The following is a 136,324-nucleotide window of genomic DNA, read 5'->3' on the forward strand; positions in this document are numbered from 1 at the left end:
TTTTGAGTAATTCCATATGTGAAGCTCAACATTAGCTCGTCAGCTGGTGGTGGACAGTTAAATATATAGTTCCTTTCTGTAGGCTAGGATGAATGACTTTTCAGGAAAACCAATTTCACAAATCAAAACTTTCCTCTAGATTTCTCCTACAATATTCATGCAGTTCTTTTGTTTTAATTGGACACCGTCCTGATTTTTAATTTTGCAAACCATTCAGTCTCTTGCTTGCAAATGGTGCATGAAAATAGGATGGGTATGGCAGTAGACAAGTCTCTTTAAAGTGGGTTTGTGCCCTGAAAAAAAAGTTTTATAACCAGGGGTGTGGAAATGCTATGCCCGACTCGTACATTTGAACAACCGGACAAGTAATTATTTTTGTCTTGGTTGCCCGTGGACAAGTAAAAAAATACACAAGACAAAGTTGAAATCCAACAAAAACATAAAATTAATTTCAAAACGTATAGAGATGTTTAATTTATGTAAGAGAAACAAATGTTCAGCAAGTAAAAACATCAATGTTCATGACGATAAATATTACATAATACCGGAAATAGATCGATTACCAAAATAAATAAAATAAGTATGCGAACCCGAGTCGCGTAACATTGCATTGGCTTTGTCCATTGACCCGGGATCGTCGATTAGGTTTTATCCGTCATTTGCCGGAAGTGTCATTTTGGCGGGAAATCATGTACACACACACACACACGTAGATTGGCTGGTACCCGATCGTAATGTTACACATCACATATATCAAATAGCTAATACCCGGAACGTAGTACCGGGGACCAGGATAAAACGTGGACAACATACATAACTAAAACCGAAATTGAAAACGCTTTACGGTTTCTCGTTCATAAACCGAATTCCGCTTTGAATTATAGAAGATGCATTATTAATCATGTTCAGTCGACATTTCATTGTTATATCAACGTCTGAACTAATTAAAGAAACTTTAGATGTCAGATAACACTCGAAATTGACCCGACCTCTTTCCACACGGAATACACATAATGATAGTTTGTAGTCAGGTTGACTGCTTATAATGCAAAATACACACTAATAACAAGTTCTTAAAAACGAACAATACACACTGATCGTTTCTTTAGTCCCCAATGTAAATGAAAGAAACAAAAACCATATTATACCATAAAAAGAAGAGGAGAAATTCGAACATTTCCGGATCTATTTCTGGCCAAAAGACCCCCTGCAAAGATTGCGTATGAAAAGATGAACCTCATGACTTAAAAGTCAGGCCTTAAAGCACTGCCTTTAAAAACCAAGACTTTTAATGATTGTATTTAAATTCCCGGCATGCAAAAACCAGGAGAAAACGTCACGACCTACAGGAAGTAGTTAATATTTTTTCATTAAATATTGAATTTCTCCTTTATTACTGCACATATAGCGATAAAACTTTGTGAATATATATATTATGTCATAATGAACATATTTAAACCATAAGTAAAAAATCGTGAATTTTCCCTTTAATCCAATATGTTACACCATAAGGGGTTGGCGCCCACCGCCCCCTCAATACATCTGTTTTTAAATAACGAATAAAAGGATTCGGGATATTTGAAATTTTTTTTTATCAAGAAGTAGTTCCATATTGAATTTTTTTTTGGGTATTTGAAACTTTAATATCGTAAGACAATCAACTTATATAGATCAAGCAAGTTCGAATCATGTTTCTTTTTTATTATATTTAATTTTTCAGAAAATATTGTTTTCGTTTAAATTTAGTTTTGTAAGTTTCCTTTTTGAATCCTGAAATTTAAAAAAAAAAGAATTTTGATATTTTGAAAAGTTTGATCAAAATAAAAATTAAATAAGTCAAAACTTTTGAAATTTTGAATTGATAAGTGTTATAATGACCCTCGCGCCTTACACGTGGTGTATTTATAAATTTTGTAAAGAAATATATATGCCACATACCACACCAACGGTTTAACCAAATGGATTATAGATTTCCATTGAAGAAAGCTTGTTCTCACTAGCTGTTACGAATATCGACAAATAAAGCATTTGTCATAAGATTTAAAATTTCAATTTATTAATACTCTTTAGAGAATTACCGAACAGTACAACACACAACATTTGCCCGACTCCAACGACAAAATCGTCCTTAGGAAACGGAAACCGTCAGTTTCTATGTGGCAAAAATTCAGCAGCACTTGTCGGAGTATGGTAGTCAAGATAGCATAACAAAGATTTACAGACGCCTACGTGATTGAGTTATCCAATGTAAAATTACGATGTGAAAGATGACTATATATATGAATTCCACTTGACGTTTCACAACACCGTTATTTTTTTTCTCAATTGTGACATAACCGAATACATCTGTGTTTTTAATTGCCATTTAAATCCGACTAGTGTGACTGGTAAAGCCAGGACTTGAACACCATGCAGAGTTTACACATGGGACCAGTGTTGCTCAATCTGGAATTTTCTTAGTATTGTTTGTTTGTTTGTTTTTCGTCGTTTTTCCATGGTGTTGTCCGTTTTTCTTTGAGTAACATTTTTTTAATTTCCTTTTTGATATACATGTATACCTTTTTTATATACATGTATGTATCCCTTTATTCCATACCATTGATACTTCAATACATTGAAGGCAGGTATCGATCAATATTACAGTTAAACATAGAAACATCTTTAAGAAGAAATGAAGGAAAATATATAACTCAAGATACATATCTTAAAGAGAGAGATGACTTTTATTCTTTATTAAACTAAAATAGCTTCATAAACATTCATTTTTTTTCTGGAAAGGAGGTTGCATGTATGTTTGCTGAAGAACAACAAAATACAAATGGATAAACATCTAAATGTGAACATTCAGCGAATTTGAATTACTCTCCATAATTGTACGTCAAGTAGCATGTCGTTCATATGTTCATCACATGTAAAACTAGAGGCTCTAAAGAGCCTGTGTCGCTCATCTTGGTCTATGTGAATATTAAACAAAGGAAGCAGATGTATTCATGACAAAATTGTGTTTTGGTGATGGTGATGTGTTTGTACATCTTACTTTACTTATCAGTCTTGCTGCTTACAATTATCTCTATCTATAATGAACTTGGTCCAGTAGTTTCAGTGGAATATATATGTTAATAAAAATTTACAAATTTTATGAAAATTGTTAAAAATTGACTATAAAGGACAATAACTCCTTAGGGGGTCAATTAACCATTTCGGTCATGTTGACTTATTTGTAAATCTTACTTTGCTGAACATTTTTGCTGTTTAAAGTTTATCTTAAAAAGACTTTATCTATAATAATATTCAAAATAACCAAAAACAGCAAAATTTCCTTAAAATTACCAATTCAGGGGCAGCAACCCAACAACAGGTTGTCCTATTTGTCTGAAAATTACAGGGCAGATAGATCTTGATCTGATTAACAATTTTATCCCGTGTCAGATTTGCTCTAAATGCTTTGGTTTTTGAGTTATAAGCCAAAAACTGCATTTTACCCCTATGTTCTATTTTTAGCCATTGGTTGACTGGGTCACGCCACACATTTTTAAAACTAGATACCCCAAAGATGATTGTTGCCAAGTTTAGATTAATTTGGCCAAGTAGTTTCAGAGGAGAAGATTTTTGTAAAAGATAACTAAGATTTACGAAAAATGGTTAAAAATTGACTATAAAGGGCAATAACTCCTGAAGGAGGCAACTGACCATTTCGGTCATGTCGACTTATTTGTAAATCTTACTTTGCTCAACATTATTGCTGTTTACAGTTTATCTCTATCTATAATAATAATCAAGATAATAACCAAAAACATCAAAATTTCCTTAAAATTACCAATTCAGGGGCAGCAACCCAACAACGGGTTGTTTGATTCGTCTGAAAATTTCAGGACGGATAAATCTTCACCTTATGAACAATTTTACCCTTGTCAGATTTACTCTAAATGCTTTGGTTTTTGAGTTATAAGCCAAAAACTGCATTTTACCCCTATGTTCTATTTTTAGCCATGGCGGCCATCTTGGATGGTTGACCGGGTCACGCAACACATTTTATAAACTAAATACCCCAATGATGATTGTGGCCAAGTTTGGTTTAATTTGGCTCAGTAGTTTCAGAGGAGAATATTTTTGTAAAAGATAACTAAGATTTACGAAAAATAGATAAAAATTGACTATAAAGGGCAATAACTCCTGAAGGAGGCAACTGACCATTTTGGACATGTTGACTTATTTGTTAATCTTACTTTGCTGAACATTATTGCTGTTTACAGTTTATCTCTATCTATAATAATATTCAAGATAATAACCAAAAACATCAAAATTTCCTTAAAATTACCAATTCAGGGGCAGCAACCCAACAACGGGTTGTTCGATTCGTCTGAAAATTTCAGGGCATATAGATCTTGACCTCATAAACAATTTTACCCCATGTCAGATTTGCTCTAAATGCTTTGGTTTTTGAGTTATAAGCCAAAAACTGCATTTTACCCCTATGTTCTATTTTTAGCCGTGGCAGCCATCTTGGATGGTTGACCGGGTCACGCCACACATTTTTTAAACTAGATACCCCAATGATGATTGTGGCCAAGTTTGGTTTAATTTGGCCCAGTAGTTTCAGAGGAGAAGATTTTTCTAAAAGCTAACGACGACGGACGACGGACGACGAACGACGGACGACGACGCCGGACGCCAAGTGATGGGAAAAGCTCACTTGGCCCTTTGGGCCAGGTGAGCTAAAAAAATCAGATATTCTTTTCAAGTAGTCATAAAATAAAACGAAAAAGCGAGAACAGAGTTGTGGCCTCGACAACCTGAGCATGTCGAAGGTAATTTGCGACACGTATATTCTGTAAAGATTGCTTATCGATTCACGGCGTAGTTTGAAGAAAGGAGTTAACTCTAAATTACCATAGACACAACATTATAGTCCAATCTTGCTTGTAGGTTGCAATCATCTACGATTAATTCTGTATGCAGCAACCATCTACAATTTTTTTTACTGTAAGCTCTTGAACATTGTACTAAAAGCGACGGTTACATAAACAACTTCAACACTTTCAGCGAGAGTATATTTATGTCTATTTTCCATGTCTCGCACATTGTCAGATGTACAGTAGTCCATTATAATTTTTACTTATGATTCCAAGCTATATGACTTCACGGTATTTAGGCCTCTGATAAACGCAATTGCAGAGTAACATAAAGTACGGACAACCCTCGTAAGTATACCTATAATGAATGGGGAACTTTAACAGGTATACAAAAGAGTTAAATTAGACTTAATTTTCATTGTTTTACCCTGAAACGTATTTGTTGTTGTTCAAAATGTGTGGTATAGGTAAAGCCCCAGTCACACTTTCATGCTTCAAGTGCTACGTTTTACTACATTTTGAAAGCGTAGCGAAACGGGAATATACGTAACGAAGCAGTCGGAAAGCAAGCCCTTAGAAACGACCGTTGTTGCTACTTTCTTAAGACAACAATGGGACTGATATTAAAACCCGCCATTCTGAAATTGCGTTAATTTCGCGGAATATTTTTTTGTCGCCAATTTGGAAGTTTATCTTTTTTTCAGTTTCCTACTTGCCATTAGGGTCTGAAATAGATTTATTTCGATTTGTTAAGCATAGATTTTATTATCAAAAGGAAAACAATTTCTCAAACATGTCAAATTCATTTATGGCCGTCTTTTAACGATCCCGTGGTGCTGTTGATCGTCGTTTAAAATTATTTTCTTCTATTTGACACAGATAAACAAAGACTACATGTACAAACAATTATTAATACGTAGCCTATCTCAAAATTAAAAAAAAAGCATCAAGTATAACGTTCTATCTGACACCCCTTTGGAAACCCCGTTTGAAATAAATTCCAAAAGAAAGACATTTTTTGACATTGTAGTTTTTCGGTCTTACACATCGACGTCACCTTGCATCTGAACACAGTCAATGTACACACATGTTTGTTTGAAAAAGTAATGGCGAGATCAGCTGTGAATATTTGACTGGATTTATTATTCTCTTTAAGTCAGTGAAATGTACGACTTAACTAAAAACAAGGTAAGGAAATCTTATACTGTCTTTGCACAACCTTAACTGCTTTAGATGACTTACATAAAACTCATTCGTTGTTTATAATAATATATATTTTTTTGGGATAAAGGAATCCTGCAAAACTGCCAAAAGTTAATGAATAAGTAGTGTTCTAAATTTGAACTTATTCAGCCATTAATCATTTGAGTGTCTGGTGGGGTAGGGGTTGGTGGCTATTGATTGTTTTGGAAAAAAATTGTTTGCAATTTTTGGATTTAAAAAATAATTTGTCTTTGACCCTGAGAAAAAAAAATGTTTGTTTTACCCTCAGCTGCTATTAAATTAAATGCTAAAATTGAAAGAGAAGAATTGTTTTCAACTTGTCTGGGAAAAAAAAACATAGTTCCCTCCTCCCTGGTTGCTGCCTTAAAACAATCACACTCAGAGTATCATTTTAATTAATCTTATTCAAAGCATTATCCTACTGACAGTGACATGAAGTGTGACTTAGTTTTGACTTATGATCTAAAACATAATTGTTGACTTAGCCCCCAGAAACTGCTCTGAAATACTTTGGTCTTTTGTGGATAGTTGTCTCATTGGCAATCATACCACATCTTTTTTTTTTATATTTTATATAAAAAATAAAAATGCATAGTTTTTTTTTAATGTTATTATTTTTTTCAAAAAGATAAAGAAAAATATATCTGAGTCAATTTTGTCTAATTTATTTCCAAGTTTATGAAAAGCATCATTCATTTATTGCTGTTTAGTGTGTTATTTTAATAATTTGAGTCCATTCATTTATGATTAGAACTATAACTTGCATGAAGTTTGTTCATACACAAATTGCAAACTAATTTTCCTTTTATCTAAAATAATGAAGATTTTACATTCAGAATACTTTCATTATAATCTATTTTATGTTTAAATGAAAAAGGTAGGACCAGGTATCAGTATCCTGTTTTATATCATCTTAATCCTGTCTTGTCAGATCAATTATTCATGAATATTTTGACTACTCCTCGTATTAATTGAGTAGAAATTTATTTCTGTGTAGAAAGAATTTGGTTACAGCAGTAAAAATACTTACCAAAACATAAAAATTAAATTAACCCTTGGAATATTAAATTGATATTAAATTATTATGGCACAAAGACCACATAGGGACACATAGGGCCTATTTCACTGGGACTGAGTTCTGAAAAGTGATAAAAAGTGTTTCTCTATTTTTTTACAGTATCAAAATATATTTAATAAGATAATTTTAATAATATCCACATGTAAATAACAGCATATGGTGCTTGATATAACAATAGTTTGTTTATGATAGTGTCAAACAAAGGGACGTAACTCGTGAATTACCGTCGGCCCCGCTTCGTCAGAAATATCGACACATCTAACTGGCACATTTGTGTATCTTAGCATATCAACTGGCACAAATTTGACATATGATAGTCCAAGTTATGTTACATAACATAATTTAAATTCAGCATAGCTTCCCGAGAAGTTAAGAAAGAAATTTAGGATTTTAATTTTCTGTGACCAATTTTTTTCGTCAACACCTTGACTTTGAAGACACATTTGAGAGAAAAAAATGAGTGTAATCCATAAATGAGTTGATTTATATATTTCTTATATACTCAAGAATGTTCACTTTAAAGGAAATTAGTTTTAATTCATGCAAAGTACTACAAATTCCAAAAAACGGGCTTAACTTTTTTTGGTAAAAATATGCCCATATATGGTAATCACATGACGTCCATTGTTGCTTTAAGAAATGGGGTCAAACCGGGGTCAGCTTTCCGACTGGAAGGGTTCAAGCGTATCGAAACGTGATCATGTGTTCAACACGGGACATGTCCCGTAAGTTTTGAAAATTCAACAACAAACGTAGCGAAAATTGAAACGAAGTAGAAACAAATACGTATCAAAGTTTAGCTTAGCGGAACGTAACAAAACGTACTTACTATGAAACGTCGCATGATACTGGTGTCACCTAATGTTACACACCTAAAGACGTTAGCCAAAATAAAAACGTTAGATTGCACTTTTTTTAGATGACCATCTTACTTTAACGAGTTTTATGACCGTAATACCGTAAGAACTTTAGATTCACGCATTTCTTAGATAATAGATACTGCACTTTTTATATTAACAAATTAAACATAAAAAAAAATGAATTCAATTCAAACCATTTGTATATTTCATTTTTATTACAAAAGTAATCGGTTTCTTTTTGATACTCTAAACGCAATGCAATGCACACATTTATACACTCAAAATGGCTAGGACTACGGTATATCTAGCATGGTAGTTTCATTCAGTTCTGCACAAATATATACTAGAGAATCACCGGGAACAATAGCTGTTTTCTTTTTTGTTAATTTGTATTAAAGCGGATAGGCCCTTGATCATACTATTATAAAGTCCAGAAAACACGTCAGTTCTGCAAGGAAAAATCTAGACCCCTCCAAGGACTTTGTACAGCTTTTACCTACAATATTTATAGTTTTCTTAACAAGCAAAATATACTTCAAAATCCACTTTTACATGCTTCATGGTTCGATAATGTAAATTTTCAATAATTTCTTTGTGAAAGAAATCGATGAAATGTCAAATAGCAAACACGAAAGGCAGAGACAGCAAAACTTAAATGTAAGAGAAAAATGAACATTTATTACAATTAAAAAAGCCTCAGAGTATTAATGTTGCGTATCTTTTGGAATGACTTTCTATTTAGAAATAACACTTTTGATCATTTTTAGATTTGAAAACTTAAACAAATCTCAGTCACTGGTCCCGTTGACATTCTTTGCAAAGATAACTGATTGTCAGATTATCAATGGAGATGCAAACTAAAATGGCGTCACCCACGATATACAAGTACTGGAACAGTTGCATGATGTAATATGTAGTCACTGACACTTCCTAGAATTGTCCGTCTGACAGCCCCAAGTCCACGACTTCCTAGAACAATCAATGACGCTTTACATTCCTCAGCAGTCGTTACTATTTTATGACCCGGGTCTCCTTGCACACGTATCACTTTACCTTCAATCTGAAATCAACAATTTTGAAACATTTTAGTACAGCAAAAACGTGAACATTTTTACTCCTAGTGACATTGAAAGCGGACTAAACGACTGGTCTGCCCCGATATTTTTTTGTTGGTCAATATGAAAAATTGAATGCTCCACTTCTATGTTAAGTACTGTTCCATGAAATTATCAAAATTTTCGTGTTTATGTTTCACACATCAGATTTTTTCTTTCTCGATACTCAACCAAAGAACTTAGAAATGATCACATTCAACATAATTTGAAAGCCATTTATGATAAAAATCGTATTGGAAATATATTATTTGAATAGAAAAAAATATCCGTTTTACTTATGTATCCAACCAATAGTGTAAAAATTTCAGAGCCAAATTAAAAATATTGAGGTGTCATGATTTTTTGACCCTTTACAGTACTTAATATTTTAATATAACGAGGATACTGAAAATATACAACTTCTATTAATTCAATGTAATATTTTTCTTAAAACTTACCTCATATTTCTTAAGTAGTTCTTCAAGTTGACTGCATAGTTTAACTGCATCGTTTGTTTCTTTTTGGAATGCTTTTTCTATAGCTTGCAAGTTAAGAGATTGGAAAGAAGAGAATAAAACTGAAAAGAACAAAAGTAGAAGATAAACGGTTTTAAAGGCTACCCTATGCACTATTCTTATGAAAATCATAGAACAACTTCTGCAATCAAAAATACGAAAATCAATCATTCACAGTTGGCAGATGAATAAATTTCATAACTCGGCTTGGATTTTAAACCTATAATTTCTAGTATGTTTGTCACAATCAAATTTCTAAGAAACTTTTTGTGCGATTATCACGATTGTGAAGAAAAACAGACAATAAAGTTGAAAAAAATGCGATTCCCAAGTTTTCAACAAAAATACCAGGCTTTTGATTTTGTCCACCAGACGTTTCGTCTACAAAAGTCTCGTCAATGACGCTCGAATAAAAAAATACGATCAGAGCTCTTGGGATTACATTGGTGTCTCGGGTTGAAACCGATGCGATATTGAAATCGCCACATGAATTTCTATATTTCAAATGTCATAATCAATTAAGAAATTTTTACAGAATTGTGTGATAACTAAGATAAACTTGTGGAACTATTGTTATGGCGACCTTAACATGACTGTTCAACATCCTGTCACAGAAAATAAAATTCCTGGTGATAAGCACATCTTTATTTAGTATATATATGTACTGACACCCGCTTTATATAGATATACTGACAAATGGATTAGCATACTAACCTCCCATTGTCATGTGCTCTGTACATCCCATGGCATGATTGGCTGTATGGTGTAAACAATGAATTACCAGAACTTCGTCGTCTTTTCTATAAATATTCTTTGAAAACCCTGAAAAATCGTTAAACTTACTTTTTTATTTGTCCTTTGCCATATTGCTATTACTATACTTTTTGTATATGTAGTAGCTGCATGATTTTAATATAATCATGTCTTTCCCAGTGGCAGATCTAGGAATTTTCATAAATGGGGACCCACTTACTGACCTAAGAGGGGGCCCGCTCCAGTCTCGCTTCAGTGATTCCCTATATAAGCAACCCATTTTTTTTCCAAAAAGGGGGAGGGGACCGGGCCCCCCCTGGGCCCCCTAAATCCGCCTCTGTTTCCTGTTGTTATACGGATTCAAATATTTTGCTAGTTTTTTTGGCAATGTAAACAATTGGCCGAATTTTAATAGTCGGATTTTTTAAGAGAGTTTCTGGTAATCCCGATTTTTGTAGAGGATTGTATTATGATGACATGAATATTAACTAAAAATGTACTGATAGAAAACGAATTCAAAATTACACTATCCGAGTAATATATATGTTTGAAAAAAATCATCAAGAGTATATCCTGGGTCCGCTCATGTAGCCGTTAAAAAACCAACAACAGTGAATTTCCAGTATAGAGGGGGAGGACAGGGGGTACCCTTCTCCCTTCTCTCACCCCTATTCTCCTTTCTCCTACCCCTCTTCTCCTTTCTCCTATCCCTCTTCTTCTTATTTTTTTTTTTTATTTACCGGAAAAAAAGAGATATTTTATTTTTTCATATTTTATTTTTTTCTCGAACCTTTTCTCCTTTCTCCCAGCCTCCATCTCCTTTCTCCTTTATCCCACCCACTTTCTCCTTTCTCCTATCCCCTTTCTCCCCGTCTCCCTTACCCCTGTCCCCCTCAGTATATACACAAGATAATAGGACGTGCCGCTAGAATAGCTAGGTCACCTTGTCAAACTTAAAAATAGACGAATAAGTTGGGAAATTGAAAGAAATATATATGGCCAATAAAGTTCCTCTAACTTCTTCGTCTGTAATCTTTCTTGGTGTTCCCGGCATCCGACAGCCGTTAAACTTTAACTGCAAATTAGACATACGTCGGTCATTATAATAATGTAATTTTCTCAGTACACAAACATGACAAATAAACCTGTTTTATTTACTAAACATTAAAATATTACAGTATGAAAGTATGACGAAATGCATTTGTAAAATATTTATCCCAATTTTGAATAATATTTGATAAAGATCAACATGCAATCTCACTAAATTACAAGTACATTCTAAAGCCCAAGTCAAGTTAATGTAAAGACTGTAAACGGCTTTCCTTACTTTTGTGATGTGTATTGTTGTATTTATAGATCCATGTCAAAGCCAAGGTCACTAGAATCAAGGAGAATATATGCTTCAACAATAAAGGCATTTGAATTGATCGATTACTGATCAATACACAAGAAACGATGCATAAAGTGATAAAGACTAAGTAGTGATACAGAGAACTGACAAAAGAGCACTGAAACTCACATTGCAAGGCCGATTCTGCTTCGGTGCTACCATCCATCGCCAAAACAACAACTCTTTTCTGCGCCGAATTTTCTTCATCCATTTTATTTTGTATTGAGCAATCGGCTCAGTGAACTTTACAAACGGGATATTCAATATATCAGTTATATGCTATCTATGGCAAGCAACCCTTGTCACCGTATCGTTGATATTTTGATGTACTATATATGATGGACTGATTTATGTGCTTTCCAGTTATAATTGACTTAACATACTAAACAGATTTCTAAATAGAAAACTCTTTAGAAGTCTATATATACAAATATGAACAATAAGTGTAGTTTACTTCCGGGTGGGGTGAAATAAGAAAATACAGACAATTTTTAGCGTGTTCTACGATACTGACAAATATTCCATTATATGTATTGACCACCGAAATCTGTTTTCAAATGCTAAACCAATCTGTTATCGTTTTAAAAAGGGGAGAAAATATAACAAAAATGCCTAATAAAGCTACACACCTTATCCTGCACATGCTCCAAGAACACTACATTGATTGAAAACAAATCAAATGTTTTAAAGAAACATCCGACAATACGTGCAATGTATTGCCAATAAAATTGGAAAATATGCTAAACCGAGGAATTAGTTATCAGCATTCTGGAATTTCCATTTGCATTTGTTGAATTTGTAGGTATTCTATTTCAACAAATTGTCGGCATTCCTATGGGAACGAGCTATACACCTCTCCTTGTCGACCTCTTCTTATTTTCACGATCCGGAGTTCCTTCAGACTTTTAATTGTGTCAAAAACAAGAAGACTACAAAAGCTAGATCATTAATTTTCCATTTAGATATATTGATGATGTTCTTTTCATTATAATCCAAACTTTTCTGATTGGGTTTCATAAGTATATTCTCCGGGAGCAGAACCTAAAGAAACAACACACATAGTTTCAACCGCCTCAGGTTTAGACTTATACGATGGGCCATCTTATACCGCGAATTTGGCATACTAATAAGCGGTCATCTTAATTAATAGTTCCAAAATATATGACAAACGAAAAGATTTTGATTTTGAAATAATAACACACCCTTTCCAGAAAAAAACCTCCTTATCAGCAATTCACCAAATTAACCTGCATTTCAGATTATCAAGTTTGTCCCCAGCTTTTCGGTATTCAAGACATTGCAGACACTACTCAGACAAATGTAAAACGTCATGATTGTTTGAGCAGAAAGTTGATAAACCATGGCCACGTCTCGTCCTTTTCATAAACTTGTTCATCAGAGAGGCTTACTGCTGATAAAGAAGCTGTAAACCCTAGATTTTTAAACGGTGAAGTTAAAATCATCCATTCGCACAAACATGTGACGGACGAAGGCGTTGCCAGTTTGTTTTATGCGTTTGAATCATCAACAGATATGTTTCTCTTAAATAGCAAAAATGACCGGGTCGCTTATACATGCATGTAGGATTTTGATATCTTATTGTCATTTGCCATTTATAACTTGAAGGTCAATGTCTATGATTCCTCTGTGATAAGAAGAAAAGAAAATTGTTTTAAAACTCATGGACTTGAAGTAACTGCATGGTGTGCCCGAGAATTTTTCTGAGTATTGAATGATTCATGGTGAGGGAACATACTGTCCAGAAACGTCATTCGTCTACCATTATATAAGTCCCTGTTGGAAAAACAATGAGATACGTTGTATTATAAAATTTTATGCTCCACCTAGGGGTATGTTTTGTGGTCTGTTCGTTTATTTGTCCGTCTGTGCCGCTTCAGGTTTAAGTTTTTGGTCAAGGTAGTTTTTGGTGAAGTTGGTGACCAATCACTTAAAAATTGGTACACAAGTTCCCGATGATATGATCTTTCTAATTTAAATACCAAATTAGAGATTTTACCCATATTTCACGGTCCACTGAAGATAGGACAGTTTGAGTTGGGCTATGTGTTCTATAGACACATTCTTAAAAATAAATTTGATAAAAGAAATGCGGAATGTGTCAAAGCGACAACAACCCGAACATAGAGCAGACAACAACTGTTTGTATTTGATTTAAAATGAATGAGAAATGTTTTGATTGTTGTACACAGTTTCTCCACCATGAAGGTATGACAACATAGCTCCATGTACACTAAAACAATGTAACAGTTAACCATCTCAAACGAGTCACCAATGCGGCTTTCATTTGTTGCTGCCAGACCAACATTATACTAGTATGAGGATTAAAAGCCTACATATTCCGGTCGGTTCGATTCTTATAAAGTGCCTTGTGGTGTTTTCGGCTACACTTTGATCGGGTTGTTGTCTCGCTGACACATTATTCCTGGTTTCCATTTCAATTTTATTTCCTGAAAACACTGAACAAAATGAAGCCAAAAATGTCAGATATGTTTTGTATGTTATGACTTTGGTTATGATAAAAGGCTGTCTTTCGACACCTTGGAAAACATAAATCAATGTTCGAGATTTATTCTCCTTTGATTCTCTATTTGTTTGCATGGTTTTGTTTCTCTCATTCGATCTCTCGATAAGCTGCTCAATTTGAAATGACAAATTCTAAAAATATATTCTAAAAATATATTAATATTTATTCCGTAAAACATGCATAAATAAAACAATCACAAAAATCATTTAAAAACATGTATATTGTATATGATGATCCACTATGTCTTTATCTCCGGAATTCTCGATTGATTAGTTCAAAATTGGGTAACTTTGCATAGCATCCATTCTTTTCATTAAACTCCTAAAAAAAGATTGTAATAATGAAAGAAAAATTGAAAGAAAAAAAATATTTGGAGATTGAAAAAACCAAAAGTACTTTGATTGATACATTTCGATAATTTATTTGCACCTTTAGCCAATATCTCATTTCACTTCAGAGAAATGTGTTTCTTTCTAATTTCAAACAGGCACTCGTGGTGTTAAATAATCCTTATTTTAAGCAGCGGACCTTTAGTCCTGATTTTCACCCCTGACAAACAACTATTTACAGAACCTATAGCTCAGTATTGTACCAATTAATCCTAGTTTTTAGTCGCAAGTATACCTGAACTTTAACTAGTGTTTAAGGAAGCAACAATCAATCAATATTGCCAATTCCATTTATTATATTATAGAAGCTTATAAATATAAACCTGTATGTGCTTTGTTCATTGTTCAATGCCGTACGGTAACATATAGTTGTTAATTTCTGTGTTTTTTGCCTTATGTGAAGAGTTGGTTAATTAGAAATCATTCAACATCTTCTTTTTTTATTTTTAAAAGCTCTTGTAATGATCTACCTCGAAGTGGCATTGGTTTGCAAATAAATAATAAACGCAGTAAACTGCACAATAAAATGTCCATATATGCTGATAGAAAGAGTAAATAAACTAACCTTAGGCACGATAAACTGGTATTTACTACTCATTCTTTGTACAATAGTTTGGATTGGGATGATTGAGTGTATCCTACTTGTACTACAATGAAATGAACATATTGTTGTTAAAACATGTTTTTTTTATTTATATAGTACCAATACGGTTTGTGTGAATTTTCCATGATATTATGTTTCACTACTAGTATGTTCTTTCCCCTTTTTTCTATATATTCCCCTATTACTTTAAAAGTCTAATCTCTATTTCTCTTTTTTAACTTCAAAATTTTCCTCCAATTTATTTTCTTTCATGTAGTGTTGACTGTGTTGAGCATTCAAGCTTTCTTCTATAAAGATTTTATGTCGTAAACGCTTGAGTGTAAACGCTTTTGAAGATACTTTATTTGAATTAGTTGACCAATTAGATCTAAATGCTTTCTTTTATGACTATTTTTCTACAGCATATCGTGTTTGTATTAATCCCAATATTTGTTGTTCCAAACTTTTAAAACTTTTGTTGTTTTTTTGTCAGTGATGCTTTGCAGGAAAACGAATTGTTAAATAACAGCTTCAGGAAAAATGCAAGCGATAGCCAACAAATAAAAAGACTATATTTCATGCCAACATACTAAATGGTTGGCTGGGATCAGTTCATTCATATGTATTTTACTTACATTGGTGTTGAAGTTCGTGTTCTTTCATTTACTTGAAATTCAATCATTTCGACTATATCCTGTTCCAGCTTAAAAAAAAAAAAAAAAAAATTAAAAAGAACAACTGTGACTTAAAATGGAAATTACATTTATCTATGCAGCATCTCTTACCTAACCTTGAACTTTTACACTGTAAAGACCTAGATCTTACTCTGTCTTACTCTGTCCTCTGCAGATATGCTAAACAATAATTATTTTCGTCCCCTTAATATTATCCGGCATCAAAATATGTCTTACATTTTTCAATGGTAGTTCAGTAAATAGCAAACGCCCTTTTTGGTTGTGGACGTTCTGGAGTTTTAGATATCTTTCTCTGCACATAAGCGCTAATTAATTATTATGTATATCTTAGTTCCATGTTAAGTTGAATAAAAGTGCGTTTTTGTGTCTGCTTTGTATTGTAAAGTTGCATATTTACCTTTCTGACAGAAGATCTGATCCTGGACTCTTGTTCCAGAAGAATCTGGTACTTTTGTTCCGTCCCTTTTGCTTGCTTTAATGTTTCTTGAAGATGTTTCTTAACTTTATTAATTGCTTTTTGTGTTGTGCGTTCTTCATGCGCACTTAAATTTTCATCTATGTAATCATTTGTCTTCTTTGAAGTAAGCAACTTGTATGTAACTTTTCTGTTGGCAAGCCAACACACCTGAAATGTTATTTTATTCAAATTTAAGAAATAAGGCTTTCTCAGAGCTAACTCAACTGATAATTATATTTGAAGCATAGCCAATTGTTCTATTTCACATACATTTTTAAAAGAATATTTGTCAGAGGTCAAGCCATTTGATGAATGTTGAGGTTCCTATCTTAGGTACACTTACGTCTGTCCTTATTAATATCCGAGGTTTCGTTGGGGGGGGGGGGGGGGGGGTCGATCTTCCAATTTACTTGTTAATAATAACTCTTTAAGTGGTTTCATTTGACAACCCCTTTTTTTCAATTTCCTTTCTGTTTTTTTTTTCATATTTTCTCACACAATTTTTTTACTATTTTTCATTGGGAGGGGTCTGATGTGAATTATGATTGTTACCTTTTGCTGATCCTGCAATTTCTTGTAAATTTGATTGTGTTTTTTAATATCCTTTTCCATTTTTTTGATTTTCATTTCACATTGCTTGATACTCTTCTTGTCAAACCTACAACAAAGAATGTAAGCACATTTTTATAACATGAATTGACGAAATTGTTGATTTCTATCAATTTCTTTTAAAATTACCTAATCATAATATAAATGCAAGAAGATAACGATGGTACGTTTGTCAAATGAGAAAACTATCCACCAAAGTTCAACCGTGAGGCCTTCAACTATGAGGAAAAAACATAAAGCGGCTTTAAAATGCCCGACATGAAAATAGGAAACAATTCAATAAGAAATCTCCCGACCTAATTTGTAAATAAACAGTTTACAAAAAAAACCCAACCAATTAACCTTGTATGGTTGAAAAGATTTTATAAATCCCGACCATCTCGAAAACAAAGAATTTACAGCTCACAAACTAAATTTATTTCTTAACTTTACTACTAACTTGATTCTTAAAAATACTTACATTCCATTAAAAAAATTATTTATTCCGTACATCCTTGGAATATATATGGTCATTGTGACACATGTGGCCTCCATTTCTTTTAGGTTTCTCTGCTAAAATGTGCTGAAACTTTGTGTGTATTTCTTTTCACGTCGTTGTGAAGGAAAGAAGAGAATGATGGGAAGGGCCGACGTCACAATAAAGACGTCTTCGAGTTTTACGAACGACGTCAAAAGCCCCCCCCCCCCCCCCCCATCACACACCTCTCAGTGAAAATAGACTGTTGAACCAAATTATTTGGTACACTACAAGTTGCAATGAAAGTGACAAAGCTCATTTTAAAAATAGGAAGATTTGGCATAACTGCTAATGAGACAATCACCACCAGAGACCAAAGGACAGAGTAGTTGACAACTAAGAGACACCGTACGACCTTCAATCATGTGTATAACCAATACCGCATAGTCAGCTATCAAAAGCCCCAAAATGAATAATGTAAGACAATGAAGTTGATTTTTAAAAGCGATAATGAAAATTCGTATGGCCTTCATGATGGTGAGTGAAGAAACCCATTAAAACACTGAATACCATCGGCAAAGCGTTAATTGTATGTACAAATCACGAAACATCCGTTGGTTGGCCTGTAGGCCTATATCTTCAAAACTAAAATACGGTGATACAAAACTATTAAAGGGGCATTAGATGTCGAATACATATTCATCGATTTGACAGAGATTCATGTGGTTGCACCTTAAGCGCTTATTCTTTTTAAGTCAATTCAAGGGCATTATTTTTTCGGCCTGTGCGTCCGCTCGATCGTGACGTCTGTCCCGATTCAGGTTAAAGTTTGGGGGTCAAGGTAGTTTTTGATGAAGTTGAAGTCCAATCCACTTGAAACTTAGTACACATGTTTCCTATGATATGATCTTTGTAAATTTATAATGTCCAATAAACATTGAAAATGATAGTATGAGTAGGGCATCCATGTAATATGGACAATTGTTGCTAGTAACTTATTCTACAGCACTCTTAACTGTAAAGGTGATGATCCAGATGATATGTCTTCTTTCTACACTCATTTAAGTACAAACACTCCTATAAAATATGTTTGCACAGTACCCCGATTTCAAGATATCCTGAATTCTTTAATTTGAATTCAGAAGACTGGTACAAATCGATTTAAGGATTTCCTTAGGGAGCTACCATTTGATTTTTAGGGGGGGGTGGCTAGGATGAAATTCGAAAAAATAGGCAGGACAGGAGTTTTGAGTAAAAAAAAAAGTCAGGACGACAATTTAGTTAAAAAAAGTCAGGATAACCTACAAAAAAAGGCAGGACAGAGATTACAGCTAAAAAAATGCAGGACAAAATTTTTCATCCTAGCCTCCCATAAAAATCAAATAGTAGCTCCCTTAATTCGCTTAAGCCTTTCTGGATATTCCTAAATCTGTTTTAGAATATATCTAAAAAGTGACATGTGTAGGTATTGAACTATTCTAGGATAAATCTAAAATTATTTCAGGATATCCAAATATTAGGCTGCTATACACAAAATTAATGTTCAACAAGTGAAACCGTTGCGAGCTACTGCTCACTGATGATACCCCCGCCGCAAGTGGATAATATTAATAGTGTAAAAATATGCAAGTGTTCGGTAAACAGGAAGTTGTGGAGTGATGAATCTGAAAACGCATCACACGGTATAGCTGACTTATATAAATCCTGAAACCAAATTTCAGAAATCCTTGTATTGTAGTTCCTGAGAAAAATGTGACGAAAATTTTCAACTTGGCTATCATGTGTAAAATCATACAAGTGTTCGGTAAACAGGAAGTTGTCAAGTGATCAATCTGAAAACGCATCAAACGGTATAGCTGACTTAGATAAACCAAGAAACCAAATTTCAGAAATCCTTGTATTGTAGTTCCTGAGAAAAATGCGACGAAAAATATTCATGGGACGGACGGACTGACAGACGGACTGACGGAAGGACAGACAGAGGTAAAACAGTATACCCCCTTTTTTAAAGCGGGGGTATAATTACCAAAATTTCAGAGAAGAAACAAATTATTATGGAAAAGTTGAAAACATAAGAAGCATACATAACTTGGAGCAACATATGCACGTAGCTATTTATATGGAATTACGTTTGCTCATGGCTGAAGACATAATTTTGACCTATAGTTTCTTATATGCATGTAATTTAGGATCTTGTGGATTGTTGTCTCATCCAAAATCATACCAATTTTCCCCCATCTTATATTCAAATCTTTCAACACTTTGACTAGATGTCAACATATAGTCCGGCTTAATATCCATCTACATAGGAGCTTACTATTTGGGAAGTTGTTGCCTCAATATCTAGTAACATAATGAACTTGATATTTAGCAACAAATTCGTCAGGTCTAGCAGCATGTGGATTTGGTATCTAGCAACATGTGCGTGTGGTATCTAGCTATATAAACTTACATTACAGTTACTTGATATCAAGCAAGGTACCAGTATGACATTGGTTTTGATATCTAGCAACAAATGGACTTATTGTTATTGGCTTTGAACTAGCTGTCAGTAACTGCAAGTACTCTCAGATTAGTACTTAGTGCCATGATTACCCTACTTAAGTGTCTTTTTATTGTTGGGATATTAAAGTACCCTCACAAGTCCACACTGTGTTTTTATTCGATGTATTTCTATTTGTGTCCATGATCTGATGAGTAAAGCCTTTTGCGACTAAATTTTGTAGTTTGTTCTCATGCTGTACTGTTAATTACACCACTGTCACAGCTTAGGGGATGGATGGGATCCCACTAACATATTTAACCCGCCAAATTCTATATGACTGTGACTGTCACAAGTCAGGAGCGTGTTATTCAGTGGTTGTTGTTTGTTGATGTGTAACATATGGGTTTAACATTCTTTTTTAGTACATTATTTAGGCTGTAAGTTTTTTTCATGTTTGAATTGTTTTACATTTGTAATTTTGGGGCCTTTCACAGCCGACTATGCAGTATGAGATTTGCTCATTGTTGAAGATTGTACTGTTTATTTCTGTGTCATGTGGTCTCTTGTTGAGAGTTGTCTCATTGGCAATCATACAATACCTTCTTTTTGATACTGACATATGGTTTACTTTTACAAATTGTGACTTAATGTAGAGATGCCTTATTGGCACTCATATCACATTTTCTTATATTTATTGATATCTAGCAACACAAGGTAATGCTTATTGATATTTAGCAACACAAGGTAATGATTATTGATATCTAGCAACATGGTAATGATTATTGATATCTAGCAACACATGGTAATGATTATTGATATATAGCCACATGGTAATGATTATTGATATCTAGCAACATGGTAATGATTATTGATATCTAGCAACACATGGTATTGATTATTGATAGCTAGCAACATGGTAATGATTATTGATATCTAGCAACACATGGTAATGATTATTGATATCTAGCAACATGATAATGATTATTGATATCTAGGAACATGGTAATGATTATTAATATCTAGCAACACATGATAATGATTATTGATATCTAGCAACATGGTAATGATTATTGATATCTAGCAACATGGTAATGATTATTAATATCTAGCAACACATGATAATGATTATTGATATCTAGCAACATGATAATGATTATTGATATCTAGAAACACAAGATAATGATTATTGATATCTAGCAACATGGTAATAATTATTGATATCTAGCAACATGATAATGATTATTGATATCTAGGAACACAAGATAATGATTATTGATATCTAGCAACATGGTAATACTTATTGATATCTAGCAACATGATAATGATTATTAATATCTAGCAACATGGTAATGATTATTGATATCCACCAAACACATGATAATGATTATTGATATCTAGCAACATGATGATTATTGATATCTAGCAACATGGTAATGACTATTGATATCTAGCAACATGGTAATGATTATTGATATCTAGGAACACAAGATAATGATTATTGATATCTAGCAACATGGTAATAATTATTGATATCTAGCAACATGATAATGATTATTGATATCTGGCAACATGGTAATGATTATTGATATCTAGCAACATGATAATTATTATTGATATCTAGGAACACAAGATAATGATTATTGATATCTAGCAACATGGTAATGATTATTGATATCTAGCAACATGATAATGATTATTGATATCTAGGAACACAAGATAATGATTATTGATATCTAGCAACATGGTAATACTTATTGATATCTAGCAACATGATAATGATTATTAATATCTAGCAACATGGTAATGATTATTGATATCCAGCAAACACATGATAATGATTATTGATATCTAGCAACATGATGATTATTGATATCTAGCAACATGGTTATGACTATTGATATCTAGCAACATGGTAATGATTATTGATATCTAGCAACATGATAATGATTATTGATATCTAGCAACACATGATAAAGATTATTGATATCTAGCATCATGGTAATGATTATTGATATCTAGCAAACGCATGGTAATGATTATTGATATCTAGGAACACATGATAATGATTATTGATATCTAGCAACACATGATAATGATTATTGATATCTAGCAACATGGTAATAATTATTGATATCTAGCAACACATGGTAATGATTATTGATATCTAGTAACACATGGTAATGATTATTGATATCTAGCATAATGATTACATTTATAAGATGCAAACTATGATATTGATATCAAGCAATATGGTTTTTTTTGCTTAGATACATAGCACCATATAACCTTCACAATATCATCTAGTCACATCCATATATGGACTTGATTTACAGGAATAAATGGTATTGAAATCTTACAACATATAACCCTGATGTCTTAGCAAGGTTTTCCTTGATATTTAGCAACACATGAAATTGATATCAAACTAAATATAGAAATTCAAACATCCATCTTGTGTAAAATATACTAAGTTTTCAGCTTATCAAGTGTTTCACAAAAAGTATTAGGTGTTGAAACTAAAACAATTCAGTTAATACCTGTGATGCATCAAACTTTTATAAACTAAATAGTATAAGAGAGCAATGGTTAAGAATCTTTTATTAAACACAATGAGTCATGATAAAATTTACAATACTGGTCAGGTTAAGTTTAAAAACAACTTTTTTACAAACACAAAGCTATTCATTTAATACAGTCATAACTAACAAATGATATTTCAAAAACAAATTTATCTCATAATTTATATCTAACATAATATATAATAAAACAAACAAAAACAAAATTCTGCCAACTGATAAATTCATACCATTTCTGAAATTGTTCAAGAAGGCTGGTCTTAACCTATGTATAATAAACACTCATACCTTTTAGGTCAACAGATAATTTTATCATTAACAGTTGAGGAAACTTGTATATGATCATTTTATCATAAATACACATATTATGATGAAATCAAATAATCATCCTAACCAATTTTACTAAAACTCTAGATTGCAATTTTATTTGTAAGGAGACTTGTGACAAATGTCGATAAAAATTTAGTCCATCCATTTATTGTGGTAAAATGACCCCTTGATTAAGGGGAAGAGGGCCTACTGCCCCATTGCCATAAATGTTAAACAATGGAATAAACAGTGGTTGAGGCTGAATATAACCAGCAGGTTGTAAGTTTACATAAGTGTTCTGTTGTAACTTTATAAAATTGGCGTTCTGTTGTAAATTGATATAATTGTTCTGTTGTGGGTTAATATAAAAGGCCTGTTGTGTATTATTTACAGTAAAGTTAGTCATCTGAGGTATTCCATTAAGCTGATTAATAACTGGTTGTGTCACGGCACAGTAACTATGATCAATTTGTATGTAACTGTTTGCTTTCTGCTCTACCAGAGGTTGATTGATTACTGACTGTTTCTCACCACTCTGTTTCTTTTCTGAACAATCGTTTTGTTCTGAGATAATTTGACTACTTTCCATAAGTTTAGATTGACAATCTGTATCAGTACTTGCATGACTTGAGGCTTGAGTTATCTTCACGTTTTTCTTTGAAAGTATCTTTTTATATTTTTCCTTGGTAATTTTGTTAATATCTAGACAATCATTCTCATAAATTAAGGACACTATTTTATTTTCAGCAATATTCTTACCATTTACTGTTACATTTGTTGACTCCTGGTTTGTATTTTGGGAAGTGGAAATGACTGATTTTAAGTTTGACTTCATGACTCCTTTACTACCAGATCTTGCTATGATAATTTTTTTAAAGCGAGACAAGGGTTTAGGTTCCTTTTTCTTTTTCTTGACCTTAACTGGTTTTGGCTTTGATTGGTCATCTTTATATATTGATTTTGTAGGCTGGTCCAGTGTCTTAACTCTGACAATTGGTGGTAAATTTGCATCATTGCCATGAACAGACCTCGTGTGCTTACGTAGACTTTTCTTGTGTTTGTACTCTTTCCCACAAAAACATGTTAACATTTTGAAATCTGTATGATTTAGTCTGGTATGACGAAGCTGTTCCTGTTTTGACTTGAATTTCTGTGAACATGAACTACAGCTAAAATTTCTTTCATCACTATGCTTGAATGCCATGTGTATTGTTAGATTTCTATTTGCATGAAAACATGCACCACATAATTCACACAAATGTGTTCTTTCTGATTCAAAGTGTCTTTTCATATGAGACTTGACTGCTCCTGAATATGGGCTCTTATAACTACAGTGTTGACAGGAAAAAAGCTTTTCTGTGTTGTGACAAATCATATGTAACTTTAAGTATTTCATTCTGAAAATAAAAGGGAAATTAATGTGTTCATTAATACAGATTGTCAGATACAATATATATTTTTTTCTTTTTAATTCTCTTTTTTAAATTATTACTTTGACTGTTAAGTCTATTTTTGGTAATTTCCATTTGATGTGGCTTAGTTCTTCTCATTCTGTCACTGTTGAAAATTTTTGTATTCTTGTCTTACATTTATGTTAATGTGCTTTGTCCATTTGCTGTTTGTTTTTCTTTGTTGAAACATTTGTTTGTTTTACAGAGAACTTTAGCTAGCTATAAAACCAGGTTTAATCCACTATTTTCTACCTTAGAAAATGCCTGTACAAAGTCAGGAATATGACAGTTGTTATCAATTTGTTTCATGCATTTGAACTTTGATTTGGTCATTTACAACAGACCTTTCGAAAATTTTCCTCTGAGTATAATTTTTTTATTATTTTACTTTCCACTGTCAAATTCACCATGAAAGATATGATCCAGACCTAACTGTCTTGACTATTTTGTAGGAATTATATTCAGAAATATATGCACAACTACAAAATGTAGTTCTGTTTGATTGCATTCAAGTGAAATCATGATATCAGATATTTTATCTACCTGGTATGTATACTTAAGCACAATGATCACAATACTTAATGTAAACTTCTGATTAATAAACATGATAAAATGTGGACACAGAGAAATGTCTCTCATGTCTGCATAATATTCAGAAAGACAATCTAATGGACAGCAACACAGCTAATTAATTCATAGTCACTGGACCATCTAGTGGATTGGGCCTCTAAATTGTTGACAAACTAAGATATACAGACAGCAATGTAACTATATGGAAATATTGTTTTTTGTAGGTAGTTCCTATAAAAGTAGCTTACGGTAATCAGAAAACCTTAAAATAGAAAATTGATTGGAATTCACTGGACCTTAACCTAAGGGCAGGCCCTAAAAAAAGTTGGCAAACTGATATGTACTGATTGCAATGCAACTGCATACGGTACCATATATCATTAATTCATCACAAATTTCAATGCAGGAGAAAAAATGACAACACAAAATCTTCCATTATATGTTATCTTAATAACTCACGAATAAAAAGATTTTCCACATTCAGTACACAAGAAATTTCTTTCCAATGTAAATTTCTGTCCACTTTTCATGCAATGGGCGTACGATTGTTCATGCTTCAATAATCTGTTACTTGTTTTGAAAACCCGCTGACATGGTTCACACTGAAAAGGTCCTGCAAAAAAATAGATATTTCTATGATAACATACATGCATTTTAAATTCAACACATTTACAAGTGCAGTTTTAAACATTTAACATGTCTTGTAATTGATGCTTTTAAAGAGCAATCATTTAACTTCAAAGGGGGAGATATGAAACTTTTCCTGCACTAAGCATGCTAAGCACAAACATTTTTTTCAATACATGTACTATAAATCAAAAATTATTTTTTCAAAATTTCACACCATAATTAAGGTACATTTGTATGGCTAAAATCTGCATTCAGAATATATTTTTTGTCTTTTGCTTTATACAAAAACAATGTACAAATGTATATACATGATATAAAATGCAAGTATTATCTTTAAAATAAATTGTTGTAAAATATATTAATGGAACATTGTCATGATTGTTGAAATGAAATAATAAAGAATTTGCATTTGACTATAGATTTGCCAGGCCAGAAAGGATAATGGAAATCAGGTTGCATATAACTTAAAAGAGGAACAAAAGAGATCAGAGGAACAGTCAAACTCATAGATTGAAAAAAAATGACAATGCCATGGCTAAAATAAAAAGACAAAAAGACAAATAATAGTACAGAAGACACAACATAGAAAACCAAAGACTAAGCAACACGAACCCCATCAAAAACTGGGTATGTTCTAAGGTGCTCCGGAAGGGTAAGCAGATCCTAGATGCCAGATTGAGAATAAAAGAAAAACATACCTTCCGGCTTCTGGTGTGTATACAAACTACTGGGTTTGTCAAAGGTTTTATCACACTTGTTACATGCATATTTTCTGTTGACAGCATTAATATTGTTTATGGAAACATTCATACTGTGAACTATTTGGTAGTGATCAGAAAGCTCTATAAATGACTGACATTTTCTTTCACAGATCGCACAATCCCAATTCTGATGTGTTTCCATCATGTGTTTGTCATAATGCTTTCCAAAATAAAATCCAATGTCACACTCACTACATCTGAAATTATATGCCACAGTTTTGTCACTCTTAATCTTGAACTTTTTCAACAACTTTTTTTTTACATTTGACAAACTACCTTTCTTGTTGTTATTAGACAAACTTGGAAAAACATCTTTGATCATTTCCTTCTGTGAAGCAGACGGTCTTTCCGGCCATGTTTTTGATGGTGTCTGGGACATTTCCTCAGCAATAACATCTTCACCAATATCATGATTATCATAGACCTGAAAATGGTCAAAATAGCTTTCATCGAGTACATCAACATTACTATCATATCTGCCATGACTACTTGTATTGTAACTAGCAGTAGTTATTGGCTTGGCAGTAATATCTTCTGTAGTGTCTTGAACAACCTGATCTATAATTTTATTGCAGGTTTTCAAATTGATTGCCTCTGCAACAAACCTATTAGTTGATGGACTATTCATACCACTTCTATCAAATTTACACATTTCCTGGCTAACTGAGGCGGCTTCATGGGTTATGTCCTCTTGAATGGCCCTATAAATGGTAGATATCCTATCCAAAGTACTCTTTGTATCATCTGATGGAAATAACTGGCCTGACTGGGTAGATGGCACTTCTGTTGAACTTAAGGTAGTACTTGCAGAATGTAGACATCTTGTTTGGAAAGATACTAACAAATTGATGGCTTCCTCTTTTTCTTCTGTAGAAAGATTGTTTTGGAAAATATCTTCTGCTGATTTAAGCTGGAAGTAAAAAGATGAATTAATTTAATTGTTAGATAGTCATCTAACTTACGTACATTTTGTATTGTTTGAAATATTTACTGCATAAGTCTCCTGTGTCAACACTTTTCATATTTAATGTCAATTCTAAAATTCTTTAATTACTTTCTGTTGCTAAAAATATTTTGGGTCCTTTTATTTTGTCGAAATTACAGTATAGGTATATACTTACATGTATACAAATACTCTAAAAAATGTCAGAATATTGGCAAACAAGATTCAGAAACCATTTTTAAAGCTTGGCTGCTTTGATGTGAAAATATCAATAATTCTATTTGTATTTTAACTATATTTTAACTAAGGAGTTTTCATGAAGCATGTCAAGTTAAGGAACAACGGAAAAACTGTTTAAAATAAAAATGTGCTTACAAGCAAAATTTGGAAAACATGTTTTTGTCTGAAATTAGAGCTCAAAAGCCATTAACTCAATAGATTTAAATTGCCTGTGCAAACAAAATTTTGAAACTGTATATATCTTTAATTAAAATACAGGAAAGCTATATTTTTTTCTGAAACATAATGTATTTAGATTTTGTTTCTTTAGGTCTATCCATGCCAACTTTTCAAGAGTATACAGGAAAAAAATAAAATATATGTACAGGTGGTATTATTTCCAATGAGACAAATGACCACCAGAGACTAAATGACATCGACTCTCAAGTTTAAACTATTGCAAAGTCAAATAAAACAGCATGCAATTAAACATTTAGACATACCACATAGCACTTTGAATGTATCCAAACATATTATAAACAGTAATATCAGAAAAATAACACTTCAATGAAACTTCAAGTCCTAAATCCACTTTGGTTGGCAAAAGTACGTAAGCGCATGCTTTCCCAGTTTGTGTTTTTCAAATCATGTGACTGTCATCTGACATGGTTTTACATTTAAGCGGGAATCACTATAGAACAAATGATCATCGCTTATATTATTTTCTATGGTTTATTGGTTTTTTTTCATTCATTTTATGAAGTATACATTGATAAATGTATTATTACTTTTCTGTGGAAAGACCTTTTGTTTTTCTTCTGATTGTTTTTTTTTTTTCTTTCGCTAATTTTGTTCTTGCGATAAATATTTGTTTCGCAATATGTTGCTTAGTTATTTTGTATATGATATCGAACAGTTTATGTGTTTTTGAAATTTACCCTGCGTAACTGAATACTTTTCTTTGTAGGAGTTATCTCCCAAAACACTGTTTTCCTTTTGTCCACTACTCCTTAACAACCGTCAAAGATTACGACAAATTTATTTTACAAAATTGCTTGTTATATATTCTTCGCATGAGTTGTCCTATTTTGACCGAAGCGATATGAACGCTCCATATGAGAGTTATTTCCCCTTATGCATTTCTATCTTGTAAACCATAAGTGATAGAGACCTAGGATCTTTTGATTTGAAGTCCCAGGTCCAAAAAAATGAAAATTAGGTCAAGGTCAAAGGTCAAGGTCATATTCTAAATTTTGAATTTGGCTTATTTTTGCCTTTTCTCAAACACTTTTAAGGATGTATATGTATTGGAAAAATGTTTGCTTATTTGTAATACAGATAATTTACATTTGGTCTGAAACAATCCAATGGCATCTTATAGGAGTTACTCTCCCTGAAATGTTCAATTATTAGGTTAATTGATTATCTCTTCAACTTGATCATAAAAAGGCCATATGACCTATTACAAAAGGCTCAGTGACAAATGATCTTGAAAAATGTCAACCAGAAGTGACCTTAAAAAAAACGGTAGGTCTTTAAGATTTATGAGTGAAAAAACTGCCTACTTGGATCTTTTGACATACAAGCTTCTTTTTGACAAGTTTCAAGAAAGCAATACTTAGCGAAAGCGATACTTAGCTATCTTAGATTCCGCCGACTACTTCAGCATTAAGTTCAGTCTGTGGTTAAAGTTTTGTTTTACATTAAAATCGTTGTCAAACATGATGGAATTTCGGGAAATTGGGATAGAAGCTTCTTTATGTCCAAAATACAGTCATACAGTATCCAGGGCAAAATTTTACAAATATTTATTTTTATTTTCCCGTATTTTACTACCAGATGGACTCCGTTTTTCCTGAACAGTTAATTTCATGTTTTGTCTGAGGTTAAATATATTCCCGCAGTCATCAATAACCGTTTTGTTTAAACGTCCAGTTGCAAGTTAAATGCATATATCCATGCAGCTCAAGATCATGATAATGATATATGAATCTTGAAAATATTTTGTTCTACATTGCGCTGAATTTTCACTCGTTTGTTCAAAATGCAACAGTCAGAGTAAAGACATTGTATACATATCTTATTAGTGGGTGCAGATTTTTTGCTAAGAGTTTAATTCCATATGACGACCTGTAGCTGTTTGATTTTATGGGAACTTATTTTTTATGGTTTGAACAAGGAACATATATACTGCTCCAAGTTTTAGCTATCAGATTATTAATACAATATTGAAAACATAACATTTATGAACCCATGGTTATTTTTTATTGAAGACATCGCATAATACATTCATTGCGACTATGTGTGATGACCAGCAACAACTTTTTAAAAAGCTCCGTTTTACAAACAATCATAGTATTTAGATTGTTTATCTATATTTTCCAGACAAAAGCTAAAGAGAATATATAGTGTAGTGTCACCATTGTATGATATACTGTTTTGGCAATTAATGTCATTACGCCATCATGTTTTAGGAAATTATTCAGATCTCATTCGCCAAAATGATATTTCTTCACATAAACTTCCTCAAAGTCAAAGTTCGAAACAGCCTCCAGTGACTTGAAGGATCTCGTTCCTTCTTTATCAAATTTTTCGTTTTGGTTATTTGCAAGCCGTAATTTCAAATTTCTTTTCCAATTTCAATCCCGAAATTTTCAAACACCATGTCTCGAAATTTTTCAAAATATTTTTATTTTACTTTATTTAATTTAAACATAAACAAATAAAAAAACAGCTGACACTCAACAACCTCACAGGTAAACGGGAAAGCGGCGGGCGTCCTAGTAAACGCCTATTAAACATCGAATATTGATGTGTACACCATATATGACTTTGCCCCCAGTTCGTCCAAATCTCGCATATTCTTGTATGAATTTAAATTAAACGCTTGACCCACTCAGAATTCTAGGTCGCGAACAAGCTTTCCCTGAACAAGTGTATTCATTAACTTTTCACTCAAGACTTGAAATGACTTTTGATCAACCGAAAGTGGCTAATTATCTTCTGATTTTGAGGCAAATTGATAAAGAAACTATATAATTTTGGAATCAGTTTGCAAGAAGCTATCATATGAGACTGGAAGAAATTTACCTCACAATAAGTAGCAAATTATCTCCCTCATTTCATTCAAAAGCATATTGAAACTACTTATGTATCGCATCAGTTTAAAGTAACTAACTTCTTTTCAAAATTCCTTTGATGTGGAAAGACCTTCAATTGTTCTCTGAACAATTAGTTTTTAATTGTCAATGTTGTTTTATGAATGCATTTACTTCTTATTTTCAAGTATATGGAATATATGTAACTTGGATAAATTTTGAACAATTCAATTTAAAATTTGAAATAAAATATAAGTTCTTCTTCTTTTTCTTCCGAATACGGGAGTAGACTCCTAGGTAGGAGTGTAAAACTTCCCGGAACTTGTGTGTTATGTACATATGGACTTAATTTAAAAATAATATGACAAAGAAAAATCGTTATCAATAACATATATACATTATGTACAGTGGCTTTAAAGTTTAATAAGTTGCTGTGGCTCCTTCAAGTGTTAGAGTGGATATGCCACTTTTGAAGGATTCCAGGGTGTCAGACATACCTATTGCTTCAGGTAGTGAGTTCCAGTCCGAAATAGTGCGGGGATAAAATGAAAATTTATAGAAATCTTTATTTGTGGATATTTGCCTAAATTTATGTTTCCCCCTAGTGCGTCCATCAGAAATTGTTTAAAAGTTGTCCTTAGGAACTTCAACTAACCCCCAATTTATTTTATACAGCATAGTTAATCTAGCCTTTTTCCTTCTTAATTCTAAATTTTCCCATTCCAATGATTTTATCAAATTTGAAACTGCTCCAGGTGATCTGTCTTTATAATCATTGAAGACAAACCTGGCTGCCTTACGCTGTACCTGCTCAACCTGAGTGATGTGTTGCTTTTTGTACGGATCCCAGACAGGGGAAGAGTATTCGACGACCGGACGGACAAGTGATGTGTACGTAAGGTTTTTAACCTTACGTGTGCAGTTTTTAAAGTTCCTACGAAGAAAACCTAAGGTTTTATTTGCCTTACAAGTAATATTGTTAATATGCGCAGAGATGCAACTAATCGTCAGCCCTGTCAGACCTGAGGGGCAGAATTTCTGCAGGTCAGGCAAAACTTGTTGCTGTGCAGGACCTGATGGCTGGCAATATTCTAGTCTTCTTGGGTCCCCCAAAACTTAATTCACTGTCTGTCCTGGTAGAGTATTTTGTTAATAAATTTGTGATTATCTCAAATAAAGGTAAATTTCCTGTTCCCTCGCTTTTTCTAACTTCAAGAACCAGTATTTCTGCCCAGTGATAGTCTTTTCATACCATGTCCATCACGCCCCAAACCCTTCTGCGTATTTCCTTCATGTTTCTGGTTTTAGAAATTCTTTCTTCAGGAAGGAGGTCTATCAGTGGCGGTTCCAGGGGTGCGCACCCCCCTTTATTTTGGCCGATCAATGCATTTGAATAGGGACATTTGTTTTGCACCCCCCCTTTGCCCTGGGCTAGCACCCCCCCTTTCGAAAATTCCTGCATCCGCCACTGTCTATTAAGCATAGTTGATAAGTTTAGGAAATATGTCATGGCTGAGAAAATTTGTAAGCGGGTCTCATTTGATTTTTGAGTGAAAATAGAGGTCTGGCAGAAATGTGATGGGTCTGGCAAAACTTGGTACCATGTAGGCCCCAATGTCTGACAGGGAAAAAAAAGTGTTTGCATCTCTGTATGCGTTCCCCAATCAAGATCATGGCTTATAGTTACGCCTAAATATTTACTGTCTTTTACTGCTTCTAAAATATGATTATGTAATATATAATCAAAAGAGGAAGGTTTACTTTTTTTAGAAATATGAATTACATAACACTTCTCAGGATTAAAATTCATTTGCCAATCCTCTTCCCATTTTACTAAACTAGACAAATCTTTTTGAAGTAATTGTGCATCAGAACTATTATTTACATTTCTATATACATGTAATAAACAATTAAATTAATGAAAAAAATTGTGTTGCTATCAACATGATCATAAAAGTGACTATAAATGTCAAAATTTGTTAATAAAATTGAATTTGTTTGAATAGTGTTAACTTTGAATTATTCAGATTGAAGCATTTTTCGAACATCAGGTACTTGCAAGTGGTTTTTACTGGTTTGTTTACAGTGCTTCATTACTGGTACCCATCATAAGTTGACAGTCCGTTTGTAATGTTAGCAAACATGATTTTTATTGCTATTATTGTTTCAAAAATCAACTGTTTAATGATTGAAATATTTGAACAAGTGATCAATCTTTCATTCTGTTCTGTTTTTCTAATTCTTTTAAATGGTAGATTAAATCTGGGAACAGTATATCTAACGTTAATATATATGTTCCTGATTAAATGTAGAGACAAACACAACGTTAGGTGCGTCATTACTGGTTCCTCAGGGATATAGTTGTAACCCTAAATACAGAAAATGAAAATGAAACAAATTTTGATGTCATCTTTCAACATTAACAGTGACCATAGTGACACAGTTATTAAAGATTACTTCACTAGTCTACATGCACTAGGGCAGAAGTTAACCCTTTCCTCCATGGAACTCTTTTTACATACTTGATTCACATAGGATTTTTTCAATACAAAAAAATGAAAACCAATATTTCATCAATGAACTAGAAACCCTGGAAAAAGTTACATGTAGGCCTATATCTAATATATAATATCTGAGACTACAATATCTGTAACTGCAATCGTAATCTTATATAATATGTATCCACAAACATTGACATAAATAATAAGCTGTTTTTTAAAACTGTTAGAAAACAATGAGCACCATCGAAAATAAGAAAGGATGGACGATTTTACAAACGCCTGTGTTAGTATCGAAATATGCATTTATATGTGGCTTGTATATAATACCTTAACATAAAACAGTGTGAAATAAATGTTCTGCATTTTTAAATTTGCTGGAGTATTTAGGGGTCCTATCCATCCAGGGGAATGGAACGAAAAGAAACATGTTGCAATTTAAAATATCTGTATGTTCCTCCTTAATGTAAGGAGCACTTCATAGATGACTTGATTTGTTAATCGTAAGTAAGTAATTTTTATTGGTTTAAAATCCAAAATTACAGGATTGATACCAAGACAATACAAATATACACAAACATACAAACATATATATATCGTACCAAATTTATAAACATTATATGAGGAGGTGGTACCACAAAGTTATTTAGTGCTTTTAAAATAAAACATTTCTAGAAATGTACATGTCACTTATAAATTTAACAATAATTCTATTAAGATATTAATACACAACTCTTAATTTAAACTAGGACGTGGACATGATTTCCGAGGGAAAATAGTCCATTGTTTATATTTAATTGAATTTATCATCAATAATATTTTTCCCGTATAAAAAAAGACATGGACGTTTTTACCGTGAGGCATATTAATTGACTACATGGGATGGTTTAGTGTCCCTATGCATTGACTTGACCCTGGGAATAGTATATATGCTAATATATATGTTCCTGCTTAACCTCCTAGAAAAATTAGTCTGAGGAACAGGCACTCGTTTCAGATTCCCCCTATATACCCTTATATATCTTTCTATAAAGACGAGTGTGACGGTGTGGTCTGAGGACATAGATTACAAACCATTATTAATTGATTGGTAAACAAGTTATATCAACTTATGTTACTGATCCCCTTACACTTTGCGGGTGCGAGTGCTTCCTTGTAGCGAAATCAGTCTGCTGTGAGTCTTATTCGAAATCTACATGGGTGTCATTTACTTGCAAGAGATAGTGTTCTCTCTCATAACACGGGCCAGTCTTATATATCGTCCCCTTCAGACGGATTATCATCGTTTCCTCAAGACCATACTAGCAAATGGTGTCAAGGAAGAGCCGAAGGAGCTCCAAACCAGGAACCTTAGTAGTCAGATGCACTAACCACTACACCACGGCTCTCTTTGGGGATAATATTTAATTGTTGCCAAGACATATCATAAGTTAATCAGGACAACTTTATCATTTCATGTGTAGTTTACCAAACCATACACGAACAGAGACGAGGACGAGATAAACGGGTTGCTCTTCTCCTAAATCCTGTTTTTCTGAATTTCAGTTTTCCCATTTCTAATTTTTGTCTAATCTTTTGACTGATATAATTTTACGGGATGTATTATGGTGTATCGTTGACCATCGGTTTGTCCGTCCGTCGTCAACATGTTGGACATCAACTCAAAAACACTTCCAATAATACTCATTAAAATCTGGTGCCGGAATTGTTTATATCTATTGACGTGAGCTCCCTTTTGTTTTTTTGTGGTGTTTTAGTTTTTTACAAATTTAGGATTTATCGTTTCCGATTTTTGGGGTATTATTCATTAAAAAAGGGGTGAATTTCCAGTTTACGAATAATAACTCAATGACACTTTGGTAAATTGTTTATATCTTTTGCTGTAGCTCCCCCAGTTTTTATAAAATTGCTAAAATGTAAACTTCAAGCTATTTATTGAAAAGTAAAATACTTCTGTTAAATATATATGGGTTGTTTTTGACACTACAATGCATCGGTATCGTGCACTAGAATCATTAAGTCCTGCTAAATTACTGAAATCTTTATAATTTTAGCATTTGAGAACACTTTTAGACATTTTCTGATTAAATGGATGTGGCCACATTTGTTCATTCTTAAAATTAAAGTGCATGTTGTATTTAATAATAATACAAAGCATAATATGTAAAGGTTGAGAATGAACACGGATGCGACCACTTTCATTTTTGACCCAAAAAAATCTGAAAAGTGATATTTATTAGATTTCTATCATTTAAACTTGAGTGTGAGCGTCTTTAATGACTAAATCAGTTCAAATCTTTCACATACACTAATTGGATTTACTAAAGTAGACACTTTTAAAAGTGTTAAAAAAGTGTCCAAAATTTTTCTTCAGATCAACCTAAAATTTGGGGCCAAAATCGGCCCTTTCCGAACCTACTCCTTTCAAGTTCTTTGACTGCATTTATTCAGAAACCTATATGTCAAATATTTAATTACAACAAAAATTCAGACCCTGTATCAAGCTTGTGTCCACCATTGGCGGAATTGTTCAGGGTTGGAACTCTGCTGGCGTATCAAGTTGCACTCAGCGAAGCAATTTATTTGTACCTTGTATCCCACCTCAACACTTTTTCTACCACGGTTTTGTAGTGATATCTTTGTACACAGACTGTATTTGAAATCTATGATTTCCACCATAAGTATAACATATAACAAAATTGTTATTTGAATGGAGAGTTGTCTCATTGGCACTCATACCACATCTTCCTATATCTATGTGCCCAATATTTCTTGTATTTTGTTGAATGGTATGGTAGTTAAATATAATATTGTCAGCTAACGCAGAAGATATGGAATTATGTACTTCCAATCTACATAGCGAGACACTTGTAGCTAACGGCCTTTTTCCAGGTTTCAGTGAGAATAATTCATTAAAAATACTATTGTAGTATTTGTGTAGTATTTGTTAAGCCAAGGTGAGTTTATAAGACTCCAGTGACCACCTTTTCTTATGCCTACAGTATTCTGAAGCTGAAATTATAATTTCTCTTGTTGATGATTAGTATCGTCAAAGAAGGTCTAAGATGATTTACCATAAGAACTAAACATTTAACCTTACAGATAGACATACACTTTGCCAATCCAAACCACAAAATTTTACCATTGACCAATGAACCACAAAAATGAGGTCAAGGTCATTCCATACAACAAATATAGTTGTCATATCGGTTGAAATATCTAAGATATCAACTGAACATTGGATCTGAATCTTGATCTCTGATTTCCACAAAATGAGGTTAAGGTCAGCTGAACCCTGTATGGAGGAAAGAACAAGATAACCCTCCAAGGTTCCCAGATATTAAATATAATGATCCTATAACTCACAGGTCTTCAAAATAGTTTACACAATTGCAGGAATTTTAGGCTAGACAAATACCTAAAGAAGATAGCCATTGGCAAATACAAAATGCTGAAGAGGCATGCTTCATCCAGTAATAATTTGAATCAGATGAGAGCTGTCTATGATCAGGCACTTTCTATGCTTGGTATTTCTTAAATGACCATCAAAGAGATTGTAATACAAATTGTAACAAGTAAAAACAAAATAATGTAACCTCTTTGAAAAATATATTGCATCAAAATGGTGGCAAAATATGACAATCTTTGCAAATATCTCATAATTTACCTTAGGAGAGATACTGGACAAAACTGATCAGTAAAACAAAAAAATAAATACCATTTAAGAATAAATTGTGTTACTGAGCTCAGCTGGATACGGTATATGGGTGTTAACGGAAGAAGAATTAATTTTATGTATTTCAGCCTATAAATAAGAACATATAATTTAAAGATTTTTTTTGCATTCGAGTTACTGTGAATGCTATTACTGAATAACATGCGTGTACATCCGTCAAAGCCTAGATACCACACTATCATTAAAGTATGTTAAAAACACAGCAAGACACAAAAAAATTAATGTTGACTAATAATGAATTATGAAAATGATGTCCAGGTCAGATGAAATCTGCAAGACTAAAATGTACACATTTTTAACAATCATTCTACATATCATATAAAGGTACCACGAACTTCCTATAATATCTAAGTAGTGAACATTTTCACTTTAAAATAATCTTGATCACTATCAATCTTTAATCTATAAAATGTGGTCATTGAACCCCTCTCAAACGGACATGTAGACATTACAACGAACCCATATAACCAAATATAGTTATCCTTTAACTCATTATAGATGAGATTTTTACGCAAAAACAACACATTTTTAAGCAGTTACTTCACCATGAAAATGAAGCCAATGACATATTGAACACATTGAATGCTCATGAGTGACCTGATTCTCCGTAATCTATTGACACGTTTGGAATCGGGTTGTGTGCATGTTAAATGTGTATTTTTTGTGGTTCCTCATATTCTTTTCATGCATTATAACATCTTCAATCATTTTATTCCGTGTTACTGTAACTGTTAACCATCAAATCATAAAATAGAAGTCAAGGTCAGATGAATGCCATCAGATTGACATGTACGATAATGCACCCTTTACAATCATCCAAGACACAGAATTTAATTGACCTGTTTAACATTTAGTACCAGAGAACCTAATCTAACCAAAAAGAATCTTTCTAAGCATGGATCACCACCTGTTGAAAAAGGGAGTCTGCCTATAATCACCTTCAGTTAGCAGATATGACACTTTTTAATACCAACCTATAGTTTTTGGAGGAAAATACCCTTTAAAAAAATTATCACAATGAAATGTGTGTATTTGTCTGCTCTTCTACTTATCATGATTGAACTTATGTTGGGAGTCTGTAATGAGAAGGTTTAAGACATGTATAACGTAAACTAATCATTATCAACGATCTGTGTAAATTAGGTCAAGGTCAAATGAACCTTGTCAGACCGACGTGTACACCTTACGTCAAATATAGCTGGTATAATTCTTTTATATAATATGAGAAATAGAGTTATTACAAACTTTGAGCATTGCCTAATGAACCATAATAAAAAAATGAGGTCAAGGTCAGATTAACCTTACAGACAGACATACACTTTGCCAGTCCAAACCACAACATTTTACCATTGACCAATGAACCACAAAAATGAGGTCAAGGTCATTCCATACAACAAATATAGTTGTCATATCGGTTGAAATATCTAAGATATCAACTGACCATTGGATCTGAATTTTGATCACTGATTTCCACAAAATGAGGTTTAGGTCAGCTGAACCCTGTATGGAGGAAAGAACAAGATAACCCTCCAAGGTTCCCAGATATTAAATATAATGATCCTATAACTCGTCAGCAGGTATTTCACATGACAAAAAAATACTGTTATGTTTTTAAAGCAATGGCTGAACCATGAAGATTACATATCTGAATACAATGTATGAAGCCTCCAGATCTTCTTCCTTCTGAAATATAAAGCTTTAGACAAATAGTTTATACTGCTTTCAGAAATTAATCCCAATGTCTTACATTCTGTGACTTTCTTTTGAAGGAGAGACATGATTCAACAACTTAGGAACATAACAGATCTTTAGTGCAGATAGATCTTGTAACACTGAGCATATCTGCTTTTGAGGTTAATCCTATAGTTCTTCGAGAAAACAATAAAAGACAATTCCTGTATTACAACTATAAAGCAGTGAACTAGTGTTGGGTAAATTAATTTAGATCTAATTCTGCTGTTATTTCTTTTGTTGAAAAATTTCACAATCCTTTTCTTTTTAATAACATCAAAAAATCTGAAAATGGTTTTAGGATTAAATAAACATTTCATTGGGTCTATGGCTCACCTCCAGTTACCAGATTTACTGGTTACAGAAATTCCAAGGTAAAATATAAAATTGAGAATGGAAATGGGGAATGTGTCAAAGAGACAACAACCCGACCATAGAACAGACAACAGCAGGTCACCAACTATAGGTCTTCAAAAAAGTTTACACAATTGCAGGAATTGCAGGCTAGACATATACATAAAGAAGATAGCCATTGGCAAATACAAAATGCTGAAGAGGCATGACTCTTCCAGTAATAAGTTGAATCAGATAAGAGCAGTATATGATCAGGCACTTTCTTTGCTTGGTATTATTTTAAATGATCATCAAAGAGATTCATCAAAGAGATTGTTATACAAATTGCTACAAGTGAAAAAACACAAAAATAATGTAACCTCTTTGAAAAATATATTGCATCAAAATGGTGGCAAAATATGACAATCTTTGCAAACATCTTATCATTTACATAAGGAAAGATACTGGGCAAAACTGATCAGTAAAACAAATAAATAAATACCATTTGAGAATAAATTGTGTTACTGAGCTCAGCTGGATACGACCGCAGAGACCAACACTGAACAGTTGGGGCAAAAATGGACACAATATTTGTGCTTGATACAGGTCTGAATTTGGATTGTTATTATATTTGACACATGTTAGGTTTCTGACACAGAATAACTGTAGTCAATGAACTTGGTAATATAATTTGAATTTATAAATATTTTGCTTTTGTTACTGCCTTACATTACCCCCAAAGTCAAAACTAACCATCCCTTCATGATATGGAAACTTGTTGTGTAATTTCAGAGATATTCATACACTTAAACACAAGTTATTGTTTGGAAACTACAAAAACGCTAATCTGGGCCCCCTTTTTGGACCCTTTTTCGTAAACTATAGGAACCATATCCCCCAAAATTAACCTCAACCTTTTTTTAGTGGTATTGAACCTTATGTTAATATTTATAAAGATTCATTCACTAAAACTAAAGTTATTGTCCGTAATCTAAATGCATCTTTGGACAAGGATGCAGATGACGACAACGAAGCAGACAACATGATAGTATTATACGATGCAATTCTTTTTCTTTACAGTTGTATAAAAAGGAAGAACATAGAAAAGGAAATAACAATGAAATATATTTCTGATTTATTTGTAAATAAGCAACTAATATTATAAATAAGCAACAAATACAGCACTAATATTGTAAACCTGTTTTAAAAAGCAGCAAACTGCAACTAGTCAATATAACTGTGGCACAAAAGACTGGTTAGCACAATTAACAAATATAACTGAGGAATAAAAGACTGGTTAACACAATAATTACTTTTTACCTTCCCTTCTATCCTTATTTACTCGCTTTTCTTTATATAGCAGTCTAATAACATATGAATAATGATCTTGCTAACACATTATAATACACACCAGGATGTAAAAATCTTTTTAACGATAATATCAGATCTAAGTGGCTCCTAAAAGCCTCAATCCCTTATCTGTCAGAAATTGAAATATAAATATGCAAAAAACCCTGATTAGTGAAAAAAATATCCTCATTTAAGGGAAATCATTGTTTACAATTTCTATCATTCTATTATTCATATTAAAGATTACAGGCAAAAACTCAAATATTAGATAAAAATATGGCCATTTTTAAAATGGTTAAAACCTTCAGAAGGTGTTATCTGATAACCAGATGCTCCGCAGGGCGTAGCTTTATACGACCGCAGAGGTTGAACCCTGAACGGTTGGGGCAAGTATGGACACAACATTCAAGCTGGATTCCGCTCTAAATTTGGATTGTGATTAAATAGTTGACACAGCATAGGTTTCTGACACAGAATGAATGTATTCAAATGAACTTAATTTTTTTGTTTTCTCTTAGAGCAATTCACTATGCTGTTGAATATTAATATTAATCCTCTCAAAAAAATGTTTGAAGAAATTTTCTTTTTATTTATGAAATTTCAAATGAGAAAAATTGAACCCAATTTTTTATTCACATCCCCCTTTCCCTTATTCCAAAACTAATTTCAATTAAAATATTCTAATGGAGTTTGCAACAATTACTACTCATTTAAATACATCATAAAATATTAAGATATAAAAAAACTGCTTGTTATCACTGAATGGTAAAGATTATTTAAATTTATCAGTTGGTAGTAAAAAGTGAATATACATTGTATATTGTATATAACAAAGATTTAAGTTGATTCTGGACAAAGAAAGATAACTCCAATTAAAAAAAATTCTTGCAGATATTTCTTGCTTACTATACTGGACAAAGAAAGATAACTCTTAATTAAAAAAAAAATTGCTATTTCACAATATTGTGAAATTAGATATTTCTTGCCATTGCACAATACTGTGCAATTGAAAAGACTTGCTATTGCACAATACTTAATATAATAATTTTAGATCCTGATTTGGACCAACTTGAAAACTGGGCCCATAATCAAAAATCTAAGTACATGTTTAGATTCAGCATATCAAAGAGGCCCAAGAATTTAATTTTTGTTAAAATCAAACTTAGTTTAATTTTGGACCCTTTGCACTTTAATTTAGACCCATTTTAAAACTGGACCAAAAATTAAGAATCTACATACACAGTTAGATTTGGCATATCAAAGAACCCCAATTATTCAATTTTTGATGAAATCAAACAAAGTTTAATTTTGGACCTCTATTTGGGCCAACTTGAAAACTGGGCCAATAATCAAAAATCTAAGTACATTTTTAGATTCAGCATATCAAAGAACCCCAAGGTTTCAATTTTTGTTAAAATCAAACTAAGTTTAATTTTGGACCCTTTGGACCTTAATGTAGACCCATTTGAAAACGGGACCGAAAATTAAGAATCTACATACACAGTTAGATTCGGCATATCAAAGAACCCCAATTATTCAATTTTGATGAAATCAAACAAAGTTTAATTTTGGACCCTTTGGGCCCCTTTTTCCTTAACTGTTGGGACCAAAACTCCCAAAATCAATACCAACCTTCCTTTTATAGTCATAAACCTTGTGTTTAAATTTCATAGATTTCTATTTACTCATACTAACGCTATGGTGCGAAAACCAAGAAAAATGCTTATTTGGGTCCCTTTTTGGCCCCTAATTCCTAAACTGTTGGGACCGAAACTCCCAAAATCAATACCAACCTTCCTTTTGTGGTCATAAACATTGTGTTTAAATTTCATTGATTTCTATTTACTTTAACTAAAGTTATTGTGCGAAAACCAAGAATAATGCTTATTTGGGCCCTTTTTTGGCCCCTTATTCCTAAACTGTTGAAACCAAACCTCCCAAAATCAATCCCAACCTTTCTTTTGTGGTCATAAACCTTGTGTCAAAATTTCATAGATTTCTATTAACTTAAACTAAAGTTATAGTGCGAAAACCAAGAAAATGCTTATTTGGGCCCTTTTTGGCCCCTAATTCCTAAAATGTTGGGACCAAAACTCCCAAAATCAATACCAGCCTTCCTTTTATGGTCATAAACCTTGTGTTAAAATTTCATAGATTTCTATTCACTTTTACTAAAGTTAGAGTGCGAAAACTAAAAGTATTCGGACGACGACGACGACGACGACGACGCCAACGTGATAGCAATATACGACGAAAATTTTTTCAAAATTTGCGGTCGTATAAAAATGGTCGAAAATGAAAAGAGGTAGATTTTTACATTTTAACTTAAGATTTTCTCCATCTTTTTTTTTATTTTTGAAAAGTTTTTGGACAATTTATTAATTTGACCCTGGCCAAACTTCTATCTATAAACAAAGTCTGTTGATTGCCAGAGCCAGGAAACATAAACTTTCTAATAAATACCCTAACAGTCATTCAGTTTAGTTGAAAGTGGTCAAGTGGTTTTTACAGGAAGTTTTTTTTTATACAATGACAGATGATGAAAACAACATTGATTGACAGCAAGGTGATAGCCACAGCAAAACAAAAAGAGGCATTTCTTAATATTAAATATATTGAAAAGCAAAAAGAATGTATAACTATCTAAGTTGAGATTCACATTGAAATTTGACTATTTGCGTCAGAGCATCACGGCCACCTATGACACCTTAACTATGTGCCTGATGGAAATGGTTGTAGTTTGTCTTATATCATTTTAGATTTCCATTATTTTTTTCAATAAAAATTTAGTTCTGAAAAAGAATCTGTTTCAAACTTCCTCTTTTGAAAAATTTGCAAGCCAAATTCTTTTTAAAAGGATTTAAAAATTTGTATTTGACACAAAAATAAAATAAGAAATCTGTGTTTCCATATAAAAGAAAGAAAACTCCTCATGATTCAGCAGATTTTCTTAATTATATAGCCTTTTTGTGCTTATGCCGCGTTAAGCAACCAACAATCATTCAACCAATAATTATCAGGAATTCTATGATGTCAAAATTGTTAAAATCTAAACAAGCACATAATCAAGAAATACCCTCAACAAACATAAAAAGAAACAATTTATAAAGAATCAAACCAAAGCAGTTTGTAAACCACAATTATCATAAAATACCATACAAAATTATGTCTACTTGCAAATTACACAAAATTCCACATAGAAAATTAGCAACGCACAATGCAACCAAATACAGTAAACTTGGTCGAATACACATACATATACAGTTGACATCTTTCTGAGGTGAAGGGTTATAATTTTACTCAAACATTTCATGAAATATTTCAATCTGTTACTTCCAAGCATACAACAGTATACAAAATGGTTAGGCATTTACATACAAACAAAATAAGTAATTTTTTCTAGGAATTTTTAGTCAAAGAAAAATGATTTCACCAAAATTATGTCATTGTGTCAATAATATCAACCACATTCAAAATATCTACAGTTTGCACCATTTTTTATTTTATTTCTACATAAACAGAAAAAATATACCAGTCCTTCCTTTTATGTTCTTGCCACTTGATGGCAAAGGTACATTGTATACTAAATTAATAGGTAAATGATTCTATAAAAAGCCAACTGTTCATTACTTGTACAATAGTTCTTCATATTATGTTCTTATCAAAATAAAATTAGGATTTTCATGATGTAAACAAATTAATAAACTTCAAATCTTTAAAGAACATATACAATAACAACATGAACAAAGGAAAGACAAACAATCCCGCCAAATGAAAAAGTGATATCAATTTGGTAACAGATTTTACTATAACAAAGCACTGAAACAGATAAGCTATATACAGTTATTTAACTATCACAAATACAGGTTTACAAATATGATCATTTTGCATAAAATTATTAACAAAAAGTCAAGAACAATTAAAAATGGAACAAGAATCAGCAGTCACACAAAATAAAATGAAAAAGCTATTAACGAATGATAACAGAGATAGTTTTAAAAGTCAATATTCTAAGTTTCGAAGGGGCAAACAAAAATTAATTCTAGTCACCTGAAGGTTCACAATATGAATCCTCATTTGACCTAGTTGGTTTGTAAATCTTAGTGCATAAAGTATCAACAGTCTGGTTTTTATCAAAAGGTTCTAGTCTGGGAGTCAAAACATGTATAGATATATACAGTGAAACCTGTTTTAAGAGTCCACTTGAGGAAAAAAAGTGGTCTCTGAAGACAGGCGGGACTTTTAATAGAGATTCAATCTATATGAAATCTAAAATTGATAGTCCTATGATACAGGTTTTTGTCTAATACAGGTGGTCTCTTAAGCAGGTTTTTAAAATAAATGTTTAAATGAGTAAAGTTGTTTATATGTGGGAAAATGTATTTGTTATTGTGGTTGTGTTGTAAATGATAAAAGAACATTTTTAGAAGAGAAATGTAAAATTGGTTATTCATGTTAATCAAATGGAATAATTTGAGTGAAATCATTTAATTTATATTCACTGTATATGGCATCTTGGTATCAAAAGTAAGGCAATTTCTTTCTAAACATTAACATGCGACTAGAATTCAAGGTATCTTCAGGCCATTAATACTTACAGACCTTCGACTATTTAAATTCTTGGAATTGGTCCTGTTTATATACAGGCCATCACTGCTAGACGGACACACCCAAATGGATGACCATAGTCTATATCAAATAATTCATTTGGACTAAAAATCGTTAAATAACAAATGTTATAACAAATACTGTATAGGCAATTTACCTAAAAGTATAAAACATAAAAAAACAATGAAAAAAAATGGATGTATATACATATACAAGTTCTTTCCTAACAAAGAAACACATTTGAAATCAACATTTAACAATGTTTATACATGATACTGTACAAATGTATTAATACATTTCATTGACCATAATTCATTGTTTAAAAACAAACCAACTGTCATTGTTAAAGTATAACAAATGAACTGATACTAATTATACATGTATATAATGCAGGGAAAATACCAATCAGTTACATTTTACCAAAATGAAAAATGATCACCAAACTGTCTTCCACATTGATGTATTGATTAGTTTCCATGGGAACCACTCAGGTGAGATTATATCACATTATGCAACTGGCCAAAACAAAAGAACAATGCTAGTAAAATTTTGAAGATTTATTTATAAGCAAATAAATGTTTTACATGTACATGTATGAGGGTCAGGCTTGGGTAGATTGGATATTTTCCCTCAGTTTTATTTTTAATTAAATATATTTTTTTGCCTTTCTTAACCTTACACAATCAAAATTGAATTGGTTTAAAATAAAAATCGCTGAAAAGTTCGTTATTGTACATATATCTACAAATATATGAAAAAAATATCTTACAACATGATCTTAATACGTTCCCTATTCAGGTATTCATAACAAGCCATCTACAGATCAATTAACCGAAGACAAGGTACCAATCTACTATGAAGTGTTTATTATAGGATGTATTGCTTGGAAAAATATATGCCCATTATTATGCATAATCAAACAAAGACTTATCATATTATTAAAACAATATACACTATCATTATATATTCTAATACAACATGCAATCTAAAATTTAGACAGCCTTGTTAACATAATTATGATAGTTAGTCCCATCTGGTATGAAGGGAAACTGGGACCCATATTCTCTCATGATGGTGGAGTATGCCACGGCTTGTGGAATAAAATTTGGATTTCCAATTGAAGTGTTCATGTGTTGCATAAATGGATCATTTGGGTCAATATTATGAGGTAAAGGTGCTGGACGCTCCATTATATTTGAGTACACTTGACCATCGTGACTGGTGTTGTACCTGATTCCTTGCTGCCCATCTTCTGTTGTCATATGCTGAGTTGGTTCTGCTTGAGAATGAGGTGTGTGCTGTTGTTGCCTCATGACTTGTTGTCTGTGAGGGGATGGAACAGTTGTCGGTGGTGAAGTCTGTATACTATAACAATGCTCTGCTGATGACATTGTATTGTGGTCAGTCCTACGGTTATCAATATTCATTAACAAAGATGGCACATACTTCAAACCTTCAGTGATTTCATCAGCTAAGGAAGTAGGAGTAATAGATTGGTACATATCTGGATTGTTTGCCAATTCTCTTGGCATTGTTTGATAGGGCTTCCTTCGAGGTTTAGAAGCTTTCTCTTTCTTCTCAGCCACTATCTTTGGATTTTGCAAATCTGTTTTAGAAACAGGAGCTTTGGTTGGTTGATCTAAAGGTTGAACTCTTCTTACAGGAGGTAAAATAGTGTCTGCTCCATGTACAGTTTTTAGATGCCTGCGGAGATTGTACATACGTTTAAATGCTGTGCCACACCAACATTTGTGATCTTTTTCTGTGGAATGTACTTTGTAATGACGTTTCAGAGCATTCTTTGCTTTAAATGTTAAAGAGCATACACTACAAGCATATTCTCTGATATCGCTGTGTTTATAAGCATGGTGCATCTCAAGAGTTTTCTTCGCATGAAAAGCAGATCCACATAATTCACATATGAAGTTTCTTTCAGATTCAAAGTGGAGTGAGAGATGGCGTTTGAGATTATTTGCCTCGCGGCACTGATAGCCACAATGTTGACAAGTATGTGGTTTTTCCCCAGTATGGTATCTCATATGTCTCTGTAAAGCATGCTTTCTGTAAAAATAAAATCACACATACATCAAATACTTAATTCTATGACCAAATTGACAGCTAATACATGTACAAAAAATGTATATTCAGGTAAAAATTATTTCATGTCATAAAAACTTTTTATGCTGCAATATTTTTCTCATAATTTTGTATGATTTTTAAATAACTTCTATTATGATTTTCTCTCTTCATATCTCATGAAATTACTGGTATCTGATATCATATTGGAACAAAAGCCCATTTTGGATGATTTTTTCAGATGAGTTAAATAATTTTTTTTTGTGATGAGCCATTTGTGCATTGTCAACAGCTTTGGTAGGTGGTAAAAATCAACCTTGGTCGAGGTTATGTTGTTGAGCTACTGTCGATGACCTCAATCCAACTTCTACTATTCGTATAACTGTTATCTGTAATCTCTATCTTCCTACTATTTCTTATAAATCGGCAGATGCTTTTAATGATTTTTTTAAGGTGTATGTGTGGATCAAAAATTTAATATATTATTCCATGTTGATGTTTTAATATTCTATATCATCACTCATGCTGGAACCCTAAATCATCTTTGTAAATAAAATTATAACAAAAAAGTGTCTATATCAATCTTTTTCCTTTGTTAGGATTGTCATGGTTTCTGGGCATATTGGGGCAATGGGCTTAAATTTCAAATTTTGACTACATATTTGGAATGCTAGCTATTGAATATTAACTTATATTTACCAATTTTAACAAACATTTCAGAAAATTTACAAATAACAGTAAACCATGTCATGTATATGTATTTTACTAAAACGGTAGAATGAACAAACCTGAAATAAGCTTTTCCACAGTCTGAGCAGAGGAACTTTCTTTCCTTGAGTTTTTCTCCAGCCTTTAGAGTATGTGAGTATGTTTGTTTGTGTTTAGCTAGTGATTTCATAGTTCTGAAAAACTGTCCACATGGTTTACATTCCACTGGCCTTTCTCCTGGAATGAAAAGAAAACTTATCTTGTTCATATAGTTATAAATTAAGATAATTGTTCTTAAAACTGTTTGCCTATCTAAATATAGTAACAATACCATCATATGTCAGAAAGGAAGAAAAATATTGTTTTGCTGTCAACTTTTACAGCTTTTTGCACGTTTATGTCGTATTTCATGTAAAATTTGGAACAGCAAGGCTTTATTTTTTTCTGCTGATAACCTTGGTTCCAGAATTAATAACAAAATTCATAACATGCACTTTTGATTAAACAAAAGAAGCTTGGCTTTTAACATTTCCAACCAAAGTTTTATGAAACTATTATTAAAAGTTTAATGGATTAATATTTATTGATCTGAAAAACTTCAACTTTGTCATATCTGTTCTCAAACAGTCTTTGACCATTTAAAAGAAATTTTGTCCAAGTTTCATAACAGTCCATGAAGACAGTTTTAACAGAGTTTTTGATTTCTAAAAAAACCCAACAGACTGATGCTTACATTTATATTATTGATGAAGCTGAGTAGTGAAAGTAAAGGTTCACTATGTCTATCTTAAACTACAAAATGTTGCAGACTCAACACAGATACTTCACCATTTGACTATATAAATATACATGTATTACCTGTATGAATTCTCTGATGTACAATTAAAGCACTTGGTCTATCAAATGTTTTTTCACACTCGTCACATGGATATTTCTGTTTATTGTGGTTGACTTCATTTACACTCATGCTGTGTTCTGACTTACAGTGACGAGAAAGTTCAGTACGTGACGGAAAACTTGTTTCACAAATACTACATTCTCTCTGATAATGACCCAGTAAGTGTTGGTCGTACTGACGTGCATGATAAAAACCAGCATCACATTTCAGACACTTGTAATGAACATCTTTCTCATGGATTTTCATGTGTTCTTGAAGAGCCTCATCATCGTTACAAAATTCGCCACACTTGAGACAAACTTTCTTTCCATCAGCATGGTTTTTCAGGTGATGATGAAGCCATAGTTTGGTGGTAAATGCCTTGTCACAAAAGGAACACTTATAGTTTCTTGCCATCATTTCACTTGCATGCTTTTCTTTTTTATGTGCCCTTAAGTCTTTGACACAAAGAAATCGCTTATTCTGCTTCGGACAATAAATACATTTTTTAAATTCTTTTGGTTGGCAAATATGGTCTTTAAATTCATCAGCTGTTGCGTACTCATTCAAACACATCCTACAAGAGAGTGGACTATGCCCATGTTTGGTCATATGTTCAAAATAAGAAATTGAATGAGTGAATGTTTCATTATCCTCTTTGCATTTAAACAAGATCCTGGGACGTCCAATCTTTAGCTTTGTGAATCTCTTAGATTTCATTTTTCTCTTTTTCTTTATAGGTTTATCATCAATATACTCTTCATCAGATAAGGCATTTGCCATCTCTACTGCCTCTTTTGCAAGTCTTAGTATCACAGGGTCATCGTCATTTAAGTCAATACCCCTTGTTGGTGATAACCCTACTTTCAAGTTAACATTTTCTGATCTTGAATCTTCCATTTTTGAGTTCTGTTTTGGAGATGTTTTCTCTGAAGCTGTAGTTCTTCTTGGAAAATTCTGTTTCCTTTTTCTTTTTGATGGCGTAGAAAGAGGAGAATTAGCGAATTCATAATCATCTGTATCATCTCCTGCATCTTCCCAGGCTGGGGGAGACAGAGCTGCATCATCATCAACCTCATTATTGACCTCTGGTAATGTGGAGGATTTTCTTTTCCTTAGTCGTTTTGATGGCCATACTTTATTTTTATCTTCCACTGCACTAACAGCATCAGAAACAAGTTCATCAAGACAGTTTCTGATAAATAATTCATTACTTATTTCCTCTTTATCATGTTTATTTTCTTTGTTGTTTTTCTTGTTTGTTGTTGATTTTTTCCTTGTTGTTTTAATGGTAGCTCCCTTGTCCTGTTTATAAGCAGCTTCATGGGACTTGTTAACAGCTTCTGTACACTTTGCTTTAAATGTAAGGATAGTTTTGAATGCCTTTTCTTTTTCTTCTGTGGTAAGTCTCAGGAAAATCTTCTCAGCTTCTTTCAGCTAAAGTACAAAAAAAATGCTTTGTTAGTTAATACTTCTTAAATGTTATTCTAATACCAGATATTTAACTATCAATTAAACATAGGTTGCAAATTTTTTTGCTAAAAATCTGTTTATTTCCTAGTACTGACAAACTGTAGATGTCAATTTCTGTGTCAATTGGTCTCATGTGTTATTGGAAATCATAAAATGTACCACATCCTCTTTTTTATATATGCAAGAGAATAATAACCTCTTAAAAACTTAGCAAACTGTAGTGTTCAAGGCTTAAATGATTTATGGATTGTTTTTAAACAAGAGTTTGTCTCCCTTTCATTGAATTGCCTATCATATCTATAATTCATTTGTAACTAATGCATAAATTCTTTTTTATTTTAGGCATGGAACTTATGGGTAAATCTTATTAGTGATTTAGAGACTCCTATTTCTATAATTTGGGAAAGGAGCATGAGCTAGTTCTCTGAGGTTTTTTTTCACTTTGATAATGTAGTGAAAACTTGATTACAACGTGTATTATATGTTAAAATGTGTTTTTTTTTTCAGTTAAAACATATTTTTACAAATTGCCTAATTCATGATGTAACTCTGACGTCATAATGTAGGGCAATTCAGTAAAAACCTGTTTTTATTGCAGTATTCTGAAAATTAAGTGGTGCCACCCTTCGCTCACAAATATTTTGGCTGAAATATTCTTTTCTTAACATATTTTTTACTTTTCAATTATCATCTCATATAAAGCCATGTAAGGTGAGGGGTAACACATGTATATAAGATTTACTGAAGAGGCTAGAATGTATAAAAGTTAATGAAAAAAAAAACATTTCTCTTTTTAATACAAATTTAATTTATTACTTTGTTAGTTTTTACTTTATCATATGGTACAAAAATAATTTAGAAATATCAATTTGTTTTGGCCCCAGATGACTTTTAAAATGTGTATATCATTGAAAAAGCTCCAACTTATCTCCCTTTGATGCAAAAAGGCCAATTTTTGGGCATTAAAATTGAAATATCTTTTTTAAATCATTGGTGACCTATATTTTTTTATTGGTTTTTTTTAAATAAGCTGTACTGAAAACTATTATAAAATTTAAGCGATTTCTGTAATTAACTTATTTTTTTATATCAATATTACATTTTTTTATCCTATTAATTCAACAGAAAAAATGTATGCTTCTTTCGAAGACAGATTGTGAGCTTAAGGGCATACGATACAGTTTTGATTCTGTATTTACAAGTTCATGAAAATTTGCATATAGGCTATTTTTTACCTGATTAAATCAAATATGTAATAAAAAATATACCTTCGTGTGCTACTTTTTGAGTAAAATGTGGTCGAAATTTTGTGTATTTGCTCAAAATTCAGATTTGTGGCCGTAATTACTTTTTGCAAGAAAGACATAACTTTTTTGTTATACATTTGTAAAAGATAAACACAAATTGTTTTTTGTTAAATAATCGGCAATTTCTGTATTTCCTAAGTCTCATTTAAAAATATGCAAATTTTTATTCAGAAATAACTCATATTTATCAAATATTCATGAATTGAGGAAAAAACGTCATTTTTTACTGCATGTTTATCAAAATTAAAAAAAATCCTCTATTTACAGTTTTATAAAATTTGAGTCATATAACCTCCCTGCAAAATGAAACAAATTGCTGTTTTGAAAAATAGGGGTCCATGAACTCGTTTTCAAATTAAATCAGTTTGAATGATAAAAATCAGTCGAAAAATGCATCTTTTCCCGATATATCACAGTTTGACGTCGCGAAAATAACATTTTACGTTAGCAACGTCATAACTGCCCTGTAACTGTATCGTATGCCCTAAAATGAACTGTGACGCCATTTTTTTAAATTTTACTATTATGCATAAGATAAAGTTCATTTGAAAAAAAATTGTAGCGAAATCCTATATTTAAAAATTGATTTAAACCCGGGAGCCCCCTTAAGTTTAAAAAAAAACCCACCTTTACAGGACCGTTTATTGGGGTTCCTGGCCCTACTCCAATCAATTAATTACGACATAAGACAACACAATAGTATTTATTCAAACTTCAAGATTTCTACTATGATCTAGCTATAGTTCTTGTAAAATACATGTATCTAATAATCTTATAAATTTTATAAGATATTTTATATACTTTCTAAGATATCTTCTAATAAATTAATACATTGTAATAATAGATAGATATCTTTTATTACCTTGTAAGATATCTTATACTTTATGAGATATATTAATAATAATTATAGATCAATTAAATAAAGGTGTATTATTACTTTTTGTATGTGTTAAATGCAATAAAAATTAAAACTTTTACAACATGTACCAGACAATTTTTTCATTACCAATATCACCTAGGCTTATAATATCGAAGCTGTTTCTTATTTTTTCTTTATATTTCTGAATTGTCTCTTTTATATTCTACTAGAACACACCCTTGATATGATATCGCGGGTCCGTGACTGAATGAAAGTATATAACTATGCGCAAGCCTTATTTTAGTATAAGTATTGAATCTGATAAAGTCATGCCGATTATAAGATACACAGTTTTCTCAGCTTTCAAATCTTTCTGTTTGAACCCGTCGATCTGGAACTTATCAATTATTGGTAATACTAATTATTTGGAAAAACAAAAGGTCTTGGAATGGAGTATTTTTTAATCAACAGCATTGTCCGATATTAGTTATAAAATAAAGTTGAATTCTTTGATACGCTGTTTTACGTCATGCCCGCTAACAAATTGAAAACTGTACCTATACGCCTTATTTTAAGTCCAGATTTTTAGTATTCGTATATTGTTATCTTAGTAAGTCTAACTGATTAAAATACTACAATAGGTAACAATTTGACAATTAAGTAGTGTCAACCCTGTGATTATGACCCGTGTATATAGCATATTAATCATGAATACACCGTTTGGTGGTGCGCCTGTCAGATGCTGAACATACAGATAAGGTATTAGGTAACAGGTGAATATACTATTGGTATCGGTATCGGACTCGACCCGGAACTTCCTTATTATTGGCAATATTAATTACGTGGAAAACAAAAGGGCCTGGAGTGGCTTAATTTTTAATCTACAACTATGTACTATATTAGTTATATATAAAGTTGATTTATTTGATTCGTCGTTTTTACATGATGACGGCTGACCAATTGGACCTCGTAATTTTAGTATTATAGATATATATATATTATTTTCTTCACTGGATCAGTATGTTTTTATATTGGCTTAATTTATTTGTAGTTATTATTTCATGTTAACCCTTGTGGACCAATTAATTTGGAATAAATATATTCTAAAAAAATCCTGAAATTTCTTAAAACTTTCTAAAATGTCAAAGGTTTGTTTGTAATTTGTGTGGTAAAAACACGGACAAATCTGTCATTTCCTTCTGATATGTAATCACGAACCCACCGGAGCCTCTCGCATTTCAGTGTATTATCCCTAGAGACTACCACCCGACCTCAGTGGCTCAATACAAACCTTATAATCACGGTGCCAGGATTTGTCAGTTAATTAACAGTATTTGTGGGCAACATCGTTTGGAAAATAAAACAAATTCTTTCGACGAAGAATTTTAAAATGTAAATAAGGCTCCCAACATTTCCTGTAAAGTGGGTCAAACAATTTTGCAGACATGTTGATATTTAATAAGTTCGCTTGTCGAATTCGATTAAAACGCGCAGTAATATGTAAAAATGATACCTGGGCAGTAAAACTCATGTATTCGCTACTGTCCATATTTGCATTCGTTTTGCAGTGACTAAGGAATATCAAAGTAAACCAATATTTTATCCAGTCGCCATTTTGTACCCTCTTCTCGAGCCTCTGTTTTGATCGAAGGAGCGACTGATAAAAATAAAACGGGGTGCTTGCGGGGATGACTTTCAGTTAGCTCTAAATCAGTCATGATAATAGAAAGGATCAGAATACAGGTGTATTTCTAGTATATTTGTGTTAATATAAATCACTGCACAGAAAACGCGAAAACATTTGAAATTAAAATGAAATAGAAAAAAAAAAGATTAACAAATTGTAGATAAAAGGGGGAGGTATAAACATTAAATATGTCTTTGTCCCAGTATCCGGCAAAAAACACTATAAATTGACTATAAAAATGTGTCTGATAATGCATTCATACGTTAAAAATTCTTCTCCGCAGTTTTTTTTTGTAAAATCGCATATCGAAAGGAAAGATATCGTGAAAGATATCCATTGTTAAAAAAGCTTGGTTATCATGGCTTTAAGGTAGATCACCAGTATATATTTTTTGAGACAGATTTTTTTTTATAATTTACCAAAATGAAGATTTTACTATGCTCTTTTCAAAAACTTAGTAAAAAGTATGGGTCACCGTGCTATTTTTCAAGCTATGAGTCGTTGAAAATTGCCAAAATTTGGTTAGTTTGTTCATGAAAAAACACATTGCAGTGTGCATAAAAAAATTCTATGAGATAGAATTTTGAAATAAATTGTGAGAAGAAAGGTTTCATGATATGTTTTAAGAAAATAAAAAGAAAACATGGTGTCACTGAGCTTGTTTTCTTGCTACAAGTAAAAATAAAAAAATTCCCTATAAGCCCAGTATAAATTTTGTACTAAAGGAGTTATCTCCCCTTAAATGGCTCAATTGAAAAAAATTGATTTTTAGACCCCCAAAAAATGATATTTGTTAAAATAGTTTGAATAATACATTTGATTAACAAGTTTCCTTCAATAGAAAAAACAGTCTAATCATTGAATTGCAAATCTGTCTTCAAATTTGCAGATTTATGCAAATAATTAGACCGATTTTGTACTGTGATTGTTCAATCCAAGATGGCGGTATACCAAAAATCAACCTTAACTCGGCGTTTTGCATTTGCGCCGATCTGCATTTCATTTACGCCGATTTTTTCTTTCATTTGCGCCGATTATTGTTTTTATTTGCGCTGATTTTATTACAGGTAAATTACAGGTGAATAGATATAAGAAGATGTGATATGAGTGTCAATAAAAGAACTATCCATCCAACTCATGTTATTTTTCATTTATCATTATAGACCTCTTCCATTTACCACTTGTACAAATGTAACGAATTGTCAATCATAACATGTATAGAACAGCTGTTGTCCTCTGCTCACCACTGGGAGGTGAAAGAAGGCCTACAAGATACATCCCCAGACCTTTTTCCTTGTTGACCGTATCCGTAGTTCTTTAGCATCTGTCTTTCAGACATCTGCCACATGGTTATGCTCGATCTGTGTTTAGAATCCATGGTAACTCTGGCTTTACACGATTTTATGTTACATTAGTAAGATATGTTGTTATGTTTCAGAACTTCCGATATGTATGGCCCTCGATGATTAAAGAATTGCATGACTCCTCGGTCCGTTTCAGTGTGCAATATGTTCATCAAGTTACAACGAAGTTCCAGAACAATATGAATCAAAATTTACTTAAACATGGATGAAAAACTATTATAACCAGATTTTACCAATGGTATAGCACAGTACATGTACAAGTTTTAACTTACCTGTAAATCTCATTAGGAGCAAATATAAAATCGGCGCAAATGAAAAAATGAAATCGGCGCAAATGAAAGAATGAAAATTTTCAAAATCGGCGCAAATGTCATACGCCCCTTTAACTTGATTGCGGACCCTCAGTCTAGTCAGAGCTAGTGACAATCCAGTTTGACTGATCAGCCTCGGAGCATCAGCTAACACTTTAGTATATTTTACATCCTTTGTTCTATACTAATAAGGGGGTAAATCAAATCCACTGCTAAGCATTAAAACATATGGGTTCTGAAAATACGCGTCTAATGCTGTAAATTTGGTGCCATAAATCGGTTTTTGAGCACGAATTTTCAATCACACACCACGTTTTTTCAATCCGCAGAATGGCTTATGAAGTTTCTACTCAGTTATATATATATCATGTAAAGCAATACCATGACAAATCAAAGTAGGCGTCATTTTCAGACATATGTATTTTGGATTTTGAATGATTTTGGATGAAAAAAAAAATGATATGGCAGGTCGCTCTTAAATTTCTTTACAAAATGAAATGACAATATGCATTGAATAGTTAAATATTCAATCATTTAAAACCTATCTCACCAGTTCTGGCTGCGTTTCTTGTTTAGTCGGAATACAAACCAGACATTATTTCAGTTTTCAATCATACAGACCTTTGTAATATAGATGACGGATGATAATAACATTATTGGTACTAATCTTATTGCCTTCGAAGTAGTAAACAATCGTACATTACTAGACTTTCATCATCGGATAATTTTAATGTCCCTAAATCAAATACAGAATTATACAATCAAGTTTTTCTTTTAGTGGTCCAAAAGTGTGGAATTCACTGTCCAGTGGAATTAAAAAATCAAAAAGTATATCTGTATTTAAAAACTCTTACAAGACGAAGTCATTTTATTTTTAAAAGTGTTAAATTCATAAGTTAAGCCACAATGTATAGGTGTTTTTGTTGTTGTTGTTATATTACTTTAAATACGTCTAGTGTTTACATGTGTGTAATTAGTAGATTAATTATGTTTTATTCATATTGTTAACATTGTATGTATATATAGAGAGCCTTTATATAGATTAGACCGTTGGTTTTCCCGTTTGAATGGTTTTACACTAGTAATTTTGGGGCCCTTTATAGCTTGTTGTTCGGTGTGAGCCAAGGCTCCGTGTTGAAGGCCGTACTTTAACCTATAATGGATTAATTTTTAAATTGTTTTTCGGATGGAGAGTTGTCTCATTGGCACTCACACCACATCTTCCTATATCTACTTATTGAAAATTGGTTTAATCCAAATGAGTTACTCTCTTTAAAAAAAGCTATTCTTCTCTTATTATTATTATAAGTTTTTTTGCACCACTGAGATGCGCGTTTTGATAATAATTCATGTCTTTTCATTGATGCTAGGGCTTAAATATTGCCAAAACCTTATACAAATATAGAAGAGCTGAAAAACATGATGCATCAAATATTTGCCACTGGACGGTAAGCAAACACCAATAAATCAAGTGTATATCATGATACCAATACAGTATAATACATAAGAGACAATTTAACTTTGAGGAGGGTTATCTCTTTTCTCATTACAAAAAATATATTTTGCCGGAACAAAGCAAGCGTCTATTTATTCTATTTTTTCTCTTAAATAGGGATTTCTAACATTGAATCAAACATTTCTTTTCCATGATCAAAATATTTTTTCAACTTAAGTCGAGAACTCAGTAGAAAATATTTTTTTGAAGAAAAGAAACATAGGCTTAGGAGAAATTGTTACTTTTTATGGTTTTATTGCTTTATCACTAAAAATTTTAATTAAATTAACAAAAAGGTAGTCCACAGAACAAGGGATCGGAGCATTTTGGTCTTCATAGACCTGAAGTTATAGGAAGATTGTGCACACTAATCATATTGTAAGAAATTGTTGCTGTGGTCTTTTAACGCCTCCCCTAGAGACATAATGTGTTTCGGTCTGTGCGTGCGTTCGTCCGTCTGTTTTACTTTAGGTTAAAGTTTTTAGTCAAGGTAGTTTTCTTTAATGAAATTCCAGTCCCCGAGGTTATCATCAGCTCAGAAGTCAGTATTTCGGTACTGGACATGATTTAACAAGCTTTACTAAAATTGTCCGTTTATAAATTTATTTATTATTTTAGAAACTAAGGTTTCAACTCCCTCAGGCAAAGTTTGCTTTAGAACTTGGCTTTTTATTTTAGGTATTTTTTACATATATATATATATAGCTCTCCAACGGTTTCGGTACTCATACATCTTCGGATTTCAAATGTTTGGCTTTGAGCGTTTCTGATGAAGGTAAATCCAGAAAAGCACATCGAAGACAAGAAATTATTTTATTGAAACGTATTGTTTTCAATTTTAATGTCCAATCAACTTGAAACTTGATCACATGTTCCCTATGATATGGTGTTTCTAATTTTAATCACAGGGACTCGGTTATACCCCAGTCCCACTAGGCCACGATCGCACTACGATCTGTGAAAAAAATGCAAATTTTGATAATCGTAGTACGATCGTTTAGATCGCAGTAAGGTCGTAGTTGTGAGTTCTTCAAGATCGTGATGAGCGTGGCAAACTTTGAACATGTTTAAAACAAATTGTGGTGCGGTCGTGGCGAAATCAGGCCGTAGTAGAAGCGTAGTGAGAGCGCACTAAGATCGTAGTAAGATCGCAAAGGTCGCTGTACTATCGTAGTATAAAGAGCGTAGCGAAAGTCATGATTCTATTCGGAGAAACTGGGCTACGATCTCATTGCGACGTTATTACGACCTCACTACAATCACCACGTTCTCACCGCGACCAAACTACGCTTACACTACGACTATACCACGCTGTTCACGACAATAGTACGATTCTAGCACGCCCTTGCCGTCCTCATCGCGCTCTACGTACGACCTGACTACGTTCATACTACGACCATTATTCTCATTGTCATTTTCCTATAAAGTATTTTAATTCTTTCCAGATTTGTTTGTCTGTATGTAATTGGGACTTCTTGTCCATTTTCTCTAACGGCTGAACCATGCCTCTTGTTTTCACATAAATTAGACCGTTGGTTTTCCCGTTTGAATGGTTTTACACTAGTAATGTTTGGGGGCTGTTCGGTGTAAGCCAAAAGTAAAAACACAAAAATACTGAACTCCGAGGAAAATTCAAAAAGGAAAATCAAAAATCAAAAGGCAAAATCAAAAGTCCAAACACATCAAACGAATGGATAACAACTGTCATATTCCTGACTTGGTACAGGCATTTTCTAATGTAGAAAATGGTGGATTGAACCTGGTTTTATAGCTAGCTAAACCTCTCAATTGTTTGACAGTCGCATCAAATTCCATTACATTGTCAACGATGTATGAACAAAACAAACATACTCAAAGAGTAAAAATGTAAAAAATAGGGGTATAGCAGTCAATATTGTGTTTATATCATCTTAATATCACTATAAAAAAACAAATGTAACGAAGAATCACAAAAAGGCATACATCAAATTTAACATACTCTTTTTGCTTTTCTTGTACCACTTAATTTATGTATATAAAGTCTACCCGTAAAGGAAAGAAGGTTTTCATTGCTGGTGTAAAAATGCGCGTTTGAAATTCGTACAGGTAGACATAAAAATGATTTTGTCGTTCAAAGTATGAAGGCATACATACATGCATAGTCACGTAAAGTTGATATAACAAACACCAGACTCAACAGTAAATGTGATAAAATAATGTGTGGTTCAAAGTATGACGGGATACATACGTATACATACGTATACAGACTTAACAGAAAAAGTATTATTATTGAATAAAATAATTTTGTCAAGGCTCCGTGTTGAAGGCTGTATCTTGGCCTATAATTGTTACTTTAAAAAACTGTTACTTGGATTGAGAGTTGTCTCATTGGCACTCATACCACATCTTCCTATATCTATCGACACATCTGTTTCATATCTGCTATCGTTCACTAAAATATTGTCATTTCAGATTTATGGACCAGCAATAGGTTGTAATTTATGTCCGATTGGTCGGTCCGACATCTCTACTTGATCAAGATTCGCTTCTATCAGAGCTCCATCTGCCTCTACATCAAACCTAACACCACGCCGATGTGTTTTAGTAGATTTTGGTGGCATGACTATTTTTTTCGAGAAATCTGCGTATCATTCAGAAATAGAACTGAAGGAATGATACTGTATTTATATGAAACACGATGTTGACGTTATTGCTGAAGTGTGGTAAGATCGTGTTGCAATCGGATAACTCGTGGTATGGTCGTAGTGAAAACGTAATGAACGTAGAAAGATCTTGATAAGCGTAGTAAGGTCGCAGAATAAGCGCGATGAGAACGTGTTATAATCGTAGCGCGGGATCGTTGCAGACGCGTAATGAGGACGTAGTAGCATCGTGAAAGCAACGAAAATTTACATTTTCATGCCGCTCATACCGCGACCTCACCACGATCTGAATTTAATTTAGTTCGCGGTGAGCGTGGTGCGATCGTGGTCTAGTGGGACTGGGGCTTTAGCAGATTAAAATTTTGTTTATTAATATTTATTTTTTTTGTTCGTAACGGCACTTCCCGTAAGTTGTATTACATTATTAGCGTTTTTAACCTTGACATCAATATTTCTTTTTTCTAGCAGTGTGCAATTTAATATCCATATCCGCAGACTGAAAAATCATTAGTGTTTTATTTTTCTGGATCATTGAATTTGTGTACGGATTCACGAAATGTTCTTGTAATCAGATTTAAATGAAACACATTTTTATTTACTTCCCGAAACAAAGATGACATTTTTAAATTGTTATCAAATGAAATACATTTTTATTTATACTTTCCGAAACAAGATGACATTTTAAAATTGTTATCAATTTGTTTGCATTGAAATATCTCAAATTTCATTGTTTTACTCCAGTTTACTTTATAATTATGTTTTACTTGCAATTGTACAAGATAAAAACTAATGTTAATCTGATTAAATTCCTGCATCTCATTGTTGATATAGAGTGTTATATCACTGCACGGATTACAGTATGTTAATTTGTAAATAGAACTTTGATCTTTTAGTGGCAGTACTGATGATGCATTTTCGAAAAGTCATCTACACGGATAGAGTGAACTCTACTGTGTAGAATGGTTGGTTTTGATTGGTTGAGTTCAAATTATCGAAGTGTTCATTGGTTAGAAAAATAAGTTATACAGACACAGTAAGTTGATCAGTGCTAGATAAAGGTAGCAGTTCGTAATTTAACAAGACTTTTATTATCAGGAAAATATTATGTACCAATACACTGTGCCAGAGAGGTAAAGTTACAACATTTCAGTTAGCGTGTGACGATTGACAAATGTTTTTTTTAAGTCAAAACTTAAGATACATAGATTATCGGGTGTTTCAAAATTTTGAATTTTGGTAATTTTGTTGAAATACTTCCTGTTTGAAATATTTTTTAAAAATCTGTTTTTGAATTCCTAAACCCTTATGAGGGCCCTCATGGGGTTTTTGATTATGTGATTACTTGGCCGTTTTTTTAATGATTATTTGATTATTAAGCCAAATATTTCATGATTATTTGATTACCTAGGACTGTATTTTTAGTTTATGATTATTTGATTACTAAAGATAAGCAAATATTTAATGATTATGTGATTATATTGGCAAAAAAATGGTGATTATGTGATTACTATGACACCCCCCCCCCCCCATGAGGGGCCTCCCTAATTATCAGATGAGCTATCTATGAGAGGGTCTAAAATCTAATTAACACCAATATAGTTATTGATTTGTCAATGAAGAATTGTAGTTATCAATAATTTTAGGAGGGATCTTTCAGCAATTTTCACCATATGTTAATGAAAATCCAATTTCATAAATGACATCTTGGTTTAAATATAAAAAAATATACTTCTAGATAACCCCAAATGGTAAATGGCCTCAGATTAAAACGCGAAGTTTCCACGGTCATCTTCAGGTCTGTATTTAGAGTCGATTCAACCACTACAAAAACAATTAAAATAATATATCTTTATTTATTATACTTTACAGATAGCAAGCTATATATAAATAGAGACATATTTATGATTTATAAGATAAAAACAATCAATTTCTAGTGTCATAATAATGTTATAAATAATAAAAAAAAAAATGAAAGTAGTCAGCCATCAAAATTTAATTCGAAATATGTCCGTCGTGAGTCCGATATGCCTATTTTTTTACATCAAAATTCAATAAGATCGTTTTGAGATCACTTTCTTCTACCTTAAAAAAAATCTTGTTGGGCACTAAAGTTATGACAACAAAATACGTCCACATTTCCGCAAAATGTGAGGTGTGTTGCATGGTTTTAAGTCCCCTCTCCCTCCAAACCATAAATCACACACAATTCATATTTGTGATCTTTCCTTCATGGCCATTGATTTCTTTATCATGTCTCTTTTTATTCGTTTTCATTTTGAACGTTAAAAAAAAAAAAATACCCAACTATGTTATCTCTGATGGAATTACTCCCTCGCTAAGGAAAACCTCAGCGGATTCTGGATAAACCGCCAAGAGTGCATATATAGAGGTTCCTGGTTTGAAAGCTTTAGCTGAACGAATCCCATTACTAGGAGTTAAAAATATACAAATTAATAATATCTAAACCATAAAAGTCCCCCTTAAAGATAATGTTTCAAAAAAGAGAAAACTTTACATCACCAGACAGGTAAGTTGATGTCACAGTGCGCCTGTCCATAATATAATTATTTTGTTAAATGTTGTTGATCCAAGGATGTTTTTAGTAAGACGTCTTACTATATAAATCCTTGGTTGATCGTAAAGATTTTTTTGAATTTTAAAATAAAATATAGATTATCGTGTTTAAATTTTATTTATTGTTTGATTTAAAAAAAAAATTGTTGAAATTACTTCCTGTCGGAGATAAAAAAAAATGTTTTAAAGCGGTCTGTTTCTATGTGTTTTATCAGAAAGTAAAATCACGACAATAATGAACTCCGAGGAAAATTCAAAACGGAAAGTCTTTAATCAAATGGCAAAATCAAATGATAAAACACATTAAACGAATAGACAACAACTGTCATATTCCTGACTTGGGACAGGCATTTTCAATGTAGAAAACGGTGGATTGAACGTGGCTTTATAGCGCTACACCTCTCACTTGTACGACAGTCGCATCAAATTCCATTATATTTACATCGATGCGTGAACAAAACAGGCATTATAGTCAAAATATGTCTAATTAGATTTTTAACCTCAATTTCACAGTCCAATGAACATAAAAAATGATTGTGCGAGTGGGGCATCCGTGTACCATGAACATATTCTTGTTTTAATGTCATTCAATATTGAAAAATAAGTCATTTTCATCTTCATTTAATAATGGTTAGCTATTATTCGTGTGTTTCTCTGTCCTATAGGTTCTCCTGTTTATTTGTATTGTAGTCTTGTCATGTAATGTTGAAGTTTTAATACTAAATTTAACATTACCATAAAAGCGGGAGGTTTGGCATGCCACAAAACCAGGCTCAACCCACCATTTTTTTTTAAAATGTCCCCGGCGTACCAAGTCAGGAAAGTGGCCATTGTTATAGTTCGTTTCTGTGTGTGTGTTACATTTTAATGTTGTGTTTCTGTTGTGTAGTATTGATCGTATTATATTTGATGCGTTCCCTCAGGTTTAATTTGTAACCCGGATTTTTTTTTGTCAATCCGTTAATGAATTTTCGAACAGCGGTATACTACTGTTGACTATATTCATTCATTTATAGATGGGACGAGTATGCATCGCTTGGAGAAGTGATCAATGGTACCAAGTTTGTTGCATTTAAAGTTCCATTGAAGAAGGTAAGTTCTTTGATACATAATACATTTCAGATGCTAAAACAAAAATGTGTGTAAGAATAAGAAGATGTGCTATGATTGCCAATTAGAGAACAACAGACCAAATGACATATAATTCAACAACTTTAGGTCACCGTACTACCTTCAGCAATATGTTAAACATGTATCGCATAATCAGCTATAAAAGTCATCGAAATGACAAATGTAAAACAATTCAAACGAGAAAACTGATTGGTTCATGATTAGTAGCAAACTAATCCTAGACAGATATAAGACACAATAGAAGAAACAAGTTAACAATAATTTCTTTTACTTATTTTTTCAATGTTGAAGTCTTATTTTTTTTTTGCAACAAAAACTCAGCATATCTGATATATAACGTGTGTACGGATTGTCAGCTGATATGAACAATCTCACAATATCTAAATAAAATGTCAAAACCTTTCGTAATTCAATAAAATTGAGAATGGAAATGGGGAATGTGTTAAAGAGACAACAACCCGACCATAGAAAAAACAACAACAGAAGGTCACCAACAGGTCTTCAATGTAGCGAGAAATTCCCGTACCCGGAGGCGACCTTCAGCTGGCCCCTAAACAAATATATACTAGTTCAGTGATAATGAACGCCATACTAATTTCCAAATTGTACACAAGAAACTAAAATTGAAATATTACAAGACTAACAAAGGCCAGAGGCTCCTGACTTGGGACAGGCGCAAAAATGCGGCGGGGTTAAACATGTTTGTGAGATCTCAACCCTCCCCCTATACCTCTAGCCAATGTAGAAAAGTAAACGCATAACAATACGCTGCTGATTATACGCACATTAAAATTCAGTTCAAGAGAAGTCCGAGCCTGATGTCAGAAGATGTAACCAAAGAAAATAAACAAAATTACAATAGTACATAAATAAAACAGACTACTAGCAGTTAACTGACATGCCAGCTCCAGACTTCAATGATTATGATTTCATCATATGAACATCAGGCACAATCCTTCCCGTTAGGGGTTAAGTATCATACCATCATAACATATATGAGAAGAACATAACCCGTGTCATGCCAACAACTGGTTTTTGAATAGATGTGTTTAGTTTCGATGCAAAGACCCTATAGGTGAGTCAATATTAACGCCAAAATATGCAATCTTTTATGACCTGACAACAGTATCGTAACTATATCCCTTCTTAATAAGTCTATACCTTTTTATAGTATGAATTTAAGAATTGAATGCTTCCTTTTGTAACTTCATTGGGGTGTAAAAGCGTTGACCGAAGTACATTTTGTATGAATCGCTTCATTCTTAATTGTGCGCACTGTCAACGCGTTCAAAACCCTATAAAGTTACAAAAAGAAGCAATCAATACTACACGTCTCTGTAAACTAAATGCTGGCAATATGTTGTTGTGGTCATTTTGTTACTTCTTTTTCGACATATTTGTTTGTTACTTTAAAAAGTGATTAAGATTATAACATAATGTTGACTACTGTTCCACTATTTTTTACATGTTTTCATATAATATGTATGTCTGTTTGTTTTGTTCACACATTGTTGTCAATATAATGTAATTTTGTGCTCCTGTCATACAAATGAGAGGTTAAGCCAGCTATTAAATCAGGTTCAATCCACCATTAACTACATATAAAGTAAATGCCTGTATCGTGTCAGGAATATGATTCGTTTGATGTGTTTTCAGAACAATTATTATTTGGAGAAGTTTTTGTAGTTAATATGAAAGCTACTCAATAACATTTAGATATGCTATGTAGAGTTCCAAGACAGATATTCCAGTGTCCTAAATTATTATATTTAAATAATGAAAATATTGATAATCGGTCTAATGAGAGTCATAAATTTATTGTCAAAATTGTGTGAGCTGTTGGTTTCAAATGAACAAATTGTTTACGGTGTAGGGTACAATATCAGTTCTTTTGTTTGGAATCTCTATGTATATCGGACTACCATGCTTTTTACATTTCCTACAGATAACAAGAAGACAAATAGTGTAGAAGCAATTATTATTGTTGAAACCTGTAATAATGATTTTTATTGGCCTTTTGAATTGATCATATACAGTTTTGGTATTGATTCGAGAAATATATTTCAATTTTACATTTTTCATTGCAATTAAGAATATAAACTCTTTGTGCATTATTAAACTTCCATTTTATGTTTTATTCGAGCGTCACTGGTGAGTCGCTTGTAGACGAAACGTGAATCTGAGGTGCAAAACGTGAAGTCTAATATCGATGAGGAGTCTATCAAATGAGCTAATAGGGCAAAAATGCCACACATGTGTCACGCATGTATCTAGCCCTTAAATATTGAAATCATGCTGTAGCAAAATATTTCTATAATTTTGCCATTAACATATTTTAGGAAATACTTTCAGCTGTTCATAAAAACGAAAGGTAAGCAAATACAAAAGTCTGAATATGAAACATATAGCAATCCAGTAATATGGAGGTTTTTATATATAAAAAAAAAAAACGACAATCATACAAACATGACTTTGTGATGACATGTTTTACAATATCACAATAACCAAATGTATAAGTGCAGAGCTACGCTAAATGTATCGAAGTAACACCATAAGGCATATCTAAAGATAGCACATTAGCAAAAATATGAAAGACAAGGATACGAGAATATCTTACAGAATAACATAATGACAAGATGTATGAGTACTACGGGGCGCCCTTGTGGTTTTGTACTCAAAATTCAATTTCGTACGGACAAAAGTGACTTTTGCTCAACAAAAATGAGTTCAGTTTAACAAAATTTGTAACATACTACAAATTTAAAATTTTGTCATACAAAATTATTTTCAGTGGACAAAAGTCACTTTCGTCATGACAAAATTCATTTGTGTTAAACAGACTTGACTTTTGTTACCTAATTTGAATAATGGGCGACAAAAGTCAATTTAGTATGCAAATTGAAATAAATTTAGTTTGGATTCTATGAACCAATTTGCATACAAAATCGACTTTTGTAACACAAAATTGACTTTTGTGAGACAAAATTGACAAAATTGACTATTGTGAGACAAAATTGAATTTTGTGTTACAAAATTGAGACAAAATTGAATTTTGTCAATTAAAAGTCAATTTTGTTACTTTTGTTAGACAAAATTGACAAAATTGAATTTTGTTTCAATTTAATTATGTCTCAATTTTGTGAGACAAAATAGAATTTTGTCAATTTTGTCTCTCAAAAGTCGATTTTGTCTCACAAAAGTCAATTTTGTCTCACAAAAGTCAATTTTGTCTAAAAGAATTGACTTTTGTGTTTTAATTTCCATATCAGGTAACAAAAGTCAATTTTGTATGCAATTAAGTTCATATTTGCATACCTTTTTGACAAAATTGACTTTTGTCATGACTGTAGAAGAAAAAAGTAGAAATCAAAAGTGAAAATCACAAAAGTTCCCGTAAAATGTTGACTTCATAAAGAATTTATGAAATATTTGACGCCACACTGGAATGAGTACTCAGTAGCGATATAGGATTCTTCTTAAGGATTTTTTAACATTTGTAATGTAACACTTTAAAGTCGTTTGATATTTGCAATTCTTAGAATTAATATATTTAGCGCTTGTATAAAAAAGAAGATGTGGTATGATTGCCAATGAAACTACTCTCCACAATAGACATATATCACATTGAACAACCTCATTCATTGCTTTCTTATTTTTGAATTTTATTTATGTATGTTAAAATGATTTCAAAGCTTTTAAATCTCATGCAAATATATCACATTTGAATAAGGTAAACACGTTGGGTATTTTGAAAGGACATGGTACGACAAGGCCCGTTTTTGGATCCCCTATTTTCTCATTTTTTTAAATTTTGTTTTGAAAAGCTGCTTATCACGCTTAAATATTCCCTAAGGTTTGAAGTAAATGTTTGGATGAACTTCAAAACCATTAAATTTAGAAAACGGATGAGATTTTGGGCTGAAAAGGGCATCAATAACGCCAAAAGAAGGAAAAATACGATTTTTATACGACCGCAAATTTTGAAAAAATTTTCGTCGTATATTGCTATCACGTTGGCGTCGTCGTCGTCGTCGTCGTCGTCGTCGTCGTCGTCCGAATACTTTTAGTTTTCGCACTCTAACTTTAGTAAAAGTGAATAGAAATCTATGAAATTTTAACACAAGGTTTATGACCATAAAAGGAAGGTTGGTATTGATTTTGGGAGTTTTGGTCCCAACATTTTAGGAATTAGGGGCCAACAAGGGCCCAAATAAGCATTTTCTTGGTTTTCGCACTATAACTTTAGTTTAAGTTAATAGAAATCTATGAAATTTTGACACAAGGTTGATGACCATAAAAGAAAGGTTGGGATTGATTTTGGGAGTTTTGGTTTCAACAGTTTAGGAATTAGGGGCCAAAAAAGGGCCCAAATAAGCATTATTCTGGGTTTTCGCACAATAACTTTAGTTTAAGTAAATAGAAATCAATGAAATTTAAACATAATGTTTATGACCACAAAAGGAAGATTGGTATTGATTTTGGGAGTTTAGGTCTCAACAGTTTAGGAATTAGGGGCCAAAAAGGGACCCAAATAAGCATTTTTCTTGGTTTTCGCACCATAACGTTAGTGTAAGTAAATAGAAATCTATGAAATTTAAACACAAGGTTAATGACCATAAAAGAAAAGTTGGTATTGATTTTGGGAGTTTGGGTCCCAACAGTTTAGGAAAAAGGGGCCCAAAGGGTCCAAAATTAAACTTTGTTTGATTTCATCAAAATTGAATAATTGGGGTTCTTTGATATGCCGAATCTAACTGTGTATGTAGATTCTTAACTTTTGGTCCCGTTTTCAAATTGGTCTACATTAAGGTCCAAAGGGTCCAAAATTAAACTTAGTTTGATTTTAACAAAAAATGAATCCTTGGGGTTCTTTGATATGCTGAATCTTAAAATGAACTTAGATTTTTTATTATTGGCCCAGTTTTCAAGTTGGCACAAATCGGGGTCCAAAATTAAACTTTTTTGATTTCATCAAAAATTGAATAAATGGGGTTCTTTGATATGCCAAATCTAACTGTGTATGTAGATTCTTCATTTTTGGTCCCGTTTTCAAATTGGCCTACATTAAGGTCCAAAGAGTCCAAAATTGAACTAAGTTTGATTTTAACAAAAATTAAATTCTTGGGCCTCTTTGATATGCTGAATCTAAACATGTACTTAGATTTTTGATTATGGGCCCAGTTTTCAAGTTGGTCCAAATCAGGATCTAAAATTATTATATTAAGTATTGTGGAATAGCAAGTCTTTTCAATTGCACAGTATTGTGGAATAGCAAGTCTTTTCAATTGCACAGTATTGTGCAATGGCAAGAAATATCTAATTTCACAATATTGTGAAATAGCCAATTTTTTTTTAATTAGAGTTATCTTTCTTTGTCCAAAATAGTAAGCAAGAAATATCTTATTGCAAGAATTTTTTTTAATTGGAGTTATCTTTCTTTGTCCAGAATCAACTTAAATCTTTGTTATATACACTATACAATGTATATTCACTTTTTACTACCAACTGATAAATTTAAATAATCTTTACCATTCAGTGATAACAAGCAGTTTTTTTACATCTTAATATTTTATGATGTATTTAAATGAGTAGTTATTGTTGCAAACTCCATTAGAATATTTTAATTGAGATTAGTTTTGGAATAAGGGAAAGGGGGATGTGATTAAAAAATTGGGTTCAATTTTTCTCATTTGAAATTTCATAAATTAAAAGAAAATTTCTTCAAACATTTTTTTGAGAGGATTAATATTGAACAGCATAGTGAATTGCTCTAAGAGAAAACAAAAATTTTAAGTTCATTAGAACACATTCATTCTGTGTCAGAAACCTATGCTGTGTCAACTATTTAATCACAATCCAAATTTAGAGCGGAATCCTACGGAAGCGTATTAGCGCCACACATTTTTTATTTTTTTATTTTTCTTCCTATGTTTGCGTTATAACGCAAACCTTTGCGTTATAACGCAAACATTTGCGTTATAACGCAAACCTTTGCGATATAACGCAAACCTTTGCGTTGTAACGCAAACCTTTGCGTTATAACGCAAACCTTTTGCGTTATAACGCAAACCTTTGCGATATAACGCAAACCTTTGCGTTATAACGCAAACCTTTGCGATATAACGCAAACCTTTGCGTTATAACGCAAACATTTGCGTTATAACGCAAACCTTTGCGATATAACGCAAACCTTCGCGTTATAACGCAAACCTTTGCGTTATAACGCAAACCTTTGCGATATAACGCAAACCTTTGCGTTATAACGCAAACATCTTTATTTCAATTATTCATTAAGTTTTGTATATATGTCCGTCTGTCATTCACTTCGGATGTGATTTACTTGTAGATAAAAAAAGAAACATACACACAAGGCCAAATCATTATAATAAATATGCATAGGAATAATGGAATAATTGAAGTGCAATTATACATAAATTAAGACTGATTTGTGCATCAGAAAAGTATATAATTTAACAAGAAAATAGATATAGTATATAGTCATATTAAAATTGAAAGATCAAAAATAATGTCATACAATTGTGAAACCTCCAAGTCAAATAGACAAAATGATCTTTCTGCTTTAAAATGAATTATTAATAAGGAAACATTTTTTTTAAATCTCAGAATATGATCAAGATTCTTTGATAGAAAGTCATTGAATTTTCATTTCAATATAATGAAGTATTTTTTAAGATGCTTGGGTAGCAATTTGAATAGAGAGAACATAATTTTATTAATGAAACATCTTCATTCTATACATTTATTGCCAAAGGGTAGCTTGTTTGAATGTAACCTACTTTACACAGTTCTCAAACGAGAGCTTATTTTGGAAATATATTTATATTCGGTTATAGCTATATTAGCAGGGTTGATTTTTTTCTTAGGTATAACCTCAATTTACTCAATTTTCTTTGTAATATATATACTAGTAGTAACTTGGATATCGTTTTTGGGGACCTTATAGTTTGTTGTTTAGTGTGAGCCAATGCTCCGTGTTGAAGACCGTAATTCGGCCTATGATGGTTTACTTTTACGAATAGTGACTTAGATGGAGAGTTTTCTTATTGGCACTCATACCACATCTTCTTATATTATTATGCTCATTATTAGTCATTGATATGATCTAATTATTCAAGTAGTTTACTTTGCAATTACTACAAAGGTGATAAATTTTATTATATCCAGCCTCCTCCATTAATAACTACTGTTTCCTTTGAATCTTAAATAAGAAATAAGATAAAACAAATGTTTGTGTTATATCGCAAAGGTTTGCGTTATAACGCAAAGGTTTGCGTTATATCGCAAAGGTTTGCGTTATATCGCAAAGGTTTGCGTTATATCGCAAAGGTTTGCGTTATAACGCAAAGGTTTGCGTTATATCGCAAAGGTTTGCGTTATAACGCAAAGGTTTGCGTTATAACGCAAAAGGTTTGCGTTATAACGCAAAGGTTTGCGTTACAACGCAAAGGTTTGCGTTATAACGCAAAGGTTTGCGTTATATCGCAAAGGTTTGCGTTATAACGCAAACATAGGAAGAAAAATAAAAAAAAAAATGTATGGCGCTAATACGCTTCCGTAGAATCCAGCTTGAATGTTGTGTCCATACTTGCCCCAACCGTTCAGGGTTCAACCTCTGCGGTCGTATAAAGCTACGCCCTGCGAAGCATCTGGTTGGCCATTGTTTCCTAAAATTTAATAGCTTGCGCCTACGTCACCCGCCGAAAATTATGGCGATTTAGACAGCAAAAACAGTTCTCATGAAATTGGAATAAAAAAAATACTGGGTCACGTAAGCGCAGGCACTTAAAAACTTAAAATTCGTTGTACAGAACACCTGTAAAGTGAATAATAATTAAAGTATTTGAATAATAACAGAAAATTTACCCCCCTCACCTCACTAAGTTGCTAAAATAAGTGGTTATGAAATTCATCCAAACAAACTTCAAACAGAAGGGAATATTTTACCATAATAAGTAGCTTTCCAAAACAGAATTTGGAAAATGAAAAAAAAAAGGGGGGGGGGGTGTCATAAACAGTCCTTATCGTAACTTGTCCTACCAAATTTCTTATTTTCTAGTCATCAAGTCAGGAATATGACAGCTCTTGTCCATTCGTTTTTTATGTGTTTTGTCATTTGATTTTGCCATGTGATTATGGACTTTCCGATTGGATTTTCCTCTAAGTTCAGTATTTTTGTGATTTTACTTTTTTCTTGTATTCGTCTTTCAAGTTTGCGAATGTGCTTTCTCTCTATGCCTTTTGATATTTCTTTGCCATGATACATATGTCATGACTCTGTATACAAGTAGTACTTTTAATTTCCGTTATTGTGCTATTGTAAACGTTTTTGTATGCTTGTCTTTCATTTTTGCTAATGTGCTTTGTCTTTATGCCTTGAAATGTTCATTTGAAACATATATGACGTGGCTCTGTACACTTATACATTCATTGTGTTATTGTACTATACTAGTAGTTTTGTGTATTCTTGTCTTAGACAGTTTTAGTGACAATAGCGAAAAACTTATTCATTTACTGAAACACTATCAAAAACCAACTGCAAAATTCGTAAATTCAGCATTCATTCATGTAAAAAAAAAAATTGACATCTGTATTTTCATTTTGTAAACTTTTACGTTTTTCGAATATGATATAATATTGCTAAAGTGACATATAGGTCCAATGGATCAGTAGTAAATATCAAATTGCTATGTATATAAGTGTATAAATGTATGTTATGATACATATGTCACTTTAATAAATAATTACTTACTTACTTACTTACTTTAGGTTTTGCTTATATGTTTGGTCTATATGCCACTTTGAGCTTCTTTGTTACATATTTGTTTGTTTTTATAGTGATTTTAAAAGATTATAACACAATGTTGACTGCTGTACCCATATTTTTGACATTTTCACCTATTATGTCAGTTTGTTTTGTTTACACATCGTTGCCTGTATGATGGAATTTGATGCGACTGTCATACAAGTGAGAGTTTTAGCTAGCGTTAAAACCAGGTTTAATCTATAATTTTCTACCTAAGAATATGCAAAGTGTCAAGGCAAGAATATGACAGTTGTTGTCCATTCATTCGATGTGTTTAAGCTTTTATTTTGCCATTTGATGAGGAATTTTTCTTTTTGAATTTTCAAGAGTTCAGTATTGTTGTGGTTTACTTTTAAAAAAAAACCCATTGTATTTTTTAGGTTTGGTCCTGAGGATGCGATAGAGAAAATTAAAGAAAAAGGTCATGTTTTAGGGCTGGTTATTGATATAACATATACCGATAGGTACTATCACCAAACAGTAAGCATTTGCATTGCAAATTTTAATGAGATAATACATAACAAAATTTACCCTAAAGGGTGACTTAGGAACAGAAATATGGTCACTAAAAGTCTTCATCCGACCCGTAGTAAAACCCCTAACAGAGTTGGGCGTCCATTTGACATGGCGGGAAGTACAAGTATGCAGCCACTTCCGGTCAGAATGGGAACGTTAAATCCAATGTCCTGTGTAAAGATAGTGCCACGCTCTCTGCGCTTATTAACCATTGTAGCAACTCTTTTGAGGGGTCTGTTGCAGGGCAAAATGTTAAGCCCTTTCCAACAGACACTCATTTTCAAGTGTCAGGTTTAATTTCCCTGGCCTTCATCCCGGATGGCCTCTGTTATAAGGTCTACGTATTGTAACTATTGTGGACTTGTTCTCGTCCTGAAACTGCATGCACTTTTTGCCAATAGACGTTAAGCAAACAACAACCAATCAATCAATCATAACAACATTCAAATAAGAAAAGTAATTAAGCGTGGCATTTGTTATCTTCAGTCAGGACAGTGCTAAGTCCTAGTGTCACGCTCTAAATCGTCCGAACTATATAGGAATGTTGGTTTTTTTTTATTTCGAGAATTTGAATTTGAATTTATATTTCAGGAATTTACTGAAAAGAAAGTTGAACATGAACACATTTATTGCGGAGGACACGATGTACCATCAAATGCGGTAGTTTATAGGTAAATCAAAGCCCAACTTTTTTTTATTATAAGGACGTGAACACAATACTAATAAGAAATATTTATAGATTATCGTTGATCATCTCAACGAGATTGATTTTCTCACTTAAGCTGGAACATTGGTCATCTCAACTCGATTGCTTTTCTCACTTTCGCTGTACCAGCTCAAGCGAGAAAATCAATCTCGTTGAGATAATCAACGATAATCTATAAATACATGTGATATTTGAAAATTGTTTTTGTTATTGTCTGTCTAAGTTGTTATTTCCCTTGTAAGAAAAAGCAGGAGTACATTTTTTTACCCTTCCGTCCATCTGTCATTTTTGTATCTGCATGCTAACCCGTATCATATTTTTACATCATGCCATACATTAAACAGTATTAAAGTCTGAACCTTAAGGAATCAAATGTACTCTAAAAGAATGAAGACAAGTTGCTGTTCATGCATCACCAACATGCGAGTTAACACTCATATACACTATCTCAATCGGGAATATGGACAACATCGGTAAATTTACAGGAAATCGACTTTACTTGTATCCCAAGATCTGAGAAAGCGAAACATTTCGATAGTGAGTTCCGGATGCTTTATCAAATAACATAAAATAGGATTGCAACATGGTTTTATAATTCAGAGGTAGATTTGTTGTCCACTAGTCTAAGGTGAAGGTCATAGTAAATCAATTTAGACAAAAAGTTTGGAAAAGTGATGTTCATATAAATCCATTAAAAGTATTAATCAGATTGAAATTTAATCTGGATACATCATTTTGGTTTACTGCTTCAAAATTCATAGTAACTAGAAAGAGATCAAATTCATACAGAACGCTTAAGTAGAAACTGCAGAAAGGATTGTAATCTTACTTTGAATGAAAAAAAAGATCTGTTATGATTTTTAGGTCTCAAAGTTAACGATCACTCAGGCTAGAGAAAAGAGGAGTCAAAATATACCAAAGGAATATTCTAACATATAAGTCGAAAACAATTGGCAATTCAAAAATTAAAAAAACACCAAACTTAAATAGTACACAAAACATCACATAGAAAAGTAAAGACTGAACAACACGTACTCAACCAATAACCAGGAGTGATGGGGATGTTCCAGAATGACAAGCACATTCTTCTGCACATTTGTCACCCGTTGTGTTGCTCATTTAAGTAGAATAATATTTCTTCAGACTTATTCGATAGGTCATAGAAAAGTAGGACGGGATTTCGGTTAAGACAATGCGAACATAGCCGATGTCTGTGTACCAATGATATCATAGATACTGATAGGAGACAACGTCTGTTCAGAAGTGGTTTCAGGAATCAGAATGCTAAGTAGCATATTTTATATCAAATTGCCACACTTCTTGGATTTATATTTAAAAACAATATATGAAGGTCCTATTTATTTTGAGGTCACTAAGTGTTAGGTCAAGATCATAATAACTACAAATAGACATAAAATTGTACAGAAAAGTGACAGTATGTCTAGTTATTAAATTGAATATTTGTTATCGAACTGTCAACTTAATGAATACATGTTTACTGATAATGAGAAAAAAAAAAAACATTTTTATTATGAGTTACTGCATTTAGGTTCAAGGTCACAGTTATTAAAATAGATTTGTGTTAGACTATATCATAATCTGAAATAATACTGCAGTATCATTATTATTGCTTACTTACTTACTTATCCTCTTTGCCCCGATCTGAGCATAAGGTCAACACAAGTCCTCGCCATTCTGGTCTGTTCTTTGCCATTGTTTCTGCCTCTCCCCATGTCATCTTTAGGTCTTTTAATTCATTCTCTATAGTCCTCCGTCATGTAGTTTTGGGACGTCCTCTTGGTCTCTTTCCCTGTTGTGTCCATCTAAGGGCTGTTTTTGTTATACTTGAGTTTTCCTTTCTCAAAACATGTCCAAGCCACCGGAAGCGCTTCTGTTTTATCTCGTCGATTATACATGACGACTCTGTCATTTTTAGTAGGTTGGTGATCGAGATCATTATTATTAGTTGGGTACAAATTATCGTGGTTTATACGGGTATTGTGGAAACATGTTCGGTCCAGTTGTTAAACCAGTTGTTAAACCACGAAAAAGTTTTTCAGTAACCAACGAAAATAAATGAAACCACAGTTACAGAAACAGTTAAACTTTAATTCAATGCAAAAAAGCATTCAAGTAAGCAACCCTTTCCACTCTTATATAGGCAGGATGGGGCATGTCATATAAAAATCAGGAAATGTGATAAGAATGCTAATGAGACAACTAGCCACTAAAGTTCATTGAAGTGGACGTAAGCTTGATCTAACATTATTTGTTTTAGATTTTTTGACGTTGTAGAGAAATTCCTCATAAAGAATAAGAATGAAGGTAAGAACAATGCTAAACATATGATATATTGATTTGATAAAAATGCATTTATAAAACCATGCATAACCAGAATATGATAGTTTTTCTTACCAAGCCGTCACATCAAATTTAAATTTTATCATATACGTCTAAATATGACAGACTGTATCAGACACCGTGTAGGCGTAGTTGCCATTATCTCTCAGATGCAAGGGTTCGAATCTCTCTGAAGGAAGAACAAATGCAGATCTATCATCGTTGGGCCGTATTTTAAAAGATGAAGTACTTTAGTATTTAAATGCATTGCAGAGTGCCAACGGTAATTCACAGTTACAAATATGTTTGTACCAAATAAAATATTCTGGTACTTAAACGAATATTATCACGATTGGATTGAGTATCACAGTTAGGTCCATATTTTAAAATGTTCATTGCGCTATTTATGACTTAATCAGGTTGTTGATACATTTGAGGTATGTTTAACATATTTTACATCCCGATGAAACAAATGTAGTAGTGCCTAGCACTCGTGTTTTTTTTTTAATTTTAGAAATGGTAGTAGGTGTACATTGTACACATGGAGTAAATCGAACTGGATATATTGTATGTAGGTAAGTATGATACATAAAAACAGCTTCCCAATTGTGAACCGTTTCACAGATGATATCAGATATTTTCCAAAACTACAATCTAGTTCCTTTTCCACAAATCACCCACCAAATGAGACTATTTATCGGGGTTGTAATAACACGAGCAACATGATGTGTGCTCCTTCCGTGAGCATATGAGATCACCCCTAGTTTTTGGCTAAGTTCGTGTTGCTTAGTCTTTAGTTTTCTATGTTGTGTCTTGTGACTATTGTTTGTCTTTAAGTCTTTATCTTTTTCAGCCATGACGATGTTATCTATGACTTTGACTGTCCCTCTGAAATTTTTTGCTCGTCTAATACAAACTGAAATATGATAAAATTAAGGTAGATTGACTGTTTCTCATCTTAGCATTTTGCAAGAATACTTTTTGGCATCAAAATATTTTACCAAGTATCCCTCAAGATACAACAAGAACATATACAACTTGAAACTAAACGAAAAAACTATCAAAACATCAACTGTTAAGTGTATTTAGAATTTTCAGAAAAATTCTTTAAATTCTGCATTAGGTATAACAGTTCCTTATTTATTTTATTTCAATAATGGGTGCATTCTGATTAAAAAGTACATTTTTTAGAAACAATATGTATTTACGATTTATTTAAATGTATGACAGAAAATAATATCTATAAACGATAACATTTTTATTTGCTTAACTCATTGAGGACATTCTTACCTTCTAAAACGATATATAGAGAATAATACATGGCAAAATCCGTATCATCCCGAGACATCAATATCAGCCCAAGGGCCTTTAGGCCCGAGGGATGATATTGGTCGAGGGTGATACGGCATGTGATACGGATTTTGCCATGTATTATACACTTTATCATATATTTCAAACGTTTTTAAACTTTTGGTATTTAGCTGAATCTTGCCTCCGAATGACCTCAGATCTACTCCGAATCACCTTTTGACGTCAAACAACAATCACTTAGGAATTGTGACGTCAGATATTTTAAATTATGATGTCAAAGTTTACGGGAACCTGTGTTATTTTACCTAATGGCGGACAAATTTGCATACAAGTGTAAATACGTCTATTATATTATATGAACTGTTTTCTGATCCATAGCACTGGGTTACCTTCAGTTCTGCTTTTGTCTTGTTTCAAAGCCTTAAAATAACTGCTCAATTATTTATACAAAGCACCTGGGTTACCTTACAATCTGTTGTTTTAAAAATAGTTTGTTTATAATTGTATTAATTTGAGTGTTTTGTATTTTTTATAGTTGCATTTAGTGTGCCAAAAAATATGTTGTGAAAACTTGATGTTCGAAACGTCACTTACAATATGAAAACTTGACGTTCGTGGCGTTACATACCAAACAATGAGGTCATTCAAAAATTTGACCTATTTTAAGGAAGTTTTTTCTTAAGTCAAAAAAGAAAAAAAAAATGAATTCATCAAAAAACCCAAAAAGGTATGTGATACGGGTTTTACCATGCGATACGGGGTAGGCGATACGGGGTATGCGATACGGGTTTAGCCATGCGATACGGGGTATGCGATACAGGGTAGGTGATACAGACTGGAAAAACGAACCTTTGTCAAATATACAAAATAGCTGTATTTTGTACTAAATATATGATAAATATATATAACACATATGTGGTATATAATAGTTTAGAAAGTTTACAATATGTTTAAACTCCATAATTTTTTTTATTCTTCAGATACATGATTGAAAGATTAGGCATTGATCCTTCTAAGGCTATGGAGGGTAATTGGTTTAAGATATTATTATAAATATTATTATAAACTAATATAGTTTTGAAAATGTCAAATTTGCAGACAGAAATAAACGGAATTCTTTCATAGATACAAAACTTAGGTTTAGAAGTTTGAATAACACTTATCACAATCAGGATATATAATGAACACTGATTTTTTTCTGGCCTTTTTTTCTGCATCATTGTTTTTTTTGCATAGTTGATGGTTTAAAATTGATCTATACATTATAGTTGCTAACTTGTACTTCATTTGGATTCTCTTCTGATTGACAATCAAACCACATCTTCCACTTTTTTTGAATCAACAAATGATATAGATAGTATTTTGATGTATTGCTGGTAACTGTAAATGTAAATTTCCATTTTCCATATGTCTCGCACTCATTGAACATCAGGCAAGTTAACACTTAATGATTTTTTAAACTGGTTTTGGAAATGCAATTAAAGGAAATGCAGTACTGTTTTTTTTTTGCAGATTTCAATACAGCAAGGGGTCATTCCATTGAAAAAAAACCGTATATTGATGATTTACTAGCAAGGAAATAGTAAGTACTTAGAACATGAAGATTTACCTAGGGTATGCAATTTATAAAAGAGAATTGACACAAATGTTGATAATGCAATTTATCGGTCTTCTGAAAAAGAGAATATATTTTTAATTTGGGGAAAAAGTATGGAAAATTGATTTAAGAAGTATTCTTTGTGTAAGAATTACAACAAACACTGACATAAAGGTTTTGATAAAAACAAAAAGTATTAACATATAAACTGAACTCTAAGAAAAATTGAAATAGACAAAAAAAACCTACAAAATAAAATGATAGACTAAATCATGGTAGGTAGGGAAAACAACCGTAATATCACAGGCTAGGCACAGGCATTTCCAGAAGAAAATGGTAGGTTTACCCGATTTTAAAACTTGTTTAGCATCCAACTAATAAAACGGTTGTTTATAGTTCCATTATATTAACAAAATTGGGTGAAAAACCAAAGCAAACATAATAGAATAATGACTGGGATCGAACAGACATGATAAGATCATCTAATAAACAAACATAGCTGATTGCAATAAGAAAGAACAAAAACTTTCTAAGCTTATTTATTTAAATGCAAACTAGTTTTTGTTTGTAGTAATCCAGATTATGTGATGGGTATTCATCCACCAGTCCTTAAAGAGGTAAAAAATTACAACAAAGGAAACAACTACAGTAATAAACAATGGTCGGGAAACAAAACACATGGCAGGACACCAAATGTTACGGCGGTTACAGAAGATAGACAGGTTATAAAGGGCTTTCAGTCAATGACTCTAAATAATTCATCACATGCAGTTGGTGAACAAGAAAAAAGAAAACTTAATGGTGAGAAAAATTAAATAAAGATAAAAGGAGATTTTTTACAATCTTGATAAATACTGAAATTTCGCATATTGGTACTCTTTTGGTTTGATATCCATTGTGTAATCTGTTTTAGTTTTGTGGTTTTATTTTAAAAAATAGTAAGATTACTTAGCAGTGATATTGATTATGGTTGGATTCACAAATTATTAGAGCTATTATGTTTTTGGAGTATCTCTCAAATCACTATCACCTTTAAAGTTATGAACGATCATTTATGTGCCATCTTTGGTCAACATTAATTTACATAGCATTTCAATAGAACAAATCTTCAGAACAGCTATTTATTTCAGATGTTTAAGATGTGTGTTTTTTTATTTAAATGTCAGGTATGTAAATATATATAACTTCAGAGAGAGAAGAAAAGGAAAAAGTAGAGAAGAAGAGCCTCAGAGATAGGTAAGAAAAACAGTATAAACTCAAGAAATTAGGAGAACAGCTGTTTAATAGAAAGCTGGATAGTTATATAAAGATTAGATAAATACAAAAGAGCCTAACCAAACTGAAATATGGCAAAAAGCGAAAATGACGAAAAGGCAAACAAAATTCTACAATACACTAAGGTACATTCTTAAATGTAACAATTTTATAATTAAGAAACTAAATTACATATGTATATCCATTTAAGCACACAATTTTGGGGTTTGGAAATTCATAACATGAAAATGAAAATCTGAAATTTATATTACATGGAACATCAGATTCCCTTTTCCAGCTATTTGCTTCTCTTTTAATATCCACCAAAGACCTCCATCTGCTAGAAAAGAGAACGACAAACAAAGTGTTACAAGGTTATATAACATGTTTAAAGGTAATTCACCAGCTTAGTGGGGAAATACGTAAATTATAGTTCAGTGCATGTGCTTAGTAGAAATGAGTAAGAACTTATAATGAAAGTAAACTATAAAGTCAGATGTCCTTTTAAAATGCCAAATGCCAAATCACTGATATATATTGCAAAACTATTTTAACCTGAGCGGACTGTTGGTATATGGACCCTGACTCTTCTTAAAGATTGAAGATTTTAGTAGATTTTCAACTCATTTAAAAATCTAAATATGATTTGATAAATGATATAAAAAGTCAATACCATACTTATCAACATTACTACTCGAAAATAAAATCATGTATTCTTGCTGTAAACATAACTAAGCCGATTATATTAAGATCACGGATCAAGAAATAATATCAGGAGAGGTATTCCAATGCAATTAGTATTCTAGAATTGTTATCGACATATACTTTAAGCTAAAACCTTTACTTCTGTCATTGTTAAATATAAATATTTCAACTTTTTTTTTCTATATAACTGTTAGTTGAATATTTGTTAAAACTTCATGACGCCAATCTTATTCATCAAATTACATATGCATACATATGTTCTATGATAATGTTCTGATTTAGTTTATGTTATTCAGTTTTATTAATAATATAGCTTCAATTTGAAAAACTTCTTAAGGTTTAACAGGACAAGAGAAATTCGTTTATAAATTATCTGTTTACACAACTTTTGAATTTTTAAAATACTAAGGCTTTTCTACCTCAGAAATATACAACCTTAGCTGTAATTTGGCAAAACTTTTTTCAATGTTGATTTCGATGCTCTTCAACTTCGTACTTCATTGGGCCTTTTTAACTTTTTGGGATTCGAGCGTCACTGACGAGTCTTTTGTAGACGAAACGCGTGTCTGGCGTTAGTACACAATTTTATCCTGGTTTCTATGATGAGTTTTTTTACATGTTGTATTACAGAAAAAGAACAAATGTCTCTTCAACTTTGTACTTGTTTAGCTTTATAAATATTTTGATATGAGCGTCACTGATGAGTCTTATGTAGACGAAACGCGCGTCTGTCGTACTAAATTATAATCCTGGTTCCTTTGATAACTATTTGCAGAAACAATAGCTAGCTATTAAACCAATTTTAACCCATAATTTTCCTCAGGAATTGACTGAATTTAGTCAGTAATATGACATTAGTTTTTTACTCGTTCCAATGGTTGAAAGTGTTTGATTTTCATAATTTAAAAAAAAAAATTACAGGTACCTTGTATTTTGGTATTTTTTTTAATACTTTCTTATTCTTATTCTTATACAATATATTTTGCCGTTTAATTGCTAAATAGTTGTTGTATTCATATTGAGTTCTGTCAATTAAAACAGGAAGTATTTATTTTGAAATTGTATGGAGGTAGTCATCATACATTTTTACCAGCATTTATTATGTTTATGGCCGGGTTTTTTCATGGGGACGTGGTAATGGAATTTCCTTAATCCGTTTTAATGGAATATGCATATTCAAAAACTTAAAAGCGGGATGTATTGTCTTACTAAAAAATGTGTTTCTTATTTCAGAGGTGAACTACAAAGAAATGACGATATAGTTAGTTGTCAAGGACGTGGAAGTTCATTTACAGATCACAGATCACAAGCTGTCAAGCAGGATGAAACAGGAGATTTGGAGGAGAGACAAGATGATTGTGGTACTGCAGGAGCTTCCTTCTGCAGAAAAGAGAAAGGGCCGAAAAATAGGGGTTCGCCTGTTGCTACAAGAGGAAGAGATATGATGCGAAATGACAGAGATCCACCTGAAAATCAGTGAGATATTATTAGACTTATACTTAATGAAGTTGGAAAAGAAGACACACTTCAGTACATGGAAGGTTCAAAGTGTTGCGTCAAACATTAATGTTTATTATTCGGTATTCGATTATTGATATGTAACTTTTTGATCTAGTTTTTTTGCCATATAGTATTTCCAATGTATTTTTTACTTAATTGTTCCTTGCTTGCAATTATGTTTTGAATATTAGTAAAATTGAAGGTTTCTTAAAGATCTAACGACAGGGAAAAGAGGCTGGAAATTTGAACTGGCACTGAAAACATACGTATGTTTGATGGGCACTAAAATTTCGCTTTGCAGCAATCGAAAATCAAACCCCTAAAATTTCAACGTAATTTAACATACAGAGAGCATTGTTCTCGAGTGTCAGCCCGCTTCCGATTTAAAGATACAATATTGATCAGAAGCTGCGAATTTATACATTCCAAGCAGCAATACGGAAATGTCTTCGAATTTATACAGCCGAACGATTATGAAGTTTTCTAATCATTCAATACTTGTATGTTTACAGAACACAAAAGTGATGGGCATGATGGATTGACAACTGTGAAAAACGAACATTTTTAAATTGCTAGAAACTGAACAGTGCTGTAAACTTTTCCATAACAAATGTTTCTTATTGGACAATTAATAATGTACAACTATCAAATACTGAAAGCTGAAGACATATTCACAACTCCTCATCCCATTGAATTGCTTGAATTTCCTTTCTAAGTTTTATAGAACATATCTTTTCGTCTATTAACTATAAACACAATGGTAATATTGCAATGTATTGTAATCAATATATCAAGAACAGCAAGTAATCAATGCTTTTGTATATATTCTACTATTAAAATTCGTTGTTTTAAGATTACTATTATGCGACCTGATACTATTGTGAATACCTTGATCACAGTTAAATGCTATCTAATGTCAATTGTGGCCTTTTGAAAAAAGTAGTCAGCAATTATCTACTTATGCCTATCAATAGAACAATTATAGGATTACTCGAGTTGTGAATTTGTGTTTAACTAGATTGTTAATGGAAAAGTATATGCTATTAAATTGTATATATATGTCCTTCAAGTTACACTTACTCCATAATAAATTATCTAATAATAAATATATCTTATCGGTCAATCTGCTACTGAGTACATTCATTGAACAATCTGATACTGTGAACTTCTTATTGAACAATCAGCTGATAATGTGAACTTCTTATTGAACAATCAGCTGATACTGTGAACTTCTTATCGAACAATCAGCTGATACTGTGAACTTCTTATCGAACAATCAGCTGATACTGTGAACTTCTTATCGAACAATCAGCTGATACTGTGAACTTCTTATCGAACAATCAGCTGATACTGTGAACTTCTTATTGAACAATCAGCTGATACTGTGAACTTCTTATCGAACACTCTTATACTGTGTTCTTCTTTATGAACAATCTGATACTGATTACTTATTTTTGAACAATCTGATACTGAAAACTTCTTATCGAAAAATCTGATACTGTGTACTTCTTATAGAATCATTTGATACTGAAAACTTATTTTTGAACACTCTGATACTGAGTACTTGTTATCAAACATTCTGATACCGAGTACTTTATAGCGAACAATCTGATATTGAGTAATTTTTAGCAAACAATCTGATGCTGAACACTTATTATTAAACACTTTTATACTGAGTACTTGTATTTGACAATTAATTGTTACTGAACAATTTCGATACCTTACAATTTGTAATGGACACTTAACTTCTCTTCTGTCCGTCACATAGTAAAATAATTTTAAACAACTGACCAGTACTTAACATTTCTTTTTAGATCGAAAGTTATCATTTATATATTGTCATGTTAAAACATAGCTTATGTATGTCTTGATATCACATTATGTTTAGAAAGTTCAATTATTTTGACATTTAAAGGTAAAAAAGAGTATTAATTAAATGATGAATTTCATCATCATCTCCGACATAACAAAAAAGGTAAAACTAATTAAAAGGAAAGTCAACACTTATTATTAAACAATTTTATACTGAGTACTTGTATTGGACAATTAATTGTTACTGAACAATTTCGATACCTTACAATTTGTAATGGACATATAAATTATTTTGTCATACATCACAAGGGGTACAATCAAAATCACGTGATGGATATACACACACCGGAAGTAACAGTCGAGCAGACCGCTTGAAAGTTAAGTAGTCGTATTTACTTGTTTATATCAATTACATTTAATAAATAAGGTAGTGCACCGAATGTCGGATACTATCTAGTTTTGAAATACACAATAATCATTGCTGGAAAGCATGCAGTTAATGCTAACACTTCGACACAGTTCGAAAATTTCACCAGATAACTGTGTTGAAGTGTTTGCAATAACTGCAATCTTTCTAGCAAAAACAATTGTGTATTTTAAAACTACATACTATCCGACATTCGGTGTGTCAACTTATTAATCAAAATTTCATTGATATAAACAAGAAAAACTACTAACCTTTCAAGCGGCGAGTTTGACTGTAACTTCCGGTGTGTGTATATCCATCACGTGATTTTGATTGTACCCCTTGCATCAGGCATGTATGACAAAATAATTAATCAAACATAAATATGTCAGAAACTCAACAATGAAAACCACTTAACAACATACTCCTCAGTTGAGACAGCCACATACAGAAATTGAAGGTTATCCAGTAAACGATGGCTAAACCCTGAAACGATATAACACAAGAACAATTTATTTAAATATGTTGAAAATTATATAAAAGTAACTGATATGATTGTTACCTGAATTACATTTCTATCCCAAAGATTTATGTACTGAAAGTATTACATTTGTGGTTATAAAGAAATAATAAAATTGGTTGTAAAATAAATGTTAACCTAGTCTCCTTTTTATTTTTGACATATTTGAATTATTTTTCATTGTATTTCATTTTTCTGGAAATTTTCTTCTTAAATATTGTCGATTGTACCCAGTTTGTGACAGTTCTAACAATTTTCCCTTCATCGTTATTCAAACTTACTACGCTTATTAAAAATAAACAACTTTCAATGATAAGTAGTACTTCTGGGCATTATTCCTGCTAGATATCATGCAGATTGACCCAGAGTTTTTTTGGTTTTTAGTGTGAATCTCCTCTATGGAATCATTGCCGCCACCGTATTCGTAAATGACCAGATGTAAAGACCGTTTTTAACTTTTAACGGAAAATAAGTCAATCAAAATTTATAACTAGTGGCGACAACCGCAAATGAATGAACAAATTCTATAAGGAAAATTTCATATAGTACGATTGTAGAGGTACCAGTCTTGTATTACAACTCCAATTTCCGGTGCATGTCAAAACATGGAGGGAAAATAAATAGTGCATTTTTTCTGAATTTTTTTCTGAACTCAATTTTTTCTTTTTGATTATAGGTTTATGCTGAATTGAAACATATATATAGACTTTGAAAAAAATCTTGCATCTTTTGGGGATATCAATCCAGGAAAGTGGAAGGATATCATGTTTACTGGAAGTGGTGCGGCCTAGTAAAAATAGCAAACAGAAAGTAGAAAAAAAATGTTTTGACTTCAGGATTGCGTAACTTTTTATTTTTCGTGGCAACACCCTCTTTTTTTTCGATTAAATCACAATTTCACATTAGTACATACATGATATGAACATGATTTTTTTTTTCTATGTAGCATTTTTTATTTTTTTATTTTCAAAGATCAGCTGTTTAGCATGTAAGCCTATGGAGCAGTCAATTACAAGACTGTAACCTAGAGATTTATTACTCAAGTACAAGTAAAGCTTGAGTTATCTTTCGTTGCTTGTACGTTAAGTATGTGTATTGCAAGTAGATATACTAGTCTACTTCTAGGATAAAATATGTGGGTAAACAAATGTTGTGTCTAGTATCACAGATTTCTTATAAAATTTCGTCTCAATTCTATATATGAACTAGTACTGAGTATCTTATATCAGAGAAATATAACACAAAAGAATTATATACATGAAACAAAAGTAGTATCATATTTCGTAAAATTTTGAGGCTATTCCGAAACAAGATTCGAATTCATTTAAATGATGCAATTTTCTTACTAAATGACTCGTAAACAAGCTGGATAAAAATACGTACAATTTATATTTAATGACGAAAAATATTATATTATATGAGGTAATAGTCTAAAAGTAAATTACTTTAAATTTTGATTTACAGAAAACAACATTTATAAAAAATTGAAAATATTTATTTGACTAAATTATTACTGTTTGTTAAAGAGTATGTAATTACATTTATCAAATAAGCTTGGGACATTTATTATTTTAACATATGGTGCACTCCAACGCCTGTTCTGTCAATATCAGAAGTGCTTTTTCAAATTGTCCAACAACAAGCCTCTTGTTAACCATAATTTATCGATATAAGTTATTGCAATAAATATAGGGTTTGCAATTAAATGGATAGAATTAGTAATGAAATATACTATACTAGAAGTTACTAGTATTTTAACTAATAAGTAAAATTAAAAAATACAGAACTGCAAGGAAATTTCAAAAAGTCCCTTTTTAAGTGGCAAAATCAAAAACTCAAACACATTAAACAAATTGAAAACAACTGTCATCTTCCTGCCTTGGTACAGGCATTTCCGTATGTAGAACATAACCCTTGGTTAAAAGCTCGACAACCATTTCACCTGTATATACATCATATTAAAAACAAAAAGATATACATTGTAATAGGTAATAGGACAGAAATTGCAAACAATATATGACCCGAAAACTAAACAAACAGAAGTAATAATGGCAGTCATAGATAGTAAAGAACATCACAGGGTATAACATTAATAGTAATGACAAATATTAGATGGTTCAGAAACTGAAGGGACATACAAAAGTAATGGCAAATATCGTATGGTCGAGAAACTGAAGAAAATTAAAGGCATACAAAAATAATGGCAAAACATCGTATGGTCATGAAACTAAAAGGACATACAATGGTCAAGAAATTGAGGGGACATACAACAGTCTTGGCAAACATTATATGATCAAGCAACTAAAAGGACATAATATAGTAATGGCAAATATTATATTGTACAAAAACTGAAAGAGCAAAAAAAGTTATGACAAACATTTATATATGGTCGAGGAATTGAAGGACATAAAAAAATGGCAACGATCGTATAGTCCAGACACCGAAGGGAAATACTTTAGTCTTGCAAACATTGTATTGTCAAGAAACTGAACGGACGTGAAATGATAACGGCAACCATTATAGTCTAGAAACTTTAGAGACATGGAAAATAATGGCAAATCATTATAAAGACCGAAAACTGATTGACTTTAAAGAGTAATGGCAAATATCATATAGTATAGAAACTAAAGAGACATAAAAAAGAAATGGCAAAAGATCGTTTGGTCCAGAAACTGATATCATTATACTGCCAATTAACTGAAGGGACGTACATTAGTTTTAGCAAACATTGTATGGTCCAGAAACCAAAAAGGGACAAAAGAAAGTAATGGCAAACATTATATGGTGCAGAAACTGGAGGGACATACAAAAGTAATGGCAAATATAATATGGTCCAGAAACTGATCGGACATAAAAAAAAAGTTATGACAAAAGATTGTATGGTCGAGAAACTGAAAGGATATAAAATATTAATGACAAAACTTAATATAGTCTATAAACTGAAAGGACCTTAAATGCTAAGGCAAATATCATAAATTCCAGAAACCTAATTAAGGTGTGACCGAGGCTTTAGGAACATACATTAGTAATGGCAAAATATCGTATGGTCCAAAAACTAAAGGGTTCTAAAATATTAATGGGAAGTATTATATTGACAGAAAATAAAAGGGAGATAGCTTAGTATTAGCAAACATTATATGATCCTTATACAACAATATTTGATCTGGTAGAAAGAAAAGCACATAAGATATTGCAAAAATGTGATAAATTGCTAACTAAATGAACTGTAAATTTGTTTTGAGAAATATAGTTATCAAAGGTAGCAGGATTATAGTTTAATACGCCAGACGCGCGTTTCGTCTACATAAGACTCATCAGTGACGCTCATATCAAAACAGTTTAAAAGCCAAACAAGTACAAAGTTGGAGAGCATAAAGGACTCAAAATTTTAAAAAAATGTGTGCCAAATATGGTAAAGGTAATTACTTCTGGGAGAAGAACATCCTTAGTTTTTCGAAAAATTCAAAGTTTTGCAAACAGGAAAGGAGTAGGTTCAGTAAGACCTCTTTTTAACCCCAAAATATAGCAGGTTTACAAAATTTTGATAATGTAATCATGAAGCTATTTATTGGAAAGTAGAATGATTCTGCTACATAAATATGGGCTGTTTTTGACAATACAATGCACATTTATCGGGTACTAGCATCATAAAGTCATGCTAAATTACTGAAATCTTCACAAAATAAGCATTTTAGTTAAATTTAAGACGGCTTCTGTCTAAAATGAAAGTGGCCGCAATCGTGTTCATACATTATATTGAAATGCAAGTTGTAAAAATTTGACGATAATACATAATATATATAAAGGTTGAGGGTGAACACGGATGCGGCCACTAATATCTTTGACAAAAAAACATCTGAAAAGTGATAGATTTTTCATATTTAAGCTTGAATCTGAGCGTTTTTAATGACTTAATCAGTTAAAATCTTTCACCAAAACTAATTAAATCAATTGATATAGACACTTAAGTGTTTTAAAAGTGTCTAAAATAGTTCGTCAAATGAACTTGAAAATTGAGGCCAAATCGGCCCTTACCGGATCTTCTCCTTTATTAGAATTACCATATAATTGATATTCAAGTCAACACGTCAACACGTCAACACGGACGCGTTGACTACTGGACTGGTGATACCCTCGGGGACGAAACATCTACCAGCGGTGGCATCGACCCAGTGGTGTAAAATATTTATCAAAGGTACCAGGATTAAAATTTAATACGCCAGACGCGCATTTCGTCTACATAAGACTCATCAGTGACGAAAAAAAAAAAATAATTTAAAAAATACGTACGTTATATTTTTTACGACGAACAATACAATATTTTATGACGTTAGAGTAAAACATAATTTACTTAAAATTTTCATTTTGAGAAAACAACATTAATTTAAGTAAAAAAACAAAATATTTCTGTATGAATAATTACTTTGTTAAAGAGTATGTAATAATACAAATGTCAAACTAGCTTGAGGACTATAATAATCAATATTTGTCGCATACTAACGCCTGCTTTATCAATATCTGACGCTACAGAATGCCCAAAGTAATCGAAACAGGGATTGCCTCTAGTTTAGAATACTTTGTCGATATATGTTATTGCAATGAAAATATGGTCTACAAATTAAATGAATACAATTAGTAGTGAAAAATATATACTAATATAACAAGAGTGCACAAGCTGAAATGTCTCGCCTTCTTTACTAATCATTGATATTATGTTGATAGTCCTAATAAAAAGCTTTATTGCAACTGTCACATAATTAACATTTACCAAGAAAATTAAGTATTGTCCAATGAACCATAAAAATGAGGTCAACGTCAGATGAACCATGCCAGGCAGGCATGTACATCTAACAATTCTTCCATACAACAAATATAATTGACCTATTGCTTATAGTTTAAGGAAAACAGATCAAAACACAAAATCTTAACACTGATCACTGAACCATGAAAATGAGGTCAAGGTCAGATGAAACATGCAGGCTAGACATGTACTCCTAACATACATTCCATAAACCAAATATAGTAGACAAATGCATACAGTATAAGAAAACCGACCAAAACACAAAATCATATAACCACTGAACCATGAAAATGAGGTGACACCTGCCAATTGGACATGTACACCTTACAGTCCTTCCATACACTGAATCTACTAGACCTATTGCTTATAGGTACTGAGATATGGACTTGACGACCAAAACTTAACCTTGTTCACTAATCCATGAAATGAGGTCGAGGTCAAGTGACAACTGTCTGACGGGCATGAGGACCTTGCAAGGTACACACATACCAAATATAGTTATCCTATTACTTATAATAAGAGATGATATAACATTACAAATTTTTTTAACTTTTTCTTCAAGTAGTCACTAAACCATGAAAATGAGGTCAAGGGCAATGGACACATGACTGACGGAAACTTGTTAACATGAGGCATTCATATACAAAGTATGAAGCATTCAGGTCTTCCACCTTCTAAATATAAAGCTTTTAAAGAAGTAAGCTAACGCCGCCGGGTCACTATCCCTGTGTCGAGATTTCTACAACACAAGTCGCAGGCTCGACAGAAACTAGTATAACAGTAAGAAGTAAAATAACAAAAATACCGAACTCCGTGGAAAATTCAAAAAGTCCATCATAAAATGGAAAAAAAAATGAAGACAAAAAAACATCAAACGAATGGAAAACAATTGTCATATGCCTGACTTGGTACAGGCATTTCCTTGTGTAGATAATAGTGGATTAAACCTGTTAAAGTTAAAGGTAGATAAACATCTCACTTTTGTATGCACCTCAAATCAACATCAATGTGTAAACCAAACAATGTATGATCCGAAAACTAAACGGACAGAAACAGTAATGGCAAACATATGGTCCAGAACCTTACAGGGCATTGCATAATAATGTCAAAAAATATAGGGTCCAGAAACTGAAAGAACATACAATAGTAATGACAAAAGATTATATGGTTAACAAACGGAAGAGACTTGCAAAATTTAATTGCAAACATTATATGATTCAGAACCTGAAGGGACATAAAATAGTATTGGCAAACATTAAGTGTTCTAGAAATTGAAGGTACATAAAATAGTAATGACAAACATTATAATGTCCTGATACTGAACGGACATAAAATAGTAATGGCTAACATTATATAGTCAAGAATCTGGATGACATAAAAGGGGAAAGGCAACCATTATATAGTCCCGAAACTGAAAGGACATAACATAGCAATGACAAAATTATTTGGACCAGAAGCTGAATGGACACACAATAGTAATGACCACGATTACGTTGTCCAGAAACTGAAAGGAACTCATATATTAATAGCAAACATTATTTAGTCCAGAAACTGAAGGGACATACAATAGTAATGACAAACATTATAAGGTACAGAAAATGGAGAGACATTTTATAGCAATGACAAACATTATTTAGTTCAGAAACTGAAGGGACATACAATAGTAATGACAAACATTATAAGGTACAGAAACTGGAGGGACATTCAATAGTAATGACAAACATTATAAGGTCCAGAAACTGGAGGGACATTCAATAGTAATGGCAAACATTATTTAGTCCAGAAACTGAAGGGACATACAAAAGTAATGACAAACATTATAAGGTCCAGAAAATGGAGGGACATTCAATAGTAATGGCAAACATTATTTAGTCCAGAAACTGAAGGGACATACAAAAGTAATGACAAACATTATAAGGTCCAGAAACTGGAGGGACATTCAATAGTAATGGCAAACATTATTTAGTCCAGAAACTGAAGGGACATACAAAAGTAATGACAAACATTATAAGGTCCAGAAACTGAAGGGACATACAATAGTAATGACAAACATTATAAGGTCCAGAAACTGAAGGGACATACAATAGTAATGACAAACATTAAAAGGTCCAGAAACTGAAGGGACATTTTATAGCAATGACAAACATTATAAGGTCCTGATACTGGAGGGACATTCAATAGTAATGACAAACATTATAAGGTCCAGAAACTGGAGGGACATTCAATAGTAATGACAAACATTATAAGGTCCAGAAACTGGAGGGACATTCAATAGTAATGGCAAACATTATTTAGTCCAGAAACTGAAGGGACATACAAAAGTAATGACAAACATTATAAGGTCCAGAAAATGGAGGGACATTCAATAGTAATGGCAAACATTATTTAGTCCAGAAACTGAAGGGACATACAAAAGTAATGACAAACATTATAAGGTCCAGAAACTGGAGGGACATTCAATAGTAATGGCAAACATTATTTAGTCCAGAAACTGAAGGGACATACAAAAGTAATGACAAACATTATAAGGTCCAGAAACTGAAGGGACATACAATAGTAATGACAAACATTATAAGGTCCAGAAACTGAAGGGACATACAATAGTAAAGACAAACATTAAAAGGTCCAGAAACTGAAGGGACATTTTATAGCAATGACAAACATTATAAGGTCCTGATACTGGAGGGACATTCAATAGTAATGACAAACATTATAAGGTCCAGAAACTGGAGGAACATTTTATAGCAATGACAAACATTATAAGGTCCTGATACTGGAGGGACATTCAATAGCAATGACACACATTATAAGTCCAGAAGCTGGAGGGACATACAATAGCAATTGCAAATATGTCATGGTGCAGTCACTAAAGGGACATATAATGGTAAAGACAAACTTAATATCGTCCACATCATCTGAATCTGATACAACATTACTTGATATTGTAAAATGAGAAAAAGAGATATTGCATAAATGTGGTAATTTCATTATACTTTAATGAATTGTTATTAAAAGCTGAGAAAAAGTTATTTTCTTTTAAAAAAATACGCACAATATATATTTAATGACGAACAACTTTGCATTTTATGACGCTAGAATAAAACATAAATTACTTTAAATTTTAATTTAAGAGAAAACAACATTCATAAAAAATTAAATATTTCTGTTTAAATAATTACTTTAAATAATATGTAACAATACAATTGGCTTGAGGACATTTATTAATAATACTTTGCGCATTACATCGTCTCTTTTATCATAATCTGAAATGTGTTTCAAAATTTCCAAATTAATCAGAAGGGATTTGCCTTTTGTTAACCATACTTGTCGGTATTGCAATGAATACTAGTATATGGTTTCAAATTAAAAGCATAGAATAAAAAGTGAAATTTATATTAATATTTATTAAAGAGATAAAAAAAGTAAAAAGTAAAATAACAAAAAATACCGACTTCCAGTGACAATTCAAAACAGAAAATTCCCTTACTAAATGGCAAAATCAAAAGATCAAACACATCAATCGGATGGAAAACAACTGTCATATTCCTGTATTGGTACAGATATTTCCTTATGTTGAAAATGTTGGATTAAACCTGGTTTTATATATACATGTAGCTAACGCTCTTATTCATATGACAGTCGCATACAACGCATAACATTGACAACAATGTGTAAAACAAAAAAAGAGACATAATAGGTAGAGGGACAGAATGGCAAACAGTAAATGATAAAATAAACCTGAACGGACAGACATAGTAATTATAAAACATTATTTAGTCCAGAAACTGAAGGGATATACCTTTGTCATTACAAAACATTATATGGTCCTGAAAATATAGGGACATAACATAGTAATGGCAAAATATTATTTGGTCCAGAAACTGTAGGGACAAACATAGCAATAGGAAAACTTTAATAGTATTTGGTCCAGGAACTATAGACATTACATTGTGATGGTAAATATCATATGGTCCAGAGAGTGACAGGAAATAATATAGCAATTGCAATCATTATATAGTCTAAACACTGAAGGACGTGCCTCGGTATTAATGACAAAACATTAAAATATCATATTGTCCAGAAAATATAGGGACATAACACAGTGATGGTAATCATAACATATTCTAGATTACCTCAGCCGTATTTGGCACAACTTTTTGGAATTTTGGATCCTCATTACTCTTCAACTTTGAACTTGATTGGCTTTATGAATATTTTCATATGAGCGTAACTGATGAGTCTTATGAAGACGAAACGCGCGTCTGGCGTACTATATTATAATCCTTGTACCTTTGATAACTAATAACTAGAAACTGAAGAAAGATAGTACAACAATGACAATCTAAATTTGGTTCGGAACTGGAGGGATATATAAAAGTAATGGCAGATATTGTATTGTCCAGAAGCTGAATGGACATTATATAATAATTGCAAAGATCATATGATCCAAAAATTGCACGGACGTAAAATAAAAATGGCATACATTTTGTAGTCCAGTATCTGAAATAGCTAAGCCAAACAGTAGAATCTACAGTTGATGTCTGTCATATTTGTTTCTTCTTTAATTGTTTTCTTGTAAATATGGGCCTCAGTCTTTTAACGTTGGAACCTTTTCACATTTGTCATGTTTTGGTCTTTTTAAAATGACTATACCGTTTGGGTTTTCCTCATTGTCCGAGACCGTTTGGTTGTTTTATTTCTGGTTGATAGTTTTCTCGTTGGTAGTCCTACCACATATGTTTTTATCAATTATATCATCTCTCACTTTGTTATATAGATTGCAGGGTTAATTGCTCGTGCTGTATGTATACTGCAGAATGTGTCCTTTTGCTGGTGGTTTAGGTCTCTATATTTTAAAATAATCAGGGTTTTTTTTAATTGTAAGAGACCTGCCATGTTTTATCACGCTCTTGGGTTAGGGGGTAACAAGTTTGACCCCGCAATACACTTTTTATGTTTGTTTCAAGTAAGGAGCATGTACTTCAGTGTTCGTCATCATTTTTTTCCATCATTGGTTTATAATAAATTAAGGACATTCGTTTTCTCGTTTGAATTTTTCACATTTTTCATGTTAGAGCATTTATAAAATTGTACTTGATTTGCATATGATGAAGACATAATCTTTCAATCTGTTTAATTGAGGTCTGGCATATCAGTAACTGCTAGTAGTCTTTTGATAATTTATGTATCATTGTCATTTTGCTTAGTTTCATTTGTTACCTATTTTGACTTCTTTTAAAAGAGGGACGAAAGATACCAGAGGGACGGTCAAACTCATAAATCGAAAATAAACTGACTATGCCATGGCTAAAAATGATGAGGACAAACAGACAAAACTGAATTTTACTGTGCGTAAAGATACACATTTCTTTATTCTACATTGGCTAAAGGTAAAGGGGAGGGTTGAGATCTCACAACACATGTTTAACCCTGTCGCATGTTTGAGTCTGTCCCAAATCAGGAGCCTCTGACCTTTGTTAGTCTTGTATATATGTTTTTTTTAAATTTCAAAATATTTTCATTTAAATGTTTTGGAATTTAGTGTGACATCCGTTTTCACTGAACTAGTACACAATTTTATTTAAGAGCCAGCTGAGTACCATCACCAGATGTGAGATTTTCCACTGCATTGAAGACCCATTGGTGCCCTTTGGCTGTTGTCTACTCTATGGTCGGGTTGTTTTGACATATTCCCCAATTTCCATTCTTAATTCAATTTTATAGAGCATGGGTCTTTCTATATGGTTGGATAGTATTGCTTAAAACATCCAGTTGTTTATTTGAACTGTGTTGGAAAGTGTTGGAAAGTTGTCTCATTGGCAATCCTACTACATCTCCTTAATTTCATAAATTGTCCAGAAACTGTAAGGAAATAAAATATGAATGGCATTGTTTGATAAAAAAATTGAAGAGATAAAATTGTAATGGCAACCAATACACTTCCAAGAAACTATATGGGATAGATAATACAAACTGGCATACAATGCATGGTTCACAAACTGACAGGACATAACATAGTTGTAGTGTTCGTTCCGGCTGTAGTGAAGATATCAGTTTTTTTTTTGTACACAACAATTATTTTCTAGTAAGTTATAGAAGAAGATATAGATGCTGTTTTTAAAACATGGTGGATATTTTATTGCTGTTCATTTCTAGTATGAAGGTTTAATCAAATTTTTCACAGTGAAAGTCTGTGAAATGCATTTCATGTGTGTCTAAACAAACACCAACTAGATTTTCATGGTAAAAACCAATCTAATTAACAAATCTAAAATACTTTGATGAACTTTAATATCATTAAACATGTTAAAGCTACATGATAAAACTTCTGTATAAAATGAACAATGGAGTAAACAAAAATATACTGAAATTCACATGTGTGTGGACATCATCTGAGTCCTATACACCAATATATGATATGGTATAATGAAAAAAAGACAAAGGTTATTGCATAAATGAGAACATGTCCTTACTAAATGATTAGAAAAATAAAAAGCTGAGGAAAAATAATATGAAATGTTTTTTTTTCATAAATGCGAACAATGCTACATTTTATGAAGTTAGGAGTCAATATAATGAATGACTTTAAATTTTCTTTTACAGAAAACAACATTTATAATAAATATAATATTTCTGTATAAATTATTACTGTTTGTTAGAGAGTATGTAATTATACAGTTGTCAAATTAGCTTGAGGACACTTAAGGGAAATCCCTGAATTATTAATATTTTTGACAGCAGTATATTAACCACCTAATTACGAAGTCTCAATTATGACACTTTCTATATCTACTACGTCAGGTTTAAAAAATAGATATTTATGAAGGACAAAACAGGTAATATAAATGACTGATATGTTTCTGTAACCTTTTGCTATAGTGTATGACCTTAACAAGAGCACCGATTTGACACAATTGCTTTGCATACATATGATATATAAATCTAATAGTTTATAGATCTTACCGAATAAACTTGTTACATAAATAATATTTTTTTAATATAATAATCATCCTTTCACCTTTGAATTGATCTGATTAATGCATCAATGAAAATTTTACATGTGAGCTTAGATTTGATTCAAGGAAATAGAAAAGTATAACCAAACATGTTTTTATGAAAACCCTGTCCCTGTCCCTTTCATTATCTTTGAATGACACAATTTATCTATTTAAGGATACCGATTCCTTTAATGTGTGCATTTGCAGAAATTTGTTTCATTAGTACTTATCTATTTAGAAAGAAAATTTATGCTTTGATTTTCAATATCTAATTAAAGTTGACTTTTTGAATCATTCAGCTGGCTTATTTTAGATCTAGAACAAATGACATAATAATTAAAATTGTTTTAATGGTTTTAAATATAGTAATTACATTGTTAACATATATTGTGCATAAATGTGCACAAGATGCATCCTATAAACCTTTTGACCTATGTCTTATTAACAAAATACATCATAAATTTCATGCTGAATTGAAATAACTAATTACTCATTTTGAACATGACATACATGTAGGGTGACAGAAACAATGTGACACTGTTGTCAAGGCACTATAAATGAATTAAATCCCCAAAAACCACAGGAAGTAAAACATACATAAATACTCGTTAATGAATGCAATACTTATGTAGAATGAAACATGTGTCTGCATAAAATGTTATAAGTTCGGTGCTATAATACATATTAACAGAAAATGTGGTGTGTGTAAGAATTTTATTGCGAAGGCAAAATAAAATAATATGTGTGTTTCCTATTACATCTTTGAATACAGTATGTAGGTTAGGATTAATTTTACTTTTTTTTTACATTGAGTCTTTGGGAGAGGAATTCTGACTTTAATCATGCTTATTGAAAAATGCATTAAAAATTATAATATAGGCTATTTCTATGCTTAAAATATAGGGTAGATAAGGAAATGGGAAACACACATATTTTTTATTTGGCCTAAGTGTTGTACAAATCTATGGTAAATATGGGACTATTAAATATTTACATAATTTTAATTAAGGGCTACATCTGACATAGCATGGCATGACGAAAGCATGTCAATAAGGAGAAGTTCAACCAGTGTAATTATAACAGCAAGTGAAGGTGCTTGCCAAATTAATAATTGGACCATTTTTTAAGGGCATTAGCCAGTAGTACTCTGTAACTGTAACAGCTAACACAATTCTCATTGGTAATGCAAGCAGAGTTTTCAAAAGTGCCCATGTAAATCAAGAGTTAAATCTTAAGGTGTTTTAGGATTTTTTCCAATTTGAGTTTATTAGTTGGTTATGTTTTATGCAAAAAAAAATTTCGTTCAGATTTTTCAACTAAAACAAAAGATTTAACATGGAAATCATCATGCCTATATAAGGATAAGATTATAATAATGTTACCAATGTCATATCATAATATGCAGAAAAAATATGGGGTCATACAAAAATGGGACTAAATATAAATCATGAAAATGTTTAAGAAAATAAATAACAAATATTTATCCACCAATGATTACACTGGAGTACCACAAAACACATACAACTTTAAATACAATTAACTATGAAACTAACTTTTTGGTTGTAATTATCTAATTTTGCATTGAAATTTGTGTTAAATACCATAAACGTGTCTCCTCTTGGTAATTATGCCAGTAAATTTTAATGTTGGTGTGAGTGAGAGTTTTTCTCTTTCAATTTAAGCAATTTCTAATACTGATAAGGCAAACTATATGTTTATATAATTATTTATTGAACAAAATCTTGATTAAAATATACTTTGCTTTTGTTAGACTAGCTAACATTGAAACACATTTTATTTCCAAAAAAATTCACATGCTTGAAATGTCAATATTGAAAAATGAAGGTACATATAAGAAAAGTTCAAACATTACATACAATATATTTATAAAGACAATGAAAATTCATTTCTTAAAAGAAATAAAATTATCCCAACATTTTTTTATTTACATTTGTAAAACACTATTGCACACTTCTAAAACTCATATACAACCTTAATCATATAAACGAAGTCAAGAATTAATTACAGTATGATCTTGAAAATGAAAAATTGAGTTAATTGTAATGAATGTATTAAACAACCAACATCTTAGCAGTTCATTTCAAAATACTACTTTATGTTTTCTTTTAATGGAAAAATGTTTGAAAAGTTTTGGTTGAATTATTTATTGATAGAGATGTACTATTTTCTCCCAATTTCAATGTCAAAAATAATCTGAATATGCAATTATCATTATCAATAGTTCAGAACCAAAACTTTCAAACTTCTGAAATTTAACAGAAAAAAAAAATCCACAAAGCTTTGGAAAATAACCAACCAAAAGTATAAATAGATTCCATATTCCTTTCAAATTTCTTATCCCACAGCAATTGAAAGTTCTTCCTATCAAAACTTCTTTTGCCAAATGCTACAAATTTGTCTAATAAATGTCAAAACTTTAGAATTTACATATATGATATAAAGATATGAACTTGACAACCTTGTCATTTCAGATTATGCCCTCTACATACCAACTATCATAATTATAATGAAACTGATTGTATTGTATAATCGTCTATTTGTTGTGGTCAGCCATATTTAGAAGTTAATTTAGTGAAACTGATTGTATTGTATTGCCTATTGTCCATTTGTTGTGGTCACCCATATTTAGAAGTTGTTTACATGAATTAAATCGGGTCCAGATGTTGTAACGTACAAGTTGAAAGTTCAATACACTTAATCAAAGATATCAAGTTCACCTTATTAACAATAACTTTTTCCAAATCGAAATATAAACTGTGTTATCAATAATTTGTTTGAATTTTGTTTATTTTGTCAAAATGAATAGATAAAATGGATAGAACTTGTGCCAATAAAAATACGAACAGATAGTGATAAAGTATCTTAGTTCTACCTTATATATAACCTAGTACATAAGTCATAACTATTGATATTTTCATTTTACTGTAAAAACCATCACATAACTATCATGTGACTATTTAGTAGGTGAATTCAATTTTTTTAGTTCAAAATCCTTCACTGGCAATGTTCCCTTAGATTAAAAATTTGCTGAGTTTCTAATTTACATATACTCCTATTTCAAATAACAAAAACATTTATTTGAGCTTGTCAATTTTGGCGGGTTGAAAATCTAGAATTAAAATTATCTAGAGAAACAACCTCAATTGAAATAATATTCATGTTGTACAACAAGTTATCACTGACTTACAAAAACTGCAGCGTGAGAAATCACATGGACTTCAATGACAAACTTATTCATAAAAGAGATTTTGAAAGAATAAACCTATCTGAGCGAAATGCGAAACACTTGGCGAAACATGATAAATCTATTCTCTCATTTACATATATATTCTTTAAAACTAAGAATACAATATACATTTACAAACTTATACAAATACTGTGTAAGTTGAGATTCAATATTAAAACATTACTCTATCTATACATGTAATTTGGATTATCATTTTTTCACAATTTCAAACCAAATACTTTGTAGAATAATACAATCATGTACATTTTTATGAATTTTCTATGAATATTACCCTCCAACTGAAATGGACCCCTGAATATCCATATTGTGAATATTATTTTCGAAAATGAGAAATGACCGTCTAAAAACCCCATTTAACATGTTAAAAGAACAATTTCTTAATATTTTTCAAGCGTCAAAAAGTATTGCCAATATGAATGTAAGTAGACATAGGGTTAACATCAATGAGACAGCAACCCGAAATACAAAGAAAAACAACAAATAAAAGACAATCATGTCGGATGTTACAGAGGATTTAAAACAAAATCACAAAATGCAATTGCATGTCAACGAAATGGCTATTCATATAACATTACTTTGACATAAAATATAGAAACTTTTAACATAATAAAGTGAGGTATTTCTATTGCATCATATAACAGTAGTCTAAACAATCACAACACACTTAGTTAGAATACATCCTCATTTAGTGATACAATGTATTGATAAAATACTGATATAGATGTCATTAGTAAATGGTGATCTTTCAGCATGTGACTGATTAGTTACAAAGTTATATTAAACTAGGTGTACAGTATTTCAAACAACTTAAAAAATAGCATTTTTAGAATATGAAATTGTCAAAACAAAATTATTCTAAAATAGATGTTATTAAAACTAAATCATGACAATATCATACAAATGTGTGAAGCTTTTTTGTACAATGTGGTACCAAGTATCTGAATGTTGATGTTGTCATAACATATTTCATAGAGGCAGACGTATAAAAAGTTGTTTAAACAATGCCAGTTCTTGTCAATTTAATTCATCTTTGTCTTAAAGGCAATCACATCAATCCTTATGTGCTTAAACACATCTTAACATATAATACTGGTTTCATTAACTTATATTACATTTATACATGTCATATATCCCAATTGAAGTCTATGTATATATAAAATATATTTTTGTGTGCGAAAAATCCCTTTAATAGGACCATCTATTACCATTGCTTCATTGTAAAACTAAGCATCATTGGTCAACCTTTGTCAGTTTATTAACTGGAATTGTTACACGGGACTGTTGTTAATGTGCAATACACTAAACAAAGGTTGTGTATTAAATGCACATAATGAGAAGAACTCCATGAAATGAGCTGGAACATTGAGCCGTCATTAATCAATCATTGATTCAATATTACTGTATGATGCTGTTCGTGAAAATGAGTAACCTGTGAAATCTTCCACAAAACCTGACGTTGTAATATCACCTTCGCTACCACGATGGTCCTTATTGCTACATTTCTTGAGACTTTTTCTTGAACCTCTGTTATCGTTCTTGATATAACCTTGGAATGTGTCACCATAGCTACTAGCACTATTAATTCTGCGTAATGTTGGTTTTTCTACCAATCTCTCATGGTCTAGTTTCTGAATCTCATCAAGTCTTGCTGCGATATCACAATATAATGTCAAACCATGTGATCTGAGGAATTCTGGGATAGTTCTCAAACAACTGTCTATTGGATTACATGGCTTCTGTTTTAATGATTCATCAGAATAGCCTTCATCTGTATGGTCCAAATCCAAATCAACCTCAGATAATGGGGATGACATTTCTTTTTTCCATGGAAGAATTTCATTACTGAAGCGGACCAAGAATTTTCCACACAATCCAATACATATGTCTTGTAAAGCCGTGTCGTGACCTGGTTTGAAGAAATACTGATGTCCTGTACTGTTTAATATGATATGATTGATGTCCAGAAAGTCTCGTGAATTCCACTTGATTCTTTGTCCCCATGTCTCTCCACTCTCATAGTAGTGGATCTTGAAGTCAAACTTATCTGTCAAAACATAAAGGAAAACATTAGCATTTCAAAAAGCCTGCATGTTCTGTTGTCTGTTGCAAAGCATTATTATCCAGATTTGGACCAAAATAAAATCCCAACAAATTAGTTATTTATGTACTTGCTATATTTTCCCTTTGCAAAATATATTCTTGCTTTTGACATGTATGATAGTTGTAAGCTCATATATAATTCATGTATTCAATTCTGGTTTCAATATTTTTTCGCCTGTTAAGTAAAAATCAGGTTCACAGCCTTCCCAACCTTTTAAAGAACTGATTTACCTCAATCTATTAAAGATTTAAGTTTTGAACATCACCACTATAAAATTAGCAAATGCTGTTTGATGCCAATATAAATGTGACAACTAAATGCATGTATTCACCAAAATATTAACTCAATCCATAAAAATTGGTTTCAACACAAATAAATGAATCCACAGTATGCCAACGACGATCATGAGCATTAAGTCTAAAAATTGTTTTGGATAGGGTTCATTTTATATTATAGTACTATTAATGTGAATAATACCTGAGCTTCTCCATTTAGCTGAACACAAACAGTATGGTTTAGATCCACAAATTACAAGTAAGCCAAGTCTAAGATGTGGGGTTGTCTGAAAATAAAAGAAAAATCTATTCAATTCATTTCATTCATTTCATAGATTTCATCATTTATATATTTATACAAGGATTTATAACTAAAATAATTCCTTGATATACCTAATTGTCCACAAGGGAGACTACTATCATATCATATAAGTTCTAAATGAACCCAACTTCCCTTGAGCAAGACTATTAACACAGTAATTTTGAGATATAACTGTGAAATAAAAGAATTATAAACAATTTTCGTTGAATTCTCAATCATAAACAAATTTGATGAAGTTCTTACACTCATGCCTATATTGTGTAAAATTCTCATACTCATGAAAAAAAAGCTGATGAAATATACCATCAATAAAAGAACATGCCTTTCTTCCATTTGTCTTCATTTAAGGATAATAAATGCAATTCAAGACACATGTACTTTTGTCAGACTGCGCATTTAATAATGCACAAACACCCTTATAAATCAAGTCTAAATTTGGTCCAACGTCATATTCTTTATTGTATTCTCTCATGCTTAGACCTCCATGGACTATGCACTTTATTGTATTTACTCTTACTTAGACCCCCATGATTGGACTGCATGGACAATGCACCAAAGAACCAGCTTCTTGAATGACTTTTTAGTGTAGTCTTCACCAAGGCAAAAATTGGTACATGTATGTGTACGTACACCCCAAAAGTACAGCCAAAAATCATGATAATAGTATCATAAATTCTCTATTCTTCTTTTTTAGTTGTAAATAATCATCAAGTGCTTGATAAAATAAATTCAAATGTACTTTTCAATCCAAAAAGGCATAGATCATCTGCACTAAACAATTTCAATTTGAATGGATTTTAGTGAATTGGTGGATGAGATACATGTACTACCAGAGAAAGTTCAATGCCAACAAACTTAAAGTTCATCATCGTCATGAAATATTACAAATTAAGAAAACAACAATAAATTTATCAACATATTAAGAAGACAACAATTAATTTTTCAAGTTGTATTGTCCTGTTAAGAAAAACACTTCTATCAATTATTTGCTTTTTTGAAATTTATGATGGAAAATCTTGTACGTCAATAGCCTATCAATATCCTTGTACAAACAGTACGAAGGTCTCAGTAACTCAGTACGAAGGTCTCAGTTACTTAAGGTCTGATATTTAGGAAGACATACGAGACAAAGTTTGATGAACTTTAAGGATCTTCGTCATTGGTGTTTGACTTGTTTACACCAAAAATATTAAACTAAAAGTACTAAAAATTTACATTTTGGGCACAGCAATGTGTAAATCCATCACAGTTCGCACCCTTGTTTGTAAACACATCAGGAGGAATATATTGTGAGAAAGGGATAACATTTCACATTAAACTTCACTGCTAATTCATCCTTTATATTTAAATCAAAATATTGTGGGAACTTGATATGTTTGAGATGTTTTATCGTGTCTTACGCAACACATTTGAAGCTTAGCTTGATACAGGATCATTTCACTGTTATGCATTTCATAATATCACTTCAACCTTGATTTGTCTATCCTATTGTTATACTGAACTTCAAAGGAGGTCTACCCTAACATCACTGGTACTAGAACATATGAAATTAAAACTTTAATATTATTATGAATTGATAAACACAGCTTGCACATGCAAGAAACCATTAATTTCTCATAATCTTTTTGCCAAGGACATCATTTTATTGTTGACTGCTTATACTGAATACCAATTTATAATGGTGCAATGACCTCCCTAATCAAATAAAACACTATAAACAATTTTCTAACTTTCAATAGATATATTTTTTGCTGAAAACCTCGCAATGATTTAATACGCACATTCTGTACAGTATTAATATTACTATTAAACACCCATTTTACGCCTCTTCGACTTTGGTTCACATTTTTCTATTTAATACTTCTCAATACCAACACAATAGAAAGAGACCTATAATATTAAATACAGTAGACGACAGACTTGTAATTATATTCTGTATTGTAATTATAAAATAATATTGACGAGGTAAACTGAGCATACTTTTAAATCATCATTGACTGACCCTGGCTTTTTAGCACTAGTTGCAGTGACACTTCTACATACTTTGGACATACTGTCTCTAAAGTATATTATAAACTATTTATGGTAGTTGGTTGTTTGTTTATATGTTTTACCAGTTAATAATGCATACAGGTTTTCAGATATATTCAAAGGTATACATTATTGGTGACATCTTCCGATGAAGAAATAAGTTGCAGTTTCAATTTTCAGAAATTATATGTCTATTGAATAATTGGCTCAGGCAATCATTTTTTGGAGAAAAATAACAGTCAAAAATATTTCTATTTGCTAACTAAATATAAAGGTAACTTTCCCTTCAGACATTATAATTAATATCTAAGTAAATATGTCTCTTTAAAAAAGTTACAAATAGTTATTGTATGAGGATTATTTGTATGTTGCTATTAAAGGAAAGCTCTGGTCTAAATATATATACCTAACCCTCAAGGAAATGTTATAAGTATATTCAATTTATGTATGAACACTGATGATTTGTTGTTGTAACTGGCAATTACTAAACAGGATGTCAGAAATGTACATCTTATGTCAGTAAGATTTAAAACTTTTAATTTGTGGTCATATATGTATGAATGGGGATCAAAACTTCTTACCCTTACAAAAAGTTTTATTTCATATTCTAAAATAGAGTAAAGTCCAAAAATTAAGCTGTTCAATTGGCAACACAACAAGTTTTCTGCATTATGAAGACACTTTCAGACTTGTTTGATCTATCAAGGACCATAACTCCTCAATCTTAGATGGCAAAAATGAAATATCATCAATATCAACCTTGACCTTTAAATTTATTAGTAACAACATATTGAAATTTTGAAGCATTGACAGGTTACATCTTGTAGAAATGAAGGTTCATATCTGTTCTTGCATAGAAACAACAAATTAAGTGCCATTTTCCAATTTATCAAGGTCCATAACTCCTGAACAGCAAGTGAACATTGTCAATGAACTTTACCTCAAATTTTGTCATCAGCAAACAACATATCCAAAACTTTAAAAAAATTATTAGACAGCATTAAAAGTGCCATTTAAAAAAAAATTCAAGGAACATAACTCCTTCACAGTGAAAGTTTAAATATTCTAATAAATCAAATTAAACCTCATTTTGTCATCAGTATCAACAAATTAAATTAGAAAAGGTTTAGTTAATTGGTTCATTAGGGATTGCAAGGAAAACACAACTTGTATTTTACCCCTATCTTCTATTTATAGCCATGTTGCTATGTTGGTTGACAGACAGGGTTACTTGGCTGGACACTTTTTAAACACTGTATCCCTCTGATGATTGTGGTAAAATTTGGTAAAATTTTGCTTAGAAAAGTTCAGAGGGGGTCTGCTCCTGTTTATTGTTTTGTCAGATTCCCCTAACCCGCTTATTGTTATAATAACACTTATTATTTCACTTTGCTAACACAATACTTTGTTTCCCTTTTCATTCACAATAATTGACTTTCCTGAGTTATGCTTAAAAATTCAGCCAATCTGTGTCACGCTAAGAAACTAATAAGACCAACACTGAGCGTGATCAGGTGGGCTGATAACTACAATTCTACCTCCGAAACTGGAAAAATCCAGATAAAAATCATAAGACATGATGCCCTTAAGTTGTTTAAAATTTAAGGTGATTCACAAATGTTCAATCAGAAGTTTTTGATTTATAGTGTCAGAATGAAAGCTCTCTATAAATTAATTATCATTTAATATTTACATATAAAACCACCTTAGATTATCTAACTACAAAAAATGTAACATGTAAGACATGTACAAGTACCTTCCAGCAAACTAGTTATAACTGGCTCACTTCTTCATATTACATGTTCTTGATCTATCAATGATGTAGACTTGAAAATAGACTTGAAAATGCAAGCTCAGGGATTTTTTCTATTTTTAATATTGATACCATAATTGGACTATAAACTGACAGAAAACAATCAAGACGCCATTGGAATAATGACATAATATGATGTATGGCTTTACATGCTATTTGTACTAATTTAAACTTCATGACATTAGGTATCAATAAACAATACAAAGGTTTTTAATTACACAAGGAGTTCAACTTTGAATTGATTAATTGGTGAGTAGACATCCAATTTAGCAGCAAAGATAACACCCATAATCAGAATGATACCATACTATATACTAGAGCAACATGCTCAGCATTATTTTGTCATGTCCTAGCTATAGTTCCATAGTCCAAGCAAGTCCGAAATAAGGTATGAAAAGATATCAATGAGAGAATACAAAGGTATTCAAATACAAAAGGAGCTCAACTTTAGACTGATTAATTGGTGCATTAACATTCAGCAGCAAATATAACATGCATAATCAGAATGATACCATGCTTTATACTAGACCAACATGATCATCACTATTTTTTCATGCCCTTGCTATAGTTCCATAGTCAAAGCAAGTCCAAAATAAAGCTGTAAAATGACAGAGCAATCTGTATTTCATGAAACAGTATCAATGAAAGAATACATAGGTATCTAAATACAACGGGAGTTCAGCTTTGGACTGATTTATTGGTGCATAGAAATCCACATGATTCAGTAGAAAACATAACATGCATATGATCAGAATTATACCATGGCCATGGCTAATACACTATACCATCACGCTCAGTACCATTTTCTCCTTAACTTCCCTAGCTAGAAGGCCCAAGCAAGTAAAAATAAGGCTGTAAAATGTCAGTGCAATGACCTACATGTAGTAATTCCTAAGTTCATGGGCAGACACAACATCTCAAAAGATGAATTTCGATTTTGCACATTTGAATTTTATTCTTAATAGTCTTTTCCAAAAATATCCTAATATGGAGGGAAAAAGCAAAGAACTATTTTGCGTTTTTGATTTGACCTGACAGCCTATAAATTATTAAATCCATATCACGTACTATTTCCGTGACCATTTCAAACAAGGGATACAAAACTGTTATAGTCTAATAATAAATCTATCAATTGGTGTCAGACATAACTTTTATTAACCATAACCACAACAATGCATGTACATGCACATGGAACATGCATAGGTCTCTTGCAGAAAAAACTTGAGGAAATATGATATCATACATGTATCTGTTTCAAGGGCAACAAAGAACAAGTTTTTTATGGATGGGAGTTTTAAACGACCTTGATTGGCTATATATATAATATATATGTTCAGCACTCACACAGTCGTTCTCCACAAGAGAACAAGTCTTCTATTCACCTAAACTCTCAAGAAAAGCAATTTCAATCTAATTTCCATATTCTTGAGACAATTCATTACTGTATAAATTACATTTTTTGCTTATCTAAGGATTAAATCTCACATCAAACATTTTATAAGGGCCATATTTCCTGTAATTTTTATTGTTTTATTCTATACTTATCAGACAGGTAAACGCAGGTAATATAAAGGTATAATATACCTGTCAGGACGATGGACATTGATGGCTATACAGGTGTAAGATGACATACTATCGTTATTCTGATGTGTAAATGACATCATTCTTAGGTCAGATATTCAGGAAGTTGTCTGTCAGAGATACGTAGGTTAATTAGTCATTGAGCACAATGACGACAATAATTAGCACATTCACTTTGACTGCAGCATCACAGATATGTCAGGAAATACATGTAAAATGGTCAGATTTTCACCCTGGTCAATTTTCTGTTTCACGTTAACTTTGTCTGCAGCATCACAGATATGTCAGGAAATACACGTAAAATGGTCAGGTTTTCCCCCTGGTCAATTTTCTATTTTGCAGTCTCTTGCGCCAAAAACAATATATTTTAAATGGGATATGATAGAAAAACAATTTCTAATCTGCTTGAAACTTATATCTGCCAGTTGAAACATAATATAGATGCATGCTGGTAGGAAATATTACACACAGTAACAATATTTCAAATTTTGTTACACTTATATATATACTTTATTAAACTTGGACTAATAAATTTAAATACTTTTAAAACACATTCCTAAACACTTGTTCAAATATTATATGCCATATTGCATAATTTGAATAGAATTTTCTTGCTGTATAGGGATATGATATAATAACAGTATTGAAGATTTCTTTCATAAAAAAAAAATCTTGGATATTAATATGACACTTGGTACGTTAAGGTCATTTGTTTCTTTAAAAGTTTTAGTTTCAACATCATTTAAGGTACAAAACAGCGGAATCTGAGAATATTTTTTATTATTAATTTATTCATTCAACATCTACATTTTTGTCCACTGAAACCTCAATCGATGACCAAGCAAATTAAAATTCACCAAAATGTATGTGTACTCATCCAACCTTGTATTACGTACTTAAATATTAAAATAGACCAAGCATTTATTAAATTCAATGCCAGATGGTATTTTTTATATGATACTCCTATCATCTTTACTTTAAATATTATCGTTTATATCAATCTTCACATTTCAGTGTAAATTTCTCTTAAATATGGTAATTAAAATCAAATTTATATACCTAAAAGGTTAAATATTAGGTTCTAGTTAACCATGCCTATAAGACGGGGTTTATATGTCCATAAATAAGACCATTTTCTGCCTATAATAAGTATATAATTTGTGTTATTCAGGCCATCCTATTTTCTAATCAGATAGCTGACCATAGAATCTCTTGAATCTATTCAGCCTATAGCTTACAAATTCATAATTTATGTAGAGGGAACAGAACAAAACGTGTGTAAATGGACAACAAGTTTGAAGCATAATAAATGTACCTTTACTTCTATTACATTGTACAAAATTATCGATGATCATCAATTCACAGATGAATAAAAATGAAACATTCCCTTTGGTGTGATTATTTTTAGAAAGGTCAACTTCAGACCAAAGGGTTTATGTTCTTACACTGTCTTTATATCTTTTGTTCCGATTAAGCATGGATGGTTTTTGCAGCAGGTCAAGGTTGTTAAACACCCCTGGTAGTATTTGATTGTATCATTTACCAATAAATTGTATCCCACAGCTTTTTTCCTTTTATTTTTTTGTTAGTATAAAACATATTTATTACAATAATCCCAAGGTCCCTACAGTGTTACAACCTATGGACACTTGAACTGAAGACGTCATTATTCAAATAACAGTATAAGAAGATGTGTTTTATTGCCGATGAGACAACTCTACACCACATCCTAAATGACCATTAAGACGTAGAAAACTAACATCTATAGGTCACTGGTCAAAAGTACATTTCAAATCCTTATCATCATTGCCATGGGCCATCCAGTGTTCTGTTTCCTTTCTATCAAATATGACAGAAAAACGAAAAACTGTTCATCATAGTACTGTACATTGGTAAAATGCAGGCATTGATGTCATTGATGTATGCTGGCTAAAAATGCTTACAAGTACATGTACTGCATATTTTAGAGTACCAGTTTGCTACAAATGTTAACAAACTTTTTCTTCAAAGTTCCCAAATTTTTTTTTTATCCTAAGCACATTTAAAAGATAAAACTGTGATCAAATTTATTTAACAGTAGCTCTATCAATAAAGATCGAAGTATTTGTAAATACACATTCAGTAGTAAAATTAATATATCAAAGAAAAGCCTTCACTTTTGTGTACTGACAAGAAAGGACCTTCTTCAGTTATTTGTCAGTTCAGCAGTAATATCAATAGATATTAAATAATTTAAATGACCATTTAAGAGCGTGTCCACTCTATCCGAAGAGGATTATATAAGTAATGTATAGAAATTATTTAGAGCATGAAAAATAAACTTGCAAGTCTGTCATAAACATGACAAATGAAATTAAATGATAAATGAATTCATTAGAAGCATGGATCTTAATGTAATTATAAGGTTCACCAATTTTTATATTTTTAACGACAAAACTATTTTTAGAACAATTAAATGGTACTTTCAAAATAAGATATTCAGTTTTTTATATTAACATATGGCACCTTTTTTGTAATTAATATATTTTTTTGATGACCCGCCAATTATTTTTTTAACATGAGAATGATCCCCTTTAAATGGCTTCTATTGTGTTACTTCTAAGTACATAACTATTTATTTTAAAAGCTTATATTTGGGACATGGCCTTGATGTAGGATCATCCTCACCTAGTGTCAATTCTACATTCTTATCCGACCGTCTGCCAGTAATTCTACCCGTGAAATGAACATCAATACTTCTATCTAATAGTACGCCAAAATGAAATGAATATGAATACCCTAAATTAAACCCACGTTAATTTGGTTTTATGTTTTTATGTCTATGACCTAAAGACTGAAAGTTAATTTTTTCTTCGTAAGATGGATATTTAAAGATCTTTGTGCTGTTATCTGATGCAAACCATCTCATTTTTCAAAGTTAGAAATGTATATTAACCTTTGTCATGTAGATTTTGATATACTTGCATATAAAATTGAAATAATTTTCTAATCAAGTATTTAGGTACAAGGCCGGGTATTTAGCAGGATCATTACAAGCTACCTTTACAAACTGTATGTTGAAAGATGATCATTCTTAACCTGTCACATTCTATTCCTATTTCTCTGGAGAAATTGCAACCTGATTTAATTTTCTCATGTAGACATACAATATTCTTTGAAAGTGGAATATTTCAAGGTTGATGTTTTTTTTTAATTCAATCTAAATGTATACATACATCTGGTAGTGTTTCCAATCTCTCAACAACAGGAAGTATACATGCTATTGGCTTATTAGAGCTGGCCATTCTGATTTGGATACCGGACGGCAGTTCTGAAGCGCCTGAGCATGGTCGTACAGACCAACAATCCAAAACTCCTGATCTTAAATAATTCACCATTCTAATAAAAAAAATAAAAAGATACAAATCACATGAACAGATCTTGCGTACAGAATTTTTTTTTTTTTATGATGGTGTGTCTAAAAATATTGTACAAAATGTAATGGCATTTATTTAAAAAATACAGTTAATTCAGATATTACTATGAGGTTTCATTCATTTGAATTACACAGCTTATGTGAAAATTGTAATATAAGAACTTGCATTCTAATATCTGTATGCAGATTTTTTAAAAATTGCAATAATTTATCTCACATTTTTGTCCATTCCTCAAAAATTGCAATAAATAATGCATGCAATAATTTTCTGAATTTACAGTATTGTATGAAGAACCAATCAATTTGGTATTATCTGATAGAATGAGTTATAAAAGGGACAATTTTAATTTAACAACCCTAAAAACAGAAAAAGAAAGAGTGCATGTAGCAATCCAACAATATAAATTGTTTATTTTCTATAAATGTTAGTGTAATCTTGATCTCAGATATACATTGTATCTTTGACCTTGAGATCAAATTAAATTTCAGCTTTTTCAATATCCTTGAGCTTGGATGATTTTGAAAAGAAAAGACATTTCAGACAAGAGCTTCAGGGTATCTACAAGCATGATAAGTTTAAATCAGATTATTATCTCCCATTATTACAGTATGTTGTCACATTCATATTGGTTTCTGTTCGACCTTGGAATAAAATAAGCTTCACGCTTTCTTCATGGACAAACACAATGGAGACAAAATTAGAGAATAAACATGTATGACACAGGACTAATGCTCTTGATTTTGGACAAGTTTAAATTGCTTTGGTCAAATTAAGACCTTTGTGTCTAACTTGTAAATTAAAAAGGGATCATTTAAAATTCAGTATTAAATTAAATTTTTACTTCTGTGAGCTGGCTATATAGCTTCTGTGTTTCACCAATTCTTCATTATTGAATTTTGACATTGGAGGAAAAGTAGTTGGATCGCCTAACATTTCCAATAGAGTCTGTGAACTTCTAAATGGTTTGTCTATAGAGATTGGCCGCAGCCACAGTGATGGATTTCCGCTACTTTCTTCAATCAAACCAAGTTTAAGTTTGATGGTCATGTGATGAGCATAGCCATCTAAACTGAAGTTCAGTCTAACATGATTTGTGATCACAGTGTCGATTGGAAGTCCAATTCCTACTCCATTGTTTTTGGCGAGGACGAAACAATCTGTAACATTTCCCACAGGTGATGTCAAAGTCTCAGAGCTAAACACACTCATTTTCTTTGTCTTGAAAACAGTCATGCCAAAATTTAGATTGACACGATCCCCAGGGGCGTATGGGAATGTAATCAAGTGATCCTGCCCTTTTTTTAATGGCCAAGTCCATTTCTTGCCGTTACGGACAAGTTCCTTTTCCAACAGATCTGTTTCAGTTTGGTAGTTATCTTGGTATGAAAATGATAACTTGACGTCCAATAATTTCACTTTCTTTGGTACTCTGTTACGATAAATCTCAAAGGATGTAACACCAACTAACAATTGTTTGGCATGAGATTGTCGTAGAATAGCATTATTGTAGTTCTTCTGAATAGGGGTGAACGGGTTTTCAAAATCCATAATAAGATTCTCGAGGGAGAGTGAAGCAGAATGCCTACGCTCCTTCATCGTGCTGGAAAGTTTGGGCCTCATTTATATCTGGTAAATGTCTGCAAGTCCTACAAAAGAAAAAATACAAGTATTAAAACATTTTAGTGTATGTAAACAAAAAACTGCATATAGATGTCACAACCCTAATCTTTTCTTTCCAATAAATGGCTACTTTGAGTTTGTACAGGAAGTGCCTAAGTATTTTTTGGAAAAAAAATATGACAGAATTTCTAGAGACTGTAACGTTTTGTTTTTAATTAGCAAACAAATTATAAGTTAGCCTAAGATACGTGAATCAACGAAAGACTAGAGGTATTAGAAAACAAACTAATCAATTAAGCATGTCCTGCTATTTTCAAGATATAATTTTGCATGTCCTGCCATTGGCAAAATATGTGGACAATGTATAGACTCGTCAGTCTCCATCCTCTACAACTGCAATGCTAATATGTGACTCATCAATTTTATAGTTGGACAATCAGCCAGGAAATCTTCACAGAGACACAGACTATTCTTTCTCTGAATTTTTATATGATGACCTTTTACAATATGTGCATGTAAATTTACAATTTACCATATCACAACATTAATCATTCCATCAAAATATACTGATCTGCAATTTGCTGGACCAAAGTTCTATTTATGACGCCAACACACTAAAAGTTGTAAGCAGACAGCATGTGTAATACATGTATTTATGACATAGAAGTCACAACTTTATGACTTTTTACATAATATCATGTAAGATATTTACAACTTATTATTAGGAGAAACTAATTGCTCTTCAATTTGACATGGACATGTTCTGAATTCAAATCTTTATATTATAACAGTTCTATAAAGTTTTATTTCTTTACCATGTTTTCTCAATCAAACCGTTGCTCTGTAAAATTTTCTTTTACCCTCTAACATGTCTAACTTTTATGTGACATGGTTAAACCAATGTTACCATAGATTTTACATGTATACAGTTTTTGTACATCTATGGTTTAAAAGTCAAAAGTTTCTTCAAAATTTACAAAAATAAACAAGATTTTTTTTCTCAATTTTAAATTTCAACTATTTAGTCAATGTAATTAAAACAGGCCTTTCATATTTTTAATTGATTTCTATGTATAAGTTCCAGTAAATCAATCCATGTATATAAAGGAAATACCTTTGAAATTCTTTCAAAAATTCAAAACAAAAAAAAAGAAATTTTCCAAATAAAGAACATGTTATAATAACACAGAATGTTAACAAAGAAATAAGCAGAGGACCAAAGGGCTGAGGACCAAACGGTCAGTTTATAAATTCTCTGTTGGTCCTTCATAACACAGCTTAATATGTGTTTACATTTAAATGCTTATTCTGGTTGTTCCTTGTACCAATTACAAATAGGTTTTATGGTTCCTCTCAATTTGTTTAGCTCTAGAGGATGGTCAATGTGAATATATTCAAATGTGTGTGATGGGCTCTTTTTAAACACCAAGTGCTCTTATCTATCCAACTTAAAGTAACTTAAAAAAAGCTTTTTTGCCATGTAGGTCTACAATTTAATGTTTTATTTTCAGCATGAAACATTTAAATTACATGTTGTTCCTCCATTATCTAAATTAATAAATCATATTTTCTTCAACATCTTTTCATCTTAATCATCTGAACAAAGTTCAGTATAAAAACAGACTTAACACTAGAATGTGACATAAATCTGATGCAAGGTGAACAAACCCATTTCCATATTTGATACAAATAAGACAAAATCTATCTTTTTGACAAGATTGACTAAAATAGACATTTGTAATTACACCTCTATTTTGTCAAATTAACAACATCCCTCCCTAATAGTTTCCTGTTTGTCAATGTTAATTGTAACAGACCAATGTTTACATGGTTAAGTAATTTGTAGCTTTAAAAAGTTTGAAAAAGATTAAGTTAAATGTTTAAGAAATAATTTAAGGTTATAGGAACAAAATTAATCGAAATGCATTTTGCATAGGGAACCAGTGGTGTTCCATATTTAATTTCTCGAAGAATATATACAAACTAGAAAAATGTGTATCAATTCCTTATACATGTACTAGAAATGTCATCATTGCATAACAGCCATGCATATGTACAACGGGCAAAAGTTGATGTAAAACGTAGTTAAATAAAATAGAAGTGTATATTCTGTTTGGTTCATGAAAAAGGCAAATTTTTAAAGACTCCTACAGGCAGAAATTTAATGAAATTGTGACTTTGATTTTCTATAAATTTTTAAAATCTATTGAGTAATTCTAATCCTGTATCATCCACTCAGAAGCTGTACAAGATTAAATTGGGAGTACCATCTGGCTGGTCTTGAGGGGAAAAACTTGCCAAATGTAAACAAATAATAACTACAATTTGCACTCTAGTAACCTTAATATACTTACAATAAACTAATGCAGAATATAAGGTTTGGGTTATGCTCATTATAGAAGGTTGTGCATTGACCTACAGTTGTTTTGTCCATGTCAATTGGACTCTCCATTGAAGCGATCTCCTTATTTCTGTAAAATTCTCTTAAAAGGCCAAAGAATTTTGAATGGACTTTCCAGCAATTTCAATAAAATAGTGATGAGTTTAATTATAAGCACTTGTAAATAAGCTGTAGTCATGGTAACTCAGGGTCATGATTGATTAATTTAGTAAGATTTCTATTCTGATGACTAAAAAAATTGCACAGTCCATGACCAAATTGCACCAGTAAGCCAATGACAATGTAATGGCACAGCAATATTGAAGATGAGTAATTTATTTAAAGATATTTTTGGCATCTCTTCAAACACAAAGATAAATAAATGAAACCATAACAAATAACATATGAATACTAGTTTGACTACATTCTGACAAATGACTGAAGTTTATGGCAAAATATTTGAACATCAGACTAACAATTTTGCTGACTAAACAAAAATGGTCTCAGACAAATTTAATCTTGTTGTTGTCACAACATTATTAATACAAATATACAGGACAATATATATATACAATGTCTACATCACACAGAATGATAAACAGGTGGTGTCAAAAGGTTAGACATGTTGGACAGTGTTCTTTTGAAGAATAAAATCTCTGATTACCATAACAAAGGTCTTAATTAGATTATCCCTTATTAATCTAGGTTATCCTATCATAAGGTTTATAAGTATCTGATAAGATTACAAACTGGTCGAAATAATTTGTAAATCTGTCCCAAAATTAAATTTTTATCAAAGTTTTTACACAGTCATATTTGCTAAATGCTGACTGTGCAAGATTTGTTTCAATAAGAAGTTAATATAAATCCTAATATTTTGATGAATTTGAAAAAGAAATGTTTAAAAAAAAATAATATCTGTGATGATGATCTTCACTTTAAAAAAACCACCCTGACAATGCAATTGCTTTCCAGTGGCTACTGTTACATGGGTTACAAAATTCTTGATCTCAAATATTCAATACATTGTATTACAAAAGCTGCTTAAAAGTATGTTACATCTTCATAAATAACAAACAAAAGGCAAAAGTATCTTAGTTAATTAACAGTCCTGCACATTAGCTAATGAATGAATGAAAAAAGAATTCATCCACAAGAAAGAATTAAATAAATACATTTGTAACTGTACCTTTTTTGAATTTTTGTTTCCCTAAAACTAATCAAAACTTCATTAAATAAAAGTAATCTATTAGACTTTTTAACACGATATTCCCCTAGAACTGGACCAAAGAGACCAACAATCTGTCTGGTAACATGGGAAAGTTAAAGTCTCTTTTTATATTCCTGCTCAGTCAGGTGAATCTCCTCGAACAGCTGATCGACAGTTGACAATGTGAAAGTACAATCCTAGCCTGGTAAAATATTAGGTAACAGTTTAAACTTTGGTATCAGTCTTGTTATAAATTATACCAAGACTTATTCAACCATAGGGTGAAGTAATGTATTTCGCTGTAATCCAAAAATAGTAATTTTACCTCTAAATTTAGAAATATGTCTTCAGGACAAATATGACAAGCTATAAATAGGGGAGATAACAGAATCAAGAGTTGTAGAGTAGACCATGTAGTTTAGTTACTTATATGTTAAATCCAAACATAACGTTGGGGGTTGACCTATGCTTGACTTCAAATATATAGATGATCAGGTGAATGATAGATAATGTGCATAATCATATGTTCAGATCAGATCACTAATAACGTAAAAATTGTACATACCGGTACATGTAAAACAAATTGCGGAAATCATGAACATTTTTTTTTTAAACTGATTCCATCAATATAAGATACTGTGGATTCTTTTATTTTTGTTGGTACCAATTTTCATGGATGGTGGAAACCTTGAATTTTCCGGGAAATTTGATTTCATGGTTCTGCCAAAGTCTGGATACAACTTTATAGAAATATGTTTATTGTTGTACATTTAAATTTCGTAGTTCAACTGTACCCATGAATATTGGTATCAAATGAATAATTATGAATTCACAATATTTCCTACTCTCTGGCAATGGTCCTCTATTTAAATGTTCAAATATATAAAACCCATTATGTTATAAATCCATTTTATTTAAAAGAGGGGCTTAAGGCCATAGAGAGTTCCTACAGTTGAAGAGGAAACAACATTAAATTTCCTGTATAACCAGTTTGATTTATGTTGTAATATACCCTACTTTTACCCTTCTACACTGATTAGTACCACATGAGTAGGTTTATTTGTTCATAAAAGTACTGTTAATTCACATATTATTGAACAGATTTAATCAATGCAAATCAAGCCACTGGTCATTTTTCCAGAGATATATTTGTATGCAGCTTTTTCTGTAATTGCTTTAATAAAACTGGTACAAATGTATTTTGTTCATTTTTCAAAAAGGATTTAAATCACGAAAATAAATGCTCACAGTAATTCCATACAATAAGTCTTTGAAAGAGATAATAATACCTGGAGATTTCTCAAAGATGGTTTACATGTAACTAAACATGTTAACCAGCTCAGCCATTTTCCGTCAATATTTATTCATTCAATTTTATTGTGATGTACCCCTAGCTATTTACTTTAATATGAAGCATTGAATCCTTATTACAGTGCATCTCCATAAAGTCAAAGGCATCAAGCACAAAACAATTGAGAAAAAAATGAAATGCATTGTCATAAATTAACATGTCTAGATAACAGAAATTTTAAAACTATCACATACCTGATAATAAGGACCAATTCATAGTGAATATCATAGCACAATTTCTGAAGTTAAAAGTTCATTACAATAAATCACTTTCTGACTGAATTGTATATGCATGACATTTCATTATTTACACACTCCAACATCAAACAAAGTCCAAACTGACCATAATGATTTTGAGATTACCTGTTCAAATGAGCACCTATACAAGTAATGGTTGATCAGTTTTCAATACCTGGGGATAATAAAAATAAATCTTTATTATGTATGGACAATCACCTGGCCTGGACAGTTCAATGAGTTAACAGCCTCTAGGGATTAACCAAGGAATCAATGAACCAAATTATTTGAGACAAAGGTGTGAGAGTGTTTAATTTGTTTTGAGTTATCTCCCCTCGATAGTTGGTTGACCATGTATTGATCAAATTGTGTATTTTGATTTTATCAAATGGTCTTAAAATTAGTTCAGGTATTTTAATAGTTTAAAGAAATGTCATATCAAAATCCTTTGTAGAAATGAAAAGTTAAATCAAAACATTTCGAGTTATCTCCCCTCAATAGTTGGTTGACCATAAATCAAATTGTATACTTTGCTTTTATAAATACTTTAATAAGTTAAGGTATTTGAAATAAAAATAATTGTGGAAACCAAAAGCTGAAACAAAACAAATCAATAAATTACATAACAAACTAAAAATAGATGTCAACAAAACTATCCTAGCATGACAAATATACATCTTACATGGTCTCCAAATGTAACTTGTTTGAGGTATTTCAATGAAATGTCAAATAAAATGCCTTTTAGAAATTAAAAGTTGAAACAAAATATTTTTAAAAATTTCATAACAAACTAAAAATAGATGTAAAAAAAACCACAAAGCATGACAAATACATACATGTATAAAAGTATATTCATTTCTAAAAACTCAATATCGTTAATCTATATCGGTAAATTATACAGAAAAACACAGCTGAAGGGGATTGTAAAAAATATATATTACTGAAGTTACACAACAATAATTCTAGGGTGTTTACACAACCAAATGCATTTATGCAGGAAATATATTTTCTTGAATGACTTTTTGTCAACAAATAGTCTCCTTTCTACGTTGCCTTTATGCTTTACCAATGAAGTGATAAGTTTATATAACTGTTTATCTTATACTATGCTTTAACATCTAATATTTTTATATTGAAGGCCAAGTTGTAATTGAATTCAAAGTTTTCTTTATTAGATCAAATTCCATTATTGACTCATTTTGGAATTCAATATCATCATTCATTTTATTTTGACAAAATGGACATTTTTTGTAAAATGACAGAAAAAATTAACTTGAGCTTACTACAGGACAGTTTTTGTATAGTATCATGCTTAATAAAATAGAAAATCATGCTTTATTTATTTCCATACCTGAGAAGTCCTCTGGACTTGTGACAAAAAGATATAGTATACAAGGCATTCCTATCGAATTGAATAGTATTCTAAAATATTTTTTTTAACCAAAAAGATCCCATTTAGACATTATTTTTCTCTCCTCTGTACTGCACATTCACAAAAGCCTAAATTAACATCATAAATATTTTGAAAAACAAATCATGGCCAGAAGGTTGAGTGGGTGCAGAAACCCAAACTTTCTGAGTCATCAACATTCATGTGGTCAGTTCTTATACAGGTACATAAAGTCTTTGTCAGAAAGTTATAAACATCAATTTACCTGTTGGGGTATTCATTTCACCACTGATTCTCAATGATGTCATGGGTTAATATGTTCAGATAGTTTGATCCAAAATATCAAACAAATAAGAATTTTAAGTGATAAATCTCATATAAAACTGAATAATATGTCAAAGCAAACAAAATAATATCTCAATTCTAAGTGTAATTTGTATACACACTTGTAAATTGTTATAACAAGCTTTAAAACTTAAATGATGTTAATATATGTTAATTTTTACATTATATTTTTAAAAACTTTTTATTTCAATGAAATTTCTGTTAAGTTGGGTTTCATCCAAGGTTTTGTACACAAAAGGGTTGAAAGGTACATTCCACTGTGTCTGATAATGAAACAGACAGGTCCTAATTAAATTTTCCCACAGTTTTGGAAAAAATTATTAGAAATCAACAAAAACAAAAGGTACAAATCAATAAATAAAATATAGATCTGCATTCCAATTTATAGTTAAAACAAAACAATATATGGAGGTGATAGTTATGCAAAAGTTAGATAACTCTTTGGCAGTAAACCAAAAAAAAGTCTCATTTTTTATAGGAAAGAAAACATTCTTTTTGGTGATTTTAAAGGACCCAAATGTTTTAAACCACATTATTCTACATTGTATTGATATCACTATTTGATTTGCTCCATTTTATAGATGATGACATATAATCATAAATTGAATCAAGAAAACATAAATAGATCCAAGGATTTTTATAGTTAAATCCTTGATGGATCTTATAGATATTATGATGATATGGACTAGGGACTCGTACATACATGTATAAATATATCTCTACACTGTTCAAATATAAAATGAAACTGTAAATTGCAACATGCTTTAATCCTGAACAGTTGATAGCATTTCAAGACAGTTTTTTTTTAATTTAAAAGGGAGAATTATTATTATATTTTGAACAACTGTATAAAAGAAGGGTCCACTTATTTAAAAAAAACACAGATTAACAATTTATAAATGTAATACCAGAATAGAGGTATAGATATTTGTGAAAAAATTCTGCAAATAACACTGAATAATATAAACATTATTCCTTTTGCACTTAGAAGTGTTTTTTAACACCTTTTTTTTTCTTACCCTAACAAAAGGATAAGTCCTTTAAAAATTACATTAAGGAGTTATCTCTCATTAGAGATGTTTTTCATGTCAGATCAAACGTTGTAATTAACTTTCAAATATATATAAGCAAAATGCAAATAATTTCTGTAAAGAGAGATGCAAGCTCGAAATATAGATTCTTATTTGGTTCTCAGTGTAAATAAACAGAAGATCCCGATAGTTTGTATAGTCGCCGTCACGTAAAATTGGCACCATGATTTTTGTCAAAATTTTCTAAAATATCGACCGCGTTTACTCGAGATCATGTTTTTCAATTAGCGGGATAAAAATCCAATCCAAATATATACTACTGTCCTACTTTTTATTGTGTTTGCACAGTATAATCCTGACCTTCACAAAATGCAGGATTATTTTATATGGTGGAATCCGACATTGTTATTACCGGAAGTGTTGCCGTGGAGTCCACGTGCTCTCAATCTTCTTGTGTCTCTCGGAGCTGTGCGTCATCTTTATGTAAAAAGCGCGGGAAATCGTATAATCAATGACAATGATATTACCAGAGAGTAACGAATGTTATGTAGTAAGGGATCCTCATAGAAACCAAGATGGCGGTTTTACAATGAAAACAATCTTGAAAAATGTGAAGGTCAGGATTATACAGTGCAAACACAATAAAAGGTAGGACAGTAGTATATATTTGGATTGGATTTTTATCCCGCTAATTGAAAAACATGATCTTGAGTAAACGCGGTCGATATTTTAGAAAATTTTGACAAAAATCATGGTGCCAATTTTACGTGACGGCGACTATAAACAATACAGTGTTACTGTTCGATCAAAGGGCACCTGCTGTCGTTCCCGGTGTTGTTTTTGTTTTAGCACAATGTCACTAAAGTTATGTTTAATGATGTTTGTTAGTAAATGAGTTCATGGGAATATATATTTGGGTTATAATGATCCTCAACTTACTCTATTTTCTTTCGTTTTGTCTTCATTCTTGCTGTGTGTGTATTTTTAAATTGTGAAATTTTCAACTTCTGCACTTCCGGTTAATACCTTGACCTCAATAAGTTCCAAATATGGATATCACGTGACTGTGATTCATTATTTCTTTTTACAGGTGTGAAATACATTATTGCTGAAAAATTGCGGGGGTACATTTAAATACCTTCACATTTTTTGGATTGCTTTTAATTTTTCCGATATTACAGTGGGCAGCAAATGGAAAAAGGGTGAGGGGCACAGGGTATTGTAGGATTCCTAGTAAATACGGTCTCGGGACAATATTTACTCATTTATATGTGTCCTGGACACATTTTTCTATGAAAAACTGTCATCAGGTATGAAATAGTGTCCCTGTCACCTTGTGTTATATTAAGGCAGTGTATGCTGGTACGAATAGTCAAATTGCCGTTCTAGGCTGCGCGTACCCACATTCTAATAAAATGCCATTGGATCGGGTATAAAACGTGAAATATCTAACGGAAATTATCGATAAAATGGGGATATCGTGTAGAACGAGTGAAAAGTATGAAAAATAATATTTTCAAATTGTATTTATTAAATAATGATACATAATAATCATTGCAAAATTAAATGCACAATGATGGAAAATGAACCTATGCAGTCCCTGTAAAAGAAAAACATGATAGAAATTAATACTTTTATAAAATTTTAATGCAAATTTAAAGAATATTTTTTTTTATAAATTAAAAATATACCCATATGATGTTTTAAAATAATCTTTTAAGTAAAATGTTAAACAGAAACTAAAATTTTAAAATATATAAAACTACTAAAATTAAAGCATGAGTTTATAAAAATAAAAATTTAAAGAAGCAAGTAATAATGATTAATGAAACGTGAACGGAGGCTGGCAACATTTGAAATGTGCAGCCGGGTTGAAATCCGTGCCAAAACAATCATATTTGATATGTAAAATGTGTTCCAAATCTTAATTAGTTACATGAATCTTTTGTAATTGGTTTAAATTGACATTATAACTTGCTTCTTTAATTTTTATAAACTCCAGCTTTAATTTTAGTAGTTTTCTTTTACTTTTTTCTTTTCAGGGACTGTACAGTTTCATTTTCCATCATTGTGCATTTAATTAATAAATACAATTTGAAAATATTATTTTTTCATATTCTTCACTCGTTCTACACGAAATCCCTATATTATCGATAATTTTCTTACATATTTCATGTTTCATTCCCGATTCGATGGCATGCGGGTACGCGCAGACACTGCCTTATATTAAGGTATATAGGTAATTTTTTTTTCTGAGACAAGTGCCTGTGATTAGGCAGCATATGGATATTATGTAATGCAATATGTTTGCTTATATACAAGGTATTAGGCTAACCCTCCCGATTAGGATCCCATTGGCGGATCCAGGGGAGGATTCCGGTGGTTGGAACCCCTCCTTTTTTTAACCGGATCAATGCATTTGAATGTGGACATGTAGTTGGACCCCCTTTTTGTCCTAGGTTGTGAACCCCCTTTTAAAAATGGGTGGATCCGCCCCTGGATCCCGTGCAAACTTTCAGCAAATGCACCGTCTTAATGACTGAGTATTAAACAATGCTTTACTGTGAGCAAATTAAAAACTTTTTGCACTGATTTTTTTTATGTTGTTTGCTTTCACGTCGATACATTTCAAGTTTTATCTTAATAAAAATTTTATTTTTTATACACAACACATATTTTTTTTTACTAAATATATACCTTGTTCACTCCTCTAAGAACAAACTCACTAATTCGTAGAATTTAATCAGGAGTCTTTTCAAAATATTTCGTGACTGTGACACTGGCAAAAATTGTACAAGAACACAATTTGAGCTCACCTGGCACAAAGGGCCAAGTGAGCTTTACTCATCACTTGGCGTCCGTCGTCCGTCGTCGTCTGTCGTCGTCCGTCGTCGTCTGTCGTCGTCCGTCGTCGTCTGTCGTCGTCGTCGTGGTCGTCCGTCGTTAGCTTTTACAAAAATCTTCTCATCCGAAACTACTGGGCCAAATTAAACCAAACTTGGCCATAATCATCATTGGGGTATCTAGTTTTAAAAATGTGTCCAGTGACCCCGCCAACCAACCAAGATGGCCGCCACGGCTAAAAATATAACATAGGGGTAAAATGCAGTTTTTGGCTTATAACTCAAAAACCAGAGCATTTAGAGAAAATCTGACAAGGGTGTTAGTTGTTTATGAGGTCAAGATCTATCTGCCCTGCAAATTTCAGATGAATCGTTCAACCTGTTGTTGGGTTGCTGCCCCTGAATTGGTAATTTTAAGGAAACTTTGCTGTTTTTGGTTATTATATAGAAAAATATTATAGATAGAGATAAACAGTAAACAGCAATAATGTTCAGCAAAAAATAAATCAACACAACCGATATGGTCAGTTGACCACTTTAGGAGTTATTGCCCTTTACAGTCAATATTTAACATTTTTCATAACTTTTTGCAGATTTTTAGAAAATATTTTCCACTGTAATTACTGGGCCAAGTTCATTATAGATAGAGATGATTGTAGCAACAAAAATCTTCAGTAAAGTAAGATCTACAAACATATAACCATCATCAAAACACAATTTTGTTATGAATTTATCTGTGTCCATTGTTTAATATGCACATAGACCAAGGTGAGCGACACAGGCTCTTGAGAGCCTCTAGTTATTTCCTTCCAACACAAATACTAAGACTCATAATGCTACATGTGAGGAGTGAATACCGTGGAGTCACCAGAACGCGGGACTTATACCCCCTTTTGATCGACGTTTGTGTATCTATAAACTAAAATCGGATATCTTATAATTAATATTAATAAGGGATACAAAAGTTTTAATATAAATTTCAACATTAAATTAAGTTTCATATATATTACATATTGGTATAAGAAGATCATTTAGATGTGGTATAAATGCCAATGAGACAACTCTCTGAGTCCATCCAAGTAACAATTGACTTATAATGAACCATTTTTTTAGGTTGCCGCTTGAAAGACAAACTTGTGATGAGATGGACAAGCAGTGTATAAGCCTAATGGGACATTACTCTACAGATAAGCTCAATGGTCTGAAACATCCTTCCTAAATGCTCATCTGCATAACTTACTTCTTATATATAATAAAAAGCACCAGGAGGAGTTGCGGGTCAATACTTATTTAGGTTAAAAGAGCATAGCTCAAATAATTCAATATATGTAACGACATGTAGTCTATGTTGTTAAAAAAACTCGCCGAGTTCTTAAAAATAATAGAACTGAATGAAATAAAAACAAAATGTTTTTAATGATTGTTTTGCACTTAATTGTTCAATGTTTATACGTTCGTCACTTGCAGCAGGGATGCAGCTTGCAGATTATTTTACAGTTAAGATCTATTTTTGTTTGTAATTGGGGTAAACGGTGTTTTTTTTCAGCAATTTATAAATCCTTGCGCAATCTCTAAGTTTTAAAGCAATTGTATACAGGAAAGACAAACATTGAATCGCTTTTTAATACAAAATTATAATTTTTTTATCAAAGAAAAGTAATGTTAAAAGGAAACTTTATTTTCTCAAAACTTGAATTCGTCAAATCTATAAATTGAACTGGTGCCTTCGTACCGTATTCTTAGAAAAATAAAATGACAAAACATTTTGCAAACTTGCACAATATTCGATGATTGCTTAGGTTCTAATTCTTTTGTTCAAACCTGAACAAATCACAATTTGTTGAAATCATCATTATGGAATCTTATACGTATAAATGCTATTTACGAAATTTAAAATATATAACTTGAAAAGCGACAAACACTTTTTTGAAATTTTGTCAATTGAAAATAAAAATTGTTATTGAGATTCAAAATGTTTTTAAAAAGTTTTCAGATGGGAAGAAGGCGAATAATAGGATTTTCATTTATTTCGATGAGAGTTCGAAAAACTGCTTAAACTCTAATAAGGATCTTCACCTGACGTTGTTTGGACGATAATCACAGGCAATTGTCTCTAATGTAAATAGGTACTTTTTCAGAGATATTTAAAAACGCTTTTGCATATGATATAGTTGTATTGCAAGTTTCTGCTGAATTGTGTTAAGAATTCACAAGTTGAACATACACATGATACACTTAATTATTCCTACATCACAATTAGAAAATGGTTAAAGTTATAATCAAAAATTAAAAAATATTTATTATGTATATATTCTAATAAATTTGACTTTTTTGTATGAAAATCAGATTCTAAAAAGGTTAAATTTTGAAGGAAATGTATTTAAGATCATTTAACCTTAATGCAATATATAACAAAACTTTTAAAAAAAAAATGGGTTTTTTAAAAAAAAATATAAGTATACATTTTTTTTTAAAGAAAAAAATAAGATTTTATGGCTTACCAGGTAAAATAGCTGAAAACAGACTATTGTGATCTGGCCCGACGCAGAGCTTGTCTAGAATGAAACCAAATCAAAAGATACATGCGTGATTTATATGGTCGGACCGTAAGTCAACATTCCACAACATATCTCTGCCCTAATTCTTTATCAATAATGATAATAACTGTTGATACTATAGTTCACAAATGCAACTTTACATGTAAACAAAATGCATTAAACTAATATTATAGTATTTTAAGGAATGTCTTTTCGGCATGTGAGTTCAAAACAGGCGTGCAGTTTGGTATTCCTGCATTGTCAAGGACATCACTAGCTTTATCGAGGGTCCAGTCAACACTTGTTTAGAGTTATACGAGAAATGCCCCATGATTTGAATATGAGTCCGTTGGTCTGTATTTGGAGAAGAAACGTTTGAAATCTTGCACTTATGCAATTTATACAGTTTATGTAATTATGATTGAAATATGAACATGTTCATGTGTCAACATAAAAAAAAGTTCATGTAAGTCACTATATAATACAAATGGTTAAAACCAGAACACTAAATAGATATTAATGAACCCAATCATCAAAATATTAATAGAGGCATCACCCTATTTGTTTTTTTTAAGGAAATTCGATGGTAGCTGTTAAAAAATAACATGTAATTATTACTAAAGTAACATTTGCATGGTAAATATCAACTGATGTGGCCTTTAAAAGTATGTGTATATCAATAAAAGAAGAGGGATTTTCCCCCGTTGATTTCTCAGTTTAATGTTGCGGAGTCTACTTTTTTCTATAAGACTGTCTTCGAAAGGTTTAATGATAGAAACCTTAATGATCAATCTTTCATAGTTTGGGGGAAAATGTCAGATTTTTTACAAAAGAGTTTTGTGATGGAATTTATGCGAATTTTCAGTTCAATTTGCATGTAGAAAAAAATCTGTATGGTTTCATAAACTAATTTAAAGGAAAATTTTGATGGTGCTTATTCACTCAACATACAACCGGGTTTTTTTATGTTTTCTTTATTTTCATCGTTTCTAAAAAGTGTAAACGACGAGAAAGATGCCTGGGTTAGAATTAAGGGCGATAAAGCCGGGACGAAAGGCTCCAATATTCATATATTATATTAGTTTTCTGTGTATTTCTAAAAATATATAGTATGTTAGATGTTAGCTCAGATGATAATAAGCATGCATCATCTAAAGTTTCCTTTGTGCTCTATTAGTTATTGAGGAAAATTTTTATCGTTAATTCACGCCTTCTTTTGCCTTCGCTTTTCCCCAGACGTTGCAAACATTTGAATCTTGCAAATTTGGTTCTTGTTTGCAACGTTGAAGCATTTTTTTTAGATGTTCAATGCTATATTTACAACAAATAAAATTGTGAAAGGAATTAACACTAGAAAATGTAAATTCGACAACATTTGTATCAACGTTTTACGAATTATTCTCAGCGCAACCGAAGTCTATTCGACCAATGGAACTTTCTGTGTCATTTTGTCTCTTATGGAGAGATAGCAATCATTCCTCAATTTTTTACTCGTCCTGAATATGCATGAAATATTTGCCACTGGACGTTAAGCAACCAACAATCAATCAATCAATCAAATCAATATCTTTTGAAGACTTTCAACCAAAAACCAAAAAAACATTCAGAACGTAGACCAGCGGACTGATATATGACGCTACATAGAAACATAGATCAACGGAATAAGTTCTCAGACAAACTTAATGACGCCTTTGGTGGTTACACCAACGAACATTTATTTAGCAGTAGCCACCATACATAATAAAGAATCCAATATAAATAGATGATTTAATGCATAAAAAGAATAGCAAGAATCACAAACACTATTTGTTTCTCGAGTTTATCTTCTTACTTATGCATAAATACCCTGATAGTCTGCATATGGGTGATATATATTCCCCATTCAATGTGAAGAGTCAAAAATTAGTTTTATGGTTCAATAAAATCAAAATAAATAATAGCCATTCATTATAAATAAATTTCTATCAAAAATAAGGCTCAAAGAACTTTTTTTATTATTTATATTAACAATAACAAGCGTACACACATGTTGGCGTATGAATACTCAACGTCAGAGTGGGCGTGTCGCCATCAACATTGACAACATTGAAAATAAAACTAATAATTTTAACCAATCAGAAGACAGTAAAAACACAAAATTTATTTATTTGTTGTTGTTGAAAAATACCGATTTTACTCATTATCTCTTGAACCTAAAAAAGGGATTAACTGATATATAATATCATGTGCCAGTTAAAACTGTCGATTTTCTTGATAAGATATTTAATGGTGTACACTAGTTTTTAGTTACCAATAATCCACAGTGCTTTCCTCCATAAAATAGTACTTTACGCTACGCTACATTCATTGTTTTATTGGATACAATTCGGCATATTTGTTTCAAAATAAGCCCGAAAACAAACAAAAATATACAACCAAGAACAAGTGACAGTATACTGGAGTTTCTCATTGATAATATGTTTGATGCATTTAGAAGTACAATTTCCCAGCAGGTTGTTTGTATTTTTATGTGAATCAATTGCACAACTTTCCTTGCCGACCTTTTCTTATTTTTATATGAGTCGGAGTTCTTTCAGATACTTGGAAAAGCTAGATCAATTTATTTCATGTATATTGATGATGTTCTTTTCATTATCAATCTAAACTTTTCTGATTGGCTCCCATTAATGTATCATCCTAAACTAGAGATTAAAAAACCAAACAAATACAACTTTCTTCTCCTCATATTTATACATATTCCTCGAAGTTGACACAACTGGTCATCTCGGAACAACAAACTATGACAAACAAGACGATTTCAGTTTTGAAATAATGAAGTTCCCTTACCTAAGCAGCAATATACCAACTTCACCCGCGTATGGATAAAACATTTCTCAACTCATACGATATGCATGTCAAGAGCTTACAGATGCAATTCAGACTTTGTGAAACGTAATCGGCCTCTATGTAAAAGATTGAGAAGCCAGGATTTTGCCAAAAAGCGTCCGGTCTTCTGTCTCAAGGATTTTATTTGAAAGTACCAAGACCTTACGCATGAATAACCAGTATCTACTTCACAAGCAATACAAGATCGGCTTAAGTAATAGAGTAGAGGTGCTGTAGACATAAAGTTGTGTTTCGTTTCTATTTAACTTAATTTGTACTTTATCGAGAAAGCGTATGCCAAATATACTATATGTACTACTAACTACGAAAACTTGCTTGATGGGTACTAGTATTTGACGTCTTTGTCAAGTTAGCTATCAATTGCAAAAATGTTTTTATTTGTATGTTTGTAAGACGTATTTGTATGTGTGTTTGAACTTTTAAGTCAGTTGAGTTGTATGTCTGTGATGTATGTTTACAGTTTTGGACGGCTGGGTCCCAATTGGTGTCACATATTTACCTATTAGGTAGGTCTTTTTGAGTTGCTCATCCATTTTTTCAGTATATAACGAAAATAAATACAAGTGGGATGTTTCTCTAGCTTAACGTACCATTTGCTTCGAAAAATACTTGTACCAAGCCCGAAATATAACAGTTTTTTTTCCATTCGTTCCGTTATTTTTATTGATAAAATCCAACGTTTGTTTTTAATAGTTTTTATAATCCCCCCCCCCCCCCCCCCCCACACACACACATTAAGTTTCTTCAATTAAAGCTAAAAAAGAAAGAAAGAGGGTTTTCATTTACATGTATTTGTGTGATATACCCCTTGAATGATTATTTAAAAGATATATAAAGTCCCTAGTAACTTAATTCCAAAAGGTTTTAGCTATAATCGGATTTCTTTTTTTGATTTTGGACTTGTATGCACAAACGGAGAATATAATGCAAAAAGAAATAGGTAACATAGTTTCGTGAATCTTTTTGTACCTCATGCAATTTGAATCCTAAAGTGTACACCCCTCCAATCCAAACGATTTAGTGGTTTTTACAGTAAAGCAGCAACATCACTTTATCTACAAAAGTCGATACGAATCTTGTATCTGAAACGTCAAGGGAATCACTGACTGTTTTCAGTTATTAGTATCTAACGAGATCAATTGTGCACAATCTATTTCACATGTAATCTGATTGATTTTCCGAAGTTTATCACGCTTTGTGAGCAAAACACAACATTCGCCATATCTTGAGTGAGGTGCATAGTGACAGCCGAAATATAATGCCGATATGTGGTAATGTCTCTGATAGTTGTTAAACGGTCTGGTTCACAACTTTTGATTGTAGAATCTCTTTGTTTTAAGTGTAGTTTCTGTTTTGTAAAAATAAAATGAGAGGTTTTAATTTTCGATCTTTGCATGCAGTTTTCCTAGCTTTCCTTCCAATGAGAAAGATACATCCAGAAACATAGTTATGCAATATTTTTTATCGCTATTTTAAGTTTTCCTTTGATCGTGCTCAGTGATAATTTGTTTTCGCATCAAAGTAGAGTGATATGAAAAAGTATCCCTAGAAACTAAGGGCGCATGTGTCGTTGGCATTGACATTTATAACAACGTCGTCATCGGTAAAATAGCGATCATTTGTTCATCTCAACAAGTTTGCTTATCTTACTTTTCGACGTACCGGCTAAAGCGAGAAAATCAATTTCGTTTAGACAATCTATATATAAATCTCTTAACTTCTATTATCTTATATGGAATAGAAGAGTGATATATTTCTTACATCACCCTGACTGCACGAAGTGTCATGGATACGAATAAGTGATAAGGAAAATGCGTTATTTTGATTGGCTTATCCAGCATAATTTTTATTGGCTTTCAATATTCAAAACGAGTACATTTCCTCCACGGCTATCGATATCTGTGATTTGATCAATGATATGGAAAAGTCTCACTTTTCACATGAACATTTTATTTTTGTTTCATACATTCTGAAGCGTGCAAACAGTTTTAAATGTTTGATTCTCAATTTTGACTAATGTTTCAGTTTGAAATCAAATAAGTATTTATTCGTAGATCAACGAATGGTAAAATTTTCTGTTTAACACAAAGTTAATGTTGACCATAAGAGAAACGTGATTCACAACCAGCGACATATGTCTCTGTTCACAACTCGTCATAATTGAATATTACTTGAAATCAAATATCGTTATTTAATTTAAATACATGTAATAATACACTCGCCAAAGGCTCCAGCGTTTCTTATTATAACATATTGAAATCTAATAGCTCTAGTTGATATCAAGCGATATCCAATTCTCACTTGTTCTGAAATCTATTAATATTAAACAGTCATGCTATTTAACAAAAGATATAATATATTTTCATGGCTTGTCTTTCCTCCATCCGTACAATCATGTTTTCTAGCTATTGTGTTGTCGATAACTTAACGTATTTTATTCCATATCTTAAACTTCGAATTAAACATAGGTAATTAGTCATTTATTTCAATGGGGAAAGTACCGGAGAGAAAAAAAAACTTGATTGCGTGGTTCGTAGGTATCAGCTTTTCCAAGTACTTTTTAAAGACTTTCACTCAGTATGTTATAATTCGTGTTGAGAAAAATCCTATCAGTGCATACCAGGTTCATTCCCATCTTCTGAAGCAAGATTATCGGCTCTGCGTATGTTCCCGTAGATCTGCGTTAACATTCGGCATCAAGTTTGAGAGCTTCGATTCGTGCATGGAAGTTTGGTCAGTATCGTTGTACGTATTTTCAAGACATATCGATTATATTCAAACTCGAATCTCTTATCAAAACGTATTCATGCTCTAACAGATTATGTAATAGAGAGATACATATAAGATACATAATAACATCTTTTTCGTATGTATACCTAATACTATATTTGCTTTAGATTTATAGCAATGAAAATAGTTTGTAATCGTCTTTGACGGTTTGATATGTCCTTCATCTGGAGCATTTAATTATTAACCACTTGAGGAACCATATTTGGAATGAAATCTTTTCTGCATGTATAGCGAATTCTTTTTGCTTATTACAATGACAATTAGTTTGTATTGTCCTTTGACGGGTAGATATAACCTTCATCTGGAGCATTTAATTATTTACCACTCGAGGGACCATATTTGGAACAAAATCTATGTCCTTGGTAAAGTTCCAGCTTCAAGATAATCTGTTACTTATAAGTATTTGGCGTCGAATCACCCTGAATGAAATCTTATTCGATGAAAATTTGTTTATAAAATCAGAACTGGTTTCTTCCAGAATGTAACCTAATGACCATGTCAATAGCCTTGATAGTAGGCGTCAGGTTAACATTGAAATAATTTGGTTGTCATTACATATGTTGAAATGGACAAATCCCTAATTATATATTTACTAGTATATCTTTCCCTACAAAAGTTCAGTAGGTCGGTAACATTTGGTATTAACCTGTTCTAGAAACGTGATAGACTTTCACTCGTTTTGCATAAACATTCTCCCATCTATATATATATCATACTGTTTACAATAACGAAACGTCGACTTGTTTTCCCTTAACATATATCACTTGATTGCTGCCAAAAGTTTTTGGACAATTGACCAGTCCATTATTTTCAGATTTATCTATTCTGGGAGCTTGGACCACTGCTCGGATGTATCCAACACGACGCAAATGTTAGGTCAGGATCCCCGGCTCTTATGATTTAAGACTTCGTAGGGATCCCCGGCTCATAGCAGACACGTGAATCTGATAGTCATACGATGTAAGACTTCGTATGGATCTCCGGCTCATAGCAGATACGTGAATCTGATAGTCATATGATGTAAGACTTCGTAGGGATCCCCGGCTCAAAGCAGACACGTGAATCTGATAGTCATATGATAAAGACTTCGTAGGGATCCCCGGCTCATAGCAGACACGTGAATCTGATAGTCATATTATTTAAGACTTCGTATGGATCTCCGGCTCATAGCAGACACGTGAATCTGATAGTCATATGATAAAGACTTCGTATGGATCCCCGGCTCATAGCAGACACGTGAATCTGATAGTCATATGATAAAGACTTCGTATGGATCCCCGGCTCATAGCAGACACGTGAATCTGATAGTCATATGATTAAAGACTTCGTAGGGATCCCCGGCTCATAGCAGACACGTGAATCTGATAGTCATATGATTTAAGACTTCGTATGGATCCCCGGCTCATAGCAGACACGTGAATCTGATAGTCATATGATTTAAGACTTCGTATGGATCCCCGGCTCATAGCAGACACGTGAATCTGATAGTCATGTGATGTAAGACTTCGTTTGGATCCCCGGCTCATAGAAAACACGTGAACCTGATAGTCATATGATATAAGACTTCGTAGGAATCCCCGGCTCATAGTAGACACGTGAATCTGATAGTCATATGATTTAAGACTTCGTAGGGATCCCCGGCTCATAGCAGACATGTGAATCTGATAGTCATATGATTTAAGACTTCGTAGGGATCCCCGGTTCATAGCAGACATGTGAATCTGATAGTCATATGATTTAAGACTTCGTAGGGATCCCCGGCTCATAGAAAACACGTGAACCTGATAGTCATATGATATAAGACTTTGCAGGTTCATGTTCACATAATTTAAATTCTACGTTTTGTATCTGGAATAATTTTTTTCCTAACAATGTTTAAACAGTGGTTCAACATTAATAATAAAAAAGATACGATATGCAAATGATATGAAAGTACCAAGTCTTATTTTATAGGACTAGTGATTCCTTCACTTCGATGTAGTCCGAGTTGCTCTAACATCTTATGTCCTTTAAAATTGCATATCTGAAACATAAACAATAACAACAATAAACAAAATATAGGCTCACAGGAAGCTCAAGCTCTCTGACCTTTCTGGTTTGTTTCCTTTAATATCTCTTTATTTGAAGATGATACTTGCAAGCCGTGTCGCACCTCATAGACATATTAAAATGTTCATTCGTACTATAGAGATGTAAAAGATACAAAAAGGATATTCAAACTCACAAATCGAAAACAAACAGACAATGCAACGAATTGATAAAAAAAAAAAGACGAAAAGACATGCAACATTACAAAAACACAACAAACTAAAGGCTGAGCAACGCAAAGCTCATAAAACCGAGGATGTTCTCATGTGCACTGCTCCAAAGCAAATCTATGTAGGTACTTTCTAAATATAATTTTCGTATACTAGTATTTTGTTTTGTCAAATAATTAGTTCTGGAAAACAGACGCAAGATTTATTCTTTTCTTATTTGGTTCCAGTGTGAATTGTTACCTCCGCGCGCATTGGAGAGCATATCTAGTTTCTGAATGGCATTTAAATAAGCCCATAACAGTAATATACATTGGTGACATTACTTGCTAATGACTTTTTTAATAAAGGAACATTCTCGGAAAGTTTCATTTCAAATGATTCAGTAGTTTTGCAAGAGGACATTTGAAAATCAATTTTACCCCTATTTTTCCGTCCACTTATTGATTGATTATTTGTTGCTTGTTTAACGTCCAGTGGCAATTATTTCATGCATATACAGACTTATTTCGGTTGTATCTGACTTATGATCACTTATCATTAGGACTAAAGTAACAACACTTGGTAAGTATATTTCTGCATAAATTTTGTTCCAATTCCTTTTATCTGTTAAACGTGTTCAAGTCGAAATTCGTTTTCGCCCATCAAGCCATTTTGAATTTTATTCTGCATTTAAGCCATAGCTATTGTTAAGAACCATCACTGAACATTGCTTACAATCGTGGTTTCAATTAGTTTAGTCGTTCACAAGGTTCTTACGAAGAGCAGTTTTCAAAAAAAGATTCTCAGTTACTGACATATATGCTTTAAAATATAAACCAATAAAAGTCTTCTCAAGTCTAATGAAGTGTTGATATTGAATCCATATAGAGAAACAAATATTTTGATTTTCTTTTCAAGAACAAATAAAAATTATATAAAAACAAAACATGTAGGAAGTACGTATCAATTCTTGGTACTCAAGTTTAATCCCAAATCATGGGCTCTTGGATCAAAAGTTGATTAAAGCCATAATGATTATGTTCTCATATTTTGCATGATGGTATTAAAAAATTTAATTGATTTTTATACGATGAAGACCTAATATTTCAATCAGTTTTTTTGGGGTCTGGAGCTGGCATGTCAGTAACTCTAGTAGTCCCGTGTTAATTTAAATTTATACCATTTTCATTTTGATTTTTTTTGGTTACCTATTCTGACATTGACCTCGAACTATTTTTAGACTGAATATGAATGTGCATATAGCTGTGTGTATGTTTATTCTACATTGGATAGAGGTATAGGGGGAAAGTTGAGATCTCACAAAACATGTGAAAGTCTTGTCTGTATTTTAATTTTTTTTTGCATTTATTTGTTTCGGTGTTTAATCAGTTTAGTGAGATTTTCATTTACATACACAATTTGTTTAGAGGCTAGCTGAATCCTAGTTCCCAATGCCAGACCCATTTGTGGCCTTTCAACTGTTTTTATGCTCTTTGGTCAGTTCGTTGACTCTTGGGCACATTACCCATTTCCATTTTCAATTTGATTTTTTTAAATGGTACTGGTGTAAAATAAAATTTGACCAAATTGACCAGACTCTTTATTGAATTTATAGAATATACACCAATTTTATTTTTGATTATTTTGAGCTGGTCTTTTCACAGTTTCATTAAATGTTTGAAAAATCATCAAGGTACAAGGGTGAGCAAAGAAGATAGTCATTGAGAGTCTAAAAGTTAGCCTTCAGAGTGGACTAAGTTTTGTTCAGCAAAACAAAACAATACAAAATTTATCTGCTGACCACTGTCACACTTATGTATTTAAGTTATCAGAAATTGAAATACATACACAGCATCTTGTGTGTTTTAAAATTTTAGTTCATTTGCATGTTTCAGAGTTAGGTGTGGTGTCCATTTCGCTGAACTAGTCTATATTATGTTTTAAAGGGCCATCTGAAGCCTGCCCCTGGTTGAAGGATTATCTAGCTCATGGGTGGCCTTAGGCTGTTTTCTTTTCTTTGATCAAGTTGTTGTATTTTTGACAAATTCCTTGTGTCCATTCTCAATT

At 31.9% G+C, this 136,324-nt stretch overlaps 6 protein-coding genes across 12 annotated transcripts; 1 reads left to right on the top strand and 5 right to left on the bottom strand.

The window, feature by feature from the left end:
* Nucleotides 1–8,673: 8,673 nt before the first annotated feature.
* Nucleotides 8,674–12,134, bottom strand: LOC134716201 (universal stress protein YxiE-like). The gene is made up of 4 exons (XM_063579040.1): nucleotides 11,897–12,134; nucleotides 10,339–10,446; nucleotides 9,568–9,686; nucleotides 8,674–9,075 (listed from the first exon to the last, which is right to left on the bottom strand). Exons 1-4 carry the CDS (start codon nucleotides 11,976–11,978, stop codon nucleotides 8,884–8,886), a joined length of 501 nt encoding a protein of 166 aa, XP_063435110.1. The 5' UTR covers nucleotides 11,979–12,134; the 3' UTR covers nucleotides 8,674–8,883.
* Nucleotides 12,135–14,454: 2,320 nt separating this feature from the next.
* On the bottom strand, nucleotides 14,455–17,624 carry LOC134714254 (uncharacterized). Its single transcript, XM_063575494.1, has 6 exons — nucleotides 17,506–17,624; nucleotides 16,989–17,094; nucleotides 16,377–16,604; nucleotides 15,920–15,987; nucleotides 15,267–15,348; nucleotides 14,455–14,633 (listed from the first exon to the last, which is right to left on the bottom strand). The coding sequence occupies exons 1-6, from the start codon at nucleotides 17,577–17,579 to the stop codon at nucleotides 14,559–14,561; spliced, it is 633 nt and encodes a 210-aa protein (XP_063431564.1). The 5' UTR covers nucleotides 17,580–17,624; the 3' UTR covers nucleotides 14,455–14,558.
* Nucleotides 17,625–22,390: 4,766 nt separating this feature from the next.
* On the bottom strand, nucleotides 22,391–33,458 carry LOC134716203 (myoneurin-like). The gene is made up of 4 exons (XM_063579041.1): nucleotides 33,373–33,458; nucleotides 26,222–27,194; nucleotides 25,353–25,506; nucleotides 22,391–24,269 (listed from the first exon to the last, which is right to left on the bottom strand). The coding sequence occupies exons 1-4, from the start codon at nucleotides 33,406–33,408 to the stop codon at nucleotides 23,039–23,041; spliced, it is 2,394 nt and encodes a 797-aa protein (XP_063435111.1). The 5' UTR covers nucleotides 33,409–33,458; the 3' UTR covers nucleotides 22,391–23,038.
* A 9,019-nt stretch (nucleotides 33,459–42,477) lies between these two features.
* Nucleotides 42,478–53,735, bottom strand: LOC134716204 (zinc finger protein 37-like). Its single transcript, XM_063579042.1, has 4 exons — nucleotides 53,614–53,735; nucleotides 48,443–49,898; nucleotides 47,665–47,821; nucleotides 42,478–46,861 (listed from the first exon to the last, which is right to left on the bottom strand). The coding sequence occupies exons 1-4, from the start codon at nucleotides 53,647–53,649 to the stop codon at nucleotides 45,793–45,795; spliced, it is 2,718 nt and encodes a 905-aa protein (XP_063435112.1). The 5' UTR covers nucleotides 53,650–53,735; the 3' UTR covers nucleotides 42,478–45,792.
* A 6,897-nt stretch (nucleotides 53,736–60,632) lies between these two features.
* On the top strand, nucleotides 60,633–83,214 carry LOC134716205 (RNA/RNP complex-1-interacting phosphatase-like). The gene is made up of 13 exons (XM_063579043.1): nucleotides 60,633–60,729; nucleotides 63,190–63,265; nucleotides 65,644–65,675; nucleotides 72,509–72,608; nucleotides 73,236–73,315; nucleotides 75,629–75,675; nucleotides 76,205–76,265; nucleotides 77,982–78,028; nucleotides 78,514–78,583; nucleotides 79,170–79,399; nucleotides 79,789–79,834; nucleotides 81,791–82,033; nucleotides 82,570–83,214. The coding sequence occupies exons 1-13, from the start codon at nucleotides 60,704–60,706 to the stop codon at nucleotides 82,580–82,582; spliced, it is 1,071 nt and encodes a 356-aa protein (XP_063435113.1). The 5' UTR covers nucleotides 60,633–60,703; the 3' UTR covers nucleotides 82,583–83,214.
* Nucleotides 83,215–95,870: 12,656 nt separating this feature from the next.
* LOC134716206 (uncharacterized) lies at nucleotides 95,871–126,520 on the bottom strand. 7 transcript variants are annotated; one of them, XM_063579050.1, is made up of 5 exons: nucleotides 126,309–126,520; nucleotides 112,243–113,047; nucleotides 111,201–111,363; nucleotides 102,441–102,525; nucleotides 95,871–101,906 (listed from the first exon to the last, which is right to left on the bottom strand). In XM_063579050.1, exons 2-5 carry the CDS (start codon nucleotides 113,019–113,021, stop codon nucleotides 101,236–101,238), a joined length of 1,698 nt encoding a protein of 565 aa, XP_063435120.1. In that variant the 5' UTR covers nucleotides 113,022–113,047; nucleotides 126,309–126,520; the 3' UTR covers nucleotides 95,871–101,235. The 7 variants fall into 7 exon arrangements, with proteins under 7 accessions (XP_063435120.1, XP_063435116.1, XP_063435121.1 ...); XM_063579046.1 differs by lacking the exon at nucleotides 126,309–126,520 and adding an exon at nucleotides 121,904–122,023; XM_063579051.1 differs by lacking the exon at nucleotides 126,309–126,520 and adding an exon at nucleotides 120,953–120,973.
* Between the last annotated feature and the right edge of the window lie 9,804 nt (nucleotides 126,521–136,324).

Source organism: Mytilus trossulus, chromosome 4 (assembly GCF_036588685.1).
Source record: "Mytilus trossulus isolate FHL-02 chromosome 4, PNRI_Mtr1.1.1.hap1, whole genome shotgun sequence".
NCBI lineage: Eukaryota > Metazoa > Mollusca > Bivalvia > Mytilida > Mytilidae > Mytilus > Mytilus trossulus.

Coding starts and splice junctions, on each gene's coding strand:
- LOC134716201 (XM_063579040.1), bottom strand. CDS start 11,978: ATGGATGAAGAAAATTCGGCGCAGAAAAGAGTTGTTGTTTTGGCGATG. Junction 10,447..11,896: donor AGCAGAATCGGCCTTGCAAT/GTGAGTTTCAGT, acceptor ACGATTTTTCAG/GGTTTTCAAAGAATATTTAT. Junction 9,687..10,338: donor AGAGCACATGACAATGGGAG/GTTAGTATGCTA, acceptor TGTTCTTTTCAG/TTTTATTCTCTTCTTTCCAA.
- LOC134716206 (XM_063579050.1), bottom strand. CDS start 113,021: ATGAGGCCCAAACTTTCCAGCACGATGAAGGAGCGTAGGCATTCTGCT. Junction 111,364..112,242: donor TATATAGCCAGCTCACAGAA/GTAAAAATTTAA, acceptor TTTTTTTATTAG/AATGGTGAATTATTTAAGAT. Junction 101,907..102,440: donor AGCTAAATGGAGAAGCTCAG/GTATTATTCACA, acceptor ATGTTTTGACAG/ATAAGTTTGACTTCAAGATC.
- LOC134716204 (XM_063579042.1), bottom strand. CDS start 53,649: ATGGACAGTAGCGAATACATGAGTTTTACTGCCCAG. Junction 49,899..53,613: donor ACATGAGTTTTACTGCCCAG/GTATCATTTTTA, acceptor TTTGTACTTTAG/CTGAAAGAAGCTGAGAAGAT. Junction 47,822..48,442: donor ACATCAGAGAATTCATACAG/GTAATACATGTA, acceptor TTTTCATTCCAG/GAGAAAGGCCAGTGGAATGT.
- LOC134714254 (XM_063575494.1), bottom strand. CDS start 17,579: ATGGAGGCCACATGTGTCACAATGACCATATATATTCCAAGGATGTAC. Junction 15,988..16,376: donor TCAGATCTTCTGTCAGAAAG/GTAAATATGCAA, acceptor TTTTTTTTTAAG/CTGGAACAGGATATAGTCGA. Junction 14,634..15,266: donor ACCAGTTTATCGTGCCTAAG/GTTAGTTTATTT, acceptor ATCTTTTTTTAG/GAGTTTAATGAAAAGAATGG.
- LOC134716205 (XM_063579043.1), top strand. CDS start 60,704: ATGTACCAATACACTGTGCCAGAGAG. Junction 73,316..75,628: donor TCAAATGCGGTAGTTTATAG/GTAAATCAAAGC, acceptor TATTTGTTTTAG/ATTTTTTGACGTTGTAGAGA. Junction 76,266..77,981: donor ACTGGATATATTGTATGTAG/GTAAGTATGATA, acceptor TTTATTCTTCAG/ATACATGATTGAAAGATTAG.
- LOC134716203 (XM_063579041.1), bottom strand. CDS start 33,408: ATGCAGAACATTTATTTCACACTGTTTTATGTTAAG. Junction 25,507..26,221: donor TACACACCAGAAGCCGGAAG/GTATGTTTTTCT, acceptor ATTTTTTTGCAG/GACCTTTTCAGTGTGAACCA. Junction 24,270..25,352: donor TGTGGAAAATCTTTTTATTC/GTGAGTTATTAA, acceptor TTTTATTTTCAG/AATGAAATACTTAAAGTTAC.